General features: G+C 46.4%; 1 protein-coding gene across 1 annotated transcript; it reads left to right on the top strand.

Annotated features, from left to right (window-relative positions):
- Positions 1 to 40,804: 40,804 nt before the first annotated feature.
- LOC141049907 (uncharacterized) lies at positions 40,805 to 104,768 on the top strand. The gene is made up of 16 exons (XM_073546746.1): positions 40,805 to 41,838; positions 53,458 to 53,493; positions 55,043 to 55,124; positions 55,770 to 55,838; positions 57,690 to 57,716; positions 57,791 to 57,915; positions 62,183 to 62,425; positions 62,772 to 62,853; positions 63,025 to 63,075; positions 80,620 to 80,831; positions 89,785 to 89,863; positions 92,108 to 92,143; positions 93,288 to 93,335; positions 93,891 to 94,009; positions 94,103 to 94,250; positions 104,462 to 104,768. Exons 1-16 carry the CDS (start codon positions 41,671 to 41,673, stop codon positions 104,611 to 104,613), a joined length of 1,677 nt encoding a protein of 558 aa, XP_073402847.1. The 5' UTR covers positions 40,805 to 41,670; the 3' UTR covers positions 104,614 to 104,768.
- Positions 104,769 to 106,129: the final 1,361 nt, after the last annotated feature.

Below are 106,129 nucleotides of genomic sequence, written 5' to 3'. Positions count from 1 at the left end.
TCCCCCCCATCCAAAGTCCCTATGCCATGGACTTCTATAGCCCCCATCCTGGATCTGCCCCCACCCACCTTTCCTACAGCCCCTTCCCAACATCCCTACTCCCTTTTGTACACTTGCTTTGGCAAAACTAATGTGTATTTAGTCCTGCCGATAAAGTTTCTTTGAATTTGAATTAGCTTCTGTCGACGCAGCTGCATGATTGGCGGCTGCTGGACAGCCTGAATACATTTGGAGATTCCCTAACAAGCAAACAATCCTCACATGTATTCAGGCTGTCTAGCAGCCGCAAATCATGCAGCTATGGCGACAGAAACTATATCTCCGAACACACCAAAATACTCGGAGGACACCCGAGCATGCTCGGGAAAATCCGAGCAATGAGTATACTCGCTCATCACTACCCTCCACCTTTCAGTTCTTCCATGCCTCATGGGAACCTCTGTGAATTTGACTATACCAAGGGTAAGATAGTCAGTTTTGGGTCAGATCTATGACTATTAACTTTGTTGCCCGTTAAAGGTTGGTGCCGAGACTCATGCTGACTCGGCAAGATTCAACTGGATCAGAAATTACACTTGGGAATTGAGGCACAGAGATTGGTGATTAAGCATCATTGCTGAGGCACAGAACTTGATGGTTACACATCACAGTGGAGTCAGAGATGTTATGAATGAGTCACCGTAGGAGGCAAAAACAGAAATACTAGCTAAGTCCAGAAAACCAGAGAAGTTGGCAGCTATCGGATTGCAGACCCCTGAACCTATCAACAACAACTAGTAGTAGCCGTGGGGGGTTCCTACGGTGCCCTAGACCCCTCGATCACAGCCAGAGAACTACATAGCCTAAAGACAGAAAGGGAAATCTAAACTGCCCCAGAGCAGACCCCAAAGCAATAGGCAGCCCCCAAACATATAATGACGGTGAAGCAAGAAGAAAGAACACAACACAGACAGAAAGATAGGCTGAGCAAAGACGGGGCCCAAGCTAACTACATAGGACAGGATAGGAAAGCTGCTGTCTGCAATCCGCCAAAACCCTATAGAAACAAGAGCCAACCGACTGATAGGGAAAAAAGCCCTGAAGACGCTAGGCTTCAAAAAGACTATATCAGTACTCAGGTATTTTCTGAAGACAGAGCAAAAAGGAATTCAGCTCACCCAGCAGGGAATGGCAGAAATCCAGCAAAACAAGGCAAAACAAAACCAAAACACCAATGCAAAAAGCAGAGCAGAAAACTTAGCTTTTGAGGAGCAGGAATCAGACTGGTCACCTAGAATCCCTCAGAGAAATCACCCGCAAGGCAGAAGGGCATCGGCTGCCTTATATCCAGTCAGCAATTCCAGTCACCCAGTCATCATCATTCTGCTCAGCTGTTTGGTAATCAGCCTCACTACCTTCTTTCACCAGAAGAGGGAGTTCATCAGACCTTAATGGTGAAGGGGAAAATGAACTCACAACACAGAGAGCTTCGAGCTTGTAGTTGTGCAATAAAATAGAGGGACAAATCTTGGTAGTAGAGCAAGATTGTGGATGCAAAGAGTTTTGTGGCTACAAATCAGAGTTGAGTTACAGAGATTGGTCATTACACATCAGAATTTGGACGCAGAGCATAACATCATTGTTGAGGTACAAAACTTGATTGTTACACATCACAGCGGAGGCACAGAGCTGCAAAGTTGTGCATCAGAGTTTAGGGACAAATCTTGGTAGTTGAGCACGATTGTGGATGGAGCTTGGTGGCTACACATCATAGCTGAATTATATAGATTGGTAGTAACACATCAGAATTGAGGTACAGAGATTGGCAGTTAAGCATCATTGTTGACACACAAAACTTGGTGGTTACACATCACAGTGGAGTCACAGAGCTTCGAGCTTGTAGTTGTCCAACAAAGTTGAGGGACAAATCTTGGTGCTAGAGCATGATTGTGGATGCAAAGAGCTTGGTGGCTACATATCAGTTGCATTACAGAGATTGGTCCTTACCCATCAGAATTGGGGCGCAGAGCATGGCATCATTGTTGAGGTACACAACTTGGAGGTAACACATCACAACGCAGGCACAGAGCTTCAAAGTTGTGCAGCAGAGTTTAGGGACAAATCTTGGTAGTTGAGCATGATTTTCGTTGCCAAGAGCTACAGATCAAGTTGAGCTACAGAGATTGGTCACTTAACATCAGAAATGAGGTGCAGAGCTTGGCAGTTAAGCATCATTGTTGTGGCACACAACTTGTTGGTTACAGATCAGAGTTGAATTTCAAAGATTGGTCATTACCCATCAGAACTGGGTTGCAGAGCATGGCATCATTGTTGAGGCACACAACTTGGTGGTTACACATCATATCTGAGGAACAGAGCACGATGGTTATGGTTATAATGGAGAAACACAGCTTGGTGGGTACACATTATAGATGACACATGCAGCTTGATGGTTGCACCTCAGAGATAGAGTGTTATGAATGAGTCACCGTAGGAGGCAAAAACAGCAATGCTAGCTAAGTCCAGAAAACCAGAGAAGTTGGCAGCTATCGGATTGCAGACCCCTGAACCTATCAACAACAACTAGCAGTAGCCGTGGGGGGTTCCTACAATGCCCTAGACCCCTCGATCACAGCCGGAGGACTATATAGCCTAAAGACAGAAAGGGAAATCTAAACTGCCCCAGAGCAGACCCCAAAGCAAAAGGCAGCCCCCAACATATAATGACGGTGAAGCAAGAAGAAAGAACACTAACACAGACAGAAAGATAGACTGAGCAAAGACGGGGCCCAAGCTAACTAGATAGGAAAGGACAGGAAGGCTGCTGTCTGCAATCCGTGAAAAACCCTATTAAAATAAGAGCCAACAGACTGACAGTGAAAAAGGCCCTGAAGACGCTAGGCTTCAAAAAGGCTGTGTCAGTACTCAGGAATATTCTGAAGACAGAGCAACAGGCAAAAGGAGATTCAGCTCACCCCAGGAGGGAATGGCAGAATCCAGAAAAGCAGGGCAAACAAAAACAAAACAAAAATGCTAACAGGCAAAGCAGAAAACTTAGCTTTAGAGGAGCAGGAATCAGACTGGTCTCCTAGAAGTCCACAGAGAAATCACCCGCAGGGCAGAAGGGCGTCGGCAGCCTTATATCCAGTCCGTGACTCCACTCAGCCAGTTATCATCATTAGGCTCAGGTGCCTGATAATCAGGCTCACTACCTTCCTTCACCAGAATAGGGAGTTCACCAGACCTCAGTGACGAAGGGGAAAATGAACTCACAACATAGAGATAAAGCAAAACATTTGGTTACACATCATAGTTGAGGCGCAGAGCTTGGGCACTGCAAATCAGGGACAGCTCCATTTGGAATAGAGGCCATGTACCATCCACATGTATGACCGCTGACTGCTTGTCCAAAGAGCTTTTATCAAAATTCATAACATGGCATACCTTATCATAACAGAACAGACTGAGGTGAAGAATGGAAAGAAATGCCACCAAAAAGCTAAAAGTCTGATGGAAGCCACCACCAGGGGGCGCTCACTGCACATAGAAATATACAGCTCCCAGCTCTCTATACCGGAGACTTATTTGCTGGTAGAGTAGTAGGAGTTAATATTTCTTATTACACAAGTCGTCTATAATAAGCTCTTAATTAGTGGAATTTCTGTGTATATGTGTATTTATACATTGTTTATCCTGTCAGCAGTCTTGTGTACCCTGACACACAACCACGGCCCACGGGCACCACAACCATGGCCCACTGTCAGCACAACCACGGCCCACGGGCAGCACAACCACGGCCCACGGGCAGCACAACCATGGCCCACGGGCAGCACAACCATGGCCCACTGTCAGCACAACCACGGCCCACGGGCAGCACAACCATGGCCCACTGTCAGCACAACCATGGCCCACTGTCAGCACAAACATGGCCCACTGTCAGCACAACCGTGGCCCACGGGCAGCACAACCATGGCCCACGGGCAGCACAACCACGGCCCACTGTCAGCACAACCACAGCCCACGGGAAGCACAACCACGGCCCACCATCAGGACAACCATGGCCCACCATCAGGACAACCACGGGCAGCACAACCATGGCCCACTGTCAGCACAACCACGGCCCACGGGCAGCACAACCATGGCCCACGGGCAGCACAACCATGGCCCACGGGCAGCACAACCATGGCCCACGGGAAGCACAACCATGGCCCACGGGCAGCACAACCACGGCCCACGGGCAGCACAACCATGGCCCACGGGCAGCACAACCACGGCCCACGGGAAGGACAACCATGGCCCACCGTCAGCACAACCACGGCCCACGGGTAGCACAACCATGGCCCACGGGCAGCACAACCACGGCCCACGGGAAGCACAACCATGGCCCACCGTCAGCACAACCACGGCCGGAACAACCACGGCCGGCACATCGCTATTATGGTTTAAGATGTCATAAATTAAAAAGAGATTACAATTAATCAGAAAAATGAATCAGATGAGACCAATTAATAGATGACAATGACACACAGATGTCATGTGAGTGTCAGTAATCACAGCACTAGTATTACACAGTGTGATATACAATGTCTGCAAAATATGTTTTTCTGTTGGAACTTTCTAGAAAATCCAGCACCTGCCCCCCTCCTCTTTTCGCCCATGGCTCACTCACACACTGACCAGTGCCCCCTGCCTGGGCTAGCTCTGAAACCTTAAACCAACTTCCTCTCGAAGAGCAGGGGGAAGGGATCCCTTTGTTCGGAAAAACACAGGCTGTATGCCGGTATATGGGAAACATAAAAATAAGTCATATTATGAAAACCATACACAGCAGAGATATAACAATCATATTTTTGTGATCTGCGCGATCCCGGCGTCCTTACAGCGCCTGTGGCGTAGTTCTCAGACTTACAGAACCTGAAATATGGGTTCCTTCTAAACGGCGGGTCAGAACTACTGCATATTTGGTCTGGAATTATTGTACTCCACAAACCACAAACAATGATGCCATATATATGTCTGTGCGGGCTTCCCCCACTAAGTTATGATTATTATAAGTTTTAGTAAGATTTCTACCTAGAGAGTAAGAGAGGTGGGCACTCTCCAGACTGCCCCTTTCGGTGATGTCACACACCCGGGCTATAAGGTACCCCTCCCGTACAGGGAGGTCAGAAGAGCTCCAATCCTTGTGCTGAGCAGAACCCAGATGAGTGGAGACGTGCAGCTCCGCCTCCACCCCCCTTAAAGCCACATGGGATGCCTAACAACAACTGACTAAATGTGAGTGTACCTTCTTCTTTCATCCACTTTGCTTTATACTTGTCTAATGTACATATTTTATGTCTCAATTTTATAGCAACTTTTATCTGTAATCACTGCCCTACTTTTTCAGGGAATAAATAATATAATTATTTAGATCTGTCTCCATGCTCTAAGACTCGAACTATACGCCTTTGTAAGATAATCGCTACTAATTCAAGGGGTTTGCCACGGACCCTCTTAATTTAACACTGTGAATTAAGTAACCGTGACTGGTGGCAGCGCGTTGTGTACGGCTATTGCGGCTTGCTGGCAGTACAGAAGGGTCTCATATTGCTGAATAAGGGGCTGCGGCCACAGCATTGATAATTCCCTTACTGCAGAAGCCTATTTGCCGGTTCACAACAGGCAGCCCGTCCGGCGACTAATTATCCTAGGTGCAGTTCCCTGACTGACCTGAGGGTAAGGGGGGTGCCGGAGAGCTGCGAGTTCCAAAGTGGAACTGAGAAAGTGGGATATACATAAATCCCCGCAGTACTTGGAAGATTGATAGCAGTGGTGGGGCATCCAAATTAAACTCCCCCTGCGGCAAATTGTAGAGCGAGATTAGCTTGCTGTATATTTTTGGTGACATGGTGCCAGTCGTGGGATAACTAAGATAAGCCCCAACTGTGCCTGTGATAGCCGTGTGCCGGCATTGTGTCTCGTCCCTCCGTCCGCTGATACACCCGTGTCAGTGGTGGGACTGTGACATAGTGGTGACACAGGGTCCGCTGTCCATCGCGTTTTGGTGGCAGCGGGACCCCCGTTAGTCGCCTCCGTATTTGGACGAACGGCGGTGGGCCGTTCGTCACATATTGGTAGCAGAGCGGTGGGATAATCCTAGAGCATTAGTGATTTGGTTTGAGCAATCATTCCTCTCACTAAAAACCTGCACGGTTCCTGCGGGAATCCTGCATCATAGGTTTTGGAGAACAGACTCAGTGGTTACTAGTCCTGAGACATTAGTGTGTACTTGCAAGTATTCCCTCCCTTTTTCTCCATTTTTCTTTTCTATCTTTTATTTGGCAACCATGGCGGCAAAAGGAGAACCTTGGTACAAATGGCAGACAAAGGAAGTTCTTGCTGGGTTATGCACGTACCAAGGCCTTGACGCCACGAACAAAAACAGAGCTCAAATGATCGCGGATCTAGTGCAGCTGGACAACGACCAGAATCCAGCGAGCGCAGAAGTTGGCCCAAGTGGCAATGGGGCTGCTGCAGAGGCTCCACTCCTGAGCGCTGGCCCCACATTCAACCAGAACGGGGTGGACCCCTATCTGCAAATGGCCTTGGACGATCTCCCCGCCGAAGACAGTGATGGGCGGATGAGGCTGATCCAGCAATATCGGCAGGAGGCCCAAGCCGAACGTGAGCGCCAAGCTGAGGCTGAGAGGGCCGAGCGTCAAGCCCAGGCTGAGAGAGCTGAGCGCCGAGCAGAGGCTGAGAGAGCCGAGCGCCAGGCGCAGAGGGCCCATGAACTGGAGGTACTCCAGCGGGGTGGGAATGCCCCCACAGCCCGAAGCGGTGAGCCCAGCAGCCTCCAGACTCCTAAACCCCGGCCAGAGCATTTTCCCGTGATGGAAAAGGACGGGGACTTGGACACGTTTCTGCGAGCCTTTGAGAAAGCCTGCAGACAGTACCAGCTGCCTAGAGACCAATGAGCAAGGTACTTGACCCCAGGGCTAAAACGCAAAGCCCTGGAGGCATTTGCTTCTCTTCCGCCAGAAGCCGATGACGACTATGACGCCATAAAGCAGGCACTGATCGCCAAATACCGGCTGACACCTGAGGTATACCGAAAGAAGTTCCGGCACCTCCAACGTGGCCCACACGATAGCTACAGTGATGTGGTGCAAGGACTCAGGACCCACTTTGACCAGTGGATCCATGGATTGTCCGTTGAATCCTTTGAGCAGCTACGGGACCTGATGATCAAAGACCAGTTCCTGCATCTCTGCCCAGCTGAGGTCCGACAGTTCATCCTGGACCGCGAACCAACGAATGCGGACAAAGCGGCGCAGATCGCCGACAACCATGAGGCCAACAGGAAGCCAGAGACGCGGAGGACAGTCACCACCAGCTGGAGAGGGGGTAAGCCTGCACCCAACCCCAGTGCCCCAGCTAGCCGTCCCTCCGGAGGCCCTGTCCCTGTTGCCAACAACAGGCCGGCTACTGACACTCGCCTGTGTCACCACTGCCAGCGGCCTGGTCACTTCTTTTACACCTGTCCGAATAGGCCGAAGAACCCCCCAGCCAAGGCCCCCGGGCCCAACGCCTCTGTTCTTTTGGTGGGAGGTGTGGTTGGGAGGGCTGACGACAACGTTCAACCTGTTCAGGTGGGGGCTCGTCTTGCTACAGGCCTCAAGGACACTGGGGCTGAACGAACCCTCATCCGTCCTGGACTGGCGGCCCCTGAAGAGTTTGTTGAGGGGAAAACCCTGACTGTCACCGGGATTGGAGGCACCCGTTGGCCCTTGCCAGTGGCCCGGGTTTTTCTTGATTGGGGTGCCGGGAGCGGGTTGAGGGAGGTGGGAGTGTCTGAAAACCTGCCCACTGATGTTTTATTGGGGACTGACTTGGGGAGGATGGTTGCATACTATGTCCCTGACACCCTTCCCCAAACTGATAATAAGGGTAATGTTAACCCTGATGATGTTGATGATGGGAAACTGAATGTGTTACCTGCTAATGCCTTGATGAGTAATGATGCAACTAACAACCATTCTTTCCCCAGGTATGATGCTGATGCTGATGTGAATGTGCCAAAGCAAACTGATAACCATTCTTCTCCTAGGAAGGATGATGATGATGTTGATGTATCTTTGCCGACTGAACCCGTTAACCCTTTCTTTGAAGCGGTAGATGTGTCCACAGGTACCGAAGTGCTCAGCCCCGTCACTCTGCGGAGTGAGACGGCTGAGGAACCCCTGGCAGGAGCAAGCAACGGTGCTCAAGGAAATGGGGAGGTGCATGGGGACCATGAGGAAGGTAATGCCATGCAGCTGACCAGTGCCACCGAGGAAGGTAACTGGCCCATAAGTAGCACTGCTCCTGAAGTGTTGGGGGTGGATGGGGAGGTAGAGCCCAGGGCAGCACCGGCTGGTGGGTCTGTAGAAATCCCCAGGGAGGCAGCGTACATAGCAGCTGTCACACGCAGTCAGAGTGCCCAGATCGCAGGTAACGCACTGTCTTCTGGACCCTCTGCTGCTACAGGAGAGACTGAACCAGAGGTGAACCCAGAGCCGGTTCCAGAGGGTCCCAGTAAAGGAGGTACCCTGACGTCACTTCTGGCAGCCTCCAGCATGGAGTTCCAGGCTGCTCTGCACTCAGATGCCAGCCTGGAGAAATTGAGAGGTCTCGCCGAGATGCCCACCTCCGAGTCTGATAAGGAGAAGGTGTTCTGGGAACGAGGAAGGTTGTACCGGGAGACAGTACCCGGAGATCCTAAAAAGGAGTGGTTGAGGGAAAGACAGCTGGTCGTCCCCTATCAGTTCAGAACCGAGTTGTTGCGGATTGCCCATGAGATTCCACTCGCTGGATACTTGGGGATCAGCAAAACAAAGGCACGGCTGTCTCAACACTTCTATTGGCCCAAGATGGGGACAGATGTAACACACTACTGCCGCTCCTGCGCCACCTGTCAAAAAGTGGGTAAGGCGGGGCCTGCTCTTAAGGCTCCCCTTATTCCTTTGCCGGTGATAGAGGAGCCTTTCCAGAGAATCGTGGTGGACATTGTAGGACCGCTGTCCGTCCCCAGCAGCTCCGGAAAGCGATACATTCTCACCGTGGTAGACTACGCTACCCGGTACCCAGAGGCAGTAGCTCTGTCTTCAACCAGGGCAGATAAGGTGGCTGACGCACTGGTGACCATCTTTTCAAGAGTAGGATTTCCCAGGGAGATGCTTACCGATCAAGGGCCCCAATTCATGTCTCGCCTAATGGAGGCTCTCTGTGAGAAAATGCAGGTGACGCACCTGGTATCGAGTCCATATCACCCACAGACTAATGGTTTGTGTGAACGTTTCAACGGTACCCTCAAACAGATGCTCCGCATACTGGTTGAGACCCAAGGGCGCGACTGGGAGCGGTACCTCCCACACCTGCTGTTCGCTTACAGAGAAGTTCCGCAGGCCTCGACCGGGTTCTCCCCCTTCGAGCTCCTGTATGGCAGGCGAGTCCGGGGACCCCTTGGGTTGATAAGAGAATCCTGGGAAGATGAGCCAAACCCCACAGAAGTGTCCATCGTGGATTATGTCATGCGCTTCCGTGACAAGATGCAGACCTTGACGCCGTTGGTGCATGACAACATGACGCAGGCTCAGGCTGACCAGAAGCGCTGGTACGACCAGAACGCCCGGGAGCGGACCTACCAGGTGGGTCAAAAGGTGTGGGTGCTGGTCCCTGTACCAACGGATAAGCTTCAGGCAGCCTGGGAAGGCCCGGACGTCGTCCACCAACAGCTCAACCCGGTCACCTACGTGGTCACGCTTGACCATGCTCGGGGTAGGCGCAAGGCCTTTCACGTCAACATGCTGAAGGCGCACTACGAACGTGAAGCTTGCGTCCTACCGGTCTGCAATCTGCCAGAGGATGGGGAGGAAGATCCCCTCCTGGACATGCTGGCCCAGGCCAAGGCCGATGGGTCCATTGAGGACATGGAGATAAGTGGTTCGCTAACCGTATCCCAGCGGTTGCAGTTGATGGCCACCCTGGAACCCTTCCGGGTCGTGTTCACCAACCAACCGGGGAGGACGGAGTTAGCGGTTCATGAGGTGGACACCGGGAATCACGCCCCATTATGGCGAACACCCTATCGGATCTCTGAAGCGGTGCAACAAGTCATGCGCCAAGAGATCGAAGAGATGTTAAGGCTGGGGGTGATTCGACGGTCAAAAAGCGCGTGGGCTTCACCTGTAGTCCTCGTGCCTAAAAAGGATCGAACCACGCGGTTCTGCGTGGACTACAGGGGGCTCAACGCCATCACAACCTCTGATGCCCACCCAATGCCGCGCATCGAGGATTTGCTTGAGCGGTTGTCGAAAGCCAAGTACATATCCATCATGGATTTGATTCGGGGATACTGGCAGATTCCCCTGAGCCCTGAGGCGCAGGAGAAATCCGCCTTTATCACCCCCTTTGGACTGTACGAGTCCACAGTCATGCCCTTCGGCATGAAAAATGCCCCTGCCACTTTCCAGCGGATGGTCAACCACCTGCTTCGGGGACTGGAGGAGTACGCGGTGGCGTACTTAGACGATATTGCCGTCTTCAGTTCCACCTGGAAGGAACACCTTCAGCACCTCCAGGAGGTGCTCAAGCGTCTTCACCAGGCAGGCCTGACTATCAAGCCGGGAAAGTGCCAGATGGGCATGCGCGAGGTCCACTACCTGGGGCACCGGGTAGGCGGGGGTTTCATGAGTCCGGAGCCAGAAAAGGTGGACGCAATCGTGTCCTGGCCCACCCCCAGGACCAAGAAACAGGTGAAGTCCTTCTTGGGCACTGCATGGTACTATAGGCGGTTCGTGCAGGACTATAGCGCCCTTGCCAAACCCTTGACTGACCTCACCAAGCAGAGGCTACCCCAAACAGTCAACTGCACAGATGACTGTGAGGCGGCTTTCCAAGCTTTGAAAGCAGCCCTGTGCAACTCTCCAGTATTGAGAGCAGTCGACAGCAGTCGCCCGTTTCTGGTACAGACCGATGCCAGCGAGTTTGGCCTCGGTGCTGTGCTTAGCCAGGTCGACTCGGGGGGACCAAGAGCACCCCGTGTTGTACCTGAGCCGGAAACTTTTGCCGAGGGAAGTGGCATACTCGACCATCGAGAAGGAGTGTCTGGCCATGGTGTGGGCACTGCAGCGTTTGCAGCCCTACCTGTATGGGCGCGCCTTCACGGTGGTAACCGACCACAACCCTCTGAGCTGGTTGCACACAGTGTCGGGAACCAATGGAAGATTGCTCCGCTGGAGCCTTGCCCTTCAACAGTACGACTTTACTGTAAAACACAGGAAGGGCAGTGAAAACGGCAATGCCGATGGGTTGTCCCGCCGGGGCGAACCCGCGGAGGTGCGCATGGCCGATTACCGAGAGGCAATGCCTCCTTAGCATCCTCTTAAGGGGGGAGGTGGGATATACAATGTCTGCAAAATATGTTTTTCTGTTGGAACTTTCTAGAAAATCCAGCACTCATAGACAATGCAGGCTGTCAGCTCATGCAGCACCTTCCCCCCCTTCTCTTTTCGCCCATGGCTCACTCACACACTGACCAGTGCCCCCCTGCCTGGGCTAGCTCTGAAACCTTAAACCAACTTCCTCTCGAAGAGCAGGGGGAAGGGATCCCTTTGTTCGGAAAAACACAGGCTGTATGCCGGTATATGGGAAACATAAAAATAAGTCATATTACGAAAACCATACCAAGTAGAGATATGAAAATCATATTTTTGTAACCTGAGTGGTCCCAGCTTCGATACCGCGTATCTTTCGAAGTTCTACCCTGTCCAGAACATGAGATATGATTTGTTCCCAAATGGACGGTCATATCGCATAGATGTTTGATGTTTTCTTGATGGGCTCATTACGCTGGGAAACATGATACCACTGATGAGTCCATACCAGCTTCTCCCATAAAGTTATAGCTAATCTAAGTTTTGTAGCCAAAACATAACTTGGATGAGAGAGGTGGGATCAACCCAGAATGCACCTCTCCGTGATGTCAAATAGGAAAGTCTATAAGGCATTCCCTGGCAAAACCAGCTGATAAGAGCTCCAATCCTTGTGCTGAGCAGAACCCAGATGAGCGGAGACGTGCAGCTCCGCCTCCACCCCCCTTAAAGCCACATGGGATGCCTAACAACAACTGACTAAATGTGAGTGTACCTTCTTCTTTCATCCACTTTGCTTTATACTTGTCTAATGTACATATTTTATGTCTCAATTTTATAGCAACTTTTATCTGTAACCACTGCCCTACTTTTTCGGGGAATAAATGATAAAATTATTTAGTTCTGTCTCTATGCTCTAAGAATCGAACTATAAGCCTTTGATAGATAATCGCTACTAATTCAAGGGGTTTGCCACGGACCCTCTTAATTTAACACTGTGAATTAAGTAACCGTGACTGGTGGCAGCGCGTTGTGTATGGCTATTGCGGCTTGCTGGCAGTACAGAAGGGTCTTATATTGCTGAATAAGGGGCTGCGGCCACGGCATTGATAATTCCCTTACTGCAGAAGCCTAATTGCCGGTTCAAAACAGGCAGCCCTTCCGGCGACTAATTATCCTAGGTGCAGTTCCCTGACTGACCTGAGGGTAAGGGGGGCGCCGGAGAGCTGCGAGTTCCAAAGTGGAACTGAGAAAGTGGGATATACATAAATCCCAGCAGTACTTGGAAGATTGATAGCAGTGGCGGGGCATCCAAATCAAACCCCCCCTGCGGCAAATTGTAGAGCGAGAGTAGCTTGCTGGATATTTTGGTCACATGGTGCCAGTGGTGGGATAACTAAGATAAGCCCCAACTGTGCCTGTGATAGCCGTGTGTCGGCAGTGTGTCTCGCCCCTCCGTCCGCTGATACACCCGTGTCAGTGGTGGGACTGTGACATAGTGGTGACACAGGGTCCGCTGTCCGTCGCGTTTTGGTGGCAGCGGGACCCCCGTTAGTCGCCCCCGTATTTGGATGAACGGCCGTGGGCTGTTCGTCACACTCCTCCTGTATATATACACTGCACAGTACCACTCCTGTATATATACACTGCAGTACCACTCCTCCTGTATATATACACTGCACAGCACCACTCCTCCTGTATATATACACTGCACAGTACCACTCCTCCTGTATATATACACTGCAGTACCCCTCCTCCTGAATATATACACTGCACAGTACCGCTCCTCCTGTATATACACTGCACAGTACCGCTCCTCCTGTATATATACACTGCACAGTACCGCTCCTCCTGTATATATACACTGCACAGTACCGCTCCTCCTGTATATACACTGCACAGTACCACTCCTCCTGTATATATACACTGCACAGTACCACTCCTCCTGTATATACACTGCACAGTACCACTCCTCCTGTATATATACACTGCACAGTACCGCTCCTCCTGTATATATACACTGCACAGTACCGCTCCTCCTGTATATATACACTGCACAGTACCACTCCTCCTGTATATATACACTGCACAGTACCACTCCTCCTGTATATATACACTGCACAGTACCACTCCTCCTGTATATATACACAGCACAGGACCACTCCTCCTGTAGATATACACTGCACAGTACCACTCCTCCTGTATATATACACACTGCACACTACCGCTCCTCCTATATATATACACTGCACAGTACCACTCCTCCTGTATATATACACTGCACAGTACCACTCCTCCTGTCCTGTATATATACACTGCACAGTACCACTCCTCCTGTATATACACTGCACAGTACCACTCCTCCTGTATATACACTGCACAGTACCGCTCCTCCTGTATATACACACTGCACAGTACCGCTCCTCCTGTATATACACACTGCACAGTACCGCTCCTCCTGTATATATACACTGCACAGCACTACTCCTCCTGTATATACACACTGCACAGTACCACTCCTGTATATATACACTGCACAGCACCGCTCCTCCTGTATATATACACTGCACAGTACCACTCCTCCTGTATATATACACTGCACAGTACCACTCCTCCTGTATATACACACTGCACAGTACCACTCCTCCTGTATATATACCCTGCACAGTACCACTCCTCCTGTATATATATACACTGCACAGTACCACCCCTCCTGTATATACACACTGCACAGTACAACTCCTCATGTATATATACACGGCACAGCATCGCTCCTCCTGTATATATACACTGCACAGTACCACTCCTCCTGTATATATACACTGCACAGCACCACTCCTCCTGTATATATACACTGCACAGCACCACTCCTCCTGTATATATACACTGCAGTACCACTCCTCCTGCATATATACACTGCACAGTACCACTCCTCCTGTATATATACACTGCACAGTACGACTCCTCCTGTATATATACACTGCACAGCACCACTCCTCCTGTATATATACACTGCACAGTACCACTCCTCCTGTATATATACACTGCAGTACCCCTCCTCCTGTATATATACACTGCACAGTACCGCTCCTCCTGTATATACACTGCACAGTACCGCTCCTCCTGTATATATACACTGCACAGTACCGCTCCTCCTGTATATACACTGCACAGTACCACTCCTCCTGTATATATACACTGCACAGTACCACTCCTCCTGTATATACACTGCTCAGTACCACTCCTCCTGTATATATACACTGCACAGTACCGCTCCTCCTGTATATATACACTGCACAGTACCGCTCCTCCTGTATATATACACTGCACAGTACCACTCCTCCTGTATATATACACTGCACAGTACCACTCCTCCTGTATATATACACTGCACAGTACCACTCCTCCTGTATATATACACAGCACAGGACCACTCCTCCTGTAGATATACACTGCACAGTACCACTCCTTCTGTATATACACACTGCACACTACCGCTCCTCCTGTATATATACACTGCACAGTACCACTCCTCCTGTATATATACACAGCACAGGACCACTCCTCCTGTATATATACACTGCACAGTACCACTCCTCCTGTATATATACACTGCACAGTACCGCTCCTCCTGTATATATACACTGCACAGTACCGCTCCTCCTGTATATATACACTGCACAGTACCACTCCTCCTGTATATATACACTGCACAGTACCACTCCTCCTGTATATATACACTGCACAGTACCACTCCTCCTGTATATATACACAGCACAGGACCACTCCTCCTGTAGATATACACTGCACAGTACCACTCCTTCTGTATATATACACACTGCACACTACCGCTCCTCCTGTATATATACACTGCACAGTACCACTCCTCCTGTATATATACACTGCACAGTACCACTCCTCCTGTATATACACTGCACAGTACCACTTCTCCTGTATATACACTGCACAGTACCGCTCCTCCTGTATATACACACTGCACAGTACCGCTCCTCCTGTATATACACACTGCACAGTACCGCTCCTCCTGTATATATACACTGCACAGCACTACTCCTCCTGTATATACACACTGCACAGTACCACTCCTCCTGTATATATACACTGCACAGCACCGCTCCTCCTGTATATATACACTGCACATTACCACTACTCCTGTATATATACACTGCACAGTACCACTCCTCCTGTATATATACACTGCACAGCACCACTCCTCCTGTATATATACACTGCACAGCACCACTCCTCCTGTATATACACACTGCACAGTACCACTCCTCCTGTATATATATATATATATATATACACTGCACAGTACCACCCCTCCTGTATATACACACTGCACAGTACAACTCCTCATGTATATATACACGGCACAGCATCGCTCCTCCTGTATATATACACTGCACAGTACCACTCCTCCTGTATATATACACTGCACAGCACCACTCCTCCTGTATATATACACTGCACAGTACCGCTCCTCCTGTATATATACACCGCACAGTACCATTCCTCCTGTATATACACTGCACAGTACCACTCCTCCTGTATATATACACTGCACAGCACCACTCCTCCTGTATATATACACTGCACAGCACCACTCCTCCTGTATATATACACTGCACAGTACCACTCCTCCTGTATATATACACTGCACAGCACCACTCCTCCTGTATATATACACTGCACAGCACCACTCCTCCTGTATATACACACTGCACAGTACCACTCCTCCTGTGTATATATATATATATATACACTGCACAGTACCACCCCTCCTGTATATACACACTGCACAGTACAACTCCTCATGTATATATACACGGCACAGCATCGCTCCTCCTGTATATATACACTGCACAGTACCACTCCTCCTGTATATATACACTGCACAGCACCACTCCTCCTGTATATATACACTGCACAGTACCGCTCCTCCTGTATATATACACCGCACAGTACCATTCCTCATGTATATACACTGCACAGTACCACTCCTCCTGTATATATACACTGCACAGCACCACTCCTCTTGTATATATACACTGCACAGCACCACTCCTCCTGTATATATACACTGCACAGCACCACTCCTCCTGTATATATACACCGCACAGTACCACTCCTCCTGTATATATACACTGCACAGCACCACTCCTCCTGTATATATACACTGCACAGCACCACTCCTCCTGTATATATACACTGCACAGCACCACTCCTCCTGTATATATACACTGCACAGCACCACTCCTCCTGTATATATACACTGCACAGTACCGCTCCTCCTGTATATATACACCGCACAGTACCATTCCTCCTGTATATACACTGCACAGTACCACTCCTCCTGTATATATACACTGCACAGTACCACTCCTCCTGTATATATACACTGCACAGCACCACTCCTCCTGTATATATACACTGCACAGCACCACTCCTCCTGTATATACACACTGCACAGTACCACTCCTCCTGTATATATATATATACACTGCACAGTACCACCCCTCCTGTATATACACACTGCACAGTACAACTCCTCATGTATATATACACGGCACAGCATCGCTCCTCCTGTATATATACACTGCACAGTACCACTCCTCCTGTATATATACACTGCACAGCACCGCTCCTCCTGTATATATACACTGCACAGTACCGCTCCTCCTGTATATATACACTGCACAGCACCACTCCTCCTGTATATACACACTGCACAGCACCACTCCTCCTGTATATATACGCTGCACAGTACCGCTCCTCCTGTATATATACACTGCACAGTACCACTCCTCCTGTATATATACCCTGCACAGTACCACTCCTCCTGTATATACACACTGCACAGTACCACTCCTCCTGTATATATACACTGCAGTACCCCTCCTCCTGTATATATACCCTGCACAGTACCACTCCTCCTGTATATACACACTGCACAGTACCACTCCTCTTGTATATATACACTGCACAGTACCACTCCTCTTGTATATACACACTGCACAGCACCACTTCTCCTGTATATACACTGCACAGCACCACTCCTCCTGTATATATACACTGCACAGTACCCCTCCTCCTGTATATATACACTGCACAGTACCGCTCCTCCTGTATATATACACTGCACAGCACCACTCCTCCTGTATATATATACACTGCACAGTACCACTCCTCCTGTATATATACACTGCACAGTACCACTTCTCCTGTATATATACACTGCACAGTACCTCTCCTCCTGTATATATATACACTGCACAGTACCACTCCTCCTGTATATACACTGCACAGTACCACTTCTCCTGTATATATACATTGCACAGTACCACTCCTCTTGTATATACACACTGCACAGTACCGCTCCTCCTGTATATATACACTGCACAGCACCACTCCTCCTGTATATATACACTGCACAGTACCACTCCTCCTGTATATACACACTGCACAGTACCGCTCCTCCTGTATATATACACTGCACAGTACCACTCCTCCTATATATATACTGCACAGTACCACTCCTCCTGTATATACACACTGCACAGCACCACTCCTCCTGTATATATACACTGCACAGTACCACTCCTGTATATATACTGCACAGTACCACTCCTCCTGTATATACACACTGCACAGTACCGCTCCTCCTGTATATATACACTGCACAGTACCACTCCTCCTGTATATATACACTGCACAGTACCACTCCTCCTGTATATACACTGCACAGTACCGCTCCTCCTGTATACATACACTGTACAGTACCGCTCCTCCTGTATATATACACTGCACAGTACCACTCCTCCTGTATATATACACTGCACAGTACCACTCCTCCTGTATATATACACTGCACAGTACCGCTCCTCCTGTATATATACACTGCACAGTACCGCTCCTCCTGTATACATACACTGCACAGTACCGCTCCTCCTGTATATATACACTGCACAGTACCGCTCCTCCTGTATATACACACTGCACAGTACCGCTCCTCCTGTATACATACACTGCACAGTACCGCTCCTCCTGTATATATACACTGCACAGTACCACTCCTCCTGTATATATACACTGCACAGTACCACTCCTCCTACATATATACACACTGCACAGTACCACTCCTCCTGTATATATACACTGCACAGTACCACTCCTCCTGTATATATACACTGCACAGTACCACTTCTCCTGTATATATACATTGCACAGTACCACTCCTCTTGTATATACACACTGCACAGTACCGCTCCTCCTGTATATATACACTGCACAGTACCACTCCTCCTGTATATACACACTGCACAGTACCGATCCTCCGGTCTATATACCCTGCAAAGTACCGCTCCTCCTGTATATATACACTGCACAGTACCACTCCTCCTGTCCTGTATATATACACTGCACAGTACCACTCCTCCTGTATATATACACTGCACAGCACCACTCCTCCTGTATATATACACTGCACAGTACCACTCCTCCTGTATATATACACAGCACAGCACCACTCCTCCTGTATATATACCCTGCACAGTACCACTCCTCCTGTATATATACACCGCACAGTACCCCTCCTCCCGTATATATACACTGCACAGTACCACTCCTCCTGTATATATACACTGCACAGCACCACTCCTCCTGTATATATACACTGCACAGCACCACTCCTCCTGTATATATACACTGCACAGTACCACTCCTCCTGTATATATACACTGCACAGCACCACTCCTCCTGTATATATACACTGCACAGTACCACTCCTCCTGTATATACACTGCACAGTAAAACTCCTCCTGTATATATACACTGCACAGTACCGCTCCTCCTGTATATATACACTGCACAGTACCGCTCCTCCTGTATATATACACTGCACAGTACCACTCCTCCTGTATATATACAGTATATATATATATACACTGCACAGTACCACCCCTCCTGTATATACACACTGCACAGTACAACTCCTCATGTATATATACACGGCACAGCATCGCTCCTCCTGTATATATACACTGCACAGTACCACTCCTCCTGTATATATACACTGCACAGCACCACTCCTCCTGTATATATACACTGCACAGTTCCGCTCCTCCTGTATATATACACCGCACAGTACCATTCCTCCTGTATATACACACTGCACAGCACCGCTCCTCCTGTATATATACACTGCACAGCACCACTCCTCCTGTATATACACACTGCACAGCACCACTCCTCCTGTATATATACACTGCACAGTACCGCTCCTCCTGTATATATACACTGCACAGTACCACTCCTCCTGTATATATACCCTCCACAGTACCACTCCTCCTGTATATACACACTGCACAGTACCACTCCTCCTGTATATATACACTGCAGTACCCCTCCTCCTGTATATATACACTGCACAGTACCGATCCTCCTGTATATATACACTGCACAGTACCACTCCTCTTGTATATATACACTGCACAGTACCACTCCTCTTGTATATACACACTGCACAGCACCACTCCTCCTGTATATACACTGCACAGCAACACTCCTCCTGTATATATACACTGCACAGTACCCCTCCTCCTGTATATATACACTGCACAGTACCGCTCCTCCTGTATATATACACTGCACAGCACCACTCCTCCTGTATATATACACTGCACAGTACCACTCCTCCTGTATATATACACTGCACAGTACCACTCCTCCTGTATATATACACTGCACAGTACCTCTCCTCCTGTATATATATACACTGCACAGTACCACTTCTCCTGTATATATACATTGCACAGTACCACTCCTCTTGTATATACACTGCACAGTACCGCTCCTCCTGTATATATACACTGCACAGCACCACTCCTCCTGTATATATACACTGCACAGTACCACTCCTCCTGTATATACACACTGCACAGTACCGCTCCTCCTGTATATATACACTGCACAGTACCACTCCTCCTATATATACTGCACAGTACCACTCCTCCTGTATATACACACTGCACAGCACCACTCCTCCTGTATATATACACTGCACAGTACCACTCCTGTATATATACACTGCACAGTACCACTCCTCCTGTATATACACACTGCACAGTACCGCTCCTCCTGTATATATACACTGCACAGTACCACTCCTCCTGTATATATACACTGCACAGTACCACTCCTCCTGTATATACACTGCACAGTACCGCTCCTCCTGTATACATACACTGTACAGTACAGCTCCTCCTGTATATATACACTGCACAGTACCACTCCTCCTGTATATATACTGCACAGTACCACTCCTCCTGTATATATACACTGCACAGTACCACTCCTCCTGTATATATACACTGCACAGTACCGCTCCTCCTGTATATATACACTGCACAGTACCGCTCCTCCTGTATATACACACTGCACAGTACCGCTCCTCCTGTATACATACACTGCACAGTACCGCTCCTCCTGTATATATACACTGCACAGTACCACTCCTCCTGTATATATACACTGCACAGTACCGCTCCTCCTGTATATATACACTGCACAGTACCACTCCTCCTGTATATACACTGCACAGTACCGCTCCTCCTCTATATATACACTGCACAGTACCGCTCCTCCTGTATATACACTGCACAGTACCGCTCCTCCTGTATATATACACTGCACAGTACCGCTCCTCCTGTATATACACTGCACAGTACCACTCCTCCTGTATATATACACTGCACAGTACCACTCCTCCTGTATATACACTGCTCAGTACCACTCCTCCTGTATATATACACTGCACAGTACCGCTCCTCCTGTATATATACACTGCACAGTACCACTCCTCCTGTATATACACACTGCACAGTACCGATCCTCCGGTCTATATACCCTGCACAGTACCGCTCCTCCTGTATATATACACTGCACAGTACCACTCCTCCTGTCCTGTATATATACACTGCACAGTACCACTCCTCCTGTATATATACACTGCACAGCACCACTCCTCCTGTATATATACACTGCACAGTACCACTCCTCCTGTATATATACACAGCACAGCACCACTCCTCCTGTATATATACCCGGCACAGTACCACTTCTCCTGTATATATACACCGCACAGTACCACTCCTCCTGTATATATACACTGCACAGTACCCCTCCTCCCGTATATATATACACTGCACAGTACCACTCCTCCTGTATATATACACTGCACAGCACCACTCCTCCTGTATATATACACTGCACAGCACCACTCCTCCTGTATATATACACTGCACAGTACCACTCCTCCTGTATATACACACTGCACAGCACCACTCCTCCTGTATATATACACTGCACAGTACCACTCCTCCTGTATATATACACTGCACAGTAAAACTCCTCCTGTATATATACACTGCACAGTACCACTCCTCCTGTATATACACTGCACAGTACCGCTCCTCCTGTATATATACACTGCACAGTACCGCTCCTCCTGTATATATACACTGCACAGTACCACTCCTCCTGTATATATACACTGCACAGCACCACTCCTCCTGTATATACACACTGCACAGTACCACTCCTCCTGTATATATACCCTGCACAGTACCACTCCTCCTGTATATATATACACTGCACAGTACCACCCCTCCTGTATATACACACTGCACAGTACAACTCCTCATGTATATATACACGGCACAGCATCGCTCCTCCTGTATATATACACTGCACAGTACCACTCCTCCTGTATATATACACTGCACAGCACCACTCCTCCTGTATATATACACTGCACAGTACCACTCCTCCTGTATATATACACTGCAGTACCACTCCTCCTGCATATATACACTGCACAGTACCACTCCTCCTGTATATATACACTGCACAGTACGACTCCTCCTGTATATATACACTGCACAGCACCACTCCTCCTGTATATATACACTGCACAGTACCACTCCTCCTGTATATACACTGCACAGTACCACTCCTCCTGTATATACACTGCACAGTACAGCTCCTCCTGTATATATACACTGCACAGTACCACTCCTCCTGTATATATACACTGCACAGTACCACTCCTCCTGTATATATACACTGCACAGCACCACTCCTCCTGTATATACACACTGCACAGTACCACTCCTCCTGTATATATACCCTGCACAGTACCACTCCTCCTGTATATATATACACTGCACAGTACCACCCCTCCTGTATATACACACTGCACAGTACAACTCCTCATGTATATATACACGGCACAGCATCGCTCCTCCTGTATATATACACTGCACAGTACCACTCCTCCTGTATATATACACTGCACAGCACCACTCCTCCTGTATATATACACTGCACAGTACCACTCCTCCTGTATATATACACTGCAGTACCACTCCTCCTGCATATATACACTGCACAGTACCACTCCTCCTGTATATATACACTGCACAGTACGACTCCTCCTGTATATATACACTGCACAGCACCACTCCTCCTGTATATATACACTGCACAGTACCACTCCTCCTGTATATATACACTGCACAGTACCACTCCTCCTGTATATATACACTGCACAGTACCACTCCTCCTGTATATATACACTGCACAGTACCACTCCTCCTGTATATATACACTGCACAGCACCACTCCTCCTGCATATATACACTGCACAGTACCACTCCTCATGTATATATACACTGCACAGTACGACTCCTCCTGTATATATACACTGCACAGCACCACTCCTCCTGTATATACACTGCACAGTACCGCTCCTCCTGTATATATACACTGCACAGTACCACTCCTCCTGTATATATACACTGCACAGTACCACTCCTCCTGTATATATACACTGCACAGCACCACTCCTCCTGTATATACACACTGCACAGTACCACTCCTCCTGTATATATACCCTGCACAGTACCACTCCTCCTGTATATATATACACTGCACAGTACCACCCCTCCTGTATATACACACTGCACAGTACAACTCCTCATGTATATATACACGGCACAGCATCGCTCCTCCTGTATATATACACTGCACAGTACCACTCCTCCTGTATATATACACTGCACAGCACCACTCCTCCTGTATATATACACTGCACAGTACCACTCCTCCTGTATATATACACTGCAGTACCACTCCTCCTGCATATATACACTGCACAGTACCACTCCTCCTGTATATATACACTGCACAGTACGACTCCTCCTGTATATATACACTGCACAGCACCACTCCTCCTGTATATATACACTGCACAGTACCACTCCTCCTGTATATATACACTGCACAGTACCACTCCTCCTGTATATATACACTGCACAGTACCACTCCTCCTGTATATATACACTGCACAGTACGACTCCTCCTGTATATATACACTGCACAGCACCACTCCTCCTGCATATATACACTGCACAGTACCACTCCTCATGTATATATACACTGCACAGTACGACTCCTCCTGTATATATACACTGCACAGCACCACTCCTCCTGTATATATACACTGCACAGTACCACTCCTCCTGTATATACACTCACTGGCCACTTTATTAGGTACACCTGTCCAACTGTGTGTTAAGACTTAATTTCTAATCAGCCAATCACATGGCGGCAACTCAGTGCATTTAGGCATGTAGACATGGTCAAGACAATCTCCTGCAGTTCAAACCGAGCATCAGTATGGGGAAGAAAGGTGATTTGAGTGCCTTTGAACGTGGCATGATTGTTGGTGCCAGAAGGGCTGGTCTGAGAATTTCAGAAACTGCTGATCTACTGGGATTTTCACGCACAACCATCTCTAGGGTTTACAGAGAATGGTCCGAAAAAGAAAAAAAATCCAGTGAGCGGCAGTTCTGTGGCCGGAAATGCCATGTTGATGCCAGAGGTCAGAGGAGAATGGGCAGACTGTTTCTAGCTGATAGAAAGGCAACAGTGACTCAAATTGCCACCCGTTACAACCAAGGTAGGCAGAAGAGCATTGTGATGTACCATGTCGGCAAGATATGTTTTCTGTTGCAATGAGCTAACAAATCCTCCATCCTAGGACATTGTAAACTGTCAGTAATAGGAATTCCTTCCCCCCAGGTTTGATCAACCCTGCCACTTCCTCTGGAAGAGCAGGAATGTTAATTAGCTAGACCATCTTCCTCACACCATTTGGCTTCTCTCAGCTGAAAGAGAAAAAAAGTGCGGGAACTAAACTCTTTGTTTGAAACCAGGAGTTTGAATAAAACAATAAGGGATTGTCCCGCGAAAACCATACCCAGCAGAAATATAAAAATCATATTTCTGCGATCCGAGCAGACCCAGCTTCGCTGTGGTGCCTGTTGCAAAACTCTCGGATGTCCAGAACCTGAGATATGATTTGCGCCCAAATGGACGGTCATATCGCATAGATGTTTGATGTTTTCTTGATGGGCTCATTACGCTGGGAAACATGATACCACTGATGAGTCCATACCAGCTTCTCCCATAAAGTTATAGCTAATCTAAGTTTTGTAGCCAAAACATAACTTGGATAAGAGAGGTGGGATCAACCCAGAATGCACCTCTCTGTGATGTCACATAGGAAAGTCTATAAGGCATTCCCTGGCAGAACCAGCTCAGAACAGCTCAAGTCGTCGTGCTAGAAGGATCCCAATGAGCGGAGAAGTGCAGCTCCGCCTCCACCCACCTTAAAGCCGCATGGTCTGCCTAAGGAACAATATGGAACTGTGAGTGTAATCTCTTTGTTTTCTCCACTTTTATTTTATACCTGTACTGTACATATTTTATGTCTCAATTTTATAGCAACTTTTATCTGTAATCACTGTCCTCTTTCGGAAAATAAATGAAATTATTTAGATCTGTCTCCATGCTCTAAGAATCGAACTATACGCCTTTGATAGATAATCGCTACTAATTCAAGGGGTTTGCCACGGACCCTCTTAATTTAACACTGTGAATTAAGTAACCGTGACTGGTGGCAGCGCGTTGTGTACGGCTATTACGGCTTGCTGGCAGTCTAGAAGGGTCTTATATTGCTGAGTAAGGGGCTTCAGCCACAGCATTGATAATTCCCTTACTGCAGAAGCCTAATTGCCGGTTCACAACAGGCAGCCCGTCCGGCGACTAATTATCCTAGGTGCAGTTCCCTGACTGACCTGAGGGTAAGGGGGGCGCCGGAGAGCTGTGAGTTCCAAAGTGGAACTGAGAAAGTGGGATATACACAAATCCCCGCAGAACTTGGAAGATTGATAGCAGTGGTGGGGCATCCAAATTAAACTCCCCCTGCGGCAAATTGTAGAGCGAGATTAGCTTGCTGGATATTTTTGTCACATGGTGCCAGTGGTGGGATAACTAAGATAAGCCCCACTGCGCCTGTGATAGCCGTGTGCCGGCATTGTGTCACGTCCCTCCGTCCGCTGATACACCGGTGTCAGTGGTGGGATCGTGACATAGTGGTGACACAGGGTCCGCTGTCCGTCGCGTTTTGGTGGCAGCGGGACCCCCGTTAGTGTCGCCCGTAAGTAGACGAACGGCGGTGGGCTGTTCGTCACATATTGGTGGCAGCGCGGTGGGATAATCCTAGAGCATTAGTGATTTGGTTTGAGCAATCATTCCTCTCACTAAAAACCTGCACGGTTCCTGCGGGAATCCTGCATCATAGGTTTTGGAGAACAGACTCAGTGGTTACTAGTCCTGAGACATTAGTGTGTACTTGCAAGTATCCCCCTCCCGTTTCTTCGTTTTTCTTTTTCTATCTTTTATTTGGCAACCATGGCGGCAAAAGGAGAACCTTGGTACACCCGGCAGACAAAGGAAGTTCTTGCTGCGTTATGCACGTACCAAGGCCTTGACGCCACGAACAAAAACAGAGCTCAAATGATCGCGGCTCTAGTGCAGCTGGACAACGACCAGAATCCAGCGAGCGCAGAAGTTGGCCCAAGTTGCAATGGGGCTGCAGCAGAGGCTCCACTCCTGAGCGCTGGCCCCACATTCAACCAGAACGGGGTGGACCCCTATCTGCAAATGGCCTTGGACGAACTCCCCGCCGAAGACAGTGATGGGCGGGTGAGGCTGATCCAGCAAGCTCGAGAGAGAGCAGAGCAGCGAGCCGAGCGCCAGGCGGAGAGAGCTGAGCGCCAAGCTGAGGCTGAGAGAGCCGAGCGCCAGGCGCAGAGGGCCCATGAACTGGAGGTACTCCAGCGGGGTGGGAATGCCCTCACAGCCCGAAGCCGTGAGCCCAGCAGCGTCCAGACTCCTAAACCCCGGCCAGAGCATTTTCCCGTGATGGAAAAGGACGGGGACTTGGACACATTTCTGCGAGCCTTTGAGAAAGCCTGCAGACAGTACCAGCTGCCTAGAGACCAATGGGCAAGGTACTTGACCCCAGGGCTAAAAGGCAAAGCCCTGGAGGCATTTGCTTCTCTTCCGCCAGAAGCCGATGACGACTATGACGCCATAAAGCAGGCGCTGATCGCCAAATACCGGCTGACACCTGAGGTATACCGAAAGAAGTTCCGACACCTCCAACGTGGCCCACACGATAGCTACAGTGATGTGGTGCAAGGACTCAGGACCCACTTTGACCAGTGGATCCATGGACTGTCCGTTGAAACCTTTGAGCAGCTACGGGACCTGATGATCAAAGACCAGTTCCTGCATCTCTGCCCAGCTGAGGTCCGACAGTTCATCCTGGACCGCGAACCAACGAACGCGGACAAAGCGGCGCAGATCGCCGACAACCACGAGGCCAACCGGAAGCCCGAGACGCGGAGGCCAGTCGCCACCAGCTGGAAAGGGGGTAAGCCAGCAACCAACCCCAATGCCCCAGCTAGCCGTCCCTCCGGAGGCCCGGTCCCTGTTGCCAACAACAGGCCGGCTACTGACAGTCGCCTGTGTCACCACTGCCAGCGGCCTGGTCACTTCTTTTACACCTGTCCGAACAGGCCGAAGAACCCCCCAGCCAAGGCCCCCGGGCCCAATGCCTCTGTTCTTTTGGTGGGAGGTGTGGTTGGGAGGGCTGACGACAACGTTCAACCTGTTCAGGTGGGGGCCCGTCTTGCTACAGGCCTCAAGGACACCGGGGCTGAACGAACCCTCATCCGTCCTGGACTGGCGGCCCCTGAAGAGTTTGTTGAGGGGAAAACCCTGACTGTCACCGGGATTGGAGGCACCCGTTGTCCCTTGCCAGTGGCACGAGTTTTTCTTGACTGGGGTGCCGGGAGCGGGTTGAGGGAGGTGGGAGTGTCTGAAAATTTGCCCACTGATGTTTTATTGGGGACTGACTTGGGGAGGATGGTTGCATACTATGTCCCTGACACCCTTCCCCAAACTGATAATAAGGGTAACGTTAACCCTGATGATGTTGATGATGGGAAACTGAATGTGTTACCTGCTAATGCCTTGATGAGTAATGATGCAACTAACAACCATTCTTTCCCCAGGTACGATGCTGATGTGAATGTACCAAAGCAAACTGATAACCATTCTTCTCCTAGGAAGGATGATGATGATGTTGATGTATCTGTGCCGACTGAACCCGTTAACCCTTTCTTTGAAGCGGTAGATGTGTCCACAGGTACCGAAGTGCTCAGCCCCGTCACTCTGCGGAGTGAGACGGCTGAGGAACCCCTGGCAGGAGTAAGCAACGGTGCTCAAGGAAATGGGGAGGTGCATGGGGACCATGAGGAAGGTAATGCCATGCAGCTGACCAGTGCCACCGAGGAAGGTAACTGGCCCATAAGTAGCACTGCTCCTGAAGTGTTGGGGGTGGATGGGGAGGTAGAGCCCAGGGCAGCACCAGCTGGTGGGTCTGCAGAAATCCCCAGGGAGACAGCATACATAGCAGCTGTCACACGCAGTCAGAGTGCCCAGATCGCAGGTAACGCACTGTCTTCTGGACCCTCTGCTGCTACAGGAGAGACTGAACCAGAGGTGACCCCAGAGCCGGTTCCAGAGGGTCCCAGTAAAGAGGGGACCCTGACGTCACTTCTGGCAGCCTCCAGCATGGAGTTCCAGGCTGCTCTGCACTCAGATGCCAGCCTGGAGAAATTGAGAGGTCTCGCCGAGACGCCCACCTCCAAGTCTGATAAGGAGAGGGTGTTCTGGGAACGAGGAAGGTTGTACCGGGAGACAGTACCCGGAGATCCTAAAAAGGAGTGGTTGAGGGAAAGACAGCTGGTCGTCCCCTATCAGTTCAGAACTGAGTTGTTGCGGATTGCCCATGAGATTCCACTCGCTGGACACTTGGGGATCAGCAAAACAAAGGCACGGCTGTCTCAACACTTCTATTGGCCCAAGATGGGGACAGATGTAACACACTACTGCCGCTCCTGTGCCACCTGTCAAAAAGTGGGTAAGGCGGGGCCTGCTCTTAAGGCTCCCCTTATTCCTTTGCCGGTGATAGAGGAGCCTTTCCAGAGAATCGCGGTGGACATTGTAGGACCGCTGTCCGTCCCCAGCAGCTCCGGAAAGCGATACATTCTCACCGTGGTAGACTACGCTACCCGGTACCCAGAGGCAGTAGCTCTGTCTTCAACCAGGGCAGATAAGGTGGCTGACGCACTGGTGACCATCTTTTCGAGAGTAGGATTTCCCAGGGAGATGCTTACCGATCAAGGGCCCCAATTCATGTCTCGCCTAATGGAGGCTCTCTGTGAGAAAATGCAGGTGACGCAGCTGGTATCGAGTCCGTATCACCCACAGACTAACGGTTTGTGTGAACGTTTCAACGGTACCCTCAAACAGATGCTCCGCATACTGGTTGAGACCCAAGGGCGCGACTGGGAGCGGTACCTCCCACACCTGCTGTTCGCTTACAGAGAAGTTCCGCAGGCTTCGACCGGGTTCTCCCCCTTCGAGCTCCTGTATGGCAGGCGAGTCCGGGGACCCCTTGGGTTGATAAGAGAATCCTGGGAAGATGAGCCAAACCCCACAGAAGTGTCCATCGTGGATTATGTCATGCGCTTCCGTGACAAGATGCAGACCTTGACGCAGTTGGTGCATGACAACATGACGCAGGCTCAGGCTGACCAGAAGCACTGGTACGACCAGAACGCCCGGGAGCGGACCTACCAGGTGGGTCAAAAGGTGTGGGTGTTGGTCCCGGTACCAACGGATAAGCTTCAGGCAGCCTGGGAAGGCCCGTACGTCGTCCACCAACAGCTCAACCCGGTCACCTACGTGGTCACGCTTGACCATGCTCGGGGTAGGCGCAAGGCCTTTCACGTCAACATGCTGAAGGCGCACTACGAACGTGAAGCTTGCATCCTACCGGTCTGCAATCTACCAGAGGATGGGGAGGAAGATTCCCTCCTGGACATGCTGGCCCAGGCCAAGGCCAATGGGTCCATTGAGGACGTGGAGATAAGTGGTTCGCTCACCGTGTCCCAGCGGTTGCAGTTGATGGCCACCCTGGAACTCTTCCGGCCCGTGTTCACCAACCGTCCTGGGAGGACGGAGTTAGCGGTTCATGAGGTGGACACCGGGAATCATGCCCCATTACGGCGAACACCTTATCGGATCTCTGAAACGGTGCACAGTACCACTCCTCCTGTATATATACACTGCACAGTACCGCTCCTCCTGTATATATACACTGCACAGTACCACTCCTCCTGTATATACACTGCACAGTACCGCTCCTCCTGTATATATACACTGCACAGTACCGCTCCTCCTGTATATACACTGCACAGTACCGCTCCTCCTGTATATATACACTGCACAGTACCGCTCCTCCTGTATATACACTGCACAGTACCACTCCTCCTGTATATATACTCTGCACAGTACCACTCCTCCTGTATATACACTGCTCAGTACCACTCCTCCTGTATATATACACTGCACAGTACCGCTCCTCCTGTATATATACACTGCACAGTACCACTCCTCCTGTATATACACACTGCACAGTACCGATCCTCCGGTCTATATACCCTGCACAGTACCGCTCCTCCTGTATATATACACTGCACAGTACCACTCCTCCTGTCCTGTATATATACACTGCACAGTACCACTCCTCCTGTATATATACACTGCACAGCACCACTCCTCCTGTATATATACACTGCACAGTACCACTCCTCCTGTATATATACACAGCACAGCACCACTTCTCCTGTATATATACCCTGCACAGTACCACTTCTCCTGTATATATACACCGCACAGTACCACTCCTCCTGTATATATACACTGCACAGTACCCCTCCTCCCGTATATATACACTGCACAGTACCACTCCTCCTGTATATATACACTGCACAGCACCACTCCTCCTGTATATATACACTGCACAGCACCACTCCTCCTGTATATATACACTGCACAGTACCACTCCTCCTGTATATATACACTGCACAGCACCACTCCTCCTGTATATACACTGCACAGTACCACTCCTCCTGTATATACACTGCACAGTACCGCTCCTCCTGTATATATACACTGCACAGTACCACTCCTCCTGTATATATACACTGCACAGTACCACTCCTCCTGTATATATACACGGCACAGTACCACTCCTCCTGTATATATACACTGCACAGTACCACTCCTCCTGTATATATACACTGCACAGCACCACTCCTCCTGCATATATACACTGCACAGTACCACTCCTCATGTATATATACACTGCACAGTACGACTCCTCCTGTATATATACACTGCACAGCACCACTCCTCCTGTATATATACACTGCACAGTACCACTCCTCCTGTATATACACTCACTGGCCACTTTATTAGGTACACCTGTCCAACTGTGTGTTAAGACTTAATTTCTAATCAGCCAATCACATGGCGGCAACTCAGTGCATTTAGGCATGTAGACATGGTCAAGACAATCTCCTGCAGTTCAAACCGAGCATCAGTATGGGGAAGAAAGGTGATTTGAGTGCCTTTGAACGTGGCATGATTGTTGGTGCCAGAAGGGCTGGTCTGAGAATTTCAGAAACTGCTGATCTACTGGGATTTTCACGCACAACCATCTCTAGGGTTTACAGAGAATGGTCCGAAAAAGAAAAAAAATCCAGTGAGCGGCAGTTCTGTGGCCGGAAATGCCATGTTGATGCCAGAGGTCAGAGGAGAATGGGCAGACTGGTTCGAGCTGATAGAAAGGCAACAGTGACTCAAATTGCCACCCGTTACAACCAAGGTAGGCAGAAGAGCATTGTGATGTACCATGTCGGCAAGATATGTTTTCTGTTGCAATGTGCTAACAAATCCTCCATCCTAGGACATTGTAAACTGTCAGTAGTAGGAATTCTTTCCTCCCAGGTTTTATCAACCCTGCCACTTCCTCTGGAAGAGCAGGAATGTTAATTAGCTAGACCATCTTCCTCACACCATTTGGCTTCTCTCAGCTGAAAGAGAAAAAAAGTGCGGGAACTAAACTCTTTGTTTGAAACCAGGAGTTTGAATAAAACAATAAGGGATTGTCCCGCGAAAACCATACCCAGCAGAAATATAAAAATCATATTTCTGCGATCCGAGCAGACCCAGCTTCGCTGTGGTGCCTGTTGCAAAACTCTCGGATGTCCAGAACCTGAGATATGATTTGCGCCCAAATGGACGGTCATATCGCATAGATGTTTGATGTTTTCTTGATGGGCTCATTACGCTGGGAAACATGATACCACTGATGAGTCCATACCAGCTTCTCCCATAAAGTTATAGCTAATCTAAGTTTTGTAGCCAAAACATAACTTGGATAAGAGAGGTGGGATCAACCCAGAATGCACCTCTCTGTGATGTCACATAGGAAAGTCTATAAGGCATTCCCTGGCAGAACCAGCTCAGAACAGCTCAAGTCGTCGTGCTAGAAGGATCCCAATGAGCGGAGAAGTGCAGCTCCGCCTCCACCCACCTTAAAGCCGCATGGTCTGCCTAAGGAACAATATGGAACTGTGAGTGTAATCTCTTTGTTTTCTCCACTTTTATTTTATACCTGTACTGTACATATTTTATGTCTCAATTTTATAGCAACTTTTATCTGTAATCACTGTCCTCTTTCGGAAAATAAATGAAATTATTTAGATCTGTCTCCATGCTCTAAGAATCGAACTATACGCCTTTGATAGATAATCGCTACTAATTCAAGGGGTTTGCCACGGACCCTCTTAATTTAACACTGTGAATTAAGTAACCGTGACTGGTGGCAGCGCGTTGTGTACGGCTATTACGGCTTGCTGGCAGTCTAGAAGGGTCTTATATTGCTGAGTAAGGGGCTTCAGCCACAGCATTGATAATTCCCTTACTGCAGAAGCCTAATTGCCGGTTCACAACAGGCAGCCCGTCCGGCGACTAATTATCCTAGGTGCAGTTCCCTGACTGACCTGAGGGTAAGGGGGGCGCCGGAGAGCTGTGAGTTCCAAAGTGGAACTGAGAAAGTGGGATATACACAAATCCCCGCAGAACTTGGAAGATTGATAGCAGTGGTGGGGCATCCAAATTAAACTCCCCCTGCGGCAAATTGTAGAGCGAGATTAGCTTGCTGGATATTTTTGTCACATGGTGCCAGTGGTGGGATAACTAAGATAAGCCCCACTGCGCCTGTGATAGCCGTGTGCCGGCATTGTGTCACGTCCCTCCGTCCGCTGATACACCGGTGTCAGTGGTGGGATCGTGACATAGTGGTGACACAGGGTCCGCTGTCCGTCGCGTTTTGGTGGCAGCGGGACCCCCGTTAGTGTCGCCCGTAAGTAGACGAACGGCGGTGGGCTGTTCGTCACATATTGGTGGCAGCGCGGTGGGATAATCCTAGAGCATTAGTGATTTGGTTTGAGCAATCATTCCTCTCACTAAAAACCTGCACGGTTCCTGCGGGAATCCTGCATCATAGGTTTTGGAGAACAGACTCAGTGGTTACTAGTCCTGAGACATTAGTGTGTACTTGCAAGTATCCCCCTCCCGTTTCTTCGTTTTTCTTTTTCTATCTTTTATTTGGCAACCATGGCGGCAAAAGGAGAACCTTGGTACACCCGGCAGACAAAGGAAGTTCTTGCTGCGTTATGCACGTACCAAGGCCTTGACGCCACAAACAAAAACAGAGCTCAAATGATCGCGGCTCTAGTGCAGCTGGACAACGACCAGAATCCAGCGAGCGCAGAAGTTGGCCCAAGTTGCAATGGGGCTGCAGCAGAGGCTCCACTCCTGAGCGCTGGCCCCACATTCAACCAGAACGGGGTGGACCCCTATCTGCAAATGGCCTTGGACGAACTCCCCGCCGAAGACAGTGATGGGCGGGTGAGGCTGATCCAGCAAGCTCGAGAGAGAGCAGAGCAGCGAGCCGAGCGCCAGGCGGAGAGAGCTGAGCGCCAAGCTGAGGCTGAGAGAGCCGAGCGCCAGGCGCAGAGGGCCCATGAACTGGAGGTACTCCAGCGGGGTGGGAATGCCCTCACAGCCCGAAGCCGTGAGCCCAGCAGCGTCCAGACTCCTAAACCCCGGCCAGAGCATTTTCCCGTGATGGAAAAGGACGGGGACTTGGACACATTTCTGCGAGCCTTTGAGAAAGCCTGCAGACAGTACCAGCTGCCTAGAGACCAATGGGCAAGGTACTTGACCCCAGGGCTAAAAGGCAAAGCCCTGGAGGCATTTGCTTCTCTTCCGCCAGAAGCCGATGACGACTATGACGCCATAAAGCAGGCGCTGATCGCCAAATACCGGCTGACACCTGAGGTATACCGAAAGAAGTTCCGACACCTCCAACGTGGCCCACACGATAGCTACAGTGATGTGGTGCAAGGACTCAGGACCCACTTTGACCAGTGGATCCATGGACTGTCCGTTGAAACCTTTGAGCAGCTACGGGACCTGATGATCAAAGACCAGTTCCTGCATCTCTGCCCAGCTGAGGTCCGACAGTTCATCCTGGACCGCGAACCAACGAACGCGGACAAAGCGGCGCAGATCGCCGACAACCACGAGGCCAACCGGAAGCCCGAGACGCGGAGGCCAGTCGCCACCAGCTGGAAAGGGGGTAAGCCAGCAACCAACCCCAATGCCCCAGCTAGCCGTCCCTCCGGAGGCCCGGTCCCTGTTGCCAACAACAGGCCGGCTACTGACAGTCGCCTGTGTCACCACTGCCAGCGGCCTGGTCACTTCTTTTACACCTGTCCGAACAGGCCGAAGAACCCCCCAGCCAAGGCCCCCGGGCCCAATGCCTCTGTTCTTTTGGTGGGAGGTGTGGTTGGGAGGGCTGACGACAACGTTCAACCTGTTCAGGTGGGGGCCCGTCTTGCTACAGGCCTCAAGGACACCGGGGCTGAACGAACCCTCATCCGTCCTGGACTGGCGGCCCCTGAAGAGTTTGTTGAGGGGAAAACCCTGACTGTCACCGGGATTGGAGGCACCCGTTGTCCCTTGCCAGTGGCACGAGTTTTTCTTGACTGGGGTGCCGGGAGCGGGTTGAGGGAGGTGGGAGTGTCTGAAAATTTGCCCACTGATGTTTTATTGGGGACTGACTTGGGGAGGATGGTTGCATACTATGTCCCTGACACCCTTCCCCAAACTGATAATAAGGGTAACGTTAACCCTGATGATGTTGATGATGGGAAACTGAATGTGTTACCTGCTAATGCCTTGATGAGTAATGATGCAACTAACAACCATTCTTTCCCCAGGTACGATGCTGATGTGAATGTACCAAAGCAAACTGATAACCATTCTTCTCCTAGGAAGGATGATGATGATGTTGATGTATCTGTGCCGACTGAACCCGTTAACCCTTTCTTTGAAGCGGTAGATGTGTCCACAGGTACCGAAGTGCTCAGCCCCGTCACTCTGCGGAGTGAGACGGCTGAGGAACCCCTGGCAGGAGTAAGCAACGGTGCTCAAGGAAATGGGGAGGTGCATGGGGACCATGAGGAAGGTAATGCCATGCAGCTGACCAGTGCCACCGAGGAAGGTAACTGGCCCATAAGTAGCACTGCTCCTGAAGTGTTGGGGGTGGATGGGGAGGTAGAGCCCAGGGCAGCACCAGCTGGTGGGTCTGCAGAAATCCCCAGGGAGACAGCATACATAGCAGCTGTCACACGCAGTCAGAGTGCCCAGATCGCAGGTAACGCACTGTCTTCTGGACCCTCTGCTGCTACAGGAGAGACTGAACCAGAGGTGACCCCAGAGCCGGTTCCAGAGGGTCCCAGTAAAGAGGGGACCCTGACGTCACTTCTGGCAGCCTCCAGCATGGAGTTCCAGGCTGCTCTGCACTCAGATGCCAGCCTGGAGAAATTGAGAGGTCTCGCCGAGACGCCCACCTCCAAGTCTGATAAGGAGAGGGTGTTCTGGGAACGAGGAAGGTTGTACCGGGAGACAGTACCCGGAGATCCTAAAAAGGAGTGGTTGAGGGAAAGACAGCTGGTCGTCCCCTATCAGTTCAGAACTGAGTTGTTGCGGATTGCCCATGAGATTCCACTCGCTGGACACTTGGGGATCAGCAAAACAAAGGCACGGCTGTCTCAACACTTCTATTGGCCCAAGATGGGGACAGATGTAACACACTACTGCCGCTCCTGTGCCACCTGTCAAAAAGTGGGTAAGGCGGGGCCTGCTCTTAAGGCTCCCCTTATTCCTTTGCCGGTGATAGAGGAGCCTTTCCAGAGAATCGCGGTGGACATTGTAGGACCGCTGTCCGTCCCCAGCAGCTCCGGAAAGCGATACATTCTCACCGTGGTAGACTACGCTACCCGGTACCCAGAGGCAGTAGCTCTGTCTTCAACCAGGGCAGATAAGGTGGCTGACGCACTGGTGACCATCTTTTCGAGAGTAGGATTTCCCAGGGAGATGCTTACCGATCAAGGGCCCCAATTCATGTCTCGCCTAATGGAGGCTCTCTGTGAGAAAATGCAGGTGACGCAGCTGGTATCGAGTCCGTATCACCCACAGACTAACGGTTTGTGTGAACGTTTCAACGGTACCCTCAAACAGATGCTCCGCATACTGGTTGAGACCCAAGGGCGCGACTGGGAGCGGTACCTCCCACACCTGCTGTTCGCTTACAGAGAAGTTCCGCAGGCTTCGACCGGGTTCTCCCCCTTCGAGCTCCTGTATGGCAGGCGAGTCCGGGGACCCCTTGGGTTGATAAGAGAATCCTGGGAAGATGAGCCAAACCCCACAGAAGTGTCCATCGTGGATTATGTCATGCGCTTCCGTGACAAGATGCAGACCTTGACGCAGTTGGTGCATGACAACATGACGCAGGCTCAGGCTGACCAGAAGCACTGGTACGACCAGAACGCCCGGGAGCGGACCTACCAGGTGGGTCAAAAGGTGTGGGTGTTGGTCCCGGTACCAACGGATAAGCTTCAGGCAGCCTGGGAAGGCCCGTACGTCGTCCACCAACAGCTCAACCCGGTCACCTACGTGGTCACGCTTGACCATGCTCGGGGTAGGCGCAAGGCCTTTCACGTCAACATGCTGAAGGCGCACTACGAACGTGAAGCTTGCATCCTACCGGTCTGCAATCTACCAGAGGATGGGGAGGAAGATTCCCTCCTGGACATGCTGGCCCAGGCCAAGGCCAATGGGTCCATTGAGGACATGGAGATAAGTGGTTCGCTCACCGTGTCCCAGCGGTTGCAGTTGATGGCCACCCTGGAACTCTTCCGGCCCGTGTTCACCAACCGTCCTGGGAGGACGGAGTTAGCGGTTCATGAGGTGGACACCGGGAATCATGCCCCATTACGGCGAACACCTTATCGGATCTCTGAAACGGTGCACAGTACCACTCCTCCTGTATATATACACTGCACAGTACCACTCCTCCTGTATATATACACTGCACAGTACCGCTCCTCCTGTATATATACACTGCACAGTACCACTCCTCCTGTATATACACTGCACAGTACCGCTCCTCCTGTATATATACACTGCACAGTACCGCTCCTCCTGTATATACACTGCACAGTACCGCTCCTCCTGTATATATACACTGCACAGTACCGCTCCTCCTGTATATACACTGCACAGTACCACTCCTCCTGTATATATACACTGCACAGTACCACTCCTCCTGTATATACACTGCTCAGTACCACTCCTCCTGTATATATACACTGCACAGTACCGCTCCTCCTGTATATATACACTGCACAGTACCACTCCTCCTGTATATACACACTGCACAGTACCGATCCTCCGGTCTATATACCCTGCACAGTACCGCTCCTCCTGTATATATACACTGCACAGTACCACTCCTCCTGTCCTGTATATATACACTGCACAGTACCACTCCTCCTGTATATATACACTGCACAGCACCACTCCTCCTGTATATATACACTGCACAGTACCACTCCTCCTGTATATATACACAGCACAGCACCACTCCTCCTGTATATATACCCTGCACAGTACCACTTCTCCTGTATATATACACCGCACAGTACCACTCCTCCTGTATATATACACTGCACAGCACCACTCCTCCTGTATATACACACTGCACAGTACCACTCCTCCTGTATATATACCCTGCACAGTACCACTCCTCCTGTATATATATATATATATATATATATATATATATACACTGCACAGTACCACCCCTCCTGTATATACACACTGCACAGTACAACTCCTCATGTATATATACACGGCACAGCATCGCTCCTCCTGTATATATACACTGCACAGTACCACTCCTCCTGTATATATACACTGCACAGCACCACTCCTCCTGTATATATACACTGCACAGTACCGCTCCTCCTGTATATATACACACTGCACAGTACCACTCCTCCTGTATATATACACAGCACAGTACCACTCCTCCTGTATATACACTGCACAGTACCACTTCTCCTGTATATACACTGCACAGTACCGCTCCTCCTGTATATACACACTGCACAGTACCACTCCTCCTGTATATATACACTGCACAGTACCACTCCTCCTGTATATACACTGCACAGTACAACTTCTCCTGTATATACACTGCACAGTACCGCTCCTCCTGTATATACACACTGCACAGTACCGCTCCTCCTGTATATACACACTGCACAGTACCACTCCTCCTGTATATATACACTGCAGTACCCCTCCTCCTGTATATATACACTGCACAGTACCGATCCTCCTGTATATATACACTGCACAGTACCACTCCTCTTGTATATATACACTGCACAGTACCACTCCTCTTGTATATACACACTGCACAGCACCACTCCTCCTGTATATACACTGCACAGCACCACTCCTCCTGTATATATACACTGCACAGTACCCCTCCTGTATATATACACTGCACAGTACCGCTCCTCCTGTATATATACACTGCACAGCACCACTCCTGTATATATACACTGCACAGTACCACTCCTCCTGTATATATACACTGCACAGTACCACTCCTCCTGTATATATACACTGCACAGTACCTCTCCTCCTGTATATATATATACACTGCACAGTACCACTTCTCCTGTATATATACATTGCACAGTACCACTCCTCTTGTATATACACACTGCACAGTACCGCTCCTCCTGTATATATACACTGCACAGCACCACTCCTCCTGTATATATACACTGCACAGTACCACTCCTCCTGTATATACACACTGCACAGTACCGCTCCTCCTGTATATATACACTGCACAGTACCGCTCCTCCTATATATATACTGCACAGTACCACTCCTCCTATATAAATACTGCACAGTACCACTCCTCCTGTATATACACACTGCACAGCACCACTCCTCCTGTATATATACACTACACAGTACCACTCCTGTATATATACACTGCACAGTACCACTCCTCCTGTATATACACACTGCACAGTACCGCTCCTCCTGTATATATACACTGCACAGTACCACTCCTCCTGTATATATACACTGCACAGTACCACTCCTCCTGTATATACACTGCACAGTACCGCTCCTCCTGTATACATACACTGTACAGTACCGCTCCTCCTGTATATATACACTGCACAGTACCACTCCTCCTGTATATACACACTGCACAGTACCACTCCTCCTGTATATATACACTGCACAGTACCACTCCTCCTGTATATATACACTGCACAGTACCACTCCTCCTGTATATATACACTGCACAGTACCACTCCTCCTGTATATATACACTGCACAGTACCGCTCCTCCTGTATATATACACTGCACAGTACCGCTCCTCCTGTATATACACACTGCACAGTACCGCTCCTCCTGTATACATACACTGCACAGTACCGCTCCTCCTGTATATATACACTGCACAGTACCACTCCTCCTGTATATATACACTGCACAGTACCGCTCCTCCTGTATATATACACTGCACAGTACCAATCCTCCTGTATATACACTGCACAGTACCGCTCCTCCTGTATATATACACTGCACAGTACCGCTCCTCCTGTATACATACACTGCACAGTACCGCTCCTCCTGTATATATACACTGCACAGTACCACTCCTCCTGTATATATACACTGCACAGTACCACTCCTCCTGTATATATACACTGCACAGTACCACTCCTCCTGTATATATACACTGCACAGTACCACTTCTCCTGTATATATACATTGCACAGTACCACTCCTCTTGTATATACACACTGCACAGTACCGCTCCTCCTGTATATATACACTGCACAGTACCACTCCTCCTGTATATACACACTGCACAGTACCGATCCTCCGGTCTATATACCCTGCACAGTACCGCTCCTCCTGTATATATACACTGCACAGTACCACTCCTCCTGTATATATACACTGCACAGTACCGCTCCTCCTGTATATATACACTGCACAGTACCACTCCTCCTGTATATACACACTGCACAGTACCACTCCTCCTGTATATATACACTGCACAGTACCACTCCTCCTGTCCTGTATATATACACTGCACAGTACCACTCCTCCTGTATATATACACTGCACAGCACCACTCCTCCTGTATATATACACTGCACAGTACCACTCCTCCTGTATATATACACAGCACAGCACCACTCCTCCTGTATATATACCCTGCACAGTACCACTTCTCCTGTATATATACACTGCACAGTACCACTCCTCCCGTATATATACTGCACAGTACCACTCCTCCTGTATATATACACTGCACAGCACCACTCCTCCTGTATATATACACTGCACAGCACCACTCCTCCTGTATATATACACTGCACAGTACCACTCCTCCTGTATATATACACTGCACAGTACCACTCCTCCTGTATATATACACTGCACAGTACCACTCCTCCTGTATATATACACTGCACAGTACCACTCCTCCTGTATATATACATTGCACAGTACACACAGATCTCCTCCAGCTGCCACAGTTCTCTTTTGGGTCCTCCCCCTTCCTAACACTGATGGAGGCCTACTCCCAGCAGCATCCTGTGTGAGGACCCTGTGCCTCTTGGTGGTGGTCTTCCTCTGGTGGTTCCTGTCCTTCCTCCCCCTCTCCCCGTCGGTGCTCCTTTCTCTGGCCGTCACCTCCTCTCGCTCCTCCTTCCCTCCTCTCCTTCTATTTCCTGTCATTCTTTATTTTTCTCCTTCTTTTTCTGGAGCTCATCCAGAGACCAGAAAAACACAAGAGCGGAGTGCGAAGTGCTGAGTCCCACTCCTCCGAGTGGCCGCTCGCTTGTCCTTCTCCTTCTCCTCCTCCTCTACTCTTCTCAGTCGGGGGGATCATCACCACCATCATCCTTCAGGCACCGTAGACTCTATTTTGGTTCTGGAGGACGGGGGTCCGACCATCCCCGTAACCTTCCGTCGTCGTTGCCGGTGGCGGTGCCAGGGATCCAGACAATATGGCCGCTCTCTGGCCAACGCCGGCTCGCCGCCTCACCACCACGTGACAGCTCCTGATCTCACATTTCTTCGTTTTTTCCCTTGGAGGACTGATTTTTGGATTTTTTCTTCCTAGTCGCGGCAACCCTCTCGTCTTTGTCACATGGGCGGAGGCCGGTGGCCCTCCCGAAGGTCGTCTTCTCTCTGTGGATGTTCGGAAGGAACAATTAACATTTCTCAAGGAAATTTATATTTTTAAAAATGTTCAGTGTAAATATTCATTCAGAATTGTTCTCGCCCGTTGGCGACATGTAGAGGGGGCGTCAGTCGGGGGCTTCTAGGGTGTAAACTGAAGTGTTTGGTAGCAGGACGAGGCGCAGGCGGTGCGACCATAGAATGAGGTGGGAATAAGGGGACAGAGCGACATCGATGTCTCGCTGGAGCAAGAAAGGACCCGGCAGAGGAGCCCTGCTTCCGCTGCTACTCCTGGCGCTGGCACTAGGGGGCACCTCTCTTGTCCTAGCATCTCTGAACCTGCTTCTGACCACCACCTCCTGGGGCCACAACCTGTGCCACGGACGGGCGCAGCACCAGCGGGTAAGGGCATCTGTCACCTGACCGGATATCTGGCCCCGCCCCCGAGGAGCCAACAGCACATAACTCAGGTATCCCACACCTGCTGTACCACACAGACTGTACCACACAGAAGAGGATTAGGTACATGGCTCAGCAGACAGTATCACACAGGAGAGGATTAGATACGTGGCTCAGCAGACAGTATCACACAAGAGAGGATTAGATACATGGCTCAGCAGTCAGTATCACACAGGATAAGATTAGATACACGGCTCAGCAGTCAGTATCACACAGGAGAGGATTAGATACGTGGCTCAGCAGTCAGTATCACACAGGATAGGATTAGATGCACAGCTCAGCAGACAGTATCACACAAGAGGATTAGATACACGGCTCAGCAGTCAGTATCACACAGGATAGGATTAGATACACGGCTCAGCAGTCAGTATCACACAAGAGAGGATTAGATACGTGGCTCAGCAGACAGTATCACACAGGATAGGATTAGATACATGCGTCAGCAGTCAGTATCACACAGGAGAGGATTACATACGTGGCTCAGCAGACAGTATCACACAAGAGAGGATTACATACACGGCTCAGCAGTCAGTATCACACAGGATAGGATTAGATACATGGCTCAGCAGTCAGTATCACACAGGAGAGGATTAGATACGTGGCTCAGCAGACAGTATCACACAAGAGAGGATTAGATACGTGGCTCAGCAGACAGTATCACACAGGATAGGATTAGATACACGGGTCAGCAGTCAGTATCACACAGGATAGGATTAGATACACGGCTCAGCAGATGGTATCACACAGGATAGGATTAGATACACAGCTCAGCAGTCAGTATCACACAGGAGAGGATTAGATACATGGGTCAGCAGTCAGTATCACACAGGATAGGATTAGATACATGGCTCAGCAGATGGTATCACACAGGATAGGATTAGATACACAGCTCAGCAGTCAGTATCACACAGGATAGGATTAGATACACAGCTCAACAGTCAGTATCACACAGGAGAGGACTGGATACACGGCTCAGCAGTCAGTATCACACAGGATAGGATTAGATACACGGCTCAGCAGTCAGTATCACACAGGAGAGGATTAGATACACAGCTTAGCAGTCAGTATCACACAGGATAGGATTAGATACACAGCTCAGCAGTCAGTATCACACAGGATAGGATTAGATACACAGCTCAGCAGTCAGTATCACACAGGATAGGATTAGATACACAGCTCAGCAGACAGTATCACACAGGAGAGGACTGGATACACGGCTCAGCAGTGTATCAATCCTTTCTATGGTTACTGTCATCCTCATGTGTTGTCTGATTCATCTGTGTGATACATTTAGTTGCTCAGCTGTCGGCCATTAAAAAACAATAACTCTGTACAGAGCTGTAATGATATTAGCGTGACAGGCCGCAGCGTGCTCGTGTCAGCACAACATCGCTGGACAGAGATTATGTATGCGCTCAGAACATAAACACATCATCGAGAAAACAAGATGCCGGGTCACAATCACATCAGCAGGAGAGTCCATGTGTCATGTTCTGCCTTCTCCACCGTGCAGATTCATACTGTTAGTATTGTAGTGGATAGCCGCTGTATGTAGTGAGCTCCCTCTAGTGGTGGCAGTATAAATCTGTATGCAGTGAGCTCCCCCTAGTGGTGACTGTATAATCTGTATGTAGTGAGCTCCCCCTAGTGGTGACTGTATAAATCTGTATGCAGTGAGCTCCCCCTAGTGGTGACTGTATAAATCTGTATGTAGTGAGCTCCCCCTAGTGGTGACTGTATAATCTGTATATAGTGAGCTCCCTCTAGTGGTGACTGTATAAATCTGTATGCAGTGAGCGCCCCCTAGTGGTGACTGTATAAATCTGTATGTACTGAGCTCCCCCTAGTGGTGACTGTATAATCTGTATATAGTGAGCTCCCTCTAGTGGTGACTGTATAAATCTGTATGTAGTGAGCTCCCCCTAGTAGTGACTGTATTAATCTGTATGTAGTGAGCTCCCCCTAGTGGTGACTGTATAATCTGTATATAGTGAGCTCCCTCTAGTGGTGACTGTATAAATCTGTATGCAGTGAGCTCCCCCTAGTGGTGACTGTATAAATCTGTATGTAGTGAGCTCCCCCTAGTGGTGACTGTATAATCTGTATGTAGTGAGCGCCCTCTAGTGTTGACTGTATAAATCTGTATGTAGTGAGCTCCCCCTAGTGGTGGCTGTATTATCTGTATATAGTGAGCTTCCTCTAGTGGTGACTGTATAAATCTGTATGCAGTGAGCTCCCCCTAGTGGTGACTGTATAATCTGTATGTAGTGAGCTCCCCCTAGTGGTGACTGTATAAATCTGTATGTGGTGAGCTCCCCCTAGTGGTGATTGTATAATCAGTATATAGTGAGCTCCCTCTAGTGGTGACTGTATAAATCTGTATGCAGTGAGCTCCCCCTAGTGGTGACTGTATAATCTGTATATAGTGAGCTTCCTCTAGTGGTGACTGTATAAATCTGTATGTGGTGAGCTCCCCCTAGTGGTGACTGTTTAAATCTGTATGCAGTGAGCTCCCCCTAGTGGTGACTGTATAATCTGTATATAGTGAGCTTCTTCTAGTCGTGGCTGTATAAATCTGTATGTGGTGAGCTCCCCCTAGTGGTGACTGTATAATCTGTATGTAGTGAGCTCCCTCTAGTGGTGACTGTATAAATCTGTATGTAGTGAGCACCCTATAATGGTGGCTGTATAAATCTGTATGTAGTGAGTTTCCTCTAGTGGTGACTGTATAAATCTGTATGTAGTGAGCTCCCCCTAGTGGTGGCTGTATAATCTGTATATAGTGAGCTCCCCCTAGGGGTGACTGTATAAATCTGTATGTAGTCAGCTCCCTCTATTGATGGCTGTATAAATCTGTATGTAGTGAGCTCCCTCTAGTGGTGACTGTATAAATCTCTATGTAGTGAGCTTCCCCTAGTAGTGGCTGTATATATCTGTATGTAGCGAGCTCCCTCTAGTGGTGATTGCAGAAATCTGTATGTAGTGAGCTCCCTCTAGTGGTGATTGCATAAATTGGTATGTAGTGAGCTCCCTTTAGTGGTGCCTGTATAAATCTGTTTGTAGTGACCTCCCCCTAGTGGTAACTACATGAATCTGTATGTGGTGAGCTCCCTCTGGTGGGGACTGTATAAAACTTTATGTAGTGGTGGCTGTGTAAATGTACAGGCAGTGAGCTCTTTCTAGTGGTGCCTGTATACACTTATGTGCTTGAGCTCCCCTAGTTGTGGCGGTATAAGTCAGTATGTAGTGATCTCCCTCTAGTGGTGGCTGTATAATCTATGTAGTGAGCTCCCTCTAGTGGTGACTGTATAAATCTGTGTGTAGTGAGCTCCCTCTATTGGTGGCTGTATAAAACTGTGTGTCGTGAGCTCCTTCTAGTGTTGGCTGTATAAATCTGTATGTAGTGAGCTCCCTCTAGTGGTAGCTGTATAAATCTATGTAGTGAGCTCCCCCTAGAGGTGACTATAATCTGTATATAGTGAGCTTCCTCTAGTGGTGACTGTATAAATCTGTATATAGTGAGCTTCCTCTAGTGGTGACTGTATAATCTGTATATAGTGAGCTTCCTCTAGTGGTGACTGTATAAATCTGTATGTAGTGAGCTTCCTCTAGTGGTGACTGTATAAATCTGTATGTAGTGAGCTCCCCCTAGTGGTGGCTTTATAAATCTGTATGTAGTGAGCTCCCTCTAGTGGTGACTGTATAAATCTGTATATAGTGAGCTCCCCCTAGTGGTGACTTGGAATCTGTATGTAGTGAACTCTTTTATTATAAAAATGCAAAACTTACAATCAATAAATAGCAAAAATCAAACCCCAGCAAAAGCAATCGTCCGAGTCCAACAATACCCTCCCAGTCCAAAGCAAAGTCCGAGTCCAGCATAATTGCCCCCAGCCAAAACAACCCCCCCAAAATAAAACAAAAATCAAACTGTCTTCTTCTTTCTCAGAGAAGCTTTCTCCATCATCTTTCTCTCTTATGCTGTTTTCTGTCCTTTACTCGTCTTTTCACTTTTTGATTACTCCAGTTCTCCTCTCCCCAGGTTACCTCACCCAAGGAGAGAAGAAACATTTTATTAATACTCGTGCACATACACACTTCATACCAAACCTGACAAACAAAACTCTGGTCCATCGCCCAAAAAGAAACATGAAAGCCACCTGGCTTAAAACACATCTATCTAAACCACACAATTTTTTCTTTTTTTTTCTTCTTATATATTTTGTTTTTCTTTCTTTTACATTACATATATATATATATATATATATATATATATATATATATATATATATATATATATATATTTTATTATTATTTTTTTTAACACAGCAAATACAACTATAACAAACCTACCACCAACCCCCTCCCCACCACTAAAAAAAACCCCACACAATACAAAAATAAGCTCACTGAGGAACTCATGACCTCCTGCTTACAAGACAGGTGCATTAACCCTATAAGCCACAGGATCATCACCCTACAATACAATGCTACATAACTCGCTATATTACAACACTTACCCACAGCCAGGATTGGTGCCTGTAAGCCCTATATCAGTATTTCACTTCTGCAAAGCAAAAATCTGATAGTGAAAAGCCGCCAGCCCGCCACCAGGAAACCGGAGATGACAGGCTTCTATCCTTACTCTACCAGCCGTCCCTACCTGTCTAGACATCTGCCCCTATGTATCTACCTACCTTTCCCTGTCTCTCCCTCCCTGCCTCTACTGCCCTACCTAACTCACCACGTGCCTACCTAACTGTCCCTCGGCTGTCCCTGTCCTGCCCCTATCTACCTGTCCCTACTGAAGCTATCTACCTGGCCCTACCATTTACCTGCTTATCTAGGCCCTCGCTACACCCAGCCTGTCATACTCCAGAGAGCGCTCCTTCACCAGGCCACCCAGAATGCTCCTAACAACCTCGTCCCGGGGGAGGATTTTCTGCTGAGTTGACACTAAGCACCGTGCGTTCCACGTGTAAAACCTGATGACTAAACTGACTAGAAATAAAGTGCCCCGATCTCGTCCACCCAGGGATCTGAATGCCCCATACGCCCACTCCGCATAGGAAAGGTGTGCCAGCCGAGGCCAGTCTATGGAAGCACCCACCCTGTTGTAGACCCCTGTATTAAAAGGACACTGAAGGAGGAAGTGCTCCATGCTTTCCAGCGTGTCGCAACACTCCTCACGGGGACAACCCCTATCTGCGTAGTTCCTACACTTCAGGTTGTCCCTTACAGTTTCCCATGGAAGCAGCGCCAAGCCACGTCCCAAAACTTCAAGGGGACCCGTGTAGAATTCAATAACCTCAGCCCGCCCTCCAGATCCCGACAGCCCGGGCAATCTTTAAGCACCAGAGGCTTCTGGAAATGGGTCAACAGGACCCTCCTGTCAAGGAATTTTCTCGACCCCACCGGCGGATTACCTTCAGTACCGGGGTAGCGTAAGCCGGGAGATGTTCCATGCGGTGTGCGTAGGTCCTTCACTTGCCCCCCTGTCTCCCATTCCTGGAAGAAGGGCAGAAGCCATCCCCTGCAGGAGAATACCCACGGATGAGACCTCTCTGACCAGAGGTTGGCGATGTTAGTCTTGACAAAAGTGTTTACTAAAAACACCACTGGGTTGACCATACCCAACCCTCCTAGTCTCCTTGTGTGATATGTGACCTCTCGCTTGGCTAGTTTCAGCCTATTTTCCCATAACATCTGGAAAAACAGGCTGTAGACCCGTGTCCAGAGAGGCTCTGGCAACATGCAAACACTGCCCAGGTATATTAACAAGGGAAGCCAAAAACCCTTAACCAGGCTAACCCTTTTCCTCAGGGTCAAAGACCAACCCTTCCATTGGTCCACCTTGTGGGCGGCGATCGTAAGTCTGCCCTCCCAATTTTGCTGGGGGGTAGTCCCCCGGGCCAAATTCGATGCCTAGAATTTTTGCTGATGCCTGGGGCTCTGGAAGAGTGTCCAGGAGACCAAAACTAGGGTCTCCCCCTATCAGCCAGAGACTCTCACACTTTTCCTGATTAATTCTGGACCCAGACGCCTCCGAGTAGCGACCAACCTCGGACATGACCCACTCCGCCTCCTCACCCGAGGACACGAAAAAGGAGACGTCATCGGCATAAGCTACCACCCTCAGAGTGGCTTCTGGGGCCGCCTGGTCCATCCTGACTCCCGCCAATGGCCCGCGCTCAATCCTCCTTAAAAGGGGATCTATCGCGAACACGTATAACAGCGGGCTCAACGGACAGCCCTGGCGGACTCCAGACCCAACCTCAAAAGGGCGGCCAGACCAACCATTCACGAGCAGGAAGGTCTCTGCCCCTGCATACAAGATCTTTAGCCAATTCACAAACCCCCCAGGCAGACCGTACCTCAGAAGGACGGACCAGAGGTACTCATGATTCACCCGATCAAAAGCCTTCACCTGGTCTAAAGACGACAAATACCCCTTCCAGTGACCCGCTCTACCCTGCTCCACTGCCTCTCGGATACCGAGCACAGCACTAACAGTGCTGCGGCCTGGAACAGAGCAATGCTGGGTCCCCAAAAGGAGCCCAGGTGCAAACTTCACCAGCCGTTTGAGCAGCACCTTTGCCAGAACCTTCCGGTCCGTATTGAGAAGCGCTATGGGATGCCAATTCTCAATACGGAAAGAGTCCTTACCCTTTGACAGGATAATCAGGGCCGACTGCCTCATTGACCGGGAAAGAGTGCCCGAGGAGAGACGCTCGTTAAACACCTCAGTCAAGGAGTCCCTGAAGGTCTTATAAAACTCGGATGTTAAGCCATCCGGACCTGGCGATTTCTTAGGCCGAATCCCATCAATGGCCAGTCGCACTCTCTTTTCCCTGATTGCCTCTGTCAAAACGTGAAGCGAGGGGACATCCCCTGGCTCAGGGATGGCTTCGGCCAGGAAAGCCGACATCATGTTCCGATCCAGATCCCTCTTCCCCAAGAGGTGTGAGCAGAAAGATCTGATCACCTCCAGGATCCCTGATTTGGATCTGTTCAGGGAACCCGTACTGTCGACCAAACCTGTCACCACCTTACAACTCACTGACATCTTACAGTTTCTGTAGGGGTCGGGCGAGCGGTACCTCCCGAAGTCCCTCTCAAAAACCAAAGATGTGTGCCTATCGTACTGACACCTCTTGAGTAAAGACTTCACTCTGCAGATTTCCTCACGGTCACCCCCAGTCGAGACGAGCTGTTCGAGTTTCCTCCTCAGTTCCTGATACAGGCGGTACCTGCTCAGGCTCCTGAGGCTCGAGAGCTGGCAGAAGAAACTCGCAACCCGTTCCTTGAACATCTCCCACCACTCTGACTTATCGCTACAGAGATCCAAAAGCGGTACGTGGCTCTGAAGAAAGTCCTCAAAGGGTTGTCTTATCTCTGCTTCTTCCAAGAGGGACGAATTCAGCTTCCATAGTCCTTTTCCCATCCGAGGGGTTTCTGAAACATTCAGAGAAAAATAAATCAGACAGTGATCGGAGAACTCCACCTCAACAATGGACACTGCTGAAGAGATGGCTTCCTCCTTCAAAAAAAACTTGTCTATCCTAGACCTGCAGCTACCTCTATGAAAGGTGAAACCACTGTGACCTGGGGTGTGCCGGATGTGGACATCCACTAGGCGAGCGTCACTAGCTATGCTCTTAAGAGTATTACTATCATAAGCCAGTCAGTCAATGGAGCCTCCTCTATGACAAAGCCTTGTGACAGTATTAAAGTCACCTCCAAAGACCACCTGCCGGCTCGTAAAAAGATAGGGCTTAATCTTCAGGAAGAGACATTTACAGTCCCACTTTGACTGTGGATCATAGATGTTAATGAGCCGAAGTTCCTGTCCCCTCATGAAGACGTCTAAGACCAGGCACCTCCCCATTTCTACTTCGATAACTCTCCGGCATTCAACCGATGCAGTCTTAAAAAGGACTGCCACCCCGCTACACGGCTCGGCCGCAAGAGACCAGTATGAGGACCCGCACCTCCACTCGCTCTCCGCCTTGCGTATGGCCCCCATATCCGTAAGTCTGGTCTCCTGCAAAAACAAAATGTCAGCCTCAAATCGGGTGAGAAAATCAAAGGCCGCAAATCTATCCCCATCAGACTTTATATTAGCGACATTAATGGTCGCCAGAGTCAACGGGGTGGGTGCCGCCATCATGAGTGATCGAGTTAGATGGCCTTTTTCTTCCCCCCACCCACTTTCCTAGCCCGCTCATCTCCGGACGATGAAGCCCCCCTCTTCTTTTCAGAGAGACGGAGGTATCCATCCCTCCCTCCTCTTTCTCATCTCTGGACCCAGGGTTGGCCCCACCTCCTGAGGAAGACACACCCTCTGGAGAAGGGACTCCGCCCCCTCCCAAAGACCCTCCCAATGTTACCTCACCCCCGACCCCGTCTCAGCAGGGTCGTCAAGGGCTTAGAACCGGATAGAGAGGGGGATCATAGGGGAGTCGTTGGGACCTTCTTTAGGCACCTTGGTCAGGGAGCGAGAAGATTTTCCATCTCCCTTCTTTTTTTTCTGTTTTTTTACTTTTGGCACTCTTGGTACCCTTGTCACCCCTTTCTTTTGTCTGTTCCCCTCCAACCTCATCAAAACTTTCATATTGGGAGGCATCTGAGACATCAGCCACCTCATTCTCCATCCGTCTGATCTCCTCATTCACCGCTTCCTCCCCCGGGGCCTCAGTGACATGGGCCGTCGCCTCGGAGGAGGGGGCATCCATTACCCCAGTTTTCCGAGGCTCCTCCTGCCCCCGCCCTCCTGATGCCTTGCCTGCCTCCGCTGGTAAGAGGGGCCCCTAGCCCTGCCATTCCTCATCGGCCCCTCAGCTCCTCACCCGCTGCCACTTCCAACCTCTGCAGAGGTTGCACCGCCAAGAACTTCCTCATGGCTCCCTTCCGCCCGGCCAGCCATGGCATTAGAGAAGGAATGAGGGCAGCGGCTGAATGGGTGACCTAGATCACCACACAGGTGACATCGAATGACACCACAAGATGCGGCGAAGTGACCCACCTCGCCACACAAGGCACATTTCTGCACCTTGCAGCCCGCACTGAAGTGGCGAGGATCACCGCACCTGTGGCAGACCTTCGGCTGCCCCTGATAGAAGACCAGAATACGATCCCTTCCCAGGAAAGCCGAGGAAGGGATGTGGGTGACAGTGCCCCCTGACCGCTTCAACTTTACCATGAAGGTCCAGCCTCCTGACCAGATGCCAAAATCGTCCCGGTTCTTCTTAGGGATCTCCACAACCTCGCCGCACCAGCTCAACCAGGTCATTATGTCGATGCCAGAAAGAGACTCATTACATGTTAAAACGGTCACTTTCTTCGGCCCTCTTTGGCGAGAAATTTCCTCCATGGCAAACCCTCGCCAGCCGGGCTCCTCCTTTACCAGCTCATAATTTGACCAAAAGAGCTCCAAGCCCTCCGGCCGAACAAAGCTGATATCAAAGGTGGAGGTCCCAAAAGGATATATCAGAGCAAAGATGTCAATCTTCATGAGGAGCTTCACCATATTTGTCCTGCATGGACATGCCTCATGGCCCCTCCAGTGAAGACAAACTACATTTCTCCTGGAGACCCCCTGTCAGGCTGTCGGGAGGGACCACACGGTCTCCCCTCCCCTTTTCTCTTGGAAGGCAGCTAGACCAAACTTGTGTAGCCAGTAGGACAACTCCACATCTCTTCCCTCTACATTGATCGTCCGCTCCCCTTTTTTGAGGGCCTCCAGGAAACAGCGGCGAAAAGCATCATTCCCTGGGTCTGGAGATGAAGAAAACCCCGCAGAATCCCACCTGCAGCAGCCGCATAACTAATGGTGCCTGCAGGTGAGGGGAGCGATGGACCAGCCCCTAAAGTCCCTGAACTCTCCACCTCACTGACCTCAGCCTCACCATTTTCACTAGCAGAATTCACACCAACCATACCTCCAGCAGATACCGCCCCTCCAACACCTGACCCTTCACCATTGTCACAGACACTATTCACACCACTTCCATTCTTGTTTACATTTCCATTTGTATTTTTTACATTGCTTTCTGCTGGGGGGGTTGCTATTTGCAGTGCAGCTGCCCCTTTAAGAATGATACTGCAGGGTTTAATTACCACACCCTGCTTTTCAGCAGAGCATATAATGGCAGATGCAGACTGTTGCTCCAGCCTCTCCTGCAGACCATCTCCACACTCCTGTGTGCACTTCACCACCGAGTCCCCCGCAGATACAGGTGACACACATGCAGAGGACCCCAGTGGTACGACTCTCTCCGGCAAGGGTGCAGTCCGGGCCGGTGTTGCCGCAGCCATTACAGCTGCACCCGAGATGATAACCGGTGCTGGGGTCCCTGACTTTGACCCAGCATCAGATCTGTATGTTGGGGGCCCCAACACCACCGCACATGCCGCCGATGATGCGGCCCCGGCTGCAGCGCACCACCAACACTGCGGGGAGCGGCGACCAACGGCAAGGTACCCACAGTCTCCACCTCCCGAGCGTCAGCGGGTACCGCAGGCGCCATGCGTCCCCCGTTTTCACCGAGGATCGGGCCTGGACACCTCCACAGGTGTTACTTCCACCCACCGCAGAGGCCCTCCTGGGTCCTCCTGGGCTCCTCCATGTTTCGGGCCTTGCCGGATCTGGTGACCCTCTTTGCCAGCAGCAATGAGCTTAGATCGCGGGGTGGGAGACGGGGACTCAGCCCCACAGTTCATCCACTACACCCCTCTCTTTCCTGGGTCAGAGAGGGGGGGGATTCCTGGGTGGAAAAAACTGGTAACTCTCCTGGAGCAAAAACACCAGCACACCTTCCTCCACAGACTACAGACTCCTAGTGGTGGCTGTAGAAATCTGTATGTAGTGAGCTCCCTCTAGTGGTGGCTGTATAAATGTGTATGTAGTGAGCTCCCTCTAGTGGTGGCTGTATAAATGTGTATGTAGTGAGCTCCCCCTCGTGATGGCTGTATAAATCTGTATGTAGTGAGCTCCTCCTGGTGGTGACTATAAATCTTTATGTAGTGAGCTCCCCCTAGTGGTGGCTATAAAAATCTACATTTAATGAGCTCCTTCTAGCGATGGCTGTATAATTTGTATGTAGTGAGCTCCCCCTAGTGGTGGCTGTATAAATCTGTATGTAGTGTGCTCCCCCTAGTGGTGGCTGTATAAATCTGTATGTAGTGTGCTCCCCCTAGTGGTGGCTGTATAAATCTGTATGTAGTTAGCTCCCTCTAGTGGTGGTTGTATAAATCTCTATACAGATAGCTCTCTCTAGTGGTGGCTTCAGGGAAGCACTTCACAGTTTGCCATCAATTACTAGTGTCAAACTCATCCTGATAAACCTCATCGTGGTTGTACTCTTTGTCTGAATGGCAGATAACACATAACCTCTGAGTGCAGCCCCTGCTGATTCTAGTTCTGTGCAGAATAGGGCACATGAAGATGTACAGATACTTATAATGATTGTATTGGTGTCAGAAGTGTAAGTGCAGCTCTGGATGTAACTGGAGCATAAGACAACGTCAGTTTTACACATTTCCATCTTGTTTGTACTGCAGATGCATCCAGTGCGAGATCCCAGTGCTGATACCCAGGTAAGAATCGCACTGCGTGACTTATATGGTCGCGCCGTTCCCCTGCTGCAATGCCATATAAGAATAGTGCCTTTCATAGGACTGGCAGCAGGACAAAGGGCTCCTATCTGCTGCACTGGTCGCTCAATATCTTTCTCTGAATATGCCTTTGTGTAGAGGGGCTTTGAGAAACAGAGTTGTGGTTCTCTCAAAACTTGCAAAATGAGCCAATCCGAGGGGCTTCCAATAGTTCTATATACGCAAATACTTCCAAAGGAACCAAAAATGATTTCCTGCCCTCTTTTTCACTCTTTACATACTTTCCATACTGGGCAGGATATTCTTCGTGTGTTGTGTGCGCTGGATCTGCAACTTTTCCTCTCTTCTAGCAATATGAGATGGATGAGCTGCAGCTGCATCTCCCTCCTCCTGGTCTTGGATTACACCAGCTGGATTCCTTGATGGTCTCTTTCGGGTGACAAAAAAATGAGATTGAAACAAGAACCTTTGCTCGATGTAACCAATATTCAATATGTGTTAGGGACGGCGGAATGCACTAAATATTAAATAATAGAAAGTGCGTTCGCCGCCCGGGGTCCACCGTGCAGTAGGTGTTAAAAACACTGCTAGACAATGGCAGACGCGCTATATGGCGGTATAATGTGCATGTGTTCACCGTCACCTGATGTGCGCAGAGCGGACTCTGTTAACTCACAGAGGCGCTGTAAGATAAACATAAACACCGAGCCTGTTAGACTCACAGGTCTCAGCAAAATTGCACGCTCGGTATCAGGTCACAGGACACGGGCCCAAGACTGGGGTCGGTGTCCATCTAGACCTACCATGCGTGCGGCGTCGCTACTGCGGATGCCGGTAAATGCCGCTGAATGCAACGCGGTGGCAGACACATCCGCTATGCGATAGTGCCGTGAGAGACGTGACACCACCGGATGCTAGTGTAGAGGTGCGGTGTGCACTGTGGCCTAAGGCTTGCCACTGACTGGCGCTGACTGCTGAACTAATTCCCTATCCACAAGCGTAATATCAGAGGGAGGGGAATCTTAATAAGTCAGTCACCAGAATCATACATCCATCACCATTCACACATCTAGCAAGAAGAGTCTATACTAGCGCATGGCCGAGCGGCCATGCGGGCCTTTTATAGCCGTGCGCTGCTGGGACCTTCCAGATCTCTGAGATGGACCAAGAAGGACCTGAACACGTGACTCCCGATCTCCAATGCGAGATCGTCTCCTGAGTATGCTCAGTAGCGGGACGAGAGGACAGCCTCTGGAGTGGCTTGCTGCAGGACAGCCTGCGCTGCTATTGCTGACCCAGAGGTGGCAGCAACAGCCAGTCCTACAGAGCTGGTCTGAGCCGAGCGTCTGGGACGCCGAGATTGCTGTGCAGGCTCCTGAGCGGTCGGTGGAGAATGGGAGACCACTGGATGCAAGGCTCTGGATTCCCGCTGTGCAGCTGCAGGAACCCGATGCCTAACAATATGGACTTCCCAGTCATGTGTCTTGGAATGAAGCTCAATCTTATTAATCAAACAAATTTTTTTTTTTAGATCTATTACCAGAATATTTGGGAAAAACATCAACTTCTGTATCAGAAGCTGACGGAGGATCGGAGCCGTCACAAACGTTCAGGTAATACCATGGATAAATTATAATAAAGTGGCGGTTCACTGTCCTCCAACCAGTGGAGCTTCACTGTGAATTGTACAAAACGTTTAGCTTCACTTTTAGTTGTCCAAAATTTCGAGCATCACCGGAAGTTGTCCAAAATTTAGCTCTTCACCTGAAGTTGTCCAAAATATAGAGCTTCACTGGGGTTGTCCAAAATTTTGAGCTTCACCAGAAGTAGTCCAAAATTTCAACCTTCACCAGAAGTAGTCCAGAATTTAGAGCTTCACCGGAGTTGTCCAAAATTTTGAGCTTCACCAGAAGTTGTCCAAAATTTCGAGCTTCACCAGAAGTAGTCCAAAATGTGACGTTTTACTATAAAGATGCCCCAAAAGTTGAACTTCACTGAATTTCTTCTTCTTAAGCTTCGATATAATTTGCCCCAAAAATTGACTTTAACTTGTCTAAAATGTTGAAATTTGCTGCAATTTTCCAAAATAAATTAGAACATTACTGTAAGTTAGTAAAAAAAAGTTTGTTGTAATTTGCCTGAAAAGTGGATCTTCGTTGAGAGTTGACCAAAAAGTTGTCGGCTTCATATAAGAAACCGCCCAGCTTTTCCACTTTTTTTGTCGCATTCTATCCTAATTATTCATCTTTTTTTTCCAGCGAATGGGAACAGAAAAAACAAACATAACAATCGTAAATCTTCAACAGTCACCGCAGCTCATTACGAAGGTGATGCTTCAGAAGTCTCGACAACTTACATGTTCAGGTCAAGGCCAACCTGGCAATGAGCAGAAGGGATAGAATTATTATTATTATTATTATTATTATTTATTGTTATAGCGCCATTTATTCCATGGCGCTTTACATGTGAGGGGGGTATACATAAAAACAAGTACAATAATCTTAAACAATACAAGTCATAACTGGTACAGGAGGAGAGAGGACCCTGCCCGCGAGGGCTCACAATCTTCAAGGGATGGGTGATAATACAGTAGGCGAGGGTAGAGCTGGTCGTGCAGCGGTTTGGTCGATCGGTGGTTACTGCAGGTTATAGGCTTGTCGGAAGAGGTGGGTCTTCAGGCTCTTTTTGAAGGTTTCGATGGTAGGTGAGAGTCTGATATGTTGTGGTAGAGAGTTCCAGAGTAGGGGTGATGCGCGAGAGAAATCTTGTATGCGATTGTGGGAAGAGGAGATAAGAGGGGAGTAGAGAAGGAGATCTTGTGAGGATCGGAGGTTGCGTGCAGGAAAGTACCGGGAGACGAGGTCACAGATGTATGGAGGAGACAAGTTGTGGATGGCTTTGTATGTCTCTTCAAAGACCAGAAATGTTCTAATCTAAGTCCTTGGTTGTAGTTCAGGAGGCATGTAGGGAAAAAGTGCAATGTGAGTGAATGTAAAGATTTGATAGATAGAGAAGTGTATGTTCGGATCTCAAGATGTTAATCAAACACCCTGTGCTTTAGAAAGATCAACGGACTATGACAAATGTGATTGAAATGATCATGGGTGGTCTACAAAAGACCATCTCCGAATACACAACACATTGAACCTTGACGTTGATGGAAAATGAACAGTTTTCACTTTCATTAGATAAGACCAGCAATCAAATTTACAGTGTGCACCAGGCTCTAAAACCGAAAAAAAAATGGAACAATCCCAGTAAATGCTACTAGATCCTAAAACTCTGATGGTGGATTCAGAATTTTTTGAAGAACACATAACTCCAGCCTTATGTCCCAGTCGAATGTCGGCATAGGGAGAGTAATCTAGACACACGTTAGTCTCCTTAAAAAAATTATTTATTGAAGACCTTAATTCAGACTGGATGTCCTCAGCAACAATCAAAGCCCCTTATGTAATATCTTGCTTATCGATATGATCTAAAAGGCATACAGACATCACTTACGATCCTTCTCTATGGACCAAGATATAGAACTACTCTTGTGGAATCAAGGTGTCAACGAGTCAGATTTACGGCCATGTATCCGTAATTGCCGTTGACTAGCAAAGTCTTTTTTTTTTTGCCAGAACGGGAGTTGCTAACTAACTGATGCCCAGAGCAGCACAGTTACGTAAGTGGTTATCTATGATAAGACAATCCTATTTGATGCCGACGATGGCTACAGTCTAGTAATCTATACATTCTGGAGGTTGAAAGTGTACGTCATCTCAATAGAAGACTTTTCCGATACGGTAGAACGTAAAGACCCGGTGGGATGACAGCCATCAAAGATATCAAGTCAACATGGACTAGAATCTTGATACCATAACTAAAATTCGAAAGTTTGGCATGGAAAAGCCCTACCCAATTGGTCACCAAGTGCACACTTTAATTTATTTAATGTAGCGGCCTTTGGCTCAACCTCGAGCCATTACGACTTGATGAATGAATGCTCTTCTAGGTAGATTGAGAAAATGCAAGCCTAGATAGGTCCACCAGGATATCCTCTGCCAATATCACAATATTTCTTTTAGATCTTGTGGTCTAGAATCCCTTTGAATGTGAATGTGTGAATAGGGAAAGAATTAATTGATCTTAGGATTTTGGCCGTCCTCAATGTTTTCTTTTGTGCTTTGCAGTTAAGAAAGGAGGACAGGTGAATGCTGGTAAGCAGATGACAAGACGTCTTTTCCTTTCTTTCCATTGTGTGACACGAGCTAATAACCTTCTTCTTTGGCAGATGATAATGGCACAATCCTGGACTGGACGGAAGTTCAACGAAATTCTACCAGTCCGGTTAGATATGATGATGGAAGGGGGGAATTTGTAGTCAATGTCAAGGGATTGTTCTATTTGTATTGCCAGGTGAGTAGGGTTTGCATATGCCAAGTTCTTCACTACCCCACCTTCTTGTCTTCATCTTCTCCTTTGGTTACCAGTCTTTAGTCATATTTATTCCCAGCATTCACCTTCTTTATCCTTCTTCGTATGTCCATCACATGATCCTCAACATCACAATAGGAAGGTCTACAATGATTGATGGTGACCCCATCATCTTTGAACTCTAGAACATCTAAAGTACATGCTCCCATAACCGATCTCCTGCCCTAGGAAGGACCATTGTCGTGAAACCATTTTATTGGGAGAGAACGTACGCTTCTTGTCTCCATGGGAGTAGTGATGTGTATGAATGGGAATGGCTGCCTGACTTACATGAAATACTAAGCTCAGTGGTTAGCACTGCATGGTGGTTCAGTGGTTAGAACTGCAGGGTTGCTTTACAGTGCTGGGGTCCTGGGTTCAAATCCCCTCAAGTACACCATCTGCAAGGCGTTTGTACGTCCTCCTCGTGTTTGTGTGCGTTTCCTACAATGGGGACAGTGGTTATGATGTCTGTAAAGCGTTGTTAAATTATTGCTGCCATATAAGCAAGTAAAATAAATAATGATCCAGGCGAAGTCCAACTGGCTGAGAATGTGACAGTGCAGCCCTGTGGAAATGAGTCACGGATATGTCCAGAATTGCAGTGTATTTGCTTAGCATGAATGAGGGGAAAACTGTAGAACCGTAGCCTGATTAAGTAATGGAGAAGTGAGCACTTCCTCCACTACTGCTTTCGGCTGACTGCGGCCTCCCCCTTTCCATATGCAAGCTTCTGTGTGTATTATCAATGGAGAGAGTAGAATAAACTACATGGTAAAAAGGCAATAGGCCACTAGCAGACTACTTTGTCCTCCTTCAGACTCCTGTCCCCTTCAGACCCGTCTGTCCCCACTGCAGGCCACCCTGACTTCTCTGTCCCATCCAGACTCCTCTGACTCAAAAGTCGCCTCCAGATCCCTTTGACCCCCTACAGACTCCTCTGTCATCTCAATACTCCTCAATCATCTTCACACCCTTCTGTACCCCTACAGATCCCTCTCTCCCCCAAAAGTCATGTCTCTTCTCTGCCCTCTCCAAACTACTCAATCACCTCCAGACTCCTCTGCTCCCTCCAGACGTTTCAGACCCCTTTGTCTCCCCTACTCTTCAGTTCCTTTCCAGATTGCTCTCTCCTCTTCAGACTATCCTGCCCCCTTCAGTACCCTCTGTCCCCTCAAAACTCTTGTACCCTCCACACCTCTCTGTTCTCCAAAGTTTTCAATTCCCTCTAGAACCTCTATCCCCTCCAGACTAAACTGTCCTCTCCAGATCCTTCTTTTTCCCTCCAGACCCCTCTGCCCCTCCAGACTGCTGTCTTCAGACTGAGCAGTCTGGAGGGGGCCTCTGCCCCCGCTTCAGACCCTTCTGTCTCCTTCCAGACTTTAGTCTCTTCCTGACTTTCCCCTCCAAACGTGTAAGCCCTTTCCAGACTTCTCTGTGCCCTCCAGAGTCCCCAGCCCCCTCGAGACTTCTCTGTCTACTCCAGATTTCACTGCCTCCTCCAGACTCCAATCTTTTCTAGACGTCTCAGCCCTTCTAACAATTCTGTCCCCTCCTGAAATACATGACTCCCAGGACTTCCCTATTCCCCCATACATGCCCGTCCCTTCCATACTTCTCTGATCCTCCAGTCTATTTTGTCCCCTTTAGATTTCTCAGTCCCCCAAGATTCCCTTGTCCCCTTCAGACATCCTTGTCCACTTCAGACACCTGTCCCTGCCAGACTTCTGCATCCCCTCCAGAAAACACTGTTCTCTCCAAACATGTACAGTCGTGGCCAAAAGTATTGACACCCCTGCAATTCTGTCAGATAATACTCAGTTTCTTCCTGAAAATGATTGCAAACACAAATTCTTTGGTCTTATTATCTTCATTTAATTTGTCTTAAATGAAAAAACACAAAAGAGAATGAAGCAAAAAGCAAAACATTGTTCATTTCACACAAAACTCCAAAAATGGGCCAGACAAAAGTATTGGCACCCTCAGCCTAATACTTGGTTGCATAACCTTTAGCCAAAATAACTGCGACCAACCGCTTCCGGTAACCATCAATGAGTTTCTTAGAATGCTCTGCTGGAATTTTAGACCATTCTTCTTTGGCAAACTGCTCCAGGTCCCTGATAATTTGAAGGGTGCCTTCTCCAAACTGCCATTTTTAGATCTCTCCACAGGTGTTCTATGGGATTCAGGTCTGGACTCATTGCTGGCCACCTTAGAAGTCTCCAGTGCTTTCTCTCAAACCATTTTCTAGTGCTTTTTGAAGTGTGTTTTGGATCATTGTCCTGCTGGAAGACCCATGACCTCTGAGGGAGACCCAGCTTTCTCACACTGGGCCCTACATTATGCTGCAAAATTTGTTGGTAGTCTTCAGACTTCATAATGCCATGCACACGGTCAAGCAGTTCAGTGTCAGAGGCAGCAAAGCAATCCCAAAACATCAGGGAACCTCCGCCATGTTTGACTGTAGGGACAGTGTTTTTTTCTTTGAATGCCTCTTTTTGTCCTGTAAACTCTATGTTGATGTCTTTGCCCAAAAAGCTCTACTTTTGTCTCATCTGACCAGAGAACATTCTTCCAAGACGTTTTAGGCTTTTTCAGGTAAGTTTTGGCAAACTCCAGCCTGGCTTTTTTATGTCTCGGGGTAAGAAGTGGGGTCTTCCTGGGTCTCCTACCATACAGTCCCTTTTCATTCAGAAGCCGAGGGATAGTACGGGTTGACACTGTTGTACCCTCGGACTGCAGGGTAGCTTGAACTTGTTTGGATGTTAGTCGAGGTTCTTTATCCAACATCCGCACAATCTTGCGTTGAAATCTCTTGTCAATTTTTCTTTTCCGTCCACATCTAGGGAGGTTAGCCACAGTGCCATGGGCTTTACACTTCTTGATGACACTGCGCACGGTAGACACAGGAACATTCAGGTCTTTGGAGATGGACTTGTAGCCTTGAGATTGCTCATGCTTCCTCACAATTTGGTTTCTCAAGTTCTCAGACAGTTCTTTGGTCTTCTTTCTTTTCTCCATGCTCAATGTGGTACACACAAGGACACAGGACAGAGGTTGAGTCAACTTTAATCCATGTCAACTGGCTGCAAGTGTAATTTAGTTATTGCCAACACCTGTTAGATGCCACAGGCAAGTTACAGGTGCTGTTAATTACACAAATTAGAGAAGCATCACATGATTTTTCGAACAGTGCCAATACTTTTGTCCACCCTCTTTTTTATGTTTGATGTGGAATTATATCCAATTTGGCTTTAGGACAATTCTTTGTGTTTTTTCATTTAAGACAAATTAAATGAAGATAATAATAACAAAGAATTTGTGTTTGCAATCATTTTCAGGAAGAAACTGAGTATTATCTGACAGAATTGCAGGGGTGTCAATACTTTTGGCCACAACTGTATATATCACCCATGCTCTCTATAGACTCTCCTTTCCCTCACAAATTCGTCTTTGCCAAATTTCTGCTCAGACTCCTCTGCCCCTTCATTCACCTCTCTCCTTTTTCTATTCGAGAATCATCTACAAATAATCATCTACATATACCTCAGTTGCCTTGACTTCTACATTTCCTCCAGTTTCCTCTGACCCCTCTGAACTACTTTGGCGTTGACTAGTCTCTAAGGTTCAGTCAAGATGAAATCCAACATGCTCAATCCCCCTTTCTCCAATATCTTCTGTGACGTTGACTTGGAAGACCACCAATTCTCACCAAAATTATTCACTTTGGCTGAATCACATCTAGAGTGTATGGACACCTGTAGAGTCGAAGAACAGAAAAATGAGAGGAGATGATTTTGTTATGTGAATCATTTGGAGAATGTGGTTGAGTGTGGAGAAGTTGAGGTTTTGAGTAAGTGTGCGCAGGGCATACGAGCTGGATTATGAACTGGGTAAAAACAAGTCAGGAATTTGTGGTTTTGTGGGAGAAAAAAGAAACTTAAAAGAATTAAATATTGTACTGGCTGATAACAGAAGACATTTGCCATTTTCCTCCTCTCCACATTTTCAATCATGAGTGATGTCTGTATGCTCACAGTGTCTTCATATAGTCTCCTTATCTCATTGGTCTACCACCTTCTCCTAATCTCTGAAGTGATATCTTCAGAAACTTTTTTCCTACGTGGTCTACATCTTCTTCAGTCATATACTATTGTCCTTCCATTGGTCTTAAAGATTCCTTTTAAGCTTCCTTCTCCTTCCTTCCAAGGTGCACTTCAATGAGGACCGAAGCAGCTACATCAAGTTGGATCTACTTCTAGACGGCAAACTGATATTTCGCTGCTTGCAAGAGTTTTCTGCTACGGCCGCGAGCATCCGTGATCCCACACTGAAGACCTGCAGTGTTTCCGGGCTTGTGATTCTTCGTCCTGGCAATTCCCTCCGCATCAAAACTCTTCCCAAAGTCAGCTTGAGGGTAGACAGTTTCCTCACATACTTTGGTCTTTTCCAGGTTCACTGAGCACGTTGGTTTGGTGGGGTAAGGAGGACCAGGAGCACTTTCCTTACCCTTGTCCATTATTACACCATATGCCTGGCTCCAGAGGTCAATACTACCACCAGAAAACCACTATGGAAATGATGCTGAACTATGAGAATTGTGTATATATTCTCAACGGGAGGACATATAGACAATTCCCACCCCTCGATTTTAAACAAAGATACATTTCATACCATAAACAAAGACTATGATGTTACCAGCCACTGAAAATCCCGAGTCATCAACAAAGCAGAACTTTCCACCGAGACATCATAAAGAAAGAGAAGTAAAAATCTACAGGAAATATTGCTCTTTGCAGGAAGTTGAGACAGTTACGATAAAAAAAGACCAGAAAACAGAACTAACAAGACTACGCACATCAGTAGATGTCTACAAGATATGTAAACTAAGCAGTCCGTTGATCCAAAAAGTATCAGTATGCCATAGTCAATAATTAGTCCATATTCTTTGTCGCATACAATAGAACAACTCTAAGTGTTGTGTTATCCAATTGACCAGAGTCCAATCAACCCATGGCGGCCATTTGATTAGCGTTCCTCCCCTGTTTTAAGGTTGTTTTTCTTTCAAGTCTATTAAGGACTATGGTATCCAAGACTCTCTTGGTAAAAGAAAGTAAAATGTACAAGACTACCAATATCAGAAGATGTGTACAAGATTTCAGAATTAAACAGTCCATCGATCCAAAAAACATCAATATGTCATAGTCTATTATTTGTCCATATTCTAGGATATGTAGAGTAGAAGACCTTTGTGTGTTGTTATATATAATTGACCATAGTCCAATCAACCCAAGGTAACAATATGATCAGTGTTCCTCTCCTATCTTTAGGTTGGTTCCTCAAGCCATGACTTACTTGACTCTCTTGATTGAAGAAAGCAGAACTTACAAGATGACCCACATTAGAAAATGTCTATAAGACTTCTGAAGAAAATAGTTCATTGACACAAAAACATCAATATGCCATAGTCATCTACTAGTCCATCCTCTAGGTCACATTGAGTAGAACACCTCTGTGTGTTGTGTTAGATTATTGATTTTATGGTCACCATGGGTCGACTGGACTCAGGTCATACCTTCCCTTTCTTAGGTTGGGTCTCTAGGCCATGACTTACCTGACTCTCTTGAATGAAGAATGCAGAACTTACAAGCCTACAGCAGAAGATGTCTAGAAGATTTGTGACCAATACAGTCCATCAGTCCAAACAGCATCAAAATGGCATAGTCAACTACTAATCCATTTTCTCGGTCAGGTTAAGCAGTTTGTTGTCTTGGACCATTGACTGGAATCTTGTTGACCCACGATGATACAACCAATAATCCGTTTCCTGTCTTTACATTGGATCTTCAGATTGAATAAAGCAGAACTTACAAGCCTACACACATCTTGAAGATGTCTACGATATTTGTGAACAAATAGTCCATAAACCCAAACAGCATCAAAATGACATAGCCAACTACTAGTCCATGTTCTCGTTAACATAGACTAGAACACCTCTTACTGATGTGCTAGATCATTGATGAGTCCAGTCTACCCACACCCAAATAGTGTTCCTCAACCGTCTTGAGGTTTGGTCTTCAAGCCTCTCAATGAGTCTGATTTTCATTACTTCATTGAGTTTTTTACGAAGCCTTAAGCTCTTCCAAGTAACTTAAAAATGAGTTGGGAGACTCAACATACAATAAAGTTGGGTTTTAAGAGGATAGTTCTACTTAATTTTCTCAATGATCTGGTATTTGATCCACTGGCCATGGTGTTCTGACCAAAATCCTTTGTTGTGAAGACCAAACTCAACAACTCTACGGAGACAACATGCACCTTACTCATACAAAGTGCAATTTACTACAGGAAAACAGGGTTCAGTATGTGCACTGAACATTGGGGATAACAAAGTGCCTACAGATTTGATTTAGGCAAGAACTAGTGAACTTTATGTAGAACAATTTTCTCGATTTCACTGAAACCTTACTCCAAATCTTACAGACTTTGTGAACTCTTCCTCACCACCCATTATAATTATCTGTACAGGTCATAACCCAATACTTTCTGCATTTATATAACACTGATCACTGTCAAATAAAAATATATTTTATACAGCGGTCACGGTCAGGTTTTGGCATTGCGTATTATTTAGACAATATATTGGGGTTGTACAATAAAAAATATCTACCGTCTATAAAAAGTATCCTCCTTTCTGCACAATATTTTTTTTTTTTGTTCTTCAACATTTTTTGTAGGATGAGTTTAATTTCCTAAATTGATCCATTTGTTTTGTTTTATTAGATTAGATTTTTGGGGGAATGACAAAGAGGTAAAAAGACCACATTCTTTGCAATTGCTTTTCGAGTTTTGATTTTGACACCTACGAGGAGGTATAAGGGCATGAAAACGCTATTCTGCAGGTCAGTCTGAGTATGCCAGAACTAAGTTCAGAGTTTTTATGTTTTTCTACTTGTGCACAATAAAAACTTCTTTCGAAAGAACTTTGTTGGTGTTATATTGGGGTACATGTTTTTTTTAATTCTTGAAAGAACAGGATTCATTCAATTTTTAATAAGTGACTTTTTACATACATAGAAATAGTGCCCCTATATAAGCCCCTAAGTTTTCTCACCCCACAACGATGGTCCTATCCTGGCTCCATAGAGGATGATGCCTCCCACTCAGCCTGATAACCTCGCAGTGAAGTCCACCACACAATTTACCCCTGCAACCCCCCCCCAGATATACAGTATGATACTCCACAGTGCCACCAACACAATATGAGGTCCCCACAGACCCAGCACACAGAATGGTGCCATAATAGTGACTTCACACAACTGAATTCACAAATTATTTCTCCACAGTTCCCACACACATTATATAGTGCCCACAGTGACACTCGACACACTATGATGCCCACAGTGACCCCCTCCTGACACAGTATAAAGCCCCCAACTGCCCTCCTCACACAGTATAATGCCCCAACAGCCCTCCTCACACAGTATAATGCCCCAACAGCCCTCCTCACACAGTATAATGCCCCCACCACCCTCCTGACACAGTATAATGCTCCCACCGCCCTCCTGACACAGTATAATGCCCCCACCGCCCTTTTCACATGGTATAATGCCCCCACTGCCCTTCTCACACAGTATAATGCCCCCACTGCCCTTCTCACACGGTATAATGCCCCCACTGCCCTTCTCACACAGTATAATGCCCCCACTGCCCTCCTCACACAGTATAATGCCCCCACTGCCCTCCTCACACAGTATAATGCTCCCACCGCCCTCCTCACACAGTATAATGCCCCCACTGCCCTCACACAGTATAATGCTCCCACCGCCCTCCTCACACAGTATAATGCCCCCACTGCCCTCCTCACACAGTATAATGCTCCCACCACCCTCCTCACACAGTATAATGCCCCCACTGCCCTCCTCACACAGTATAATGCCCCCACTGCCCTCCTCACACAGTATAATGCTCCCACCACCCTCCTCACACAGTATAATGCCCCCACTGCCCTCCTAAGCATTCCTAAGAGAAAAAAGTGAACCATTTAAAGAAAAATTAATAAATGAGGACAGATTTAGAGAAATGGCTGATAACAGAGAGCAAAGGCAGAAGGGCTGCAGCCTGAGAGCCAGGTGGATGATGATGATGACTATGAGGATGATGACCAGCAGAAAGCACCACCTGGCAGCCTGCAAAGTCACCCGCAGGCCACGTGCAGCGAGCTCCCTGCTGGACAGGCGACATTGGCATCTGGTCACAGTTCTGCTGGCTCTGGGGAGGACAGTGACAACAGCGGCCAGGGAGGGGCACTAATGGCATAGATAAGGCTCCTGGAGTCCCCAGTGTGCCTTTAGAACGTCCATCTTGGTGATGATTTACCAGAGGAGGCACCTGGGGGCCAGAAGAAAAAGACCACCAAACCAAAGCTCCAGGAAGCGGTGAGTTTTGTATATGCCCCCCTCCTGAGTCAGCTGCAGGGTCAGCTCGCTGCATAAGCCCCATTGCCCAGCCCAGCCCGGGTTCTGCTGAGGATCTGGTGCAAAGGCGCGGGGAGAGTACAGAGCACGGCAGTGAGGCGCAGAGCTCCGTCTCTGCTTGTAGCAGCAGGTGCATCAGCCGAGAGGCTGGACAGTGAGGGCGACCCAGTGGCGGGCATACGGTTAGGCCATGATACTGTGGCATGCGTCCGTCTTCGGTGGAGAGGCAATGATGCGTGACCTCCAAGGTCTAACGTTGTGGAGCTCCTGCTGAAGATGGGCTTCAAGGCTATTGACATCTACGCCTTGATACATCCCTATTCCACGCCTGAGTTTGATGTCAGCTTTGTTCGGCCAGAGGGGCTTGAGCTCTTCTGGTCGAATTATGAGTTGGCAAAAAATGAGCCCGACTGGCGAGACTTTGCCATCCAGGCGGTGTCTCGCCAAAATCAAGTCAAGAAAGTGACCATGATGACTTGTAACGAGTCGCTTTCTTGTTATGACATCATGACGTGGCTTGGCAGATATGGAGAAGTGGTGGAAATGCCAAAGTAAAACCGCGATGAGTATGGTATCTGGTCAGGGGACTGGACGTTTATGGTAAAACTTAAGCGTTCAGGTGGTACGGTTGCCCACATTCCATCATCTGCCTTCCTGGATAGGGATCGTATCCAGGTCTTCTACCAGGGGAAACCAAAGCTCTGTCACAAGTGCGGCAACCCCACACACTTCAGTGCAAACTGTGCCACCTGTGTGGTGACTTAGGTCACCCATTCAGCCATTGTCCTCGCTCCTTCGCTAATGCAGTCGTAACTCCGGTGGGAGAAAGCCGTGAGGCTGATTCTGCTGGGGAAGGGACTAGCAGGGGTGAGGGAGCTGAGGGGCCAAGGAGGAAAAGCAATAAAAAGACACCTGCCCAGCTGAGGCGTCTAGACAAGCGCAGACAGGAGAAGGAGCTGGGCAAGCCCCGGGCTACTGCGGTGACCCCTGTCCTGGATGCCAGTCTTGCTGCTGAGGCCCCGAGGGATGATGAGTTGGATGAGGAGGTCAGGAGGATCCACAGGGAGGAAACTGCCACTGCCTTCGATTCCTCCCATTATGAAAGTATGGATGAAGATAATAGGCAGTGGCTAGAGGACAAGCGTAAGCTCGGCACCAAAAAGAAGAGAAAGAAAGGAGATAAAACATCTTCTCCCGCTCTGACCAAAGTACCTAAGGAAAAACTGACTCCCCTCTGGTTGGTCTTTCTCACCGGTTCCAAGCCCTTGAGAACATCTTTTCCTCTGAGGAGGAAGCTGAGGGTGAGGTTCCGGCTTCGGCGGAGCTTACAGGGGGTGCTAAGTCTCCTTCTTCTGGGAATGTAAGGTCCCTCGAGGGAGGGACTGGCCCGGAGTCCGGAGACGAGGAAGACAAAAAGAAAAATCACATGGGAATGAACACCTCTGTGTCATTAAAGAGGGGGAAGGATTCCTCTGAGGCAGAGAATAAGGGGAGTGGGAAGAAGAAAGCCATCTAACTCAATCACCAATGATGGCGGTACCCACTCCATTGACGCTGGCGTCCATTAATGTCGCCAGCATAAAGTCAAATACAGCCAGATTTGCGGCCTTTGATTTTCTCAGCCGTGTTGAAGCTGACATTTTCTTTTTGCAAGAGACCAGACTGCCAAACATGGCAGATGTGTTCAAAGCCAAAAGGGAGTGGAGACTCGGGCCTTCCTATTGGTCTCTTGTGGTCGAGCCGTATAGCGGAGTGGCGGTCCTTTTTACCACACCAGTGGAATGCCGACGGGTTATTGAGTTAGAAATGGGGAGGTGCCTGATCTTAGATGTCCTCATGAAGGGACAAGAGCTCAGGCTCATTAACATCTATGGTCCCCAATCTAAGTGGGACCAGAAGTGTCTCTTTATGAGGATCAAGCCCTACCTTTTTACAAGTCGGCAGGTTATCTTTGAAGGGGACTTCAATACTGTCACGAGGCCCCGAGATAGAGGAGGTCCCAGAGACAAGCTGACTTATAATAGCGTCGCCCTTAATTGTATAGCTAGTGATGCTCGCCTGGTGGATGTCCACATTCGGCACACCCCAGGCCACAAGGGGTTCACCTATCATAGAGGTAACTGTAGGTCCAGAATAGATAGGTTTTATTTAAAGGAGGAAGCTGTCTCTTCAGCAGTGTCTATTGTTGAGGTGGAGTTCTCCGACCACTGTTTAATTTTGTTTTCTCTGAATGTTACAGAGACCCTCCGGATGGGAAGAGGCTTTTGGAGGCTCAATTCGTCTCTCTTGGAAGAAGCGGACTTAAGACAGTCCTTTGAGGATTTTCTTCAGAGCCAGGTACCCTTACTGGATCTTTGTAGTAGTAAGTCAGAGTGGTGGGAGATGTTCAAAAAAAGGGTTGCGAGATTCTTCCGCCAGCTCTCGAGCATCAGGAGTCTGAACAGGTACCGCCTGTATCAGGGTCTGAGGAGGAAACTCGAGCAACTTGTCTCAACTGGAGGTAGCCGCGAGGAGATCTCCAGAGTGAAATCTTTGCTCATGAGGTGTCAGTACAATAGACACGCATCTTTGGTTTTTGAGAAGGAATACGGGAAGTACCACTCGCCCGACCCTTACAGAAACTGCAAGATGTCAGTGAATAGTAAAGTGGTTACAGGACTGGTCGACACTACGGGGGTCCCTGAGGCGATCCAGATCAGGGATCCTGGAGGTTGTCAGATCCTTCTACTCGCACCTCTTGAGGAAGAGGGATCTTGATTGGGATGAGATGTCGGCTTTTCTGGCTGAAGCCGTTCCCGAACCAGGGGTAGACCCCTCTCTTGACGTTTTGACAGAGATGATCAGGGAAGAGGAAGTTAAGTTGGCGATTGAAGGGCTTGCCCAAAAAAAATCGCCCGGTCCAGATGGCTTAACATCCGAGTTCTATAAGACCTTTAAGGACGCTTTGGTTCCCCTCTTGACTGAGGTATTCAATGAGTGCCTTTCCTCGGGCACTCTGCCAGAGTCAATGAGGTCTGCCCTGATCATCTTGTCAAAGGGTAAGGACCCATCGTGCATTGAGAATTGGCGTCCCATAGCACTTCTCAATGCAGACATGAAGGTTCTGGCAAAGGTGCTGTTTAATCGGCTGGTGAAATTTGTACCCCGACTCCTTTCGGAGGCCCAGCATTGCTCTGTTCCAGGTCGCAGCACATTTAGTGCTGTGCTCGGTGTCTGGGAGGCGGTGGAGCAGGGTAGGCCTGGTCACTGGAAGGGGTACATGCTGTCACTGGACCAGGCAAAAGCGTTTGATCGGGTTAATCACGAGTACCTCTGATCTGTCCTTCTGAGATATGGCCTGCTGGGGGGGTTTGTTGATTGGCTTAAAACCTTGTACGGTGGGGCAGAGAGTTTCCCGCTTGTGAACGGTTGGATTGGCAGCTCTTTTGAGGTTGGATCTGGTGTTCGCCAGGGTTGTCCCTTGGGCCCCCTGCTGTACGTGTTCGCGATTGACCCACTTCTTAGGAGAGTGGAGAGTGGACCGTTGGCCGGGATCGGGATGGACCGGGCAGCACCAGAGGCCACTCTGAGGGTGGTGGCGTATGCCGATGATGTCACTGTTTTTGTTTCCTCTCACGAGGAGGCAGGCTGGCTGATGTCAGAGGTAGATCGCTACTCGGAGGCATCCGGGTCCAAGATCAACCGGGATAAGTGTGAGAGTCTCTGGCTGGGAGGAGGAGATCCTGGTTTAGATCTCCCGGACACCCTTCCAGGTCCCAAAGTCTCTGCAAAAGTCCTTGGCATTGAATTTGGCCAGGGGGATTACCCCAAACAAAATTGGGACAGCAGGCTGGAGATCGCCACTCAGAAGGTGAACCAATGGAAGGGTTAGTCTTTGACCCTCAGGGAAAGGGTAAACCTGATCAAAACTTACCTGCTCCCTTTACTGATTTATCTGGGCAGTGTGTGCATCTTGCCGGAGTCTCTCTGGACTCGGGTCTACAGTTTGTTCTTCCAACTGTTATGGGGGAATAGACTGAACCTGGTCAAGAGCGAGGTTACTTACCATATGAGGAGACTAGGAGGGTTGGGTATGGTCAACTCTGTGGTATTCCTTGTGGATACTTTCATTAAGATCAATATTGCAAACCTCTGGAAAGAGAGGGCTCCTCCATGGGTATTCTCCTGTAGGGGATGGTTTCAGCCTTTCTTCCAGGAATGGGAGACAGGAGGGCAAGTGAAGGATCTTCGCACACCGCATGGACATCTTGCAGCTTACGCTACCTTGGTTCTGAAGGTAATTCGCCGGTGGGGTCTGGTAATGTGGGAGATTAGGACTCTGTCAAGAAAACTCCTTGACAATAGGGTTCTGTTGACCCATTTCCAGAGGCCTCTGGTGCTCAGGGATTGCCCAAGTTGGGATCTTGGGGTGGGTTTGCATTATTTGAATTCTATCAGGATCCCCTCAAAGTTTTGGAACTTGGATTGGTGCTGCTTCCATGGGAAACTGTGTGTGAGAAACAATCTGAAGTGTAGGAGCTCTAAGGACAGGAACTGTCCTCGGGAGCATTGTGGTACCATGCTGGAAAACATGGACCATTTCCTGCTTCATGGTCCCTTCAACACAGAGGTGTACAACAGGGTGGGCGCCTCCATTGGCTGGTCTCGGCTGGCCGGTCTCTCCTATGCAGAATGGGCCTATGGAGCATTCGGAGACCTTGTTGGCCAGGACCGCTGCACCTTATTTCTAGTTAGCGCAGTGGTTTGGTATGACACGTGGAACGCACAGTGCTTAGTATCGATGCAACGGAAAATCCTCCCAGTGGACGATGTGTTTTGGACCATACTCGGTGACCTGGTGAAGGTGCGCTGTCTGGAGTATGAGAGACTGGGCACACGTAGGGCCGCTCTCCTCTGGAGGGGCTTTTAGTGTGCCCTAGTCTGGTCGTCTCCTTTCCTGGTGGTGGGCTGCTGCTGACACTGTAGATTTTTGTTTTGTGATCGGTATACAGTGATGTAGGGCTGCAGGCGCCGAACTTGGGCTTTGTGATTTGTAGGTATTGTTGCTTGTTTCTGTATATATTGTATATAGGAATATAGATTTGGGTGTAGGTGTTAGGTTGGGTGGTGGGAAAAGGGGGGAGGTGGGTTTATCTTGTGGGACTATGGGACACTGGGGTGTTTGGGGGAAACACTGCCACTGCCTGATCTGGCCTATGGACGTTGGACATGGACTGAGGCATGAGACGCAGGACCAGCTCTCAGGTCAGTGCAGGGGTTGGGAATGGTGGGCTTCAGTGTGGGGTGTTTAGTTTAGTTTTGTATATATTTGTATAGTTTGGTTATTTCATATATATATGTAAAAAAAAAATGCTTATGTATATACAGTATTTATGTCGTCCTTTGTTTATTTTATTGTTTGTTATTAGTTTGTTGGTGACCGGACCGGAAGGTGTAAGTTATTATTAGTTATTATTTTGTATATATGTATAATATGTGTGAGAGGAGAGAATGAGCGGCGGGACCAGTGTTCAGTATACGGATTATTGTCTGGCTGATATTCCTGTTATGTTTCTATTATTATTATTGTAATGTTTTTCATTTTTATAATAAAAGATCTACAGGATGTAACTCAGGATGAGTAATCTAATGTATGTACACAGTGACTGCACCAGCAGAATAGTGAGTGCAGCTCTGGAGTATAATACAGGATGTAACTCAGAATCAGTAATGTATGTACACAGTGACTGCACCAGCAGAATAGTGAGTGCAGCTCTGGGGTATAATACAGGATGTAACTCAGAATCAGTAATGTAATGTATGTACACAGTGACTGCACCAGCAGAATAGTGAGTGCAGCTCTGGAGTATAATACAGGATGTAACTCAGGATCAGTAATGTAATGTATGTACACAGTGACTGCACCAGCAGAATAGTGAGTGCAGCTCTGGGGTATAATACAGGATGTAACTCAGGATCAGTAATGTATGTACACAGTGACTGCACCAGCAGAATAGTCAGTGCAGCTCTGGAGTATAATACAGGATGTAACTCAGGATCAGTAATGTAATGTATGTACACAGTGACTGCACCAGCAGAATAGTGAGTGCAGCTCTGGGGTATAATACAGGATGTAACTCAGAATCAGTAATGTAATGTATGTACACAGTGACTGCACCAGCAGAATAGTGAGTGCAGCTCTGGAGTATAATACAGGATGTAACTCAGAATCAGTAATGTAATGTATGTACACAGTGACCGCACCAGCAGAATAGTGAGTGCAGCTCTGGGGTATAATACAGGATGTAACTCAGAATCAGTAATGTAATGTATGTACACAGTGACTGCACCAGCAGAATAGTGAGTGCAGCTCTGGAGTATAATACAGGAGGTAACTCAGGATCAGTAATGTAATGTATGTACACAGTGACTGCACCAGCAGAATAGTGAGAGCAGCTCTGGGGTATAATACAGGATGTAACTCAGAATCAGTAATGTAATGTATGTACACAGTGACTGCACCAGCAGAATAGTCGGTGCAGCTCTGGAGTATAATACAGGATGTAACTCAGGATCAGTAATGTAATGTATGTACACAGTGACTGCACCAGCAGAATAGTCAGTGCAGCTCTGGAGTATAATACAGGATGTAACTCAGGATCAGTAATGTAATGTATGTACACAGTGACTACACCAGCAGAATAGTGAGAGCAGCTCTGGGGTATAATACAGGATGTAACTCAGAATCAGTAATGTAATGTATGTACACAGTGACCGCACCAGCAGAATAGTGAGTGCAGCTCTGGGGTATAATACAGGATGTAACTCAGAATCAGTAATGTAATGTATGTACACAGTGACTGCACCAGCAGAATAGTGAGTGCAGCTCTGGAGTATAATACAGGAGGTAACTCAGGATCAGTAATGTAATGTATGTACACAGTGACTGCACCAGCAGAATAGTGAGAGCAGCTCTGGGGTATAATACAGGATGTAACTCAGAATCAGTAATGTAATGTATGTACACAGTGACTGCACCAGCAGAATAGTCAGTGCAGCTCTGGAGTATAATACAGGATGTAACTCAGGATCAGTAATGTAATGTATGTACACAGTGACTGCACCAGCAGAATAGTCAGTGCAGCTCTGGAGTATAATACAGGATGTAACTCAGGATCAGTAATGTAATGTATGTACACAGTGACTGCACCAGCAGAATAGTGAGAGCAGCTCTGGGGTATAATACAGGATGTAACTCAGAATCAGTAATGTAATGTATGTACACAGTGACTGCACCAGCAGAATAGTGAGTGCAGCTCTGGGGTATAATACAGGATGTAACTCAGAATCAGTAATGTAATGTATGTACACAGTGACTGCACCAGCAGAATAGTCAGTGCAGCTCTGGAGTATAATACAGGATGTAACTCAGGATCAGTAATGTAATGTATGTACACAGTGACTACACCAGCAGAATAGTGAGTGCAGCTCTGGAGTATAATACAGGATGTAACTCAGGATCAGTAATGTAATGTATGTACACAGTGACTGCACCAGCAGAAAAGTGAGTGCAGCTCTGGGATATAATACAGGATGTAACTCAGAATCAGTAATGTATGTACACAGTGACTGCACCAGCAGAATAGTGAGTGCAGCTCTGGAGTATAATACAGGATGTAACTCAGGATCAGTAATGTAATGTATGTACACAGTGACTGCACCAGCAGAAAAGTGAGTGCAGCTATGGAGTATAATACAGGATGCAACTCAGGATCAGTAATGTAATGTATGTACACAGTGACTGCACCAGCAGAATAGTGAGTGCAGCTCTGGGGTATAATACAGGATGTAACTCAGAATCAGTAATGTAATGTATGTACACAGTGACTGCACCAGCAGAATAGTGAGTGCAGCTCTGGAGTATAATACAGGATGTAACTCAGGATCAGTAATGTAATGTATGTACACAGTGACTGCACCAGCAGAATAGTGAGTGCAGCTCTGGAGTATAATACAGGATGTAACTCAGGATCAGTAATGTAATGTATGTACACAGTGACTGCACCAGCAGAATAGTGAGTGCAGCTCTGGAGTATAATACAGGATGTAACTCAGGATCAGTAATGTAATGTATGTACACAGTGACTGCACCAGCAGAATAGTGAGTGCAGCTCTGGAGTATAATACAGGATGTAACTCAGGATCAGTAATGTAATGTATGTACACAGTGACTGCACCAGCAGAATAGTGAGAGCAGCTCTGGAGTATAATACAGGAGGTAACTCAGAATCAGTAATGTAATGTATGTACACAGTGACTGCACCAGCAGAATAGTCAGTGCAGCTCTGGAGTATAATACAGGAGGTAACTCAGAATCAGTAATGTAATGTATGTACACAGTGACTGCACCAGCAGAATAGTGAGAGCAGCTCTGGAGTATAATACAGGAGGTAACTCAGAATCAGTAATGTATGTACACAGTGACTGCACCAGCAGAATAGTGAGTGCAGCTCTGGAGTATAATACAGGATGTAACTCAGAATCAGTAATGTAATGTATGTACACAGTGACCGCACCAGCAGAATAGTGAGTGCAGCTCTGGGGTATAATACAGGATGTAACTCAGAATCAGTAATGTAATGTATGTACACAGTGACTGCACCAGCAGAATAGTGAGTGCAGCTCTGGAGTATAATACAGGATGTAACTCAGAATCAGTAATGTAATGTATGTACACAGTGACCGCACCAGCAGAATAGTGAGTGCAGCTCTGGGGTATAATACAGGATGTAACTCAGGATCAGTAATGTAATGTATGTACACAGTGACTGCACCAGCAGAATAGTGAGTGCAGCTCTGGAGTATAATACAGGAGGTAACTCAGGATCAGTAATGTAATGTATGTACACAGTGACTGCACCAGCAGAATAGTGAGAGCAGCTCTGGGGTATAATACAGGATGTAACTCAGAATCAGTAATGTAATGTACACAGTGACTGTACCAGCAGAATAGTGAGTGCAGCTCTGGGGTATAATACATGATGTAACTCAGAATCAGTAATGTAATGTATGTACACAGTGACTGCACCAGCAGAATAGTGAGTGCAGCTCTGGAGTATAATACAGGAGGTAACTCAGGATCAGTAATGTAATGTATGTACACAGTGACTGCACCAGCAGAATAGTGAGAGCAGCTCTGGGGTATAATACAGGATGTAACTCAGAATCAGTAATGTAATGTATGTACACAGTGACTGCACCAGCAGAATAGTGAGTGCAGCTCTGGAGTATAATACAGGATGTAACTCAGGATCAGTAATGTAATGTATGTACACAGTGACTACACCAGCAGAATAGTGAGTGCAGCTCTGGAGTATAATACAGGATGTAACTCAGGATCAGTAATGTAATGTATGTACACAGTGACTGCACCAGCAGAAAAGTGAGTGCAGCTCTGGGATATAATACAGGATGTAACTCAGAATCAGTAATGTATGTACACAGTGACTGCACCAGCAGAATAGTGAGTGCAGCTCTGGAGTATAATACAGGATGTAACTCAGGATCAGTAATGTAATGTATGTACACAGTGACTGCACCAGCAGAAAAGTGAGTGCAGCTTTGGAGTATAATACAGGATGCAACTCAGGATCAGTAATGTAATGTATGTACACAGTGACTGCACCAGCAGAATAGTGAGTGCAGCTCTGGGGTATAATACAGGATGTAACTCAGAATCAGTAATGTAATGTATGTACACAGTGACTGCACCAGCAGAATAGTGAGTGCAGCTCTGGAGTATAATACAGGATGTAACTCAGGATCAGTAATGTAATGTATGTACACAGTGACTGCACCAGCAGAATAGTGAGAGCAGCTCTGGAGTATAATACAGGAGGTAACTCAGAATCAGTAATGTATGTACACAGTGACTGCACCAGCAGAATAGTGAGTGCAGCTCTGGGGTATAATACAGGATGTAACTCAGGATCAGTAATGTAATGTATGTACACAGTGACTGCACCAGCAGAATAGTGAGTGCAGCTCTGGAGCATAATACAGGATGTAACTCAGGATCAGTAATGTATGTACACAGTGACTGCACCAGCAGAATAGTGAGTGCAGCTCTGGAGTATAATACAGGATGTAACTCAGGATCAGTAATGTAATGTATGTACACAGTGACTGCACCAGCAGAATAGTGAGTGCAGCTCTGGGATATAATACAGGATGTAACTCAGAATCAGTAATGTATGTACACAGTGACTGCACCAGCAGAATAGTGAGTGCAGCTCTGGAGTATAATACAGGATGTAACTCAGGATCAGTAATGTAATGTATGTACACAGTGACTGCACCAGCAGAACAGTGAGTGCAGCTCTGGGGTATAATACAGGATGTAACTCAGGATCCGTAATGTAATGTATGTACACAGTGACTGCACCAGCAGAATAGTGAGTGCAGCTCTGGAGTATAATACAGGATGTAACTCATGATCAGTAATGTAATGTATGTACACAGTGACTGCACCAGCAGAATAGTGAGTGCAGCTCTGGAGTATAATACAGGATGTAACTCAGGATCAGTAATGCAATGTATGTACACAGTGACTGCACCAGCAGAATAGTGAGTGCAGCTCTAGGGTATAATACAGGATATAACTCAGGATCTGTGTTATGAATAGGTCACCGAGGCGGAAAAAACAACACAAGCCAAGTCTCAGAAAACCAGAGGGGTTGGTAACTATGCAGATTGCAGATCCTTGATCTTACCACACAACTAGCAGCAGTCGTGGAGCATACCTACGATGATCCTAGACGCCTTGTCACAACCGGAGAGCTACATAAGCCTAAAGCAGGAAAAGAGGAAAACTAACTGCCCCAGAGCAGACCCCAAAGGAAAGACAGCCCCCCCACATGTATTGACGGTGAAACAAGATGAAAACACAAACAAAGGCAGAAAAATAGGCTGAGCAAACGATGGGGCCCGACTAACTAGAAAGGACAGGAAAGGAAAGACACTGTCTGCAATCTGACAAAACCCCTACCAAAATATTGTCCAACACTTCTGATAGCAAAATTAACCCTGAAGTCACTAGACTTCTCCCACTATATCAGCACTCTGAAATATTCTGAGACAGAGCAAAAAGAGGCCAATCTAATAAGGGACCAAAAGGCAAATACAGATAAATAGGAGTGGAAATTCAGCACAACCCCAGCAGGGGCTGGCTGACCACAAAAAACTGAATTGACCAACAAGAGCAAGTGTCAACAATAGCAAAAACAAACTTAACTTGAGAAGACTGGAACAGAGCTGAAGTCCAAGACCTGAGAAGCAGACTGAATCACCAGCACCAGGATAGAGCGTCGGCTGTCTTATATCCAGCCTGGTGCTTTAATAATAATAATAATAAATTTTATTTTTATAGCGCCGACATATTCCGCAGCACTTTACATTTCAGAGGGGATTTGTACAGACAGTAGACATTACAGCATAACAATAATCACATACAGTAGATTATAACAAATAACAAGAGGAGTGAGGGCCCTGCTCGCAAGCTTACAGTCTATGAGGAAAGAGGGAGACACGAAAGGTGGGTGGTAACAGTTTCTCTGATTGTATGGACCAGCCATAATGTTAAGTGTGTAACAGTACAGACACAGAGGGCTAATGGATGCATAAAGCATGTGGGAACATGATGCTGGGAACCTGGTTATGGTAAAACTTTTGGCTCTGCCACACAGGGATAGGTTAGGTTAATGTGTTGAGGCGATAGGCCAGTCTGAATAAATGCGTTTTCAGGACACGCTTAAAATTGTGGGGATTGGGGACTAATCGTATTGACCTGGGAAGTGCATTCCAAAGAATTGGCGCGGCACGTGTAAAGTCTTGGAGACGGGAGTGGGAGGTTCTGACTATTGAGGATACTAACCTCAGGTCATCAGCAGAACGGAGGGCGCGGGTAGGGTGGTATACTGAAACAAGGGAGGAGATGTAGGGTGGTGCTGAGCCATGGAGGGCTTTGTGGGTGAGGGTAATAAGTTTATACTGAATTCTGGAGTGGATGGGTAGCCAGTGTAATGACTGGCACAAGGTAGAGGCATCGGTGTAACGATTGGTGAGGAATATGATCCTGGCTGCAGCATTCAAGACAGATAGGAGAGGGGAGAGTTTGGTAAGAGGGAGACTGATTAGAAGAGAGTTACAATAGTCGAGACGAGAATGAATAAGAGAAACAGTAAGAGTTTTTGCAGAGTCAAAAGTAAGAAAAGGTCGAATTCTAGAAATGTTTTTGAGGTGCAGATGACAAGAGCGAGCCAGTGATCGAATGTGGGGGGCAAAGGAAAGCTCGGAATCAAGTATGACCCCAAGACAGCGGGCATGTTGCTGGGGAGTAATAGTGGAACCACACACAGAAATAGCAATGTCGGGTATAGGTACATTAGTAGCGGGAGGAAACACCAGGAGTTCAGTCTTTGACAGGTTCAGTTTCAGATATAGTGAGGATATAGTGAGGTACTCCAGAGATCCAATCGTTATCCTCCTCATCAGGTGGCAGGTCACTACCAATTAAAACAACCTCACTACCTCCTGTCACCACCAGAGGGAGAACGGAAGGAGGAGCAGAAAATGAGTTCACAACAGATCAGTAATGTAATATATGTACACAGTGACTGTACCAGCAGAATATTGAGTGCAGCTCTGGAGTATAATACAGGATGTCACTCAGGATCAGTAAGGGATCAGTAATGTAATTTAGGTAGTTGGAGTAGATGGTTATTACACTATAATTACATGCTCCATACAACGTACCTTACAAAGTGACTGATAATGAATACCGCAGTTTTCTCCAGGTGCATTGTCCAACACAACCTTACATTTATTACTATTGATTATTTAAAGGTACAGAGTGCAATATTAAACCAGCCATCAAAGTCCACTACAATTTTGCGTTACCTTGTAGGATAACCAACCTTCTTAACCTGCAAGAAAGATCCTGCTGGGCCGGGAAGTCACATTTATAATTTGCCAACAATTTCCAAACTTGGCAAACATTGGAGAACGCAGCGACAGTCACCCTGTGCCTTTCGGACGTCATATCGGGGTGCGCGCTGCCGGGAACCCTCATGTAGAACTCACAGCAGAAAGAGACACATTTTCCAAGGCTTTGGTCGGGAGTTAGAGAAGCCGGACCCACAGAAAACTGGTAGCAATAATAAATCTCATCTAATAAAGGATTGTCCCTCACCGAAATCTAACCTGAATCCTGGTAAATTGTTTACACTGATTGATACAAATCAATAAAAAAAAGACAAAAACGGAATTAAAAAATTCAGGAAAAACAATGTATAAAATACGTAAGTAATAAAATATATATAAAAAAGTAATACAGTAAATAAAAATATAAAATCTATAAAATACGATAAATGAAAATATAAAATCCATAAAATATCTACATAATACAGTAAATAAAAATATAAAACCTATAAAATGCCTCCGAGCTGGCACTTGCCTGAATGGACGTCACACCTTGCGTCCACAACAATTAATCCTTGTATTTCCCAAATCTTGTGACCATTTTTTTTTGGCAGGCGCGATCGTCTTTGGCAGAACTTGGCCTCTCTCGGGAAAATTTTTTTTTTTTTTTATCTGCTTTGCATATTAGGATTTTCCTGGTGTGTCATTTAACTCCTCGCGCTCCTCAGATATAGTGGATTGATGGAGGTGAAAGGACGAGTAACTCGACCGTATCACTTTAATGGGAGACAATTGGAAACTCCCCGTGGGGAGGCGATTGGGAAAGGTCTTCTGTCCATCCCCGGAGCCTGGCGTTGGGCTGCTCAGGTCTCCTCAGCATCTTGAGTCTGTAGCATTGGACCATGCATCGCTCTTCCTCGTTCTCGGGCTGACTCTTTCGAGAACATTTCACTTTCTCCCCTCTCTACATTTTAGCATTTCGGGTAATCCCTTTTTTTTTTGTGCCAGACACTTTCAGTTTCATTGCTCGATAACTGACTTTCGGCTCAGTTTTGTTTCCCTTCTCTCATGGTTTCCGGCACAAATCTTGGGGTGTCTCTCATTCCTACTCGTCTTCGGAAAAAGTTCTACACCACCAATTTTACCGGGATTTTTTTTCCAATAATTTCAAGATCACGCGCTAACTCTGCCTTCTTAATACCGAACCATTGAGAATTCGGCCAGTCGATTGCCAAGAACGTCATGACTCACACGGTGATGGTCAACGTAGTTCCAAGCTTGGCGCGGGGATTGTGGGGTGGGACAGGGTCTTGGTTGGGGGTCCTCCTTTGCCTAATTGCTTTGGTCTACCAATCCATTCATCTCGGGAGCCTGCAGAGAGAGCTCTCTATATTTCAGAAGAGTAAGGAGCAGTCCAGGCTGGAGGTAAGTGTCTTCTTCAGGATAACTTGCTAAGAAGGGTAGTCATTCTCCAGATTTGTTTTCGCCAATTTTATTAATAATAATATTAATAATAATCTTTATTTCTAAATAGCGCCATTAATTCCACAGCGCTTTACACACATTACCATCGCTGTCCCCGATGGGGCTCACAATCTAAATTCCCTATCAGTATATCTTTGGAATGTGGGAGGAAACCGGAGTACCCGGAGGAAACCCACGCAAACACGGGGAGAACATACAAACTCCTTGCAGATGTTGTCCTTGGTGGGATTTGAACCCAGGACTCCAGCGCTGCAATGCTAACCACTGAGCCACCCTGCAAAACGATCCAGGCATTTAACGAACATTGCCAGGTGAAAATGCTTCGCTTGCACAAGCAGCTATGTACGGAGCATAATGACTCCATTATCTAATATTACACAAGACTTGGCTGTAATGCAATCTGCTTGTATTTGATAGGTCATCTCCAACAAATATTAACATTCGAGAGCACAGGAAATGGGGAAATTTGCTCCGACGGTTCTTTAATAAAATACAACGGCGACAGCTGGTAATTGTAATAATGATACACGACTCATATAGCGAAGAAAAAAAAGAAGCACAACTATAATAATAGCAATAACGGCAGCAAAAACCAAGAATAAGCATAAAAAAAACACAAAAATAATAATGCACTAAAAATACAAAATCATTACTAGGAACAAACACAAACAAAAATGGTGAAAAAGAGGATTTTAAAAAATATGATATATATGGCATATAAAAATGGTGAAAAAAAATATTACCGGCTAATATATAATATGAATATTAAATTTTATAAAAACAACAGCAATAAATTTAATGAAGAAAAGAAAAACGTTTATTAAAAAAAGTATCTAAACAGTTTACACTGTAGTCCCATAATAAAAAAAGAAAATACAAAAATAAAGCAAAAAAAACATATTAATAATGTTTATAAAATATTATAGCAAATGAATCCTATATGTTCTATTCTAATAATAATACAATAATTATAAAATAATACTTTACATTTCAGTAAAAAAAAATATATTATTTACAAAGTTAAATATGTGGTTGTAGGAAATAATATACATACTAATACTCAGATGAATTAAAATAATCATGCAAAACAGTAAAAAAAACAAACAATAAAATATATAAAAAGATAAATCATACAAAATTAGATACTCATTGTACTCACATCACCACTAATATTTGTTTGAGTATATATATATATATATATATATATATATATATATATATAGATAGATATAAATTTATTTTATTTTTCTTTGACCAATAAACCACATTTGATATTTTCTACTGGAGTGCTGCCTTCAATTTTTTGGATTTTATATATATATATATATATATATATATATATATATACACACACAGTACATACAGTATATAGATATAGACATATATCTATTTCCATTTTTCTATAATTATTACTTAATAAGGCTCCCTTGACAATGGTATGATCACAAGTATTGTGTAGGTTGTTGGGACCCTGTAAGATCATTTGTGTTGCGTTTTCCTGCAGCGCCTCCGCAGGACAAATGAAGCATCACTCAGTGGTCTCTGTGTAATGCAGGATAGGACGGGTCCTCCAAAGCGACTTGCAGGGGATTAGTGGAGGTCTGATCACTGGAACCTGCACCGATCGGCAGAGGGGAGATTTTTAGCTCCAATGTGGCACAAGTATCCCCGTTTTAAGCAATCACCCGCTATCCTGTAGACGTTGCTGAATTTAATAATATCAGTGCTGGGACTGTAACAACCTCCCGTTCCAGCACCTTAACCCCCTGCAAGCCTCAGTCAAAAGTGATAGCGGCATGTGAGGCATTTAACAGGACATCCCTCCTCCGTCAGCCCACCAGGACCCGCCCGACGTCATCACCTAACAAAGCATTTCTGCCATACACCCCGACCGATCAGATCTCGCTGGGGGGGCTACATAATGTCCTACATAATTAGCGCTGTGTATTATTAATGTGGTCAAAGGATCACTTGTTCCTACTAAGTTTTGTTAAAAAAAAAGTTTTTCAGTGAAAAAATTAGTAAAAAAAAATCCCATACTACATAACTATATTATAATAATAAATAAAAGCAAAAACTATGCCATAATTAATGTTTTTGTTCATCTTGCCTAAAAAGAGGGATTTAAAAAATTAAAAATTAAAAAAAATTAATTAAAGATTGAAAACTGGGCATCACCACAATTATATTGCCCTGGAGAATAATGTTCATATGTCAATAATACTGCACAGTGAACGGTCTAAAAATGAAAATCAGAAAAACTATTCTAGATTAATGTTTTATTTAACAAAAAAATAAATAAATAAATCCAAAAATGTATTCATTGTAGAAAGGATCCACAAAATAAAAAAAAACATAGACTTTTCCTATGGCCGTATTAGCGCTGACCGCGAGGATACAGTGAACACTTGATTAGTGCAGCACGGCGAATAGTGTCACACGTAAAATGCAAAAAAAAAAAAAGCAATGGTAGAGTTGCTGTTAATCTTTTATTAACTCTTTATGGGGAGGAATATAAGTGTTTTAATACGTCATACCATGGCTTGCGAAAATATTCACCCCCTTGGCATTTTACCTGTTTTATTTCTTTACAACCTGCCTATAAATATTTTTGGAATCCGATTTGCGTGTGATGCACCAGCACTAAGTAGTGTAAGTGAAGTGAGAAAAATATAGGCATAAATTACATTTATGGGATCAAATAACTAAAAATTGGCATGTGCATATGTATTCACCCCTTTTTCTATGAAGACCCTAAAAATTTCTGGTGCAAGCAATTCCCTTCGTAAGTCCCATGCTCAGTGAAAGGATGTCCACCTGTGTGCAATTTAAGGGTCAGATGTCTGTCAGTATATACACTTTATCTTTTCTGAAAGGTTACAGTGGCTGCAACACCATTAACCAAACACCACCAGGAAGTCCAAGGAGATCTCCAAACAACACCATGAAGACCAAGGAGATCTCCAAACAACACCATGAAGACCAATGAGATGTCCAAACAACACCATGAAAGCCAAGGAGATGTCCAAACAACACCATGAAAGCCAAGGAGATCTCCAAAAACCACCATGAAGACAAAGGAGATCTCCAAACAACACCATGAAGACCAAGGAGATCTCCAAACACCACCATGAAGACCAAGGAGATCTCCAAACAACACCATGAAGACCAAGGAGATCTCCAAACAACACCATGAAGACCAAGGAGATCTCCAAACACCATGAACGCCAAGGAGATGTCCAAACAACAGCATGAAAGCCAAGGAGATCTCCAAACACCACCATGAAGACCAAGGAGATCTCCAAACAAGTCAGGGACAAAGTTGTAGAGAATTACAAGACAGCGTAGGGTTATAAAAAAAATCCTAATCTTTGATGATCCCCCAGAGCACCATCAAATCTATTATCATCAAATGGAAAGAACATGGTACCCCAACAAACCTGCCAAGAGAGGGCTGACCACCAAAACTCTCAGCCCGGGCAAGGAGGGCATTAATAAGAGCAGGGGCGGACACTAAGAACTTGAGGCCCCTGTGCAAGAAATGTGCCTGGCCCCCCTCCTTTTATGGTGACAAATATATACACACACAGCTCTGTCAAAGATTAAGAAACCACTTTCAAATGTTCAGTTCGTCTGATTTTTCGCTTTATAGCTATATTTTTTGAGTAAAATGTAAATTGCTCTTTTATTCTATAAACTACTGACAGCATGTCTCCGAATTTCCAAGCACTAAATTTTGTATTTTTTTCTGACAAAGAAAAATGGTCAAAATTAAAAAAAAAACACCCAGTGCTTTCAGACCTCAAATAATGCAAAGAAAACAAGTTCATAATCATTTAGAAACAACAATACTAATGTTTTAACTCAGGAAGAGTTCAGAAATCAATATTTTGTGGAATAACCATGATTTTTAATGCCAGCTTTCATGCGTCTTGGCTGCTTGCCACCGGTCTGTCACACTGCTTCTGGCGCAAAAATTTAAAGGGAATCTGTCACCCTATTTTTCGCCTATCAGTTGCCGGCACAGCCATCAGGGGCTTATCTACAGCATTCTGTAATGCTGTAGATAAGCCTAAGATGTAACCTGAAAGATAAGAAAAATGAGTTAGATTATACTCACCGGGGGCGTTCCGGGTCCAGTTTTAGTCTAATGGGTGTTGCGGTCCGGCGCCTCCCATCTTCTAACAATGACGTCTTCTTCTTTGCTGCCTGTCGTGGCTCCTGCGAAGGCGCACTGCTCTGCCCTGTTGAGGGCAGAGCAGAGTCCTGCAGTGCGCAGGCGCCGGCAGAGGTCCTGCGCCTCCGCACTGCAGTATTCTGTTCTGCCATTCAGATTCCCTTCAAGTTCTACTTTGTTTGATGGCTTGTGACTATCCATCTTCCTCTTGATTACATTCCAGAGGTTTCCAATGCGGTTCAGGTTTGGATATTGGGCTGTCCATGACAGGGTTTTGATGTGGTGGTCTCTTAATTTTTTCCAGAGCTGTATGTATATATATATATATATATATATTACACACACACACACACACATATAGCCACACACTATTACATAGTCTCTTATTATGTACTGTATATTGCCGTCCCTTATACAGTGCCCTCTCTTGCTATGTACAGCACCGTCCCTTACGTATTGGATTATATACAGCCCTGTTATTTATTACATACCGTCCTCTCATGTTAGATATATAATGCAATGATGGCTGATGGAGCATGGGAAAGCTTCTTTTCTAATGGAGGAGATAATGGACTGGTAGTCTGGTCACCGGCTCCTCCATCAGCAGTCATTTTATATCTAACAAGAGAGCGGACTATGTAATAAAAAGGGCGCTGTGAATAACAAAAACAACAAGAATACACTATGTAAGAGACAGCACTATACATAACAGCAGAGGAAGCTATATAATAAGGGACGGCATCATATATAACTAGAGAGGATGGTACGTAATAAGGGACGATGTTATACATAAAAAAGAGGAAACTATGTAACTAAAGCCCCGTCACACAAGTTTTGTGACGTAACAGCGATCTCACCAGCGAGATCGCCGTGTGTGACACTGACCAGCGACTAGCCCCCCTGCCGGTTATCGCTGATCGTCCTGGAATAGCCAGGACTTTTTTTGATCGCTGGTCTCCTGCTGGCCAGCACCCATCGCTGCGTATGACAGGCGGGAGATCAGCAATCAGTGCGCTGGTAACCAAGGTAAACGCAGGGTTTCTAAGCACCGCGCGGTGCTTAGAAACCCGATGTGTACCTTTGTTACCAGCGCGCTGATGCAGGCAGCTGGTAACCAAGGTACAAATCAGGTTTCTAAGTGACGCACGCCGCTTAGAAACCCGATGTGTACCTTAGTTACCAGGTCCCTACATCAGCGCGCTGGTAACTAACGTACACAGCGACGCCGCACGCTCGGTGTCGCTGGTGCTGATCGCTGGTGAAACTGCCTGTTTGACAGCTCACCAGCGATCATGTAGCGACTCGCCAGCGATCCTGACACGTTGATATCATTGTCGGGATCGCTGGTGAGTCGCTATGTGTGATGGGACCCTAAGGATGGTGTTAAACATAAGTCTGTACACTATATACTAAAGGACTGTGTTAAACATAATAATTGAGTACACTACATACTAAGGGACTGTGCTATACATAAGCAAGTACACTATATACTAAGGGACTGTGCTATACATAAGTGATAATAACGTCTTCCTCCACTTCCCCCTGTTCCTAACTCCATTATAAATCCTCTTCCTCCCTTCCCAATCCCCCACACCCCTCATTGTCTTCCCCCACCCCCATCATTGCCTTCTCCCCCACCACCCCATCATTGCCCATTCCACCACCTCCATCATTTCCTCCCACTATCACCCCCATCATTGCCTTTTCCACCATCAATGTCCTTTCCACTACCACCATCATTGCCTTTTCCCCCACCATCCCCATCATTGCCCATTCCACCACCTCCATAATTTCCCCCACCACTCCATTATTGCCCTTTCCACCATGACCATCATTGTCCTTTCCACCACCATCCCCATCATTGCCCATTCTACCACCTCCATCATTGCTTTCTCCCCCACCACAACCCATCATTGCCCTTTCCACCACCGCCTTTTCCCCACCACCCCATCATTGCCCATTCTACCACCTCCATCAATTCCTCCTCCCCACCACCCCATTATTGCCCTTTCGATCACCTCCATCTTTGCCTTCTTCCCCACAACCACCATCATTGCCCATTTCACCACCTCCAGCATTTCCTCCTCCCCATCACCCCCATTGTTGCCCTTTCCACCACCCCCTCAATGTCCTTTCCACCACCTCCATCATTGCTTTCTCCCCCACCACCCCCATCATTGCCTTCTCCATCATCATTGCCCTCTCCACCTACACACACAGACACAAACAGCACCATTCACCTCTCTGCACATTCCCCCGTAGAGCTACACATGCACACACACACACCACCACTCATCTCTACACACACACATGTACTCGTGCACACACACAGCACCTCTCACCCCTCCGCACGCTCTCCTGCAGCAGAGTTCCCAAGCAGAGACTGTAGTATTTATCCATACGACCAAACAGGTGGCCTTCATGAAAAAGTGGGCAAAAAAAGCCTTTACTAACACACAAACAATGTAAGGCAGTTTTGAGTCCCCAATTGTATGGAAGAAGGTGCAGTCGTCAGATGAGACCAAAATTGAACTTTTTGGCCACCAAGCTAATCTGTGTCTGGTGCCAAACCAAAACTGCTCATCACCCCAAGAACACCATCCCCACAGTGAAACATGGTGGTGGCAGCATCATACTGTGGGAATGTTTTTAGGCAGCAAGGGCAGGAAGAATGGTCAGATTTGAGGGGAAGATGGGTGGTGTGAAATACAGGGATATTCTTGAGCAAAATATACTTTAGTTTCAGTCATCTGAGACCGGTACGTAGATTCACCTTCCAACAAGACAATTACCGAAAGCATACTGCTAAAGCAACACTTGAGAGGTTTAATGGGAAAGTGTAAATGTTTTGGAGTGGCCTAGTCACAGCCCAGACCTTAATCCAGTGGAGAATCTGTGGTCAGACATTGCTGTTCACTAGAATTTCTTCTGAAGGAGCTGGAGTAGTTTTGCCTTGATGAATGAGCAAAAATCCCAGTGGCAAGATGTGGAAAGCTTATAGAGATTTATCCAAAGTGACCTGCAGCTGTAATTGCCACAAAGGGAGGCTCTACAAAGTACTGACTTTAGGGGGGTGAATAGTTCTGCACACTGAAGTTTTCAGTTATTTTGTCCTATTTGTTGGTTGCTTGCAATAAAAGACACCAAAATGTTCACATATATAGGCATGTTCTGTACATGAACTCATGCAAACCCTCGAAAAACCCCAGAGAAATTCTAGGTTGTGAGGTAGTAAAACACAGAAAATGCCAAAGGTGGGGGGTTGGTGAATACTTTTGCAAGCCACTGTATGTACCCCGAAATTATGCCACTAATACAACTCATCTTGAAAAAAAACAAGTCCTTATGAGACTAATTCACTGTCATAGACGTATCGGTAAAAAGGGATCACTATCTAAACTGTCTCTTGTATGGGGACACGTCACCCTCATATTGAACATTGAAGCATGTCTTAATTATAATTTGTAAAAGGGGAAAAAAAACTCACACTTCATTCCATATCCTTATGCAGCTATGACCTCCTACTGTGAACAGGTAATTAAAGTAGGTTATCTGCTGGAAAACAGACAAAGTCTGGACCAGTGTATATGAGAGGCTGGGGCATGACAAATTTTGTAACTTCTGGGCAAAATTCTTCTGGTCTTCAAAGGAATTCGATCAGACACTATCACTGGATTCCAGTTATGAATACTGTTTTTTTGTGACAAGCATAGTTCCCATAGTTATGGGAGATATATTTTTGGCATTGCTGTGAGGCCTACCGATTAGCCTTGAATTAATATCGCACAGATAGATGATTGTATATATGCCGTGTTTCCTATCTATGGAAAGCTAAAATCATGATATTAAATATGTTATTAATATCTCCCGTCTGGGACCTCCAGGTGGGCAAATATCCTGAAAATCAGGGATCCAATAAGTGTTTTGGCATCTAGCCACATCCTGTTTACCAGCCCCATCAGCACCCTTCAAGGGGTTAAGTAATACAGGAATATGTTTTGGGTTTTTTTTTGAGCCAACCATAATGAGAGCCGAAATTTTTTGTTTCAATGGAACAATTTTGGAGAACTATAGAAAAATTCTGAAAAAAACCCAAGCTATTCCGTAATGGTGATCTATAGGCTCCGTACAATCACATCTTTGACATAGTTGCCAACTGTCTTGAATGTACCAAGACCATACTTATTTTCGAAGGACAACACCACACCCAGTAGTACCAGGTAATATTGCACACTCACTTCTCCTCATTCCCAGCTCCTCCTCTACCGACTAGGCTCCTCTTTGGCTCTTGGATGGGTAAGGACGTTTCTCTCAAGGGTCAGGACATCATGTGCGGTGGTGCTTGGAGCCCAAAAGGCAGTAACTCTCACGGAAGTGAATGGTGAGCGTTACACCCATGCCCTTGTCTCTGGTCTAGAGATAAATGCAATTCTCATGGATGGGATCCACCTCTATCAGATATTGATGGCATATCCAAACATCTAAAAATGGGAATATCATTTGACTAGCACTTACATCTAGCATAGGTTTACAGGATTAGGCATTTTGAAGTCCAACATGCTTAATTCTTCTTTCCGAAGGAGTGGGCCCCATGAAGATTGTCAGTTGAATCTTGCCTAATGTCTATGGGCACAATAATGCCTCGGGGATCTGCTAATGGATTACTTTTGCAAGTTGACCAGTTATCAATGATTTACAGTTCCATTTCCATTACAGGTTCAAAGGCTCTGTGAGGCTCAACTCTGCTCCCGGCAAAAGAGAGACGTCCCGGGGACCAAAAAACGGAGACACGCCGGTGAGACGACAGGCAGGATGTTTTTGCCTTGTGCCTACGCTCTTCTTTATAGTTCACGGCGTAACATTTTCTTTTCACATTTCATTCTTACCCTTGGCACGCAGAAGCGATTATGCAACCATCACATAAAATTAAATTGTCAGCTAAACGCCAGTAAGGAGTATTGTTATAGAGACATCAAATCCCATCAGATGTTTCCGTGAGATGGTGCCAATGAATACAAAGATCTCACGGACTAACAGGATAATGATTCCGAGCACAGGACGACAGCTCCAATGTCCATCTACACATGGAGCAGTGTTTATTGAAGCCTAAAGTGCATGGTGGCACAGAGACAAGCTCACAATTAGCAGTAATTGAGCATCTGACATACTTGAGAGATTATGCACATGAGATAGCAGCCTACAAAATGACTTTTTGCTGCCACTATCTCATCCCAAATTACCCCATAAACATGTAGGGTTGGATTAGAGAATTAGCTCGGTGCATAGGCTTACTTCAATGGGGAGATAAGCCTGATTCCTCTGGTAGAAACTCATCTTCAAGGGAGAAATAATGGGGAGTCATGAAAAGATATAACACATGCGCAATGATTGTTTCTGAAGGATTGTTGGGTTGGGTTTCCACCATTACTGTTCACCAACCCAACCAAAATCAGTCGTTTGAGCACGTTTTTATTCAGTGGTATCAGTGGCATTGCTTGGATTGCCAGCTCCTCAGGCAAGGCTGGGAAAGACAGTTGAACCATTAAACAAAACTTTTAGATCAAATAATACATTGCTATATTTTACTACCTGTCAAAGGCAGGACACCGGAGAGACCATGAAGATTCCACCGCTGCCACCAATTTGTCAAAGATGACATCTGAGGGGGGTTAATCTACCCACCATGAGCATATATTTTTGTCATGAACAGCGCCCTACTGCCCCCTATTATCTGGACAATTGTGCAATTGACCGACGATTAATGGAGGAGTGGCTGTTTCACCAAGGCCAGTTATTGGGAAACTAACAGTGAGCATATGGTATATACACCTTTGATTCCCACGCATGAAATATGTATATATACCCCCAGTACGGTCACTGCTAACTCCATAACATCCCAAAAACTATTCGCTGCCGCCACCGGTCTTTTTTTAAATACAGGTCGATTGGGCGTCTGGTTTCTAGTAGCGTATGGCTTCAGGATGTGGTTTACAGAACAAAAGGAACAGAACTATTAAATTTTATATTTAATCCAGAATAACAGGCAGTGCAAAAACAAAAGATTTTACAAAGGGGACAAAATAATGCAGCATATACAATTACAAAAGATAAACAGGGTTAACAAAGAAACTTACTAAACTGATCATAGAGATGATTCGGCTTAGCAAAGAAGAGCACTTTGAATGAAAAACGTCCAGTGTGCATAGATCTTGCATACAAAGATAAGTATCTCTCTACATGAACACAGATAATAATTCACCTTGACCTTTTATCTTCACCTGAGTTACACCCACACATCCCCTTGATGACTTCACGTGGGCCAGGTTATAGGATGTTCTCAGCCCTTCAGAATTTTATGAAATTCCCAACATTAACAATATGTTCACTGTTGACATAGAGATCGCAGCCATATTTATTGACATGGCTGGTGTCAGCGATCTGGCTGCTATTGATTTGGTGCTTATAGGCAGGTGTCACAGTTATGAAAAAATATGCAAAAATATGCATATTCTTCCCCGATTAGTCCTGAAGTTGAAAATGTATACCCCATCAATATCTGATCTATACAAAAAATCCCAATATTCATAACTTTCTGTTGGAAACACTAAGTCTGGGTGAAGTTCTTTCACCATAGTAGTTTCATCCTGGAGGAACAATAGTTCATCCTGGATGGCACAATAAGTATCCTGTCTTAATTACCTGTCAGCACCAGGGACTTAAGGCTTCAAAAGTAATTTTAATTAGATTTGCCATTTTCCAGCTATACGGAATATCCTACTCCCCTATCGCCATTGTACAATTCTACAAGAAGGCTTAGAATGTAAGCTCTTTTTCCTTAATGGAAATCTGTGTGAGAGAGGTTTCTGACACTACACTAACCCTAAACATAACACTATCCTTAACACCCAACCTTAACCCTAACCCTTGTCTTAAACCTAGCCTTAGTCCTATCTCTGACCCTAGTCTTAAACTAATGTTAGATAAAGTATGTAAAAACTTAACGTTTATTATAACATTAGTGTTTTTTCTTTTTTTTCAGTGGCAACTTTTAATTTTGGGACAGCTCCGACAGCAGGTATCTGTCGCTCCTTTCACAAACGTACAAGTGAGAGAAGTGGGGAGCTGTTGGGAGTACCCTTTGTCATCTCAGTTACTAGCTATGCAGTGCGCAGCAGTCGAGATGAGTTTATCCATCTCTATTGTGCTCTGCATAGGTAGTGGCCAAGATGACAAAGCTCACTCCGCAAAACTGAAAGCTTTGTTATCTTGGTTGGTGCCAATGCTGCAGCAGATGACAAACTTCAACTGTTTCGTTCATTGCCCGTCTCCCCAATCCCAATGAAACTGAATGGGAGGAGACACAGATTAGATATTAGAAAAAACTTTTTGACAGTGAGGGTGATCAATAAGTGGAACAAGCTGCCATGAGAAGTGGTGAGTTCTCCTTCAATGGAAGTCTTCAAACAGAGGCTGGACAGACATCTGACTGGGGTGATTTAGCGAATCCTGCTTTGAGCAGGGGGTTGGACCAGATGGCCCAGGAGGTCCCTTCCAACTCTACGATTCTATGATTCAATGCTGGTTTTCTTTGGAGGGGGTACTCATTGTACCCCCTACATGGAAAACAGCATTGGGATAGGAGAGGAACAAAATTTTGCACCCCTATTGAATTTATCAGGTCAAGTGCCCCTGTGGACCCCCCACCACCCTACACTGCTGATGAGTATGATGACATTTCTTGAGCTTTAGCACGTTCCGGTCAATGTCTGCTCTAATCAAAACTCATCTCTGAATAGAAATTAGAGATAATGGCTGCCACATGATCCGTCAGCTTGCATACCTGTCCATATGCACCTTTATAGCATGCTGACATCATAGGAAATGCTCCCGATTAATGAGAGGAGGCAAAGTCGAAATTGAGGTTCATGTCTTATCTAAGCCGTCCACTCATGGACCTCAAAAAAGGACAGCTCTAACTGTGCAGATCTTACTTTCAAGGATTTCATTCTCACACCATGATAGGTGATATTTTGGGGTGGTCCAATTGAAGGGAGTCCCAAGATCTCGAGAAAACGGTTTGTCTGTTAGGGGTCCATAAACTGGGACCTCCAGCTATCAATGAGAGAAGATGGGAATAACCCTAATTCTAAGAGTTGATGAAGAAGAAGTGGGACAATATTCTTCTGCCTGGTCACCCTATACTGTGCTATTTCTTTCAGGAAATCGTTCTCTCCTTCACCTGGTACCACAGTCGATATACTCCGATGGTGAGATAATTCTATGAACTTTCAACTATTTGCTGTTTTTCCGTCACACTGCAAGATGAAAGATTATAAGTACAATCTTTATTATCATGTGGCTCACTTAGACTGTCATTCTCCAGAATGCTCTGTCCATCATTTGGGTCTTTATAATCATGTTTTACGATGGTCTTCATTCTTCTTGTGTGACAGGTTAACCTCCTGTCTTTAACCTTTACATATCATGTTTGTCTTCTTCAATTAATGAGATCTTCTCGTACTATTACCAAAATAAGATGCAACTTAATTCTACTTGTTCACATTTCAAGGGAATTGGTCAAGGAGTCACTTGGACATCATTTATTGAAGGAATCAAACTAGTAATTTTCCATCTGTTGTAAAACCTCAACTTTGAGCATGAGTCCAAATAGGACTTCTATTACAACAGCCAGAGAGTTACTGGTTGAGGACTTCTGTCCTAGCGGACATTCCCAGTAAAGAATATCTCCTGAGGCGTTGTCAAATGTTCTCATTAAATGGACCTTCTCGTTAATACCTTTTTTCCTTCTTTTGTTGCCTCAGACTCCCAGGACTGTACAGAAATCTCTTGGAAAGTGTCTCTACAGGAGGGCAGATCTTTGGAGGTTGAAGGCAAAAGTGTTCAGGTGAAGCATTCTGGGATATACTCAATATACAGCCAGGTATGATACCACCCATTCCCATGTTTTGCCTTGATTCCTTTTCTATCTGCCCCTCTACATACCAAAGTTCGGCATCTCTTGCTTCGTTCCTAGGTGTTTTACACGGATACAACGTACACCATGGGTCATATAATATTACGGCAGACAGACGGAGACACAGAAGACAGCAATATTCTTCTCCGCTGCGTTCAGAGTATGCCAGCGGACAAAAGTTTGGCATTTAATACTTGCTACACATCCGGTAAGACTCTTATCTTGCAAATTCATGCTTATGAATTCAGTTTTCCTCAATGTGGGCCTTTCATTCGGGAAGAAGATCTTAATTCCAGCCAATATTATTATTATTATAGCACCATTTATTCCATGGCACTTTACATGTGAGGAGGGGTGTACAATTGTGTTCAGAAGTTTACATACCCCAGCAGAGTGTTTGCTTTCTTGGCCCTTTTTTCAGAGAATATGAATGATAACACCAAACCTTTTTCTCCACTCATGGTTAGTGGTTGGGTGAAGCCATTTATTGTCAAACTACTGAGTTTTATCTTTTTAAATCATAATGACAACCCAAAACATCCAAATGACCCTGATCAAAAGTTTGCATACCCTGGTGATTTTGACCTCATAACATGCACAGAAGTTGACACAAATGGGTGTGAATGGCTACTAAAGGTAACATCCTCACCTGTGACCTGTTTGCTTGTAATCAGTAAGTGTGCATAAAAGTTGAGTGAGTTTGTGGGATCCAGACAGACTCTTGCATCTCTCATCCAGCCACTGATGCTTCTGGATTGTGAGTCATGGGGAAAGCAAAAGAACTGTCAACGGATCTACGGGAAAAGGTAGTTGAACTGTATAAAACAGGAAAGGGATACAAAAAGATATCCAAGGAATTGATAATGCCAGTCAGCAGCATTCAAACTGTGATTAACAAATGGAAAATCAGAGGCTCTGTAACAAAACCACAGTCAGGTAGGCCAACAAAAATTTCGTCCACAACTGCCAGAAAAATTGTTCAAGATGCAAAGAAAAACCCATAACTAACATCAGCTGAAATACTGGACTCTCTGAAAACTAGCGGTATGGCTGTTTCAAGATGCACAATAAGGAGGCACTTGAAGAAAAATGGGCTGCATGGTTGAGTCGCCAGAAGAAAGCCATTACTGTGCAAATGCCACAAAGTATCTCACCTACAATATGCAAAACATCATAGAGACAAGCCTCAAAACTTGTAAAGCACGGAGGTGGATCGCTGATGTTTTGGAGACGTGTGAGCTACAAAGGCACAAGAAACTTGATCAAAGTTAAAGGAAAGATGAATGCAGCATGTTATCAGCAAACACTGGGGGCAAATTTGCAATCATCAGCCCGGAAGTTGCGCATTGGACGTACATGGACGTTCCAGCATGACAATGATCCACAAAACAAGGCCTAGTCGACCTGTCATTGGCTACAGCAGAACAAAGTGAAGGTTCTGGAGTGGCCATCTCAGTCTCCTGACCTCAATATCATTGAGCCACTCTGGGGAGATCTCAAGAGCACAGTTCATGCTAGACAGCCCAGGAATTTACAGGAACTGGAGGCTTTTTGCCAAGAAGAGTGAGCAGCTTTACCATCTGAGAAAATAAAGAACCTCATCCACAACTACCACAAAAGACTTCAAGCTGTCATTGATGTTAGATGGGGCAATGCACGGTATTAAGAAATGGGGTATGTGAACTTTTGATCAGGGTCATTTAGATGTTTTGGGTTGTCATTAAGATTTAAAAAGAGAAAACACAGTAGTTTGCCAATAAATGGCTTCACCCAACCACTAACCATGAGTGGACAAAAAGTTTTGGTGTTATCATTGATACTGTATTCTCTGAAAAAAGGCCAAGAAAGCAAAAATTCTGCCGGGATATGTAAACTTTTGAGCACAACTGTACATAATACAGTAAAAACAAGGATAATAATCATAAACAATACAAGTCACTGAGTGGTACAGGAGGAGAGGGGACCCTGCCCGCGAGGGCTCACAATCTACATGTATGCCGCATGTATGAAATCCTTGAACAGCCGGTCGAGGGTGCATACTGCTGTGCAAGATGTGAGCACGTTGTGCATTTGGAAGCCCAGATACTGGATCTAAATGTGCAGCTGGCAACACTGAGATCCATAGACAATATGGAAAGGAGTCTTCTGCTCACTGAGCAGACGCTCAATGGGATAGATGAGGGGGGATGCTAGGTTGGAGCTGCAGGACAATGAAGCAGCTAGCTGGGTGACAGTTAGAAGGCGGGGTAGAGGGAAGAGCACCAGGGAGGCTAGTCCTGATCTGACACCCCAATAAGTTTGCTAAGTTGGCAGATGAGGGGAGTGTTAGTGCAGGAGTAGCACTGCTGCAGCAAGGCATGTCCTCTGACAGCCGGAGGAGTGTCTGCTCCAGTAAGGGGGGAAATAGGAGAGCAGGGCAGGCCAGACAGGTTCTGGTAGTGGGGGACTCAATTATTAGGGGAACAGATAGGGCAATCTGTCACAAAGACAGGGATCGTCGAACGGTGTGCTGCCTACCTGGCGCTCGAGTCCGACACATCGCTGATCGGGTTGACAGATTACTGGGAGGGGCTGGAGAGGATCCAGCGGTCATGGTGCACATTGGCACAAATGACAAAGTTAGAGGTAGGTGGAAGGTCCTTAAAGATGATTTCAGGGAATTAGGCTGTAAGCTTAAAGCAAGGACCTCCAAGGTGGTATTTTCGGAAATACTTCCTGTACCACGTGCCACGCCAGAGAGGCAACGGGAGATTAGGGAGGTTAATAAGTGGCTCAGGAATTGGTGTAGGAAGGAGGGGTTTGGGTTCCTGCAGAACTGGGCCGACTTCTCAGTTGGCTACAGGTTCTACGCTAGGGATGGGCTGCACCTCACTGGGGAGGGTGCAGCTGTGCTGGGGGAGAAAATGGCTAGAAGGTTGGAGGAGTGTTTAAACTAGGGACGGGGGGGAGGGTATTCCTTTTATAGGAGGGGAAGACAGTACAGATAGAGACCTGGGCACAAATAATGACATTGGGGGTGGAGGTGGCATGGGGGGTGGGGTTAGAACAGTTAATAATTTAAGAAAGAATAGAGGTACAGAGAGATACATAAAGTGCATGTATACTAATGCCAGAAGCCTCACCAACAAGATGGAGGAATTGGAGTTAATGTTGTTGGAACATAATTATGACATGGTGGGGATATCTGAGACATGGCTGGACGAGAGCCATGACTGGGCTGTTAATTTACAGGGCTACAGTCTGTTCAGAAATGACCGAACAAATAAGCGAGGGGGAGGCGTGTGTTTATATGTAAAATCATCCTTACAACCCATCCTGCGTGATAATATATATGAATCTAATGAAAATGTAGAGTCCCTGTGGGGGGAGATAAGGGGAGGGGGGAAAAATAATAAATTACTGATAGGGGTTTGTTATAAGTCTCCAAAAATAATGGAAGCAACAGAGAATATCCTCATAAAGCAAATAGATGAAGCAGCGACTCAAGGAGAAGTCATTATTATGGGGGACTTCAACCATCCTGAAATACATTGGGGAACAGAAACCTGCAGTTCCAGCAAGGGTAATAGGTGTCTGACAACTATGAGAGACAATTACCTTTCACAACTGGCTCAGGACCCAACAAGAGGGGGGGCACTGCTAGACCTAATATTAACCAACAGGCCAGACCGCATATCAAATGTAAGGGTTGGGGGTCACTTGGGTAATAGTGATCACAAATTAATAAGTTTTCATGTATCCTTTAATAAGATGTGTGGTAGAGGGGTTACAAGGACACTAAAATTCAGGAAGGCAAATTTCCAACGGATGAGAGATGATCTTGGTGCAATTAACTGGGACGATATCCTGAGATGTAAAGATACATAAAGAAAATGGGAGACGTTTATTATCCTCCTGAATAGGACCTGTGCACAATATATACCGTATGGGAATAAACATGCGAGAAATAGGAGGAAACCACTATGGCTAAATAGAGCTGTAAGGGGAGCAATAAGGGACAAAAATAAAGCATTTAGAGAATTATAGCAAGTAGGGAGTGATGAGGCATTAAATAAATACAGAAGATTAAATAAATTCTGTAAAAAGCAAATCAAGACAGCAAAGATTGAGACAGAGAGACTCATTGCCAGAGAAAGTAAAAATAATCCCAAAATATTCTTTAACTACATAAATAGTAAGAAGCTAAAAAATGATAGTGTTGGTCCCCTTAAAAATAGTCTGGGTGAAATGGTGGATGAGGAAAAAGCCAATATGCTAAATGACTTTTTTTCAACAGTATTTACACAAGAAAATCCCATGACGGATAACATGATCAGGGATAAAAATTTCCATTAAATGTCACCTGCTTAACCCAGCAGGAAGTACGGCGGCGTCTACAAATCACTAAAATTGACAAATCCCCGGGCCCGGATGGGATACACCCCCGAGTACTGCAGGAATTAAGCACAGTCATAGATAGACCACTATTTTTAATCTTTAAAGATTCCATAATAACAGGGTCTGTACCACAGGACTGGCGTATAGCAAATGTGGTGCCAATATTCAAAAAGGGGACAAAAACTGAACTTGGAAATTATCGGCCAGTAAGTTTAACCTCAACTGTGGGTAAAATCCTGGAGGGTTTTCTAAGAGATACTATACTGGAGTATCTGGAGAAGAATAACCTTATGACCCAATATCAACATGGGTTTACAAGAGACCGTTCCTGTCAGACTAATCTGATAAGCTTTTATGAAGAGGTAAGTTCCGGACTGGACCAAGGGAATGCAGTGGACGTGGTGTACATGGACTTTTCAAAAGCTTTTGATACGGTGCCACACAAAAGGTTGATACATAAAATGAGAACAATGGGGATAGGGGAAAATATGTGTAGGTGGGTTAAGAACTGGCTCAGGGATAGGAAACAAAGGGTGGTTATTAATGGAGCACACTCGGACTGGGTCACGGTTAGCAGTGGGGTACCACAGGGGTCAGTTTTGGGCCCGCTTCTTTTTAACATATTTATTAATGACCTTGTAGGGGGCATAGAGAGTAGAATTTCAATATTTGCAGATGACACTAAACTCTGCAGGGTAATTAATACAGAGGAGGACAATTTTATATTACAGGAGGATTTATGTAAACTAGAAGCATGGGCTGATAATTGGCAAATGAGCTTTAATGGGGATAAATGTAAGGTCATGCACTTGGGTAGAACGAACAAGTTGTATAATTATGTGCTTAATTGTAAAACATTGGGCAAAACAGTCACTGAAAAAGACCTGGGTGTATGGGTGGACGACAAACACATTTAGTGGCCAGAGTCAAGCAGCTGCTGCAAAGGCAAATAAAATAATGGGATGCATTAAAAGAGGCATAGATGCTCATGAGGAGAACATAACTTTACCTCTATATAAGTCACTAGTGCGACCACACTTAGAATACTGTGTACAGTTCTGGTCTCCGGTGTATAAGAAAGACATAGCTGAACTGGAGCGAGTGCAGAGAAGAGCGACCAAGGTTATGAGGGAACTAGGGGGTCTGCAATACCAAGACAGGTTATTACACTTGGGGTTATTTAGTTTGGAGAATCGAAGGCTTAGGGGTGATCTTATTACAATGTATAAATATATGCGGGGACAATACAAAGAACTTTCTAATGATCTTTTTACTCTTAGACCTGTGACGGGGACAAGTGGGCATCCTCTACGTCTGGAGGAAAGAAGGTTTAAGCATACTCACAGACGCGGATTCTTTACTGTAAGAGCAGAGAGACTATGGAACTCTCTGCCATATGATGTTGTAATGAGTAATTCACTACTAAAATTTAAGAAGGGACTGGATGCCTTTCTTGAAAAGTATAATATTACAGGGTATATACACTAGTCTCCTTAATATTGCGTTGATCCAGGGAGCTAGTCTGATTGCCGTATGTGGAGTCGGGAAGGAATTTTTTTCCCCAATGTGAAGCTTACTGTTGCCACATGGGTTTTTTTTGCCTTCCTCTGGATCAACATGTTAGGGCAAGTTAGGATAGGATATGGGTTGAACTAGATGGACTTAAAGTCTCCCTTCAACCTTAATAACTATGTTACTATGTTACAAGGGATGGGTGTGTATACAGTAGATGAGGGTAGAGCTGGTCGTGCAGCGGTTTGGTGGAACGAGGGTTACTATAGGTTGCAGGCTTGTTGGAAGAGGTGGTTCTTCAGATTCCTTTTGAAGAACCAAGTTTTATAAATACGGTCATAGGAATAACTGAATGTGGCGTTCAGTTCCTCCATCAAAATTACTTCATTCACTTCAACGCATCGGAGGGAGATTGTCGGAATGGATTTTTTTTTCACAAAGCAAAGGGATACACGCTCGATTAAGTGCCACAATATGGAATGCTTATTTATTTTTAGAGGGATATCACAGTGAATGAAAAGGACGAAGGCAGGATTCAGGTCAGGTGCAAGATCAGTGATCCTGGGTATCACCAGTTCCACTTTTTCCCAAAAAGGAACGAGAAGCCTACAAGACCAAAATCTATGTACAACATTAGATTGCCTTCCTCATCTCCACACCTCCAACACACGGAGTTGGTTTCAGGAAAAATAGAGTGAAGGCGAGTTGGGACTCTGTACTATCGAAATAGCAGTTTTAACTCACTTTGTGAAAACGAGAGCAAATCGACGCTTTATGTGTCAAAGAGAAAATTCGTCTCCATTGATCTTTCAATAGTCACGCTCCCATTGTCTCTGGCCTGGAGGGTCAATCAGCATGGAATAAGAAAAGGATAGAGTATGTCTTAAAGGACCCGCAATCGAGCAAGCTGTCTCAAATTATTACTAAACAAATTGATAATCCAAAATAAAAAAAGCAACTTAAAAGATAAAAGACATTTAAAAATAGCACAATGCTGAATGGAGGAGCAGCAAAAACAATTCTTCGCAGGTTAGACTTAAATTGGCCGGCAATCTACTTGTTTTTCTTCACATCCAAAACTTTGTGGACAATGAAGATCAATGGCGTCAATTCTTTCTAGTTCCCACCTCATTACTGCACAGTTCTTACATCCATAAACTATGGAGGGAAAGGAACTCCAACCTTCCCACTTCTGATTTTGGTCTTTCAGCACCATACATTACTGCTTTGCTGATAGCAGTATGGAAAAGCGGCACAGCCATGTATAAGGTGCTACAAGACTAGATAGCGATATCTCGTGAGAGGCAAGCTTGTGTATATACATTCCTCAATATTGAAATTACAACTCAACAAAGGAAAAGTGGTGGAATCATGATTATAAAAATGGAAACAAAATTTTAAAAACATCTCAATTTATTCAGTATCAAATATGAGCACCACAGGCAGAAATCCCGGCACTTCCAACCTCGGCTGCTATCAATGAGGTCATTAATGACCTTGGGCAAATCATCAAAATCCACTGCTGGTAGCTACTGTGTTATCACTTACCAATAACGTTCCAGATGTTCTCGATGTGAATGTGGTACCGCTCATTAAAGTCATGAATATGTGTTTATTCATGACTTTAATGAGCGTTACCACATGACCGCTGAAGTGAGGCGCAGGAGACTGTGGGAGAAGCAGGGCTGCAGAGACCGCGCCAGGAGGGGGTAAGTATATGCAGTATTCACCTGTCCCCGTTCCAACGCTGCTCGCCGCTGTCTGCCGAGTCCTCTGTCAGTCACGTTCAGGCAGCAGAGGGCGCAATGATGTGGTTAGTGCGCGCCGCTCCCTCTGCTGCCTGAACGTCACTGACAGAGGACCAGCAGACAGCGGCGAGCAGCGATGGAACGGGGACAGGTGAATATCTCAGGTGCTGGGGCCCTGAGCCAGCAGTGACACCGGCACCTGTCCCCCATAGCATGCCGGCACCTGGCCCCCAGCGATGAGAGATGGTTAAGTCATTTTTTTTATTTGCAGCAGCAGCATATGGGGCCTATTCTATGGAGCATCTTATGGGGGCATGATCTATGGAGCATCTTATGAGGCAGCATATGGGGGCATAATATATAGAGCATTTTATGGGCAGCATATGGGGCCTATTCTATGGAGCATCTTATGGGGCATAATCTATGGAGCATCTTATGGGGACATAATCTATGGAGCAACAAATGGGGCATAATCTATGGAGTATCTTATGGGGCCATAACCTTTATGGAGCAGCATATGGGGCATATTATTCTATGGAGCATCTTATGGGGCCATCATGAACTGGATATTCAAATATATTTAACCTACTGATGTCTCAATTAATTTTACTTTTATTAGTATCTATTTTTATTTTTGAAATTTACCAGTAGATGCTGCATTTTCCACCCTAGGCTTATACTCGAGTCAATAAGTTTTCCCATTTTTTGTGGCAAAATTAGGGGGATCGGCTATTACTTGGGTTGGCTTATATACGAATATACAGTTAGGTCCATATATATTTGGACAGAGACAACATTTTTCTAATTTTGGTTCTAGACATTACCACAATGAATTTTAAACAAAACAATTCAGATGCCGTTGAAGTTCAGACTTTCATTTTAGGGTATCCACATTCAAATTGGATGAAGGGTTTAGGAGTTTCAGCTCCTTACCATGTGCCACCCTATTTTTAAAGGGACCAAAAGTAATTGGACAGATTAAATAATTGTAACTAAAATGTTCATTTCTAGTACTTGGTTGAAAACCCTTTGTTGGCAATGACTGCCTGAAGTCTTGAACTCATGGACATCACCAGACGCTGTGTTTCCTCCTTTTTGATGCTCTGCCAGGCCTTCACTGCGGTGGTTTTCAGTTGCTGTTTGTTTTTGGGCTTTTCTGTCTGAAGTTTAGTCTTTAACAAGTGAAATGCATGCTCAATTGGGTTGAGATCAGGTGACTGACTTGGCCATTCAAGAATATTCCACTTCTTTGCTTTAATAAACTCCTTGCTTTGGCTTTATGTTTTGGGTCATTGTCCATCTGTAGTATGAAACGACGACCAATCAGTTTGGCTACATTTGGCTGGATCTGAGCACACAGTATGGCTCTGAAGACCTCAGAATTCATTCGGCTGCTTCTGTCCTGTGTCCCATCATCAATAAACACTAGTGACCCAGTGCCACTGGCAGCCATGCATGCCCAAGCCATCACACTGCCTCCGCCGTGTTTTACAGATGATGTGGTATGCTTTGGATCATGAGTTGTACCACGCCTTCGCCATGCTTTTCTCTTTCCATCATTCTGGTAGAGGTTGATCTTGGTTTCATCTGTCCAAAGAATGTTCTTCCAGAACTGTGCTGGCTTTTTTAGATTTTTTTTAGCAAAGTCCAGTCTAGCCTTTTGATTCTTGATGCTTATGAGTGGCTTGCACCGTGCAGTGAACCCTCTGTATTTACTTTCATGCAGTCTTCTCTTTATGGCAGATTTGGATATTGATACGCCTACCTCCTGGAGAGTGGTGCTCACTTGGTTGGCTGTTGTGAAGGGGTTTCTCTTCACCATGGAGATTATTCTGCGATCATCCACCACTGTTGTCTTCCGTGGGCGCCCAGGTCTTTTTGCATTGATGCATTCACCAGTGCTTTCTTTCTTTCTCAGGATGTACCAAACTGTAGATTTTGCCACTCCTAATGTTGTAGCAATTTCTCGGATGGGTTTTTTCTGTTTTTGCAGCTTAAGGATGGCTTGTGTCACCTGCATGGAGAGCTCCTTTGCCCGCATGTTTCCTTCACAGCAAAACCTTCCAAATGCAAGCACCACACCTCAAATCAACTCCAGGCCTTTTATCTGTTTGATTGAGAATAACATAGTGAAGGGATTGCCCACACCTGTCCATGAAATAGCCTTGGAGTCAATTGTCCAATTACTTTTGGTCCCTTTAAAAACAGGGTGGCACATGTTAAGGAGCTGAAACTCCTAAACCCTTCATCCAATTTTAATGTGGATACCCTCAAATGAAAGCTGAAAGTCTGAACGTCAACTGCATCTGAATGGTTTTGTTTAAAATTCATTGTGGTAATGTCTAGAACCAAAATTAGAAAAATGTTGTCTCTGTCCAAATATATATGGACCTAACTGTATACGGTACTTTGAATTGGATCCTATAATGAATGGGCAGCCAGTGTAAGGACTGGCAAGAGCGGATGCGTCCGAGTAACGATTAGCCAGATGGATGACCTTGGCTGCTGCAATAAAAGATGGACATTGGTCTGAACACCATGAGGTGGGCATTACTATGAAGAGGCCTTCACTAGGGAACAGTACATTGGTCCTCTTCTCAGAACTATGATGTTGCATAAGGTATGGTAGACGGACACCTCTAGCCTTCATTCTAGGTATGCTAACAGCTCACTGATACATTGATATATTTATATACAGTATGGGTACATAGAGGAAATTCAGCAAGAACTCAGCAAACCAGGGTTGGAGTAAAATGATGCTTTTCTTTATTTCTTCAACAAGGTATAAAAACGACCCACGAGAATCAGAAACCAGAGAACATGGCAGAAATAAGCGCAAATGGGACTACGCGTTTCGGCGGCCTAATCCGCCTTCTTCACGGTCCAAACCTAATCTGCTCCTTGTATGTGGAGCCATATAAAAGGCAATCCTGAATAAAATTAGTGCAAATGATTACAAACATGTGTGCAAAAAAAGGGTTTAACCAATTCGCTATTGTGGATTAACTAACAGCATTGCTACAGAAAAGACAACTTTTTCTTATGTAATAAAAAATACAAATAAACGTCCTAGTTAATGACATGATGTATAGGATGAAAAAAAAACAAAAACACCAAAAAAAAAAAAAAAAGTGGAAAAAAACAATATTATATTAGACATGAGTAAAATAAACTCCACGGAAACCTCAATAATGTAGAATAATATCTGTGCGGCTATTAAATCCTAAAGGAGTTCTTGTACCCATTTCAAAAATCCATTTGCTTTCTCTAGCTAGAACCTTCCTGCGTAAGTCCCCCCCTCTAAGAGGTTTTTTTACTTGTTCAATTCCCATGAAGGAAAAACTAGATAAATTACCACTATGGACTTTAGAGAAATGGCGTGAAACAACTGAAGCTCCAACCAAAGGTAGATTTTTAGCATCTGATATGTGTTTTCTCATCCTGGTTTTCAATGAATTCATGGTACGACCAATATACTGAAGACTACACGAGCTGCAGCTGATCAAGTAGATCACATTGTCAGTGTTGCAGTTAATGAAAGATGCAGCACTAAACTCTTTGTTATTAGGAAATGAAGAAAAAACTTTTGATTTATTAGCAAAGCCGCAGCAGATGCAGACATTAGCTCCACATTAGAAGAAACCCACAGTTTGTATAGTTCTTAACCAATTATTAGACTTCTGGTTCTGATCAATAAACATGCTAGGAGACAAAGACGCTAAGGTAGGTGCCCGTTTAGCTACAAACGCCACATTATGATTATTCACAATATTTAATAAAACCTCATCCTGCGTTAAGAGTGGCAAGTACCGTTTTATAATGCTGACTATGGTATTGTATTGGGGGCTGTAATTAGTGCTGAATACCACCTTCGCATCAAATGAGTTCATTGAACGTCAGTTTTCTCCTGAAGAAGTGAACTTCTATCAATATTATTAACAATTCCTCTAGCTCTGCTAAGTGACCACTTAGAATATCCTCTTTTTAATAGGTTAGTGCAGGTTTTGTTGGCTTCCATCTCAAAGTCCGTATCCAAGGTGCTGTTTCTTTTTAGTCTAGTAAGTTCACCTACTGGAATACTTTTTATAACATGTTTGGGATGGTTAGAAGTTGCCATGAGAATGCTGTTGCACGCCGTGGGTTTCCTATAAGGGGCCACAATAACTTTATTCCCACTGCTGTCTCCAAATAGTTTTAAATCCAGAAAATTGATGGAACACAAGTCACTAGAACTAGTAAAGCGTAGATTGAAATCATTGTTATTCAGATAAACAACAAACTCATCCAAAGATAAGGTGTCACCCCTCCAGATAAACATCAAGTCATCAATGTAGCGGCCCAGCCATATAATGTTGTCCTTAAAGGGATTATCCTCAATGTAAATATATTTTTCCTCCCAAACGGACATAATGATGTTGGCTAGGGACGGAGAAAATTTCGCACCCATACT

Source organism: Dendrobates tinctorius, unplaced genomic scaffold (genome assembly GCF_039654945.1).
Source record: "Dendrobates tinctorius isolate UK_male_01 unplaced genomic scaffold, ASM3965494v1 ptg000151l, whole genome shotgun sequence".
Taxonomy (NCBI): Eukaryota; Metazoa; Chordata; class Amphibia; order Anura; family Dendrobatidae; genus Dendrobates; species Dendrobates tinctorius.
The sequence above is the reverse complement of the archived record's forward strand: the minus strand, read 5'-3'. Positions and strand labels throughout refer to the sequence as shown.

Coding starts and splice junctions, on each gene's coding strand:
- LOC141049907 (XM_073546746.1), top strand. CDS start 41,671: ATGTCTCGCTGGAGCAAGAAAGGACCCGGCAGAGGAGCCCTGCTTCCG. Junction 63,076..80,619: donor TGGTATCCAAGACTCTCTTG/GTAAAAGAAAGT, acceptor CGAACCATTGAG/AATTCGGCCAGTCGATTGCC. Junction 92,144..93,287: donor TGGGACAGCTCCGACAGCAG/GTATCTGTCGCT, acceptor TATTTCTTTCAG/GAAATCGTTCTCTCCTTCAC.